This window comes from Scomber scombrus, chromosome 5 (assembly GCF_963691925.1).
Source record: "Scomber scombrus chromosome 5, fScoSco1.1, whole genome shotgun sequence".
NCBI lineage: Eukaryota > Metazoa > Chordata > Actinopteri > Scombriformes > Scombridae > Scomber > Scomber scombrus.
The window spans coordinates 13,960,699-14,104,877 of NC_084974.1; the positions used below are offsets into that span (position 1 = coordinate 13,960,699).

Genomic DNA, 144,179 nt, shown 5'->3' on the forward strand with positions numbered 1-144,179 from the left:
GTCAGCATTGCGTATACCCACTTCTAAATCCCCCCTGATGCGCACCATTCAGTAGTATCTGCGAGCCAAATTGCCCATTTTTTTCCTAGGATGGCGAAGCCATGACCCACGCTACTCTGCCTCTAATTGGCTAGTACACGCTGTCAATCTAATCAGTAAACTGATGAGCCAATCGGAGGCAGGGAAGGGCGGGCCATGCCGAGGTAAATATTGCTAACCGACGAATTTACTTTTACAAGTTTACTTTAAATGATTAGCCTTTAGGATATGCAATGAACCGGTAAGTTTAGGTAGATTGCTAGTTTGGGTAACTTCTGAAACATTGGACACAGAGAACAGTGCAACACAAATAATACAACATGTTGCCAGTGAGATGCAGAGTAAAATCATCAGTAGCATTAGTGCATTATCCTTAAATTAGCTATCCTAATTGACGAGGCATCTTCTTTAAGTCACAAAGCTGTCATGACAGTTTCTATTAAAGCATCAATTCAAGAAGAAAGCACTTTTGAGTTTATCTGATTGATTTTGATGAGTGGAAGAGAATGATATGTGTTTTTTTTAATCTAAGGTGAAATATGAACAAGGATGCATTGTCAAATTCAGATCTGAAGTATTTTATTTAAATAAATATTCAAAAAATAACTGAAACACCATGTTTGCCTCATTTATATTGTACATTCACGCAGGCTGCCTGTGTGACCATTAATACCTACAAACTTCTCCTGATCAGGTCATGTTAGTTTTATAATAGTGGCACATCTGGCCCACACTATCTGTTGCTAATCAGCTGTTCAAAGAGACAGTTTACAAAAGAAACTACTGACTTGCCAAGTGAGAGAATAGGTGTCATTCCTTATTCATTAGTCCATCCACAGTGTAGATGGACTAAAGTTCACTCAAAATGCATAGTTGTCTCTCACTAGTCTGTGGGCCAGTATTGGTTTAGTCATTTCATAATCCTTCCTCCCTGAGATCAAGCAGCAGAAATTATGTGACAATGAGCAAATACTACTGACAGATTTTTGGGTAAACTAAATAGAGTAGTCTTACATGTCACTGTTTCTAAAACAGGGCGTTTTTCTGGTCTGCGTTAAAAAAGGGCAAAATTGAGAGTATACCCACTTCTCCAGGGACCACTACACCACTGATTGTAGCTGCCTAACTTGCTAAAAACCTCATGTGCGTATATTCCAGAGAAATAAGACAAAAGTGATTGACTGATCAGTGCTATAGTCCAATTGAAAGGTCAAGTAATTTTATTAACATATTGACATAAATAAATATGCAATTACATTCAACATGTAACTGTAATGTTTTTTTGTTTAAAAAAAAAAAAATCTCACACTGCTATAATAAGGCAGCCGACAGTTCCACCTGCCGCACAAAGTGCCCTTATTTTTCACTGAGCACCTGCCCCCCAGAATGTCTGTGCACGCCACTGAATGTCACTGTGTGGATCATTAACTTTGTTGCAGTGTGGTCCCTGGTTATAGTTAGTGAACTATCAGCCTCTACCTGCTCAGATCTCACAGTCAGCAGCAGGAGAGGAGGAGAGCAGCAGGGGAATCTAGCGCACATAGTTTGTATGGTAGCCTAATGATGGAAAAAGTAAAACTGGTAACTACAAAAATAAACCATTATTATTATTTATCTTTTATTTATTGTTCCAACAGCTCAGGTCGATTGAACAACAGAAAATACCTCTTTTTGTGTAGCATACATGTCTATGTTATTTTGTTAAAGCTTTCAGACATTAACATTTAGTTGTTTTGTTTAAATTATTATTTATAATGTAATATTACTTTAACAACTCAGGGACGTCCAAACAGCAACATGTTGTTTGAGCACCCCCCCCCCACACCCCCCCAGTGTTGCTAGGTTACTGACACACAGCACCGCTGCTATAAACAATTCTACTAGAAACACTGCATACCCCAAGTCGAAAAAAAAAATCAATGACCATTTTAAAACAACCTATGATTGTGTTTTCATGGCAAGTGACATCTTGTGGCCGTGCAAATGTCCTCTCTTAGAAGCGCGGGTGGAAGAGGTTTGATGTTGTTTTACCACTATAAATCCTGTTGGTGGGGAGGTGTGGGTGGAAAGTTGTTTCAACAGTGCATGTGATTGTGATGTTGTTACCAGAAGCCAAAGTTTGTATCAAACTGTCAATGCTGACTGCTTTTAACCAGACTGCACTTCTCTAACCAGGTAGTTTTTAAATAACCTGCCTAAATGCTACAAAAAACGGATCGGTAGAAAGATTCTTACAGCTAAATGCAGACAATACAGAAAACCCCTCCTAGTCTTGTCCCTAAGATGAGGGAAGCTCTTGGATCTCTGACTTTGTTGGTTAAATCCTGCATAAGAAATCTAGGTGTCACTTTAGACCAGGCTCTGACTCTCCTCCAAAAGGTCTCATGTGATACAGATTCTGATTGCTCTTTACTGGCTCCCCATAAAATTCAGATTCCAATTCAAAGTTCTTGTGATCACATATAGAGCTCTGCATGGTAAGGCACCTGTCTACATTATAGATCTATTGCAGCCTTATGTCACGAGCAGGTCTCTGAGGTCCCCTGATCAGGCATTACTGGTTGGTCCTTGATCTAGGCTTAAAACTAAAGGAGACTGAGTTTTTGAGGTTGTTAAACTTTGAAACTCTCTCCCTTTGGGTTTGAGGCACTTTTTTAAAAACTGTCCACAGAGAACACAGATCTTAAGACCCATTTGTTTACACTTGCTTTGATGTAATTTTTATATTTTCTATTAAATTCTATTCTTTTTTACATTTTATGTCTGTATGTATGTTTATGCTTTATGTCTTCTCTAAAGCATTTTGTGACATCTCTGCTTTCGAAAGGTGCTCTATAAGTAAAGTTACTTAATTACTTACTTAACTCTGTGGTTTTATTGGAGACATGAGGATGACTATAGTAGCAACTTTCAGCCATACCATATGTTTCTCTAACCTTAAGGAACTTAAGGAAAAATCCCAAACCACAATCTTTCCCTACACCTAACCAGACATTAATCATAGCAATATCACATCATAAAACATCTTTATTTTTAACAGTGATTTTTCACAGACAAATGATGTCTTGCTGGTCACTGCCAGCACCAGATTAGAAAATGCTCCTAAATGGTCAAACAACATATTTGGTCATTTAATTTTGAGGACTTTTGTTATGTGGATGACACTCATAAACAACATTTTGTTATTTAGGTATGTGGACTTGTTGCAATTAAAATGTATTCACTTACTTTACTACTCAATCAGAATTGACTTTTTTCTTCTGTTTTTTGAGTAATTTTAGCTGCCCTGGGAAAACATTTTGACCCACCTTTAGATAATATACCTCAGCACTGTGATGGTAATGGATGGCACTTTCAGTTTCAGCATGTCAAACATGAGCAAGTGACTTTTCTTTTAATTTGAGATCATGATGTTTCAGGCATGGATTCTTCTTTGGTGTATGTTTCATGGTTCTGGTGGTGCAGCACAAAGCTCATCCATATCCTGCAGTTTCTGTGTCTATAATCTCATCTTTGTCTGTACTGTTTAGCATCGCTTCATCAGCAGGCAGTTAGTGAACCTTCAATTATATCTTTGACCAACACACACAGCCAGTCCTCATCACTGGAACCCAGCCACATCCACATGGAATGGAAATATGGTAGGCATCAAGTCTTTTTGTCTGGAAATTTTCCTGAATTTTACTCCCTCTGCCTCTCCTTGGCGTCTTCCCATTTTCCCACTCCAGCTCTGTGTGTGTGTGTGTGTGTGTGTGTGTGTGTGTGTGTGTGTGTGTGTGTGTGTGTGTGTGTGTGTGTGTGTGTGTGTGTATGTGTGTGTGTGTGTGATATTATGAAGAACAGATTTTCCAGAAAGGAAATGAAAGGGCTTGTTAGCAAAGGAGAAAGAGGCAGAGAAAGACACAGATCAGAGGGCCAGTGTTGAGGCTGACAACAGCCCAGTCTCACAGCACCATCCCACCGACCCACCCAGCAGCTCGCCAACCTTCACAAGGCTGCATAAATCCACATGCAGGTCACATTACTGCTCGCCTTCATCAATGTTTACTGGCATGTTAAAGATTGTAATAACATCGGTCAGGACAGAGATTTTTAATTTAGATGTTTTTTTTAACAAACAAACCCAGCTGTGGTGAATGGAGAAACAGTCAGAGAAGAGACAGATGCTGGCACTGAGGAGAGAGGTGTAACCACATTTGGACTGAGATGAGACCGGGGCCTGCAAGGTCATGCTCTATAAACACTCTTCAAATCACGATGCTAGACTTTTGTTATACGTACTAGGCTCAGTCAACCGTTTGTGCATGTCTTCATGTTTTCAGTGGTCATTTGAGGTAAAATAATAAAAGCGGTTTGAGTCATGACAGTAAACATTCAGCTACAGCAAGAAAATATAACCCACAAAAACAACTGTGCACAGGCAAATCAGAAATTCCCCCTTTTTAATTTTTTTTTTTTTTTTACAATCGCCAACATCTCTTTACCTCGCTCTCGTTTTTTACCTTCTGTGTAAAGTCTTGAAGCTGAAACACAGTTTGTCAGTGTATTTTCTTTGGTTAACGGGCCATAGCCCTGCTTCACTTAGATATATTGGATTTTGATCAAATGCCTGAAAAGTGGCACAAGGACTCTGTGCTTATTTTAACTGTAATGTTGAATACACAAATCAGACGGGTGCTGTGATGAGGCACACACACACACACACACACACTTGCACACTACCCTCTGCCCTATAGATTGTTGCTGGGCTGAAGCTTGAAAAGTCTTGTCTTGTTCAAGGTTATACACCCACTGTTCTGTTCCACCGAGCTGTGTAACCATAACAGTTTAATGACATGCTATTACAGGGCTATCACACTTACAGCATCATGTTAACACCACAACCACTGCCTCGGTCCCACACAGACAGTAGGCTATATCAGATTTAGGGCTTAATCCTACTCATTTGGCCTTTTGTTTCCCACTTTCACATGCACTTTCTTCCTTCTTTCTTCTTATTTCTTTCTTCTTTTTAAACTTCATCACTCAGTGATTGAAAGGGACTTGGAAAGTTCCCACACTGTACGCAAATATGATCCAGGTAGTTCACTTAAATATTTTTGACAGAAAGTTATAGTTATTAATTACATGACAGACTATGATATTTAAACCTATAATAAATAAAATGGGCTCCACCTGAACCAATTATATTAAAATACACATTACATACATTGGTAATTGGATTAATTAAAAATGTAATCATAATAAATCCCATGACTTTGTGTGGTTAATCACACATTTTTTAACTGTTCAAAAGTTTTTTTAATACTCTTATCAACATTGAAGTAGACAAGATATGCTTGCTTTATGCAAATGTATGAATTTATTCTTGGAAATTAATAAACAACACAAAACAATGACAAAGTCTGTCAGAAACCCTCATTGGTAGGGTTGGGCGATAAAACGATCCTGATCATTTCCACGCCAAAATGTTCCACAATAACAATAATACATTTCTGAGATTTATTTTCGATAGAGTTATTTTTGAGTTTGTTTTCCTCTACTTACAAACAGTAACAGTCAATAGTACAGCCAAGAAACATGTGGTTAATGCATATTTCCAGTTTCCAGTACAGGGTGGCTATTGTGTGTTCAACAGGCCAACATATTCCTTTGTTTAATGTAAAGCCATGTTGGATCTATTGAATGTTTGTCACGTATTCATTCTGATAATAAATATTTACATTATGAACCATAATTAACCTTTTGGTCTCTTTTGGGGTTCTGACCTAAGGAGAATACTCTTAAAACTGTAAATTGATCATCATTATTATTATTATCATTAAATGCATATCATGATAATTATTGACATTGATCAATATAAAAAAACATATCATCATAACATGTTTAGCTCAATAGTTCAATTCAGCACTACTCACAGTTAAAGCATTTAGCTTTTTAAAAATTTCAAATCATAACTTGTGGCAAACTAAAGCTCAACCAGCAACAGATGGGCACATTGGCCAGCTAAATTTTCCATTACTTCAGTACTGATTAAATATCACTTTGTGGATCCCTCACTTCAAAAGCAAATCACACAATGTAATTGTGTCCAACCTCACATGGGAAAAATAAAGGCTCACAAAAACATCCCCTAGTGCTATGGGATAATAACAGGATAATACAAAATAAAACAAACAATAAAGTGAGCAGGAAACAGTGGAAAGGGGTAAAAGAAAGAAAATTACTTTCACTCTTCGCTCATCATACAGGTTGTGTGTCCTCGTTATGCTGGTGGCTCTAAATTCAAGTACAGTCGTTGGATGCAATCTGAATGATTTCACGCAAGACCCTCGTCCTCCAAAATGTTAATTGGCCTGCAAGCTGTAGCCATGCATTCAGCTATTGCTGTTGAAAGATTGCTGCTTGTAGGTTTGGCCATGGGTTTCCCCTGGCATGCTATCAACCGAGTGGGATGGTTCAGGGCTAACAAGGCTGCCTGCATTAGCATTAGCTGTGAGCTTCTCTAGCAATTGGTTTTTAAAGGACTAGTATGTAAGATTTAGGGGGATCTATTGGGAGAAATGTAATATAATATTCATAAATATGTTTAAATTAGTTTAAATTGTTGTTCTTGTTACCATAGAATGAGCAATTTATATCTACATAGGGAGTGGCTCCTCTTCAAAAGCCACTATGTTGCACTGCCTCGTTTCTACAGTAGCCCAGAATGGACACACCAAACACCGGCTCTAGAGAGGGCCTTTCAAGTTTTTTGCAAGATCCAAGTGTGGGTTCTCCTACATGGTTGGAATGGGAGCAATTGAGAGGGGGGATATTTTTGGTTCCAATCTCACCACTAGATGCCACTATATCCTACACACTGGTCCTTTAAAACTAGATGTACTCGAGAGGTAACTCAGTTCACACTGAAAGTAACTACAAAAATATCCTTGGTCTTGTTGACAGACCCATCTGACAGGACTTTGAAGCAGAACTTTCCATTCAAAATACTTTTTCTTCATCTATTGTTGCTTGCTAGTTGCCATCTGACTTAGAGCTTAGGGCTAAACTACATGTGAGGCGAGGGGTTATCATAACAGAAACTTCTTCAGATTCTTCTTCTTCTTGTTCTTGTTTTAAGGCAGTTGAAATCCAGTATATTGGTGCATTACTGCCACCTTCCACAGCCTGTGTTAGTGATATTAAAACAAATTGTGGCATTAAGACAAATTTGGGAAACAAATTATTATCTCTCATTATTATCAACTCTTACTGCCCTAACTAGTAATACTATTACAATAATCCAATAGACTAACAGGTTCCATTGTACCTTTAACATTACTTTTGGTACTTTTACTTAGAGGACTTTTACTTGTAACGCTACTTTTACGTTAGTAAAGTAACTTAAGACTTGTTCCCTCGGAGCCTCTTCATCACTAAACTTGACATACTGTATCTCTTCTCTCTGATTCATCATCAAAACAGAAGAAAAAGCGAAATATTTCTTGTGTAGTCTGGTGCGCACAACAAACAAAGCTGGTCTGACTTGTTTATTTTGATGCATTAAACCTGACCCTCAGATTTGGCCACAACAGCAAACCCATGCCAACCCTCGAAGCAGAGCTAGTCACTTGTGATTTATTTCATATTTACATTTGATTGGGGGCTGTTTTTGGGGTAATCAGGCTCTGACAGTGGGCCCTGTGCTGTGGCTGAGCTGTTTACATAGCTCTGCTTGAGACATGTTGACAATGAGGAGGGCTGAGATGAAGAGTGGAGCTGCTCTCAAGGTCTGGACAGTATTTAGATCTTAGTTGGGAAGGACAGGTCAACAAGGGCAGAGAAAACGGGTAAAAAAAAACAAAAAACAGGTTGGGCAGAGGACAGGAAGAATAAGGAAATGAGAGAAAATGTGATTATTTTATGGTTTTAGAGGAAGAAAAACAACTTTTATACTGTTAATAGCAGCCGCTAGATATGTTTTGTATTTGTTGGCCAATTTTGCAGTTTGGCATAGTCTAGAAACAAGTTTAATCATGCTAAAGCACTAACATTTTGGTGTCAGGACAGTCTTGACTGACAGTACCCTCAATAGACTGGAATGCCACACATTTTCTCAACCCCAAATGAACTCACCAACTAAAATGTGTATTGTTTTGGCTCTCAATATGAGAGCTACTTACATCCAAAGCAAAACACTCATTTTTCCTCACATGTTGTTTTCAAGTCATTTTGGCCTGACAGTGGGTACAACAAACGAGTTCATGTAAGTGAGTAAAATATGGGCTGAAGGGAGCTGGACTGAAATGGTCAATCCAAACCAGGAAGATCATCTCACTTTCTCTGATCTTACTTAAAGGAATAATGTCTGTTTTTTTTTTTTTTTCGCTTGAAAATAAAAACCATGCTATATGTATGACCCCAAAAAGTTACAAAAAGTTAAATTCCTGATAAAGAACATACAGCTGGAGCTGTCACACAGGCATCTCCTCTTTTCCTCAACAGTAAAAGACCCCCGTTTGAGAAAGTCAACAGCCCCCTCTGCACCTGTTCTATAGCAGAAGGCCCCGGGTCACTGACGAAAAAAAAGAGAGACAAAAAGACATGTTTGTGAATTTTCCAGTGCGAGCAGGAGCAGTATTGAACTTTTCACATTGAGTTGCATCAAAAACCTGAAAAGTTTAGAGTGCCTAATCAATTTACCAAAAGGTTTTTGTTTGACTGCAGACCAAAAGTCAAATCTTTGAAAAGCAGAGGCTGACATCCTTAAAAAAAATAAAAAAAATAAAAAAATAATACATTGAACCCACGCCTTTGTATTCTTTTGGTCTTTGTTTATAGAAGGTTCGTACATGGAGGAGGAGGTAGTTGGCGCTGAGTATCAACCTCAAGTAATATCACACACACATACAGGCACACACACACATTTTTCCAGTCTTTAAAAGAAATGTATAACGCTGTTAGATATTATTTCAAGTCGAGGTACTGATTTCAATGCCAAATGTCAAATCAGATGTAGATGACTAGGAGGGTTCTTTATGCTAACAAGATGGTTAATATTCTGATGATATGTCTACATGAAGCCTGAGTGTGTTTTAATATCCCAGAGAAGGTGTGTGTGCACGTCTACCTCCACATAGAGACGGGGATGGTGCACCCAGGGGCGAGCCGACGCACAAGCTAGCCTGTGTCGGCTCGACTGGAGCGCCTTGCTGTTTTACCGCAGGAAGTAACACAAAAGAACAGCAGGAATGTTTATGAACACCTCCAATCCCCGAGGACCTGTGGGCTGACCTGATTATCGCCTGTCTGTAATTCCACAGTCGGCAAGGTGCTGCTACTCCTGGAGGGGTTTGAAGGGTGTGAGAGTGTGTGTGTGTCTGTGTGTGTGTGTGTGTGTGTGTATTCCATCACTGATAGGTATCATTAAACATCATTAGAGGGTTGGAAGAGTCTCAAGCTGCTTTGGTTTTGTGTGTGTAAGACTGTTTCTGACAGACGCACTCTAGGAAGATCACTCACAGCATAGCCCTGAAGACACACACACACATTTAAATGCACACACAGATACACACACACACAGTGAACACAGGGTGTTTATCAGTCAAGCTTGTTTTGTTATTGCATGCATTCTTTTGACATGAGCTCTGACTGTGGCCTTTGTAAAAGAGGAAATCAAATAACAGGGCCAACAGGAGCAGAGCTACAACCCCCTCCAGCATATACAAACAGAAATAAACCTCGGCTGTCTATATCTAACAATAGGACAACAACTTTTACTTCAAGGCTATTGCAAAGTTTGAGCAGTCATTTAAATGTTTGTGTATATTTGTCTACTTGTGTATTCCGAGACGGCTGGCATCTTCTCTTTCATTTCCCTAGACGGCTATTTGTTAAGTTATGTTTAGTATTCACTGCCAGGATGTGTCATGAGTGATTCTGTTGATCAGCTGTTGATTCGTGGGCCGATCGAGGAATGCCGCGGTTAACTGGTTCAGCGTGTTTAAATGTAGAGAGCAGTGGTGAGGACCAAGCCCCCAATCAGCCCAGTGACCTACACTGTGTTAGCGAGCACAGCCACAAAACATCTCTATCCATCATTGGATGTAGCATATCCACGAACATAAAGGTGGACACAATGGAGATCAGAGGGGGCCATAGCATAGCTGGGTGCTGCCATCTTCTGGCCAGGCGCCACAGGAGGAGGGCAAAATCCTCTGGCAGGGAAGAGTATCTTTTTTTCTTTTCTTTTCTATATTAAACTCCATAGGTACAATCATAGTAGAGTATTACACCAATGAAGTCGATTCTGCAGACCTTTCAGCCACATAACATCATTCATCAAATCTCATATTTGTTGCAGCTTAAAATCATGTTTAAAGACTTCTCTCCCTTCCTTCTTCAAACAGAAAACACCTCCAAAACTTGAGCTGATTCTTTAATCTCTGTGTAACAGGCGATTCATGGTGAGCGACTTAGAACACTTCAAAGCTTCAATAAGCTGTATTTCTTTACAGTGGAATATGCTGTATCTCCTCAGGTGATTGTAGAGGACTACAGAGCAGCTGGAAAAAAGCTCCTGGCTACCTCTCTCCACCCCAGCTGAACGCGTCAAGCTAATACGTGGTGACACGTAGTGAGTTATTGCACTGAGTACCAGGCCGCTGGTTCTGCTCACAGGCCTGGTTTGATCTTTTATTTACACTCCTTTTTGCTCAGGATTTCAGGACAATTTTCCCAGCTCTTCAGTCAACAAACTACAAAGCTGGGCCCCCGTCTCTGGGAGGCATGTTGAATAGAGAAAAAGACCGGTTTGGCTGCTTGCTTCAGAAACAAAAAACGACATCAGTTCAGCCACTTTGGACTCTATGTTGGCCTGGTAAATAGGTTGATGCAAGCGTGACAGCTTGGGAGGGAAAGGTGTGTGGATGGATGAATGGGCGAATGGATGGATGACGAGGCAGCTGTGAGACAAGTGAGAGAAACTGGCCAACAGACTGACTATCTATGAGAGACCGACAATGCAGACAGAAAGACAGATATAGCATTACATAGTCAAGGTGGAGGACAAACCATTTTGACGTTGCAAGAACGGTTGCATATTCACTCAAGTGGCTGTCTGCATAAGAGAAATAGAGCCAGTACCTAAAACTATTATTCCGCTATTAGTTTTCTGCAGGTCACGATTGTGGCATAATGCAATAGCATTCATCTATTTCATTCATTTTAGTTCTTAGAGAGCGACACACAATTTAATTACCCATCCTCCTCTTTGGCTGTGGGAGCGGGAGCAAGCGTCTCCCCCCCTCCCTCCACTCACTCACTTCTCGTAAAGGATCGAGGGTGCCGAAACAATGATGGATAGAGTCTGAAAAGTGCATTATTTCTGATGCATTTTTGATTATTTCTACCCTTTCCCTTTTTTCAGGTAATGCAATAAGCCTGATACGCCCTGAGTTCTGTCAGAGACATGGATATTGCAACAGCTCAGGCATCGCTTTCTATCGGCAGGAAAGTCATTGTTTCTGAAACATGTGGTTCTCTGTTGGTTTTTTTTTATAGTTCTTTAACTCTTTTTCCCCCTTTTTTTCATTTTTGTCTGCGTCTGTCTGTCTGTCTTTTTTTCCTCCCACAGCCTTTGTGATTTTGTCTGTCTATCTGTCTCCAGCTTGGAGACATTCTCATTTGGACCAGTGCCTTGGATGCCCCAATAGACTGCCACGATAGTTCCTCATCGAAACAATTTCAAGGACCTCTTCAAAGTGAATGAATCAATAGTGCTCATATGTGGGGTTAAAGCAGAGGTTACGCTGATATTGTTCAACTCCAGACACTCCCTTAGCCCCAACATGCTAGCCAGAGCCGGTGACCTCTTGTTTGGTTAATATAATTCATTCTGTAAATAGAGAATATCAATCTCTCTAAATATAACCCCACTTTTTGCCCTAAACAAATAAATATATATTTAAAAAACATAAAGCAGAAGACAAACCTTAGGGCTAATACTTTTATGTCTAAACTTGTTTTTTCCACAATCAAACAATGCAAATGTTTCTGATGTCTGAAATGTGGGTGCTGCCAGCCAGCATTGATCCCATCCCATAGTCCTTAAAGCTATTCTCAACCAAACCAATTGTAAGTGGAGTTCTCTTTATACAGATTACTTTAACACTATTTTCCTTACTATATTTTTTAGTTCCCTTGCCGAGATTTAATTACAGATGGATGATGCAATAGTTTCTTAATTCATGTAAAAATATGACTGATTCTGAGTATTGTATTGTGTGAAAATATAATTTAAATATAATTATTTTACAATTATTCTTATTAATTGTTACAGGTCAGAACCCAAAACAAATGTACTGAAAAACTATACTGAATCCAACAGAAATGCATCAAATTAAAAAAAGAAAAAAAAAATCCGTAATATGGACTTTTGTAATGTCTTATTAGACACTACTTACAAAGTAAAGCACAAACTTACACTATTTAAATTAAGAAAGTCACAGAACCTTTAGGCTGCATTCAAAAAGTTCATTTTATAATCAGTACGGTTTAATAGCTTTCATATTAATTGCATCAATTTGTCCACTGCTATCATCAGTGCTCAACACAGCTTTTTTCATAGAGGACATTAAGACATATCTCAGTAGGAAAAGCACAGGTGAAAATAATAAATGAATGATGGCTAAATGTCCGGTGTGTGTCATAACGTCATGGCTTGCTGAGACTTGAATATAATGGAGCCATTGTTAATGTTATTGGTAACATGCTTTTCCCACTAAGTAGAAAATGTCCTCTCGCACATCTATAGACAGCTCTTCATTGTACTGAAATGAGTTTATGGTTTTATTGAGTGAACGTTATTTAACTCAGTAACTTTAGTTTGATTCTCTTCATATTAATCAAATATGCAACCGAACAAATAGAAACTACGCTCACTTGAATTTGCAGTAGAATTGCTTTACATCATTTCTATGTTGGGTATTTCTAGATAAAAACAAAGACTCGTTTTAATGTGTATTGACGCTCTGTAGTGAGGCTATATGTCACTACAAGAAAGAGTTTCTGTATTACACCAAAAGCTCGCCAAAGAACCACCATTTGGCACAGCTGATCATCCCTCATTGTATGAATGTAAGTCCTGCACCTTGCTAACCTTTTTCTTACATACCAGTGTTACACACACACGCTTTTCTTTGATTCAGGCAACAGCTCGACACATACAGAGCTGTGCTGCACCACTGGGTAACGAGCACAGGTGAAGCAGTCCAGGTGAGCTTGGCAGGAGAACGCAGGCGTCTGTCTGTAGGACGTGAGACTCAGATGGGCTCTGAAGCTTCGTCTTGGCACTCCACTTCACACAGATACACAATGTAACCCAAGTAAGGCAATAATATACAGTACACAGCATTGGCCGTGCTCCATTATGTGTGTGTGTGACTGGCCACAATCCTTTTTTGTAATGTACAGTGGAAAAAGCCTGATCACTCATTGTTTAATTAGTGCATGTGAAGCCTTATCATTCAGGGTAAGACCCAAGTCTGCAGGATCTAAATTGATTTTCTGATGAATTATCGGAAGTATATCATAGCTTTATTGTATTATGTTACTGTTAGTTGATGGTCTCTTAACCAACCAATCAACTTCTGCCCTTTTATTGAAGTATGACAAGATGGCATTATCTTCACAGCCTCCGGGGTTATCTCAAAACATAAAGCTCAATTCAGTTGCTTCATAATACAAAAGTTGCTAAAATACCAGCTCATAATAAGGTTAGTCTATCATCTGTTTCTAAATTAGTTATAGGGTCAGAGTGTACGTGAATCACAGAAATTAACTTTCTTACTGCAAGTACACACACATAGACACATAAATGCACATGTACTCTTTATTCAACTACATCCAGAATCTTCTAGCTCTCCTGCTATGCTCACACACACACACACACACACACACACACACACACACACACACACACACACACACACACACACACACACACACACACACAGCAGACGCTTAACACGCCCAAGGTCTCCTGACATAGCCTCTCCAGTGACATTTCGTCAGAGGGTGAGTGTGGCATCCCAGCCGTGTTGATGTGATTGGCTTTGCGCTTTGCTGTCGTAGTGACCGGGGGAAGATTGATCGTGTGGCGTACAATGCATGTGTGTGTGTGTGTGTGTGTCCGTGTGTTTATGAGTGTGTGTGCACAGGAGGGTGTGCGGAGGTCTTATAGAGAGGGGACAGCCTGGAAAGGTCAGGCTCTGAGGTGAAGCCTCTGATATTGACTCTACAAAGGTATGAGAGTCTAATACCTGTGATCCCACAGCCTCTATGGTGTGAACACACACACACACACACACACACACACACACACACACACACACACACACACACACACACACACACACACACACACACACACACACACACACACACACACACACACACAAACACACACATATACAAACACAATCACAATGAGCTATGCAATTCAAATCCTAATGTTGCTCAGAGGATTACTTTGAATTTATTACAGCAATACTTGAGTATAATAAATAGCCTGAGGGCCCAGAGTAAGCAAAAGATGATTTTCCTCTGGTGTATATTCAGTTGTAACAATTCAATTTGCTTAAAGTATTTCCTGCTTTCAGCTACCAGCAGCACTTTAGAAACTTCTATATCCATCCTGACAACATACTATGTCATTATGCTGTGGACTGACACTTATCTTACTGTAGCTCGATAGAGTAGGCGCATTTCTGTTGTGCTGTGTCATTGCCAGATTTAAACTCTTCATCCTTATGATCTTTCTTTAAAGGAGCAGTGCCCAGTGGTGAAAAAAGTATTCAGCACTGACTTAAGTTGAAGTACAAACACCAATCTGTAAAAAGACTTTTTAAAAAATAAAACTCTGTATTCAGATTTTTATGGCATACTTGATGATGTATGAATGCTCACATTAGCTGTTAAACTATAGTTGGCAATCTAACTGTATACTTGCTAGCCAGTTGGAAACATGCTAACACTAGTCAAAATATATTTCCATTTCATTGTATTAGGAAGTTTACTCCCCCCTGGCATTTTGTTCTCAGGACTGTACATAATTTCATTTTCATAGTTCAACTTCAAGTTACTGAAGGAGGAAAATGCTCTAAACAATCTCTCAGAATATAACTGTTAGTTAGCACCTCGTTAGCTTGGTCACTAACAGAACGATGGGTTCTATTAAAAGGTGGTACCATTGACTCCTTAATAAACTTTAGACAAAGGAGAATAAAATAAAAGGAGATTGGTGCAACATTGCTAAAAAGCTACCATAGTGTTCTCCATTTGGGACTTTCTGGCTCAGTGCTCCCTGAAAAGGTCAGTGTTGTCATGCAGACGTCACATGCTAAAGTCAGCCAAAGTTAAACTCAGCATAAAAAGTTTTAACACAATTTCACACCATTTTAAAATGTTGGTATGACCAGGCCGTTTAACTGGAAAGTATCTTAAGATGTCAGATTAAGTGGGGTAAAAAGTACAATTTGCCCATAAGAAATGTAGTAAAAGTTCAAAGAACAAGTACCTGAAAACTATATTTAAGAACACTAAACGTAGGCTGCTTCGTAACCTACTTTCTACCACTGCTGTCTAGTGTTTATCCTGCTATCTTCTTTTCATCGATTCTTATTCTGTGCATGTTTCAACATCCTAACATTCTTTCCTTCTTTCGTCTTTTGTTCGCCGTTTCTCTCCTTTCCTCCTGCCTCGTCTTTCTTTCCCTCATCTCCCTCCTTCTTTCCAACCTTCTCTCATCACTGGCTGGTGTGTTTTCTCCAGGACATTTCCTATCATTGTTCTTGAGTTTGCAGCACCATGCCTCTATGTTTCCTGCTCCGTCTCAGTCTGTGCCCGCGCCCATTCGTCTTACGGCCACCTGGCAATGCGGTCTGCCTCTCAGCATTTCCTCGTCTGATGCTGCTCGGTAGGCTCAGGTCTTTTCACTCGCTCAGCCCCGTGCCCAGGGAACCTGCCGGGCTAATTAAAGGAAAACAAACTCTGAGCTTTCCCCACCCGCTCTCTGCAAAACACTGCTTATTAAGGAGTAAAAGTCAAACTTCATGATTCATTAAGAAGAGGAAGTCTGAGCAGACTGGACAGATCAGTGAGGCTGGAGAGCAGTGGAGAGATGGAGCGAAGGAGGAAATGGGGGAGGGTGTGGGAGTGTGTGTGTCTCTGTGAATGTATGTGTGTCTAACTTTATTTAAAGAGAGCCAATATTCAGTCTGGGAGACTGGGATCAGCCAGGTGTAATTTTGGTATTAATTATCTGCACTAAAGTGGTAAATGGTTTGCTTGATTACAATAGGTAATATTCTTTTTGACTTTTGAGCAGACATTCTTGCATCTTCATTTCACCCCCCTGACAAGCCTCCCTCAGGTCTACTGTGACTTCTGTCCTCTCTGTCTCCGGTGTGAGTCTTGTAATTTCCTCTACCAAATGTGTTGAATGAAATATTGAAGTGAGTGCTGAGAAACCATCCGGCCCTGCTTTGGATATGGTATGCCTAAAAAAGTCATGGAGGCGAAACAAGGCCCATTAAAGTACATTTATTTGTGTTTTTTGTCTAAATTATTTACAAAGAAAAAAGTAAATGATGAAAGTACATGTGTTAAATAATAGGGAATTCTAGTTTATACAGTAAGTTTTCAACCTTGCTGAAATTTGGCTTAAAGGATAGGTTCGCAATTTTTAAATTTTTTATATCTTAAAGATCTTGTGCTATGGCCTATTTTGAATCACTTTTATAAATACTGTGTCAATCTATTTCTGTATATATCTTTGATTAGCTTGGATTCCCCTCTGTCCTCCAGCAGGGTATTTCCGTTATTATAAAGTTATTATAAAGTCATTTACATATAATTAGCATTATTAATGACCAACTACTCAGATTGGCTGAAGTTGTGGCCTCTTACTTTATCCCTAGTTAATCCAAATACAACCTAATGAATAATGCAAGCTCCCTTATGCAGCATCTTTACCTGGTGTAATGGCTGCAGTTGGAGACGGAAGACATTATATGGCCGTCTATAAACCAGAGTCTGATCATGAAAGGGAAAGGAAAGAATCTGATGATGCACAGTTGAGGTTTCAAAACAGTAAAATCGTGCCTAAGTTTCCTCTTAAAGTAAAAGTAATTTTATCAAATGTAGCCGGTGGTTGCTAGCTTAGCTTTAGCACAGATGTTTAGTTCAATAACAGAAAGAAACAATGTTGTAAAACTTCATCCATGGGTTGAAGATGAAAAAGTTGAACATTCTTCAGCATTCTGAGTCTTGTTAAGCAGTCGGTGGTAAACATCCACTTGCCAATAACAGAGGCAAGATTGTCTCCAAAATAACATTTAAAAAAGCCTCAACCATATTAGTCAAATCAAGTGGATATATTTCAAAATTACTGTCTTTTTAGTTCCTGTCCCTCCACCACAGCTGAACAAAGAAACACTGTTATACTAAAAAGTCGGTAACGCTGGAAGATATCCACCTGATTTGACTGACTATGATGGCTGAAGCCTCATACAATATAACTGTCAGATTAACTTCTGAAATCCTTTTTGCACAAACCGAGGACTGTAGATTTTGTCTCATCACTTTCATTGTAGGTGCATTTGGAAAGGAACTCATAATGGCAAGTATGAACATTAATGAGCAAAACCTCTCTCAGTAGACATTTGGGCACCTCACTATAATTTTAAGACAGACTTGAAAATGTGTCACACCTATCTGTTAACTGCCACTTGCAAATGCTTTCACATAATGTCATACTGTATGTGTCAGATTCACAAAAGTTACTATCGCTGTCCACAGTCTGAAGGACATTGAATGACAGCCAGAAGTCATTATGTGAACTGGCAGTATGCGGATCGTTGTTTGCCTGATGACCGAGTGATGATGTCAGGTACCATTATCACTGTCAGTTGTTCCCAACACTTGGCTTGGAAAAAGTTATAAGTTACTTAGTCAATTAGCTGATCGACAGAAAATTTATCGCCAACTATTTTGATAATAAGTTAATTGTTACGAGTCTTTTTTCTTAGATAAAATGCTAAAATTCTCACCTTCCAAGTTCTTAAATGTGAATATTGATCAGGAAAAATTAACACATTTTAGGTTGCATCTTAGACTTTGGAAAACAGTGATTGATATTTTTCACCATTTTCTGACATCAACAAATAGATTCATTGAGAAAATAATCGTCATATTAATTGATAATGAAAATAATTAATTAGTAGTAGCTCTAAACGCCTCCTTTGATATTTCCGTGTACCACTTCACTGTCAGTAGATTGTAGGTTTATCACAATTAACACTAGCAGCTGGGGTGTCACTAATGCATTGTATGTTAATAAGCTACTTCAAAACAACTGAAAAAAACATTTTTTTTCATATATTTTAAGAACAGTGGTTAGCTATCACCAAAAAAAACCTCAAATGTAAAAACTCAAATGTAAGAAGTCTAATACAATTGGAGTTTGAACTGGAGCAAAGATTACAGACACACTTTGTGTATAAACACATAAATCCCAGAGTAACTGTTTCTTGCTGTTACTGACGCCATGACATAATGAAAGTTGGGACTGGTGACAGTTTTTAAATAAGGTTACAGTATTGTATATCCACGTGTGTGCACATATGTGTGAGTGCTCAAGCATGTCTTTATGTATATCCATATGTATATGTGAGCTGGCATGCGTGTTTATATATGTCACCAGCATTTAGGAATAACAAAGTAATGCACATATCCCTGGATGTGCCAGCTAGCATGAGTCTTTCAGTGTGTACTGTATGTTACAGTGTATGTGTGTGTGTGTGTGTGTGTGTGTGTGTGTGTGTGTGTGTGTCATTCCTCTTTTCTCTCCTCTCCTCCAGCTTTCCTCAGTATGATGTTTTCCTTTGGCTCTAATGAGTTCTAAGTGGCCAATACTTTCTTCTGCAGGAAACTCGTGTCAAACTAATTAACTTTTAATGAGAGGAAACCCACTGATTAGAGTGTTTTTCTTGGCAAACGAGCCTATTAATTCTGTTGGTTTGAGCAGCAGGGCCGAGGAGTCGGGTGAGAAGAAGGCCTCTCTTCAGCAGTCTGCACCGCTCCTTCTCTCTCTCTCCCTCTCTCTCTTTCTCTCTCTCACCCACCCACACACAAACACACACTTACATTCACATACACACTCAGCCCCCGTCTGAACCCCTGCTCAGTCTGTTTGGCCAGCTGCTGAAGCTTGGGCTTTTTGAGTCCACACACTCTTTTACGTTTTCTACACACACAATTGGCATCTCTACTCTCATCCCTGCCCAATACTGCTCTCTAGTGACTGGAAAGATTCTTGGGGATGTTCTGTGGTCTATTTTTTGTCTAATTTCATGTTTGTAGTAAAGTAATTTTGGGGTGTAATCTTCTATGCTGCCTCCTCAGGGGAAAATAAAGGAACCAAATTACTAATTTTGCTGCTTTACAATTCTACACCAATTAAGATAACATAACAAGTTACTGATTCCCATGGGGGCAATTCAAGTTACAGTCCCTGAGCAAGAGTGAATTAATAAATAAACATAAAAGGAGACTTAAAAAATATCATAATATATAGAATAGAACAAATAATGTAATACAAAATCAAATAAAAAGTGTGTGTGCTAGAGGTTATATGTGCAAGAATAAAGTGCAGACAGTGGTAAGAGAGAGGCAATGAGGCAAAGTGTCAAGTGTATGTGAGCTGTTCAGTCGGTGGATCAGTCTGTAGTTGTTTGGGTCTGCTGGGAGCAGCGATGTACATTATGAATTCATAAAACTTACAAAATACTTCACAAATAGATTTAATATATTCAAAGTTAGAAGTCCCTGAACCTCCTTTATTCTTCCACGTTAGTTTGTTAACAGGATCATTTTGTAATTTTTTTCTGCCCATGATCGGACAAGCAGTAAAGCCAAAAATTACAAAACACCATTGCCATAATCATTACTGATCAAGATGCGAACTGTACAAAATGAATCATATCATTTATCATTTCAAAATGCATCTAACTAATGGAAGTAATGGAAAACCATGTTGGACTGATGACATTACTGTTAAAAATCATGCAAAGATGAAGCTATAATAGATTAAGAATAGAGCCGCAACGATTAATCACTTGGGTCATTCCACGAAATCGGTACCTTTTCAACTTTCAGAATTTAAAATATAAAATCATTTTTATCACAATTTTAAAAGTATCTATGGAAAGAAGACATCTTAAAGTGACAATAAATTATATGGTGCCATCTCAGGCTATTTATTTTATTTATTTTATGACATGTTATCCACTCCATGATACAATTTATCTGTCAACCCTGTTACGGACAAAATGGTTACTATATAACATATTTGGAATTAGAATTGTTTAACAGTTTACACATGTATGGACAGTATTTCAGTCCCTCATTACACTGGGATTATTTCAGATTATGAATATATTTTTAAAATTTCAATTTCATCATTCAGATGACCAAGAAAATAAAAAATTTAAAAAGAGACCACATATTAATTAAGATATATATGTATTTTTATGAGAGAAGTATTGAATAAAAGGTAGTTTCCAAAACATTTTACAGTCTTATTTGGATTGGTAATACCTGGGTGGCCATTCTAATTATCATTTTTACATTTTTATCAAATTAATGACAGTAACAGTACTGACATATGAAGTAACAGGACTGACAAGAGTAACAGGAATGATGGGACACATTGTTCAGCACACTGTACATATTTGTATCTTTTAAAAACATTACTGCATTTATTATTATTGTTGTTATTATTATACCTTATAAATAACTATCTTTTAAATTGCAGTAGCATGGAATTTGCACAGTTATATTAGTGAAGCATATTGAATTCTAAGAAATGTAATGTTTTGAGGGGTTTGTAGTCGGGATCATGAATTCCAGACAAAGTTCTTTTAGCTGGTATTTGGTTTCCTTTTCTTTAACATTACAAGATAGGGGTGAGGTTCTGTAGTGTAGCATTTACACAAATACATGATTAACAAGAGATTTAGAAGAATGTTACTTTAATTGAAACTGATCCTCACTACACTGGTCAGAGAAATCAACTGGCATTAAAACCAGGCCATAAAGACCTATCACACATCACAAGTCTCTTTGAAGTAGGTAACAAAATTCACATTGAGTTAGGTAAAAACTCCATCAAAGTTAAATAGGTAAATAATAACATGGTGAATGCAAAACCACATTAAAGTAATACTTTCCTGTCACTGAGGGGGGTAGCACCATAGGAAATGAGATTTAAAACTTAGAATGTAGCCATACTATAATTAATGTTAACAAGAAACATAGATAAAGTGTTGAAAACAGAACAGGAGAACTACTTCACAAATAAATCTATGAATGTGATATGCAGCATCAATGGAGAAATCTCTCATTGTACTTTGTAAGATCCAACCATATATCGCTTTGGATCGCCACATGGCGACCAGTAATTGGTAGTGGGGCTGGGATGAAGCGAAGCACATCGTCATAGAGGTACCAGATTACATCATCATGAATAGGCCAATAGAATTCATTTGGACCTCCACTGTGCATACATTTGACCTGGATGTTAGTGTCATCTGTTGCAATACCTGGGTAAATGTCATCATCATACCTGACCATACACCACTTTCCAATGATGTCTGTACTAGTCCAATCAACTGCACTAGATTGGCTCAGAGTTTGGTCACGCATACTAATAGCATCTGTAAAAGTGTATTGAAGTATACATATAAACAATTTAATCAAAACAACAATATTACATTATCTTTATAATAAGAAAGCAACCTCAATAAAATGTTAGATGCATATACTAACAAATGTTACTAAGACTGCAATAAATGCTCATATGTCACCCACATTTCATAATATGGGCATCAGCTCAATGATACAAACAAGATAACTTTTAAAAATGTTAGCAATTTATCTAAATAAACATTTTAAACTGTGTGACTAGAGTGAAACCTAATCAGTGTCACTCCTGTTACTCTGGAAAAGTAACAGGTTTGACAGTAACAGGATTGACGATTTCAAGCTAATTTGCCCCTAGCTAGCTAATGTCCAAGGTCACAAGAGCACATGTCATACAGTTTGAAATAATTTTACTTGTAGATATGGTAAATATCAAGACATACAAATTATTATTTTAATTAATATGTTACAAATTGGTAACAGTAATGACGCTGTATGATGTCCCCCACCCCAACAATCTCATAAAACAACAAAATTATACATTATAGAAGAGAGAAACTTAGTTGTGTTTTAACTGTTGAAAATCCTCTTCCTGTAAATGATGTAACTTCCTGTGAATGATGTCACTGTTGGAATGTGCCTTTATTTTACAGAGGTTTTTTTTGTGTCAGTAACAGGGTTGACATGAAATCAGGGGACACTGATAAAATGATTAAAATTTTATAAAGATTACATGTATTCATGCTGAAAACCTTGCTTAACAATGAGATTACTATTAGAACAATATACAAATGTGAAAATTGTATAATTTTTCCAACAACAAGTAACAACTAAAAAGACCTGAAAAATAACTTTCATAGTGAGGGACAGGCGAAAATCCCTGCCTTATCAACATAAATGCAAATTTAACTATGGAAAGTAATATTTAATTTACTTAAATTTGAGGTAGTGTTGATGATATAAGACATACTAATGTTAAGTTTTTAAATTATGTGTGTATTTGGTATTATAGTGATTTTATGACAGATTATTTCTCTGGGACGCAAAATGTACCGATTTCACGGAATGACCCACTTAGTCTTAGTCAATAGACAGAAAATGAATCACTATTTTGATAATTTATCATTTTGAGGTTTGCTTGTTTTTTTAATTCTCTTGTTCCTGCTTTTTCATTGTGAATATCTTTTGTTTGTCTTTAGTCTTTTATGATAGTACACTGAATATCTTTTTGTTTTAGACTGTTGGTTGGGACAAAAGAAAACATTTTAGTTTGTATCTTGAGCTTTTCTGACATTTTATAGACTAAATAACTAATCTATTAATAAAGAGAATAATTGCCAGACCCATCAATGATGAAAATAATTGTTAGTTGCAGCCCTAATAGGAAAGATTGATAACAGTGCGCTCAGGCATTATCAAGAAAACAATTTGACACAGTTGTCAGTTACTCCCTTTGTGAGGCAGCATGTGTCTGAATTAGGCTTCCATTATAAATCCATGTAATGTCAGAATGGCATTCACATGACGGCAAAACATTAGGGGGCAATATTTCAATGACAGACACATTTTCATGATGGCGGCAGCTTTTTCAGCGTGTGTGTGTATGTGTGTGTTTCACTAAGATCAGCAGTGGGCCTATTTGACGCGCATTTTCATATCAGAGTGGGTTTAACTGCCAATAGACCACATTAGAAAGTACTAACATCTTATTACTGCGACATTTAGATCCAGTGGGAGCGGAGCGCCGCTCTCTGCCATTCTCTGGAATCCCGAGTGGGAGGGTTTGATGTGCCAATCGGAGCGGGCCTCTCAGAACCTGGAAAATGTGTCTGTTTCATCTCTCAATTACTGTCAGGGTTTGAAGTACTGATGTTCTACCTTTATCTGTCACAATATGGCTCAAGTTTGTTGAAGTATCTGGAAAAAAAAGGCACGTCGACAAGTCCAAAAGAGAAAGAAAGAGAGACAAGCAGGCCCGGCAGCTGGTGCTGTTTCAAAGCCTGCCCAAGCCCTTAAAGATGAAATCCATTTTGTTTCAAGTTCCGCACCCAGCTTGCTTTATGAGGGCTCTAGGGGTGAGGAGGGAGAGAGAGAGAGATGGAGGGACAGAGAGGGAGAAATAGAGAGAGAGAGAAATCTGTTTGATTTGTCAGAAGTTCTTTAATTTAATCTACAGCTGTCAGGATGCTGAGGATCCAGACCTTATCACTGCCTTTTATCTGCCTGATTTCACCCCAGGCACCAGACACTCTTCTCTAACTAACACACACACACACACACACACACACACACACACACACACACACACACACACAGACACACACACACACACACACACACACACACACACACACACACACACACACACACACACACACACACACACACACACACACACACACAGAGAGAGAGTGAGCGAATGTGAGAGGCATGAGAGAGGATGAACATTATTCACTTATTAAAGAACACAAAGAAGAGCTAGAAAGAGTACAAAATAAATTAAGAAGAGCATGTTACCTCTTATCTGTCAGTCTATGTTGGACTCAGAGTGACAATATTTAACATATTAAGTGGACTTTGTAAAACTTCAGAGTGAAGAAAGAAAAAACAGAAACAGAGACTGTACGCGAACATGAGCTACATATTCAAGTAAACAACGTGAGCTGTCCATACTTATAAATGTATGTAATGTAAGCATACACACTTATAGCAGAGGATCAATGTGAAGGCAATATGCACAACATTCCTTTGGTATCAGGATTCATCACACGTCTGATCTGATATTTAGCATTATAGCAGAGGTGAAACAATTAGTCAATCGATTAGGTCATCAATGTAAAAATAATTGCCCGATCTAATCTATCTGCTAATCTAAGTCATGTTCAAGTCCTAGTTTTAAATGTAACGATTTACTGCCTTTTATCTTCTTATGTGATAGTTACTTGTTTTAAACAGTTGGTTAGAAGAATTTATAGACTTCAAAATAATCAATTAATTAAAAATTAAAACTAAAAACAGTATCAGCAGGTAAATTGACAATGAAAATAAAAGTTAACAGTGCCCCGGAGCTTTGGGGTTGATTCGCCAACCATGAACGGCAATGTTCCCAGTTTGAGTTCAGCTCATGTTGCATTTCTCTCTCCCTCATTTATTGTCATTGCACTACTGTAGTAAAGTCACAAAAATGCCCCAAAAAGGAAATGAATACAATACCCGAGTTTGAGTGTGAGTACCAAAACATTTATTTTTTGACAACCTTGCTTTGAGAAATATTTTTTACAAAATGAAGCCAAATTTGTTACATTGAATGTTATTGTGCAAGAGCGTTAACTGTTAAATACAGTACAAAATCTGAAAAATTATTATTTAAATTAGGAATTATCTGATTAAAGTAAAGAAAAGTTACAATATGACCAGGCAGTGAAAACTCATTAGCTAGTACTTGTAATTCTTCAATACTCAGTGCTATGTACATGTTTCAGTGGGTACCAAAATAGCATTTAGTATTTATTTACCTCTCTTTCTTGCTTCTTATGTCCAGTTATTTGCATTTCTCAGGTGGCTAGAATTGAACCGACCTCCTCACTTGGAGGTCACCTTCATGTTTGCAACCAGTGCTCTTGAGTAGATATACAGATTGTCTCTGTTAGTCTATATAATTCATGAAATATCAAACTTCTTCACTGCGTAGCACCGCAACATGTTCTTCATGAGCTGATCCATCTCTTAAAAAAACATCAACTGTATCAACTTCCTGTTTACTGCATCTGATGGCTACTTTGCAAAGCAAGGATATTTAAAAATACTAATAAACTATTTTAGTTTGAATCAGACTCTTTCATACCCAAAAAACCTTTAAAATATAAATACTGGACCCCAAATGAATCAGAGTCAGAGGTCAAATGTGATACTATGGGTGAACAATTCACAGCACGTGCTGTATTGTATGTGAGCAGTACAATGAAATAAAGTTCATTGGATGGAAGAGGTTAACAAAACACTGGATTTATCAGTGAAGCTGCTCCAGCCTTTAAACTACAGTTTTTGTCCTCTGGTTTTTGTCTTTGCAGGGAAGTTATTCAGGTTGACAGTTGAAACAAGTAGTTGATTGAAAGATAAGTGATTGACAGTTATTTTGATAATCCATTCAGTCCCATTAGCTGGTTCCAGCTTCCCAAATGTATGAACCTACTGCTTTTCTCACCATATATGATTGTGAATCGAATAGCTTTGGGTTTTGGACTTTAAGTTGGACAAAAGAAGTAATCTGAAGACATCAAACTGGGGCCTGAGAAATTGTGATGGGCATTTGTGGCATGCCAATACTAAATGCTTAACAAAAAAAATACTGGGAGATTAACATATTATTTGTGTGTACCATATACATTAATATGTATATGATAACATATTTGAAAAATGCAACTTCAGCTATACAATGGATTTTCTCCTTGACATTCACTTGTCCTTCACAGTCGGAGGTCCATATGTTTGAAAACCACTACTCCCCATATGTTATTTGCTAGAGTTCTGTTTTCATTCTCCTTCGTTTTTGCCTTTCCACCTACTTTTTTTTTTTTTAATATCGCTGCATTTCTCCCTTCATCTAAGTCTCTCTCTGCGGTTGTATATCCACCGTCAGCTTGTCCTGTCCTGGCAAAAGCTCCCATTCCCCATACTCTCTCAATCTTACACAAGTCCAGTAACTTACTCTCCTACACATTGTATCCACATCTTTTTAACCATCTTTCCCTCACTCACACACTCACACAAGCATCAGACCCTGACTCACACACACACCATTTTTCTCCTTCTCTCCCATTGGGGGACCCTGTTGCAGATGGACATACACTCCTTTTGTGTTAGCTTGTGAAAGAGGAAATTAGAATTAGACACTGGGGCAGAGCCTGGCCTGCAGAAATGTGATCCCGCCGCTCTCCCAAAAAACTTCAAATAGTCTTTTTTCTTTCCTCTGTCCTCGTGATAGTTTTGAATCGAGGAACCTGTGGATACTGGAGAGTGCTATCTTGTTATTGAATCTGAGGACTTGACAAGAAAATAGGCTGCCTAAAGCTGCACTATGTCCAACCCCTGCCTGGAGAGATCCAGCATTTCACCAACCCTCTTCACTCCCTTTTTTCGGTCTTGGCTGCACAATTTTCTTTTCTTTTTTTCCCCCATATACTGCATTTCACTTTCACCTCTCTGTTAACCTTTACTGTCAGCCATACAGAACTGGGATTAGGGTAGAATTCACAGTGCATTCATAACTGTCTGGCTAATGCATTATAAGATTAATTTATCATTTACCAGTGCACCCGCACTTCTTTCTTGGCTACTTTACTTGTCTTCTTCATTTATGCTCTTCTGCCTCTATTCCCTCTTTTATATCCAACCCCTCCCTATCTGGCTGCCTCTGTCTGTAGCTCTGAGGTGAGCCTGGATGTCTCTCAGACCCCACAAGATTCTGTCATGTGTCCAAATAGCATCTCTACAATCTGTGGCTACTTTATTAGTTTCACATACTTTTACTATGGAGGACTGATTCGCCCACAGACCTGCAATGATGGTTAAGTTGCTTAGAAAGTGTAATGTATCACTCACTGTTTTACGAACTGAAAAAAAAAATGATCATATTAATTTTCCAATAATGTTGCATCAGAGGCTCCAAAGCCATCATACACACATGTTGCATTTTCTGTATTTTTACAGTAGAGGAGCCAGCCTGTCCTTGGATCTTCACTGTGTAGGAACAGCTAGCTTATGCCCTGCCGACTCCACACATCACTTCAGTGAGTCCTGTTCTCAAAGTGAAGCTTCACACAACCTACAAATTCTGAACAAGAACCAGATGATCCATGAATATAACAGTGGCTAGCCAGCAAAGAAGACTTAAGAAAACTTTGGAGTCAACAAAAGGCACATTCAACCTCTGCTTTCTGTACACTACATATGCTAAGATGAATGTACAGAAACTAAATTGATTTAACAGGTGTAAAAGCATTAACTGTAACCCATCAGTTTCTGTGACTTGATAAGGAATTTCAGTCATGACAAGATGTCTTGTGTCAAAGTCTTTTTCCTCTTGTTCTTTGGGCTTATGTTAGGTAGTTAGACATTGCAGAGCTGACAGGTTGATGTTAGGATGAAGGCTGGGTCCACATCTTAATATGTGTGAGCACTGGGTTCATGTGTAATACTTTGCTACACTTTTGAAATCCCTTACACTATTAAGTAACAGATTTCTGAAAAATGCCACAGTGCATTGCATTACTACCTAACACTGGAGGAGACTGTATTCTTTGTGGCGCAGATTTGACAGAGGGTAAGCAATGTTTCCTAGGAACTTGATATATAATAGCTTCCTGCGAGGTCCATTTATGAGCAAGATTTAGAGAGTGAGGTCACTAGATTATGCTACAGTAATTCTCATGTTACTGGACCTATCTTCAAGGTTTATATGTGCTTCCTTGGGTGGGTACACTGAGTGCTAATGGATGATACCTGAGCTAGACTGATAATCTGCTCAAGTGGTACCCTATAAAAGAAGCCTTTTGTATATCATAATCAAATGACAATGATATAATAGACTGATATAATAGACTGATATTGGCAGTGCTTAGTTGGACTATTGAGGATTGGTGCATGGCTTGCTTCAGATATCTGGAGACTATTTTTTCAGTGCTTAGGTGGCCACTTCATCATCACCCGTTTAGTTCATTGCAGCAGTCTCTGCAAAGTAATTCTGTATTTTATGTTCAGCCTCACTCAGATTTAAAAAAAAAAAAAAACTATATTTCAAAACTACCCTGGCCAAAATTGGCAACAACATGCATTAGAGAAAACATCACATAGTGCAAAATATGCCTCAAAATCTGGATTAAACTGTTTGTATACTTGAGGCATCACACACCAATGATTACAGTACACTGTGATACGTCACTTCAACACTTTAAACGTGTTAGATTCTAGTCAAACAGTAACTAAACTTCTTAACCCATGTGATTGCAGATGCCAGAAGTCTGCAGAAAACAGTATGTATGTCACTCACTCTTGGATACACACTGTATTCCTTATCTAAGACACAAAAAGAGAAAGTTGTTGTGGAATAAACTCTTGGGTCAATAATATTACATTGGTGCTAATACCTTGTTAAAGGTTTGTTCTGCTCTAAAGTGGACAAGCTTTATTTGGAGCAATGCATGATGTCATACTGCCACCCACAGATCAAATTTGGTACATCATATTCATCTTTCCCAGTAACTTCGATTTCACATTCAAGTCATCAAATATATGATCATACTCTCAACCCCACATATATCTTCCTGATCATATAAAAATGATGGAAAGGAGCACAAAGAGAAAAAAAGAAGAGGAACAGTAACACAGAACCAATAGGTCTTTGTAAAGTGACTGTTCATTTCTACTGTTAACATTCATTGGAGAGTTGAAGGGGTCAGACAATATCCTTGAACGTTTTAAACAAAGAAGCCATCATCATGACATCCCCATGATTTGGGGGGTTGGGTGGAAGCTGGGTGTGTAATTGGGAATCTGCACTCAAGGGCCCATTCTCGCCCACTAAAGCCACAGGGACCAGAAAGGGAAGTGTTTATTTTACCAGTTGAGTGAATTAGAAACTAAGCAAGACAAGTAATATAAAGAAATATGGTATAAATGTAGGCTTAGACAACAAATCATTATACCAACAATGTTAACAAAGTCAGCTTTGTTGTACTGTTTCACTGTAGTGTAACATACACACACACACACACACACACACACACACACACACACACACACACACACACACACACACACACACACACACACACACACAATTCAAATTATGAACCAGGATGATACTGAAACTGATTTATGTTAAAAAAATTAAATTAAAAAGAAACAATGCATGTATCATGGATCAGTGGTTCTAAAAGTGGGGTCTGGGAATCCTTGAGGGGTTTCCAGGGGGTTCCCATCAAAGAGGGGGAATAATTTATAATCACTATAATTCCATACATGAGTAAAACAATGAGAGAATTATGACTATGTTGGTCATTGGTTTCATACACTTTATAAAATAAAACATCTAAAAGCAAAAATCTTATCAGAAGGGTCACCCTGGGACAACATCTTATCAAATGGAGGTCCATGGTCTAATTTCTGTCAGTTTAGGGGTCCTTGACTTGAACATTTATGGGGAAAACTCTCTTGGATGACTTGCATGGGCCTACAGTGTTACAAAAGCTCTGATACAGGCTAAAACAATTTAATAATGAATACTAAAACCTAAAAGTGTATGTCAACAGTGATACTTTTTTTTAGAATGCATGTATTAAACACATGACTTTCACAAGCTTATGTACATGTTGACGAAACAACCTAGCCAGCACTGCTTAAAAACTACACAAGGATGTAGACATTCTCTCAAGCAACTACAGGTAAAAGACCTTCTGCACAAACAGGCTTATTCACAAATCAGTCAACAGGTCACCAAATGACCCAAAACCTGAGAAATTCCTTATCAGACAGAGAAGGCCCTGTGTCAGTGTAGACAGCAGCTACACCACAGCAACTTCATTATTCAGACACAACAAAGTGCAGTGCATATTTTAACAAAATAACCTAGCCTACCATGGAGAGACATTCATTAATTAAGAAAGAAACCAACAAGCAAACCAACACAAGGACAAGATAAGTAATGTATGTGACTCACATTTGTTGAGGTCGATTTTCTTTTCCCTGGTGAAGACGCAGCTATGTCATGAAGTATACCACTGCACTTGTTGTTGAGATGGTCTTTTTGTTTGTTGACAAAACGTCTCCTCTTTAATACTCAATGCTAGCATGGTAACCTAGCTGATAGTGTTAGCAACACTAGATAAGGTTACTTTACACTTACAGTCAGGTTATTGCATTTACTGTAGCTTTGAAACAAGCTGTTAATCTTCGTGTGTTTGTTGTGAGTGTAACTGGCTTCACTGCTCGCTTCAGAGTTTGTCATGGTCGCACCTGTTTGTTTGCTACTTAAAAAAACAAAAACAATCTACCTAGGTTCCTCTTAATGAGCTCGACATGATTCATTCCCTTGACTGTTTAAGTGCAATACCAACTTTGACCACACAGACTGGATAACAGTCAATATGTCTTACGAACAAGAGGGGCGCTCACTCATTTTAGGAAACTCAATGAAAAGATGGGGAGACATGGCCAAGGCGACAAAGGAAGTGTCATAATACAATTATTTGATTTTCTTGATTTTCAAAATCAAAACGATGTGATAGTGATTTGGATAATGAGGAAGTCGTGGTTTGCCTTGGCTCTGCAAAAAAAAAAAAAAAAAAAAATCCACTGCAATTTATGGTAGATGGGGCATTCAATGGGGGCCCCCACCATTTCATAATCCATCAGTGGTCCACATTAAGGCATATGGGTTCTGCTGGTTATGCAAGACACTCTCTTGAGAGACATTATGCTACTGAGTTATTCCATTCTTGAAATTGGGTCATTTTCAAACTTCTTTAGCGGATGCTGAGTTTATTTAATCATTTCGACAGTACTTGTCCTAATTATGGAAGGCATGCTGTCCCTGATAAATACATTTCTTATAAAAGGTAAATTAAAAAACAACAACAACCCTGCCACTGATAAATAAATAATTAAATAAATGGTTTTAGAAAAGGCCTAAGGAGATTTGCTCTCATGTCAGGTGGTGGAAAATTAACAGTAAAGGCAAAACCTCAGCTGCAGATATCTTAAAACATCTGCAAATAAATCCAAAATTATCTTCAAATAGACAACACTGAGTGAAATATATTTGCAGCTTTGTAGCTTTTTGTAGCTGTGAATCCACACTGCCTGATACTAACCATGAACACTGCAGTACTGCTTGTAAACACTAGATGGAGGCACAATACTGCTGTATTAAAGACTGAAATTGTGTGCGTAAAATAGAAGCTTAGATGAAGATAATATTATTATTAATACCCATTTGTTGGTCTCAATTAAGGACCTACGTGCAGCAACTGTAAACCAGGATGTTCATTGAATAACTCCTTTAATAGCGTGTCATTTACAAATCATATTAAACAGGCTACACATTATACCTGCCTTTTATCCTCGCTCCTGTTTAAACTGCCTAATTTTACTATAAGAACTAATTGAAAAGCCGAGTGTTTCTGGCCATTTGAAACTGAATTGAGCATGCGGTTCCGCCAGGTGTCGCTGTTGGCCACATCTGTCTCCCACATCTTCTAACCTGTACTGTAAATGCTGCTGCTTCCTTGGTCGTGACTGGACTGCTGATGAGTTGCTGACATTTGAGAGCTCCCCTTGAGATGCATGATGTGTACAGTGTTAACCCTGCTCAAATCAAAGTTAAGCAGAGCCTGTTAGGCTACTGTTGCATGTTGAGTGAATTTCTACAGCCTACTTCTGATTAATCTAGTTTCACTTCTAAGATATTTTTTGAAAGACATCTATAAAGCCTATATGTTATTTCTCTTAAATTGAACATGAAACTGGCTGCAGTAGGCTTCTGTGAAAATGTTCCGTTACATGTTAAGTTGGTTAAATATAAGATGGAAGATTTACACTGTATTTGGTGGTTGTGTCTTTCAAAGTAAATGTAATACTTTATGTCAAGTATTCATTGTAGTCGGGTTTAGAAAATGTAATTTGAAAGGCATAACCGGAAGTATTGTCTCTGATTCAGTCCGGTTTGGCTCCAATCTCAGCGGCGCGCAGGCACGCATCCTCTGCACAGTGTGACTGAAGAGGCGTGTATGTGTGTATGTGTGTGTGTGTGTGTGTTTGTGTGTGTGTGTGTGTGTGTGTGTGTGTCTCCTGTGTGTGTAAACACAGCTCAGTCGGCTCATGGTAGGAGCGAGGAGGGCCAGCTCTGACTGCTGCAGATCCCACCAGGTTGACTTGTGCTCGGTGGCCGCTCAGATGAGGAGATGGCAGCCGAATCGACCCGGAGATTCACCAAGAACCTGCTGAAACCGGGGAGCGCCGCGGAGATACGGCAGACGGCGTGCAACGCAGTCAGACACTCCGCAGTGGTGGTGAGTAGACCCGCGTCAATTACAAAAACATGGTGGTAGTGGAAAATGCATCACCACCTGTGGGCCCAAAAGCTTTTTTCTTCCTCTTTTTCTTCTTCTGATCCTGGCTCTGAAGGCTGTGAACCAAAGCTTTGTAACTGGAATTAAATGTAGGCATCATCATCATCATCATCATCCTCATCCTCATCCTCCTCCTCATCATCATCCTCATCATCTGTCCCCCAGCCTCTGACAGACCCGCACCACTGCACCGTGGCTGTGGCATTGACATTCATGTTGCATCTTTCTATGCAGTGGCAATACGCTGCTCAGCCTCTGTCTATGGAACCTGCAGGGGGGGAACAATTCAATACGTTTTTGAATGGGTAAAGCTCAGCAGGCGCAGGAATCGCCACATTTCTTTCTACTATTGGGAAAGAAGCTGCGTATTGGCTGGTAATGTGGCTATAAAGTCGTCGAGCCTATCATATCCCCCGTGGGTTTGTAGTTTATTCCAGTGTGGCTGGCTGAAGTGAATGAAAAATGCAGTAATAGCGGTTTGGTAGTAGGTTAGTGGGATGCGGCATGACAGAGGCAGCGGTTTACATCTGCCCAGCGGTGCACAGAAACACCAGAGAAGATGGAGGGAGGGATATCGAAGGGAGATGAATGCGAAAACAGTGCTTTGATTCACGACTATATTATCAGGCTATTTTAATATAGTGAAATGTGAAATGTACGCTCCAGTGGGTGTGTCACGCCTTATAACTGGAGGCTCTGATTGACACATAAAGATAGTGGGAGGAGGGGTAATCCAAGAAAAAAACATCCATATACACACTAGGAGGAGGATTTGTGTTTTGATGATGTCCTTTTGATTCATCAGACAGATGAGGACAAATCCTGTACCTTACGTTTTGCATGTTTTGCATGTGTGTGCCTGTGTGTGTGTGTCCATTCTGTTAGAGATTAGCATAGGGAAAGGTCACTCCACTCCAGCCTCTCTGCTTCTACTCTTCATACTCTTCACTGTTGTGTTAGTGTGTCAGTGGGACACGGCAGAGCTGAGCGCAGAATTGATTTGAATAAAGAGGGAAAATGCAATAGTAAACCTTTTGTAAATGTGGTGCACAGCAGAAGACAGGATTACAAATGGAAACAAATGACATAGAAGCACAATAGATGAAATCTGGCTTTCAGAGTGTACTGAGTGAAAATTGATCAATCTCTTTGCACAGCCAGATGTTACCTTTCACTGGGTCAGTTGAAAATGAACAGAATAAAACTGTTGTAAGGTTTATCTGTAGTATACATTTATCAGAGTATCCCCAAATGAAGTAAATTGTGTTTATTGATTAGATTATTGATTCCCTATTGGATGTATAAATTGACTGGTGAGTCAGCTTGTGTTAGTATAATTTGGGACAAAATATAGCAGTGCATTGCGGTATGCTGTTACCACACTGTGGGACTTCACTGCCTTGCCTAAAGGCACTACAGCTGAAGTGACAGTGAGTCTGTGGATTTCAAGTGAAGATACTACACACAAGTGACAAGTTAAGGAGAGGAAATGAGAGAGATACAGGGCAAAGAGAGATATAACTGAGTGAGAACATACTGTATCTCAGCCTGAAACAAAAGGAAATTGAGCTGCCTGATGTTCAACTATTATCCCCACTATTTACATTATTAAAGGTGAAGTTATGCTAATTAAGTCATTAAGTAGTAAATGTCTGGCAGCATATTTGTATTCTTTATTAAAGCTTCACTCTATTACAGACTGTGCTGTTACTGCACAACTATCCAGTAGTTCACATTCCATATTGTTGCATATGTATCAGTGAGAAAACCATCTGTATTCAGATGTGGTGCATTCAATCTGATAGTTTGAGCTGTGTGTGAAACAGAAAAAAACTGCTTTCTTGCAACTCCTGAAAACAGCATGTATTATCACATCAATATCGATACACGTTTTCATTTAAAAAACACATTCTTTTGTAGACATAACCAGATGTGTGCAGATACCAGTTCACGGTTCCTATTATTGAGCACAAGTGCTCAGGGGTTTTGCTTCCTTAAAAAATTATGAGTTTGTTTAAAAATGCAAAGACATAAAATAGGGGTGGATAAAACCCTCTGTTAAATACAAAACAAGTCAAGGTATTTTTACACATTGGTGCAAAAATCAAATGAATATCCCAAATTGCCATAAAGCATTTCCACTCATTGATTTGCAACATTGCATATAATAGTCAAATACATCCAGATGTATTAAACAGATAGACAGTTGACACATTTATCTGTTTGCACCTCTGCAGAATTTACTAGAACACCTAGCCATTTGGTTAAAAAAAGTGTTGTTTTTTTTAAAGGTGGGAACTGAAATAGAAACCATCACTAACACTGTGGTCTGCTGTGCTGTGCTGTTTTTTTATTGTTGTCATCCCTCTGTGCAAGGGAGTGGCTGGTTTGTCTAAATTCTGTCCAAAAGCTTGAAAAAGCTCCTGAATAGCAATAGCTGCCTGATGGTCACTTGATCACTACCCACCAGCACTGACCTCAGCCACAGCTCTAAACTGACAAACTCTATAAATGAAAACAAAAAAAGATCCATAAATAATTGCTTGAGGTCATTCACTGTGCAGATAGGATGCAGGAATGTGGAGAGAATGAGACAGGGAAGCTACGGTACATGTAAGAGTAAGCATGTGTGTAAATGTGTAGGTATACGACTTGTGTGTGCAGGCTTAGGTTAAGTGGGTGTGTAAATGTCCACAGGCGTTGTGTGTGCATGTGTGTAGACGTTTTTGTGAGTGTGTTAATGCATGGCCTTTGTTGGTGAAAGAAACCAGGTCAGCAGAATCAGGCCCTATGGCATAACATTCAATGAAGCGTGAGCCTCTTTTTCTCTCTCGCTGACCTCCCTCTCCCTATTTTCATAGTAACCAGTTTTTCGTCATTCACTTAATGCCATCCCCCCCTCCACCCCCCTCCATGCCCTCTCCTCTCCGTCTCTCCGTGGCTTCACTGTTTCAGATACCTCTATATTTGAGTTTTTCCTCTGTGTTTTTCACTGTCCCATTGCTCTGCATGGGTCCCTGGTCAGGTTAGATCAATTTCTTTGTGAATGCATGTGTGTATTAGTGAGAGTACAGCATACATGATACTGGGTAAATCCCTCCTGGTGCATGCTGAGTTTTCTTTTGCTCTGTGAAAACGATCACTGCTTTCTGACTGACTTCTCTGTTTCTCTTCGTGGTCAGCCCACCCATCCTCAAATATGAAGGGAGCATGGAAGGGTAGATAGATACAAGACGGAAGGATTTAATGGTGGTTGAATGTTTTAAAAGAAAAACATACAATATTTTGCTCCAATGATCTTTTCCATTACATCTTTTCTGGCCTCAATCTGGCAGTGAGCTGGTTTACGCCAAATAACAATGAAATAAAATAATGAAATAGATAGGCTAAATATCTTAATTTTATGATCGTAATGATGCATTTTTATATCAAACATGTAGTACAAAAAAATCATCCATATTTTAGACCCATTGCTGGTATCTGTTGGTATACCGAGAGACCGTTTACTGTGACTTCCAGTGAAAGTGAGCAGCATAGTAGTGTAGACACAAGTGTCATTCTTGTTGTGACTCTGGCTGCCTTCTGGGATGAACCACATGTCATACCATGCCTCCTGGATGCCAACCATGCTAACCACACAGCCAGAGATTGGGGCCAGCATGCCCACCCTGGCATACTGCTGTAGCTCAGAGTTTGTTTGCCCAGTAGAACAGGGTTGCTTGTATGCAATCGCCATCACTCCTTGCTTTGGGGCCATATGCATGCTCATGCCTTTCCACGTGGTATCCTAGTGTTTGGTGTTAAATCGCCATGATCATGCCTTCCCTTTGGCATCACACAATGCCACTCCTTACCCTTGGCACCCACGCAGCCCTTATGGTACCACAAGTGTAGCTTCATGCCTGAACTCATATTGACTATTTTTGGTGCCCAGTCACATACACTCTCTAGGTATTTGCCAAAAACTTTCCAATTTGTTGTGTTGTCATAGAGATGACCCTGTAATTCTGTTCACCATCATGACTAATATTTATTGCAATTGATAACCTATTTCAAGCAAGTTTCCAATCGGTGCAATGGATTTTCATATCATACTGGCTAGGACTGCAGTTAACTATTATTTCCATTACATATTCATCTGATTAAAATCTAAAATGTCAATGAAAAAGTAAAAAAATGGCCATTTCAAGTCTTGAAATTGACTTAGTCTGATCAACACTCCAAAGCCCAAAGGTATGCAATTCACAACTATATAAGATATCATTTACATTGATATAAAACCTGAAAAGCAGCAAATCCTCATATTTGTGATGCAGTTACCAGTGAACCTTCTTCTTTTGTTGATTAATGACAGACTTATTAATTGATCATAAAAACTGTTGTTGGTTAATTTTTCTGTCGGTCACAGAAATTATTATTAATCAGCTAATCATTTCAGCACTAAACTGGCATCAATGGATGCGAGGCCACCAAAACAGCAAGTACTCTCAATAATCTGTATGTGTGAACTTCCATAAGAACGGCCTGAAAGGTAAAAACTGAAGACTGTTGACCTAAGACTGTGGAAACCATCTGACAGTGATGTAAAATATAAGTGATTTGTAGTTAATTTACACAAACATGGTTCCCTCCAGTGTGGTTTACCGGTTCTCTCTTGTGTCTGCTCCTGTTCTCCTCAACTAATCATCAGAGAGCTGCATGTGTTCTTTGGCTTTAGGACTAAAGGGCAAAGGCACACCCACACACTCACACTGCAATAGAGTAACATGAAGTATGGAGAGGTGGTCACACATTTGTGGTTAAAGTTGCAGTGTGTTTCCATCCTGTATTCTGCACTATATATATATGACATAAAACACGTAGTAGGTGTTAGATACTGAAAAAGGTGTTCATATGTCATTGACCTCCCTTTCAGCTAGTCTTTGTCCATCCATTATCTGACTCATCTAATTTTATTTCCAGAGAATGAAAAATGAGGCACGAATTTGAACATTTGTTAAGGATTTGATGTCTCCTCTCTTCTCCTCTACTCTCCTCACCTCTCCTCTCTCTAAAATACCACTGCTGGGCTTGTCTGTCTGTCTGTCTGGAGTTAAAATGTGTGTCAGACAGTGTGGAACAGTCATTTGTTGGTGGGGGGCACTGCGGGTAGATGTGCCTCAGTGATATATTGCTGGTGTGTGCGGTCGTCGGGGGACATGCTGTCAGTCTGACTCTGCTCTCCCCTCATGACACATCATGTCGTTTGCCTGGGGTGCATTGTGCATGACTGCTGACCTGCCTGTTTGTCCAGTAAACATGCATAGTGGCACGCATGTCTGTGAATGTGTGGGTGCTTGTGATTATTGGGAAAATCCAACCACTTAAAAATGTTGGCGTGCACATTTGGGATTTAGCCGCTTTATATCTGTGTCAGTGTGGTTTTATCTTGATTTGACCACAGCACGCTGCTCTGTTTTAAAAAAGAGAGTCGTCAGTGTCACGCTAAATAGTCGCCGGAGGCATGCAACACCGACTAATATGCTCGTCTCATGCGAGTTAGTCAAACTGATAATGCTGAAAATCAATTGTCCCAGAGGACAGAAAACCAGTTAGATTACCAGTAATTACTCTCCCACAGCCATGCTGCTGTTACCACGGCAACAGAGAAAGGTCAATTAGGATGGAATTCTAACAGGAAGCACTCCTATCACTCCTTGCATATTTCCCATCCAGTATATCTTATTTCATCTCATCTGTCGCTCCTCTGTTCACATGCTTTCTCATTTACATCTTTACAAGATGTCTAAGAAATCAATTTGATGTTTTTTTTCTCTCTTTCTTTTACCTCTGTCTCCTTGAGGTTAAGACAGTTACTTTCTGTATTTGTAGACAGAGATCTGTACTGATCCAGATATTTATGTCACATGCCTCTTATTACATCTGGACAGGGCAAGGTAGGACAGAACAAGAGTGGCTCTGGAGCCAGAATCGAGCTTATAATTGCATCAGACTTCAACCGGCTTATCATTTTAGAGAGTCGGGCCATAAAGAGGGGGAAACCAGAGAGAAATTCAGGGAGGAAGGGTGAGAGAGAGAAGGGAGAGATTCAGTAGATCTGCCTCCCCTCCCAGAGGAGTTCGTGCTGAGGTTTGGCTGCAGATGATTTGTCCTCTCATAAACACTTTGTCCAGTGTTTGTGTTTGAATTTGTATGTATGTGTTTGTGTCATCCCTGGTATCCAATTTTATTGATCTCTGCAAGCTTTTATATAGAGAATGTGTACATGTCTGAGCGTCTCATTGGTGTGAGTAGGCTCATGTTTGAGTGTGCTATATTCATAAGTTTGCACGCTAGCAACTTTCAGGGCCCTGTGGACATTCATGCAAGTGCTCCAGTTCTTGAAGAAACTTCCCAACACTCCAGGACTGGAATTAGAAATGCAGTGCTGTTGTCTTTATTCCCATAGAGTCAGATATAAAGCTCCTTTACAAATCAACAGAGACATTTCCTTCCCTGCCAATGCAGTTATTCTCTTACATAAGTCAGGATTTTGGAAGTCATACTGCAGTTGGAATGTATAACCATATAAATATGACTGTGAGAGAGAAGAGACTCTTCCAGCACGAACAATCAAGAAAGAAGTATTTGGCCCTTAACGTCACAATGGAACTATTAAAGTAAAACTTGAATGATTATCAGAGTTTCCCACAGTGTTTTATAGTGGACGGGAGTGACCTTACATAGAATTAAGACCACTTCAGCTCACAATGTAAAACACATGCTTGAATAAAGATGAATCAAGATATTTATAACTTTTATTGCATATAATATTCACCTTTATGGAAAAAGTGCTAAGTTGCAAATACTAGAGATATTGATCACAAAACATCTCTGATCATAGCTAAATTACCACTGATAGATGGCACCATATGACATTTGTCAAAAACCGTGAAAAAGATAATACTGAACTAATGCTTCCCGAGTGGCACACTTTCAGAATTGTTCCATTTTTAAAGCTGTATATCATTCATTTTGTGTCTGTGTCACCTCTTTGGCCCACAGTTTTATTCTTGCTGATGCATATGAAGAGTGACATACTCATCATCAAAGAGGCGCTTGCACAGTCTGTACAGCTCTCCACTTCTGGTTTTTGTGTATGTCATATCTTACTCTCTATATGTGTCAAACCATATTTTTAAAGTGTCACCTGCTACATTGAGCTAGTGCATGCTCTGACAGTGTGGGACAGGATGTCATGCTCGCTCCGTCTCTTCTCTCACACTGTGCATTTTGTGTCTCTGAACAACTGACAATGCAGCTTTTCTTAGAGGCCATGCTGTGCAGTTCTTCATGGTGCCTTTGTCATGTGGTGCAACCTAAATGTGTGTTCGTATCACTTAAGAGATTTCCTCAGCAGGGTGGCGCATAACCTCAGCGCCTTTCCTTCTCTTATATTTTCACTTCTTACCTCCTCCCCTCTGCTCCCTCTCTACCTTTTTTTCACACTTTGCCTTTTCCATCTCTACATGAATTCCCTAATTGCCTTCCCCTCCTTATTCTTTCTCAAAATAAACTGGATTACATTCACTCACACTCTTATATTATGAGTGAATGCATCTAGTGTCACCGGTGTGTGTGTGTGTGTGTGTGTGTGTGTGTGTGTGTGTGTGTGTGTGTGTGTGTGTGTGTGTGTGTGTGTGTGTGTGTGTGTGTGTGTACATGCAGACAAGAGAATATAGAAAGGGATAAGAGGAGATAAATAGCTCTTTGACATTTGTTATGACTGAGCTGCAGATGACTTAGCCTTATTTTCCCGATAACAGTAGGACCGTGCACTGCCAGGCCTTGGTGTGCATCTTCTCAGTGACTCATTCAGAGAGGACAGAGAAATAAAAGCGAAGAGAGGAAAAGATAAACACATTTTTGAGCCTGTCACTGTCACTGGTGACACTGTCTGCTGCTGAATTCCCCCACTGTTTGAACTCTACACAGTGATCTCAGTCATGCATGTGTGAATTTTATAGCTGGTTGTGAGCGCAGGAAATTCTTTTTTTTTTCTCTCCCCCTGCAAAAGCCTTGTACTGTCAGACCGCCTGTTGTTAAATTGAAGAAAAAGACAAAAAGTGTGTTTAGTCTAGGTAGAGAAACTGGATCGAGAAGAAGTATGTGTCTGTCTGTATGTCAGTGTTTGTGAGAGGTCACATGAGAGGAGGAGAGAGAGAGAGGTCCCCAGGGCTCCATGCATTGTGCCAACATAAGTTTACAATAGGCTCTTTGGAGAGGCTTCACAGCTAGTGAACTGCTCCATTCAGACCTAGCTGACCAGGCTTTGCCTCAGTGAAGCTTAACTTTTATCCTCTCTCCCTCTCTTTCTCTAAAGCTCTCCATCCAGCCTCACTATCCTGCCCCTACCTTAATAGACACCACCATCCATCCGTCTATCCAGACTCTCTTCACGGCACCCAGGGAGGGGGAGAAGTAGAGAGGAGAGAGGGAGGGGGGGGGGGGGGGGGGGTCCACTTCACATACTGGACTAAGAATAGTTCCCTGCCTCTCTGTGAGTGAATTGCAGTGTTGTGTCTCTCCCTCACTCTGCATTCCAGAGTAGGAGGCCTGAATATGCTACTGCCATTACTGTCCGACCCCCATGCCCTGCTGCCCTTGCCCTGTTGTATACACACCACACACACACACACACACACACACACACACACACACACACACACACACACACACACACACACACACACACACACACACACACACACACACATACACACACACACACACACACACACACACACACACACACACACACACACACACACACACACTGTGTGACAGTTGTGGACTTTCCCTCATTATCTGCATCCAGTGGCTGGCAGGATAAGACAAAAAGGGGAGTGATCTTATTAGGCAACAAATTGGCAGGATGTAAAGAAAATGTGTATGTCAGATGATACAAGTTGCCTCAAAGTCTATAAATCTTATAACAGAACAGTATTTTTGTTACGTGGTCAAATCCTTTAACACTCTTTAAGATCTTTTTGTCCCTCCCTGCTCTGCCTGTCTAACTGCTCCCTGTTGGCTTTGATCAACCCGCCTGACCCGCCGATAATCATGTCTGACCGTGTCTGTCCTCTTGGCCCCGGTGGCAGAAAAGGTATAAAAGAAAAGAAAGGGACACAGGCAGCCATTATTAATGTTTCACCGCCAGCACCCACTCCAGTTACATACACAAAGATAAAAGCACATGCATGCAGATTATTATGTCCTGTGCTGCTGTTTGAAACAGAGAGGATCGTTTTTTACTGACAGTAGTAAAGTCCTGGAAGACATAGCTGTCATAACTTTCTGTCATAGCACAAGATAACTGGCCAAAAAAGGAGAAAGAAAAAGAAAAATGCATCAGTCTATCACATTATAACAGGGCTGGTCACCTATGTCACCGTGGAGGCGGAGGGCAATACAGATGTGGATGCATTTGACACAACTGATTTTGTTCAGCTAGCAACGTGAAACTTATCATGTTATAACGTGGTAAGTGTCGATATAACATGAAACTTATCACGTTATAACGTGAAAGTCATAGTTGGTCTCAGGCAAAGCAGTATGCAGTACAGCTGGATGAATGAGTCCGACCCTCCGTATACAGCCCCATGCATTTTAAAATCCTCCTCAGTGTAAGGATATGTATCACAGTATCATCCACTGTGCTCAGTAACAGCAGAATCTCATCATGTCTCAACCCAAGCAAGCACAACTTCAAATATGAGTATCTCGTTATAACGTGATAAGTTTCATGTTATAACGAGAGACTGAAACTTCACGTTTTAACGTGAAACAATCATGTTATAACATGAAACCTATCACGTTATAACGTGATACTTTATTTTCTTTTTCTGGTGTGGCAACAATACACCAATATGATTAATTTGTAAAGAAAAACTCTCTCTGGTTCCATCTTAAAAGTGAATGTTTTCTGTTTTCTGGATATCTTAAGGTTCTGAACTGCGGTCCAGGACAAAATAAAACATTTTAGTTGCCACCTTGGGTTCAGTGAAACATTGATCAACTTTTTGCCCAATTTTCTGGCATTTATAGACCAAACAACTACTTGATTGATCGAGAAAATAATTGACAGAATCACAGCACTGAAAATGTTATAAAACAAAGACAAACATATCAGAAGTGAGTCAACAGGAGAAAAGTCCACATACATTGATGTATAGAAATGTATTTAATTTAAATTTTAGGTCATGTCTTTCAGCTCCAACTACTTTTTATCTGAATTATTAATACTCTTGAAGATGAAAAGTCTTTAAAAGGTCACGTGGTTGTTATCTGGTTGAAACTGATTTGACTCAAAGATTCTATTTCCACTCATCGCTGTTTCTTCCGTGTGACACAAAGATGAGTCTTGCTGATACGTGTCTGAGAGGAAACCCAGCCAAAAAGTCTCAATAGCTGAAAGTCATAAAGATGCTACGTTTTGCATGTTTTGCTGTATTCAGCCAGAGAGCTGAAAGGGGATCTGCAAAAGAAATAAAGGAGGAAAAAAGCGTGGGGGAGAGGGGGAGACAGAGGAGGGATTTTAAGTCCTTAAGGCAGGGGCGGTGGGGGGGGGGGGGGGGGGGGGGGGGGGGGGGAATAAGTAAGGAAGGATAATACACTGTGTATAAAAACGCAGGAGGAAAAGTCTTCAGAACAGCTGCGTCCTCCGTCTAAACTGGGACCTCAGGGAGAAGGAGCAATGCTGAGTGGGCGTCTGGTGGATAGTTAGCACTGGTGTAGAGGTTATACAGAGGTTACAAGTAGGCTTTATGTAGGTGCCATATGTAGGCGGCATGACTGAATGATTTATTACAAATGAGGCATTCTAGTGGGCTTTTTCTTTACTGTGAGTATGTAGATTGGGTGTTGGCATCAAGCATTATGATTAATTTTTCACTGATCTGGTTGGAACGATGCTGATGTTCTTGACCATATATCTCATAACCATAGTATCCATTGTGCTGGTATGTGTTTTTGGCCTGACTGCATAAAAGTAAATACTGGCTTGGGTCTGATTTAAGATGAATATGGCAGGTTCAGAGTGAGGACACGTTTTTCAAGCTAACAGAGTTACAGGAAGCAGAAATCATTATGGGTAATTGCTTAAGGAATAGCTTCGATTTCCTAGTGTCAGTGGCCCAGACATGCAGTGGAAGTAGAGTGGAAGTTTGCATATTTCAGAGTTTGATTTGGCTTGTCAGTGAACTGTCTTATTGGTTGGAGACTATATCACCTGGACAGGAAACAGGAAAGGCCTAACAGCTGTATAAATGGCTCAGATAAGATCAGAGAAACGATGGCTACTGTACTGGACTGGTATGTAGAGCCTGACTGATACAGAATGTTTGGGGCTTGACACTGATATTAGTGAGTAAAGAAAATCTGACATCAATGTATCGGCCAATATTCTTTACACACACACTTCATTGGTAATTTAATAATCATAAATAACTATAAATAAAAAACACGAATACAACAAAAAATATACATACAGTATGTATTAAACTTGAATTAAGAAAATGGATCAGATCTATATAAAATGTTGCGTATATAAATATTGGCACATATCGGATATCATATATGCCAATGCCGATATATCTGGTGTAGGCCAATATCAGTCGGGCTCTACTTGTATTTATTATGTTGCTGCAGCACTCTTTCCAGTAATATCAGGTTTTGATGAGCAGATTGATACTGGCGAAATCTCCCCTCTCGGCAGCGAAGGGTAGACTGAACCTTCATGCCTTTTTCTGTTTCTAATTACTGTTCTCTCTCTCAGATGGAAAACCGCCATTAAAAGGAGCCACTCTTTTTGCTCTGCTCAGTGCTTTTACTTTAAACCTCCCCTGTAGTGTGGGCTGATACTTTATCTCATTTAAAAACCATCAATAGAAACATAAAAGCCCTGAATTATGGTTTAAAAGTATAACCCTAGGTACCACACGAACACACACAAAAAAGCTTTAAAGAAAGAAAGGTGGGTATCATTACAAGTATTTATTGCAGAGTACATAAGAAGCCGGTGACCTCAGCCGTCTGTGCATGACTGCCGAGGCGGAGGAGGAGAGAACAGGAGGAGAGAACAGCAAGGAGATGTGGAGAGTGCCACGTGGGAGAGTGAATTAATGAGGCACCAGCTCTGTGACAGTAGCTGTGTGTCTTTCTGCTGCTTTTGCTGCTACACAGTTACTCCTGCTGCTTTTCATATCTCACAGTCTAGATGTTTTCTCTTATGATGAAGGTTTATGTCTATGTAAGTCAGGGAGACATTTTTAGACAGAGACAGGCAGGTAGAAAGGTATAAGTGGTAGTGTTATTATTGTCCTGGTTATGTCCATTAAATCAAATGAATAGGACAATAGGGACAATATTGTACTTAAAACATCAAAATGTTAAAGGCTAGCTTGTTAGCTTTCACTCCTTATTGTATAATGGAGATGAGCCACCCCACCTGAAACAGTTTCTTGGAGGAAACCCTGCTGAACTAACTGTATCACAGTCATTTTTTATTACAGAATTATGCAATAAACAGAGAAAAAGTGGGAAAATAGAGTTTACAGCTGACATCTTAATTTAAGCATGTTGAGGATGAAATAACATGTCAAGTTAATTTCCCATTGATTCCTTACCTTTAAAGGTGCTCCTCTGTCAGACTATGTCAACCTTTCTCTTATTCACTGCTTGTCTCTTATGATAAAGCTGGTTCTTTCAAATGCCATGGATGTAAATTTCTCATGAACCAAGCAGTGTTTTGTGTTTGTCTCGAAAACATGGTAATACTGTTAAGAAAGAAAAGAGTTTAGCAGTGCTTTAGAGGGTAAGGGTGATGGATGGACAGAAAAGAAAGGTGAGGTTCATTATTGTTGGGGGTGGGGTGCTGAATTTAAAGGAGGCGAGTCCAAGGAGAATGGAAATTTTTACCAATGCACCCCCTTTTCCCAGCAGTTGCTCCTCACCAACTTCCCCTCTACCATATTCTCTACCTCATCCCCCCTCTCCTGCTCCCTCCGCCTGAACATCCCTCCCGCCTCAGGACTTTAGTTCTCAGTTAAAGACATTTTAATAGCTTCCTTTTCTAAACAAACCAGCAGCCAGAGGAAGAGATAATATCTCTGGCACAGAGCGCCTCCTAGAGGCCATTTTTAAAACAAGGCAGCTGTTAGACACAAGAGTGTGGGGGCTGTCACAGAGTCAGACACTCTCTCATTGTCCAAAAAGCCTGCTGTGTTACGTTCTCAGCACTAGATGGCATTGGCAGTGTTCTGTAGCTCTCAACTCACTTCCTCCTGTTCCAACTCTGTCAGACATACACACAGTCTGCCCTCCTGTCATTTTACACAACCTAATCCATACCATGACTGTATTACAGTAGGCTTTTAAAATCATTGTATCATTATTGTGATTCATACTTTGGAGCAATCACATGGAAGTCATTCTGCAGTATTTGTAAAATAGTAGGTTACTCCATTGCATCGAACTGAGTGGTCTTAATTTCCACCGTTAGGTTGTCTCAACAAATAACAGAGCTGCTGTGCATCACATGACAGACAGGAAACAAAAGTAAATCTAACATGTGTGACACAGAGAGAGAAAAGTAACACAGTCACAGAGAAAGCTTTGGAGTAACAACAGATCCAAGACCAAAATGAGTCAGAATTGAAGGAAATCCCTCGATTTCTAATGAAAATGCGCTTGAATGTAGACAGTCTTGCATAAATGTGCAAAACTACCTGAAATACCATCACAAAATACAGTTGATGGAACAAAGGTCATGAAAATTACCAGACCGCAAAAACATCTGTGCTTCGTAGAAATGTTTTCTCCAAGAATAGTGACATAAAATCTTAACTCTTTAATCATGTTTTTATCTTGAATCATGCAGAGATGGAGTTGAGAGAACCTTAGTGCATCAGGTAAAAACTGATCTGTGTTTAGACCTCATCTGTCTTCCTGTTACGTGCAAGAGACTGTGTGTGGTGGTGTATCCGCAAGCTGAGGTTTTACTGAGAAAAGAACATGATGAGTATAAGACAAAATTAACCTGAACAAAATTTTAAAAATAACCCTCATCAAATATACATAGCAGCATCTTGAGCTGTAAATGACCTGTACTGTATTCCATGAGGTGTACGCTCTGTTGTAACCATACTGTCCATGTCATGATCTGCAGTTAAGAAAATGATCAAAGGTTTACTTTATCTAACAGTTTGTAGCTGACTAGCTGTTCAGAGTGCTCCTCCTAATTGTGTTTTCCTTGAGATATGTTAAGTTCTTTGAATCTTTTTTTTCCAGTATAGACAATACAGTGCTCTCTCCGTGTGTGTGTGTGTGTGTGTGTGTGTGTGTGTGTGTGTGTGTGTGTGTGTGTGTGTGTGTGTGTGTGTGTGTGTGTGTGTGTGTGTGTGTGTGTGTGTGTGTGTGTGTGTGTGTGTTTGTATGTGTGTGTGGGCTGTGTGAGAAAAGGAGGGTAGTACAGCCAGAAAGAGGTTGACCCTGTGTCCCTCTTGTTACCCTGTGAGCGCCAGGGGCCAAGCTGTAGTTTGCTACAAAACCGGCACACTTGAGTGACAGCATCCTTCCTGTTGTGGTCACCATGGGAACAAGAGAGTGTTTTCCCAAGTAAACTCCGTGGAGCTATGCACCACATCAAACAGCGCTGCCATGAGTCAGCCTCCAGCTCTACAGGGAACCTAACTATAGCAGAGCTAACTGCTTACAGTGCAGTGTGCAAGAGTTTTAATGGACTGTGGTTTCCTACTCGGCCTAGTTGGCTGAGGCGTTTGAAGTCAGTAAAATGGCTTATGTTTGTCTTTTGTTTAAATATTTAGCCTACATGCATATGCAGCATGCACACACACATGCGCATCAAACTTCTGCAAATCTGCAAACCACTACTTTGTGGCCTTCAGCATTGTTCAGCAGGGTAACAGTCCTGCCTGCAACAGAGGGATTACAGAGACTGTAAGGCTGTACAGCTGGAAAACATTAACTCCACAAATGATGGCGGCACACTGCCCTATACACCCCAATGATGTCATCCTCCACAGAGGTTCAGATTTGCATGCAGTTTAACCCCAGTCACACATGGAACCACAAGCAAGCATATGCAAGAACGCATGTACTTATACATAGGTACAAACAATAGCACACATAGGTTCACATGCACACAAACACTCACAAATGTACACTCCATTGAAAATAATATTTAATCACATTTTCTTCCTGTATAATAAACTATGACATGTGCTTACATAGGTGTGAACCAACTTATTTCAACCATTAATACCATGGCATTCACCCATCATTCATTCTTCAACTTTTAGCGGCACAAAGCAAAGATTCATTATGATGCGCCCACTTTCAACATTCAAATCAAATTATTTCCAACATTTTGTCCTGCATGTCTTTAATTATGAATTAATTATGAATTATGTCACGATACAGAAGTTGGATGCTCTCAAAATGCCATTTCATCTGGACTTTAACTACTGTTAAATTTCTTCATTCTTTCTCCTTAAATCACAGTCAAAAGGAGTGAGTACTTTACCAAGTACTCCACTTCCTCCTAATTCTTGTCTTAAATAAATAGCCCCAAAGTACATTGTACTTTCCAGGGAGGGAATTTACAATGAAATAACAGTGACACATCAGGTACTTTCTAAAAAAATATTTGGAAAACTAAGGGAACCTTAAAATTAAGTATTTCCAAAGATACTTCTATCATAGCTTATGCATCTAAGAGTTCAGAAATATGATGAATGAGTGGATACATAACATGAACATAATGGCGATTATTTCGTCTCATCATATGAATAGTTGTAAAGCAGTTTGTGGTTTTGTCCAGGGATGTGACATTATCTTGTATGGTTTTTTTCTCGCATTTCATTGTGTAATTTATTTATTCGCCCAACCAGCTGTAACTCAAGGACAGGCTTCCTGGAAACGGCGCTGTTGTATAATCTCAGTGTCTGCATCTTCAACTGCGTCAATTGTGTCAGTTTCCCCGTTCCCTTCCAGGGAAGTGTGAGGCTCATCATCACTAATTCAGCATTCACCACCTCATTCAGTGAAAATTCCCTCCAGTATTTTGCTTTAATTTCATCTCTCCCCCACAGCTTTTCTTTTAAAAGGAGAAACATTGAAAAAAGGGCTACAACAAAACAAACCAAATGCAGTGAAGACACTATTGTAGCTTTCCCCTATTAACCCTCTGCACTGTCTGCAGGTTTTTCTCATGGAAAACATTTTGATTTAAGTGATGAAAGTATGTTTCCATTTGACTAATTCTATGCACGTTTTGCATTTGTTCATTAAATGTTAACACTTGGCTGAATCAAAAAAGTGGGATAAAGAGAATATGAAATTAACACACACCATTGTGACTAGGCGTTCAACTAAGCATTATTTTCATTATCAGTTAATGTGCTGATTTATCTATTGGTCGTTTGGCCTATATAATGTCAGAAAATGATGAGTTCACTGTTTCCCAAAAATGAAGGTGCAAGCTCAAATGTATTCCTTTGTTTTCTGTCAGAATACTAAATTTCTTTCAAAATGAAAACCATTAATTCATTGCAGTAATTGGAGATACATTTTCTGATGATTGACTAATTGAGTAATGGACTAATTGTTGCAGGTCTAATTGTAACTTGCCTTACACTAGAAGCTTTACAAAACAAAGACCTTAAAGAGCACAGACATTATGACTGTAAGAAAATAACACGAATGCCATCTCTGCATCAGTGAAATTCCACTATTTTATTTAGTTATAGGTGCTCTTTTAATTGATTAATTGTTATTTTGTCAGCCTCCTGAGAACGTTTGCATTGCATCAGTTTCACTGGAAATATGCAGTTCTTTAAAATTTAAAACATTTTGGTTGAAACATACTTACAGAAACCAGCACTGTGATATACTCTCTGTTTGGAAACTGTGTCGGCAGGCGGGCATAGTAAATGAGAGCTCAACACCAAGCTAACTATGTAACATGGGAACTTTGCTGGCATGTTTGTGTGGGCATATTTGTATGATCGGACTATTGTGAAGGCCTGGCATCCAAACAAAAGCCATCTCTGTGGCTTTTGTGTGTTTTAGCTTTTGCTATCAGGCGGGTTTCACTGAGGAGCCTTTAGTGTGAGGAGGCGATGGTTTTTGTAAGCAGGGAGGCCTTGGGGACAGGGGTGGCCGAGTCTCTCTCTCTCTCTCTCTCACACACACTCTTTTGGTTTGTACAGAGCACTGGACATATCCACTGTCATCTTCTACTGAGTGGGACACGTTAATATTTGTACACTGTGTGGGACAGGAATTGCAATTCTGCAATTGTGCACATGCTTCTGTGTATGTCTCTCTCTGTGTTGCGCTGTTTATATTTAGCTATGTAAAGCATTATAATAATGAGCGTTTATGTGGGTGGTGGGTGGGATTTTCTGTCACAGTAACATGGTGTCTAATGACCTTAATCATGACCTAACAACATCACCATAGTTACCTCCTACTCTCTGCAGGAAGCTTACAGCGAGCAAATGTGTGGACCAATGCATTATGTGTCACTTGATTATAGATCTGCTGTCAGCCTCTGCAAACAGTGCATACACACAGCTAAATTATATATTGTATGTAAAATATCACCCCAAGTGTTGGTAACTAGTTGTATGTCTTCACATTTCTTAGGCCGCATTGAGAGCTATATTTACAGTACGTGGTTGAGCATGATACCATATAATGGAATATTTATTTATTTGCTTTTCTCCAAACTAACTTTGGTAACACCCACTTATTCCATTCAAAAGCAATGCCCTGACTTAATTTTCCAGATAAGAAATTGAATGTAAAAAAAGAAAGAACAAAAATCTGAAGAACAAAAATGCTTGCAAAGATACATGTGCGGACTTTGAAGATACTGTGAAGTTCCTCTAATTGTTGCTGGATGCTGACTATGAAAATATATCAAATCAGACTGTATTAAAGTCAGCGGAAAATTTTCCGACTTAACTTTCAGTTCCTCTACTGTGTAATTTTGAGAATCATTGTTCCCCTGACGACATATGAATAATTAAGGGAGAAGTAAGATGTAAGTATTATTTTGGAGAAGCCCATCACTGCAAGCTGGCACTCTTGTCAGGTCTTGTAGAAAGTTCGGACCCAAATGCAGAAAGTTCAAATTCAAGAGTTTTTAATTGAACAGAAAAAGTCAACAACTCCAACAAAGAATGTCCCGTCAAACGGTGAAAAAAACTCAACAAAATGCAGGCCCTTGGCCACAAAACTGAAACATGAGAAGAGCTGACAAACCAGAGGGCAGTCCAAAGAGTGGTCTAGAGGCAAGAAAGGGTCAGGTCCAAATAAGCAGTCCAAACAGGCAGATAATCCAAATCGGCAGGCAAAATCCAAAAACCAGGTTCACAGGCAGAGTTCAAACAAGCAGGTTGGCAGACAGGCAAAGCAGGTAACAACGGTTTGATATGCTCAGAACAAAAGACTGGGACAATCTGACAAACTGGGGCTGACAGAGCACAGAATAAGTAGGCCTAATCATTAGGACTTAACAGAGAACAGGTGAGCACAAAATGGCCGACAATGACCACATGGAAGCATGACAGGTGAGGGCGGAGTCATTACCCAAAATAAACAAAAGCACATGGTTGCAACACACAAAATGTCCAGCAGGTGTCAATGAACATGCAAGGATACTGACACTACCCCCCCCCCTCAACGAACGCCTCTCGGCGTCAAGGCTGGATGGCGTGGGTGTTGCTGGCGAAAGTCTCTAATGAGTGTCTTATCCACAATGTGGCGGGCGGGAACCCACATCCGCTCCTCTGGCCCATACCCTTTCCAGTCAACCAAAAACTGGAGACCACGCCCACGCCGACGAACATCCATCAGCTTCTCGACAGTGTAGACAGGACCCCCATCAACGAGCCGGGGGGGAGGGCGGGACAGAGGACTGTGACAGACAGGTTTGACCCGGGACACATGGAAGGTGGGATGGACTCAGCGAAGTGAGAGGGGCAGGCGCAACCGGACTGCAGATCTGCCCAAGACCCGTTCGATGACATAGGGCCCAATGAAGCGGGGAGCCAGCTTGCGTGAGTCCACTCGGAGAGGTAGGTCCTTGGTAGAGAGCCAAACCCTCTGACCACTCCTGTAGTGGGGGGCCTCGACCCTTCGGCGGTCTGCCAACCGCTTCACCTGGGCACCCGAACGCAACAGAGAGGCTCGAGTACGTCTCCACGTCGCCTTGCACCGCCGGACAAACGCCTGGACAGATGGAACCGATGCCTCAAGTTCCTGGGAAGCAAAGAGAGGTGGTTGGTAACCAAGGCAACATTGAAAAGGGGAGAGACCCGTAGATGCAACAGGGAGAGAAATGTGGGCATACTCAGCCCATGCCAAATGCCGACTCCAGGATGTGGGATTCTGGGACGCCAGGCACCTAAGAACCCTTTCAAGGTCCTGGTTGGCCCGCTCCGTCTGGCCATTGGTCTGAGGATGGAATCCTGAAGAGAGGCTGGCGGTGGCTCCAATAAGCCTACAGAACTCCTTCCAAAACGAGGACACAAATTGAGGACCTCGGTCAGACACCATGTCAAAAGGCATTCCATGGATCCTAAAGACATGGTTAACCATGAGAGAAGCTGTCTCCTTGGCAGAAGGGAGTTTAGTCAGAGGAACAAAGTGCACACATTTGGAGAACCGATCAACAATAGTCAGGACAGCAGAGTTACCATCAGAAGGCAGGAGGCCAGTCACAAAATCCAAGGCTATGTGGGACCATGGTCGTCTGGGTACCGGGAGCGCTGGAGGAGTCCGACAGGTGGCTGATTTGAGCTCTTGTTTTGGGCGCAAATCTGACAGGCAGCGATGAAGGCTTGGACATCTGCAACCATTCGCGGCCACCAAAACTGTTGACGGAGAAATGCCATAGTCCTCCTAACCCCGGCATGGCAGGTCAGTCGGGAGCAGTGACCCCACTCCAAAACCTGAGGACGGACCGAACTGGGGACAAACAGGTGGTTAGGGGGGCAACCAGCTGGGCAAGCCTCCTGTTGCTGGGCACTGCGAACCACAGAGACTATATCCCAAGAAACTGCACCCACAAAACAGTGAGAAGGCAAAATGGCGTTAGGGGCAGGAGCAGCATCTGGAGCACTAAACTGTCGAGAAAGAGAGTCAGGTTTAGCATTCTTGGAACCAGGACGGAAAGACAAGGTAAAATTGAACCGACTAAAAAAAAAAAAAAAGAGACCACCTGGCCTGGCGTGCGTTGAGTCGTTTGGCAGACTTCAAATACTCCAGGTTCCTATGGTCCGTCCACACAAGAAAAGGAACCTCAGCGCCCTCTAGCCAATGACGCCACTCCTCCAGAGCGAGTTTGACCGCCAGAATTTCCCGGTCCCCGACATCGTAGTTTCTCTCAGCAGGCGTTAACTTGTGGGAGAAAAAGGCACATGGGTGCAGCTTATTGTCCTCCTTGGATCTCTGGGACAGGACAGCTCCAGCCCCTACCTCAGAGGCATCCACTTCAACAATGAACTGACACGAAGGATCTGGCATAACCAGAATGGGAGAAGAGGTGAAACGCCTCTTCAGTTGTTGGAATGCCTTCTCCGCCACTTCCGACCAGAAAAACCTGACAGAGGAGGATGTCAGAGCAGTTAGAGGGGAGGCGAGAGAACTATAGTTCCGAATGAACTTCCTGTAAAAATTTGCAAAACCCAGAAACTTCTGCAGATCCTTGCGGGACTGAGGGGTAGGCTAATCAATGACTGCCTTGATCTTAGGAGTCCATCCCAACACCACCTTCAGAGACGACAAAGCCCAAAAACGATGTGGAGAGTTGATGGAACTCACATTTCTCAGCCTTTACATAAAGTTGGTTCTCTAGTAACCGCTGAAGAACTAACCGGACATGATCACGAAGGGACTTGGAAAAAATCAGAATATCGTCCAAATAAAAAAAAAAAAATCTGTTTACCATATCCCGCAGTACATCATTGACCAAAGTCTGGAACACAGCTGGGGCGTTGGTCAGTCCAAACGGCATTACAAGGTACTCATAGTGCCCTGTGGGTGTGTTAAATGCCGTCTTCCACTCATCTCCCTCCCTGATTCGCACCAAATGATAGGCATTACGAAGGTCCAATTTAGAAAACACTGTGGCACCCTGTAACAGTTCAAAGGCTGAGGCCATCAAGGGAAGAGGATATCTGTTCTTAACTGTAATATCATTGAGGCCCCGGTAATCAATGCAAGGTCTTAATGATCTATCCTTCTTGCCCACAAAGAAGGACCCTGCCCCTGCTGGAGAGGACGAGGGACCGATAATACCTGCTGCTAGGGAGTCCTCAATATACTTGTTCATGGCCATATTCTCAGGGGGCGCCAGAGAGTACAGACGACCTCGAGGCGGAGAAGCTCCAGGAAGCAACTCTATAGAGCAATCATATGGACGATGATGTGGTAGAGAAGTTGCCCTGGACTTGCTGAAGACGGGTCTCAGGTCTAGGTATTCCTCCGGAACTCTTGACAGGTCTGGAAACTCCTCAGGTAGCTCAGGAAAAACAGGGAACCGGTTAAGGGCAGACCTCAGACACTGGGAATGACAGAATGGGCTCCAGCCCAAAATAGAATTATTCTCCCAATTAATGTGCGGGTTGTGTTTGACTAACCAAGGGTGACCAAGAACTATGGGAATCTGTGGTGAATCAATAACATAAAGAGCAATCTCCTCAGTGTGATTACCAGAGAGCATCAAACTCACCTGGGATGAGATATGGGTTACCTTAGCGAAACAGGTCCCGTTTAGCGCTGAGGCAGTCAATGGCACTTGCAGGGTGGTTACTGGAACTCCCCATCTGGTGGCCAGTGATACGTCAATGAAGCTCTCTTCAGCTCCAGAGTCAATGAGGACGGAGGTGGTGTGATGATGGCTCCTCCACATCACAGTTGCTTGCAGAACAGTGCGAAGGGATGGGGAGATCTTTGAGGGAATTGCGCTCACCAGTACTCCCCGTCTCACTGGCGAGCGTTGTCTTTTACAGGACAGGTTGAAACAAAATGGCCACGCTGACCACAGTACAGACAGGCACGAGACTCCAGCCTTCGCTGTCTCTCAGCTGGTGAAAGACTAGTCCGGTCTATCTGCATTGGCTCTGGAGGAGCCGGAGTGGACGACCTTGATCCCCCCTCAAGGACCTGAAGAGGAGAACTGGACCCTCGACGAAGCTCAGTCCGCTGAGAACTACTGGTTGTCTTCAACCGATGAAGCTGACCTAGCCGAGTGTCCACACGGATAGCCACACCCACCAAGCCATCAAAAGATGAAGGCAAATCGCGGGGAATGAGTTCATCCTTAATCCCTTCAGAAAGTCCATTGAAAAACGTATCATACAGAGCTTCCGGGTTCCAACCAGTAGAGGACGCCAGAGTCCGGAATTCTTTTGCAAAGTCGGACACTGACCTGCGGCCTTGACGGAGGTTAAGGATCTCACGAGCAGCCTCCCTTCCCTGTTTAGAGCGATCGAAGACCTTCATTTCACCAGTGAATTGAGTGAAGTCATCCTGGATCGCCACCTGGTTGCTCCAGATGGCCGTTCCCCACCCACGAGCTCTTCCAGACAACTGGGTGATGACGTAGGCAACCTTAGAACGATCGGAAGGAAAAGTCAATGGCTGTAGTCCAAAAATCAGCTCACACTGAGCTAGGAATGACTGACAGGATCCTGGATCTCCTGAGTAAGTCTCAGGTGGAGGCAGGCGAGGTTCTCGGGCTGGAGCAGCTGGAGGAGGTGGTACTGAGGAGGCTAACTGGAGCTGTTGCACCTTAGCAGCAAGGTCAGTCACACTTGCTGTAGCTGCCTCCAACGTCCTGGAAACAAACTCAATTTGTGCCTGGTTTTTCCCCAGCGTAGCTCCATGCCGATCAAGAACCTTATTTATTTCTGCTGGGTCCATTATCTGGTCAGATTGTACTGTCAGGTCTTGTAGAAAGTTCGGACCGGAATGCAGAAAGTTCAAATTATAGAGTTTTTAATTGAACAGAAAAAGTCAAAAAACAACTCCAACAAAGAATGTCCCATCAAACGGTGAAAAAACTCAACAAAAATGCAGGCCCTTGGCCACAAAACTGAAACAGGAGAAGAGCTGACAAACCAGAGGGCAGTCCAAAGAGTGGTCTAGAGGCAGGCAAGGGTCAGGTCCAAATAAGCAGTCCAAACAGGCAGATAATCCAAATCGGCAGGCAAAATCCAAAAACCAGGTTCACAGGCAGAGTTCAAACAAGCAGGTTGGCAGACAGGCAAAGCAGGTAACAACGGTTTGATATGCTCAGAACAAAAGACTGGGACAATCTGACAAACTGGGGCTGACAGAGCACAGAATAAGTAGGCCTAATCATTAGGACTTAACAGAGAACAGGTGAGCACAAAATGGCCGACAATGACCACATGGAAGAATGACAGGTGAGGGCGGAGTCATTACCCAAAATAGACAAAAGCACATGGTTGCAACACACAAAATGTCCAGCAGGTGTCAATGAACATGCAAGGATACTGACACACTCTGTTCACACGTCATTCACACACCCATCACACACAAAGTTTATCCATAGTTTCTCAACCATGAAATGACTAACAGCATTACTCTCTTACAGTATATGTGGATGTAGATGGCGTTATGGCAGCAGAACTTAATGTAACTTAATGTGTTTGCTGGCAAGGTGTAATGTTGCCAGTCATCAGTTACAGATTAACATTATTTATTTCAGCAGTTTTTCCTTAATCAGCAACTTAATTTTATGGCAGATACATAAAATGTTAACTAAAGCTAGCCAACAATGACAACAACGGAGAAAAGGACCGGAACTCAAAGCTGCCTTTATAATAAAGGCCAATATTTCCACACCATAAGTATAACTTTTGAGTAGACCGAATGTAAAATGTAAATGTAAATTAACAATAATAAACAAACTAAATTATCTGTTTCATATGTTACAGCTAATTAGGGCTTTAGTTTACATTTTATTTATTCTCAATAAAACTAAATTGCTGATGAGTAAAAAATTGTTTAATTAAATAATGTTAATTTAAATAAAAGACGAAATGCCAGCAGACACATCAAATGATAAATCTACTGCCTATAGCGTTTTTTTCATTGCTGAGAGACAATTTATAAGTTATTTTTGCATGGAGGGCGGTGCCTCCATGCAAAAATAACTTATAAATATCTAGCTCCGACCCAATGTGTACAACATGTAGCCCTGTCCCGACTTTCAACTTCCACTGAGAGTTGCTTGATGTTTTGATTGATTGACAGATGTCTCTGTTACATGCAGTTGGCTACACTCACTTTAACTCCTCCCCCTCAACCAAATACAAATTTTCTATCTACAATAAAAGGATCCAGGCTGCAAACTCCCCATCAAGAATCTTTGTCCACATGTTTCTACAATCTATGATTTGGACAACTACTGGTCCAACAAGTATGACTGGCATAGAAAAAACAAGTGGAATTTTATAATATGAAGAATTTGAAACATATGAAAACCATTTTGTACGGAGAATACACTTTTTTTCCCTTTGCTTTGGCCACACAGAGTGAAAAATGGAACATGAAAAATAAAGCAAGACCAGATGTTACAGTGACATGAGAGAAATTAAGAGGTAAAAGTGATGTTTACTCTCAGGGACATCAGAAGTGATGTCATGGAACTGAATACCAAAAAATTTGTGTGCTGAAATACACTTACAGGGCATTTAACATGCTAGCTCTGCAGTCCTAAAACTCCACATGCACGCCTCATCTGTAAAGCCACCCACTCCCCACTTTCCATCCACTTTCTGTTCAATAGCCTAGCTCACCACTCCCTAGCGTTTTCCACAGAGCCTCACACACACACACACACACACTCGAACTCTGGAGCATTAAGCTGAATTTATGGTGCAAATTCATGCATATGCAAACACACACACTGCAGTCTCTACACTCTTTAATAAAGCAACAGTTTATTTGACCAAATCAAGTCTTGAGTGTGGGAAAGCATGTGTGCACAAAGCACAGATGCACAAACATTACCAGCTAAACTCAGACTTGAAAGGACTGGTGTGATTGGGAGAAAAATTGAGAAGGAGAGAGCTGCAGAATGAAAATCAGGAAAAATTATGTAGTTGTGCATATGTGTGTGTGTGTGTGTGTGTGTGTGTGTGTGTGTGTGTGCGTGTGCGTGCAGCAGCTGGTTCTGGTCAGCTGACAACTCTTGCAGACTGTGATTTGCTTGGTGAGCTGGGCTGGGCTGAACCGTGCACAGCTGCAGTCAGTGTGTGTGTATTAGAGGGAGAGAGAGAGAGAGAGCGAGTCATGTAAGGCTGCCAGTGTGTATGCTGAGCAACAGCAACATTAGGAGCGGGAGACTGGAGTAGAGCAGTACAGGGAAGAGACAGAAAGCTTGTGAAGCAGGACTGGTAGCAGAGAAGCTGGAGGGGAAGGTAAAGTAGGACAGGGGAGGGTACGATGGAGTGTCTGTTAACCGTCAGGGCTTGAACAGAGCACAGCACCGCTGGCTGGACCAGGGCGCTGGGCAATTGGACTGAACTTTGTCGTTGGTCGGCTGGGATAGACAAGAAACCTCACATACTGCTGGACGGGATTAGGCTGGACTGGAAGTCAACAGCAGAGGATTATGGGTTGTTCAGCCAGTGTGGTCCTGCTCCTACGCTCAGTGGGCGGGGCAGACTGCGGCCACATGTGTTCACGACAGGACCAAATGTCACTGGATGCTGCCACGCCCACTTTAGAGGGTTACACCACTACCACCTCACCTCTGACCATCATTGTAATGGTAACCAGCACTACTCCCCATTAACTCTGCTTTTCTACCTAATGCATGCGTGGGAAGCTAGAGGGGACTGCAGTACAGTAAGTGGGTGAGGACTAGTGGTGTGCATCATATTTGGACCTGCATGTTATTCTGTGTCAATGATGGAGATATGTATGGAGTCAGAGGAAAAAGTTCTGTTGTAGTTTTCAGTCTCAGTTTTGCTAGACTGAAACAGGCATGAACTTATCTCTGGCTTGCTGTGTTTCTGTTTTTTACTGCATCTCTGTAATCCCTTGCTAAATGTTCTCTTTCTTACTGCCTCTTTCTCTCTGTTGCTGAGGTTGACGTATGATCAACGAGTGGGGCCTGGTTGTTTCCCTTAACAGCGGAGAAGCAGAAGGACGGAAGTGAAGGGAGGAGAATAGAGGGGGATGGTGGGGTCATACATGAGGAATCTAGTTTCTGTGGGAAAAATCTGCTTTCTTTGCATATGGTCCACAGAGAAGATGACAAAAATAGCTATTCAAACAAAAGCGTGAATAACATGGTGGGTTTGAAATGTTTTGCAAAGTGAATGAATGCATGAAAGAATGAATGACGGCATAAAAAAATCAGTGAATGAATTGCATAAAACTGCTTCAATTTTTTACAGCACAATTCTGCGTGTCAGCCATCTGTTTGGTATCTGTATCCACTAGTGTTGGCCAGGGTGTTGGTTTTTTTTAATTCCCAGAAAGGCCCTGGTTTCTGTAAGCCCGGTGGAAAAAATGTTACACTTTTGGCAGCGTGTTATCTTTACAGTCATCTCTTCTGTTTCTCTTTCTTTCTTTCTTTCTTTCTTTCTTTCTTTCTTTCTTTCTTTCCTTCCTTCCTTCCATAAACCTTTGGTCTCTTCTGGAGACCCTTCTTTTAGTCTCTATGGCAAACTGGAGTCATGATAGCTTACGCTGCAAAATTATGTTAGCCTGCATATTATTGAAAGTATAAGAGCATGAGCGGGTCTATTTAGACGAGGCTTAGTTAGAAATTAGTGCACTAACTCCTTTTTAGCACAAGATATTTTCATGTGATAGTAAGAGACTCATAACTCCCTATAATGTCTGCCTGAAACATTCACAGTTGAAAGAATCTATTCCAAACTGTAGTCATGTTGGAAAAAAACCTTGTCATATTTGTAAAAACAAAGATGGGACTTTTTTTTAAAGGGCTGGTTGTGGAATACAAGAAAAGTGAAGGGTAGGATGATGGTGAGGGCCTTCCTGTGCTTTGAAATTACTCAATTATGTGTCCTCTGTGTTTATAAGTTACTTGAATTTTTGAAATTTGTGGCTCAAGAGGTAGCAGTCTTGAGGTAGAACTTGTTACAACATTACACCAGAAAGTCAAATAAAATATGCCACAAAGCTTTTACATGAACCCAAACCTGCTGTAACTTCCGTAGTTGGATTTTGCAGCCAGATGATGAGCAAAGCAGGGCACTGGTGTTGCTGGTTGTCCAGCAGAAAAAAGTATTTATAGCATTCCACAGAATGGAAATTAATATCAGGAATAGCTGAAATTAATTTTCAGTTTTATATAAATAGCTTCTGAAACAGCCAGCTGGAGGACAGAGGGGAATCTAGGCTGTACAAAAAGATGGATTTGGAGAAATCTAAACAACTTTTAGTGAATAGAATGTCCCAGCTATGTTTAAAATATACTCAGTATTCATAAAAATGAGTCAAAAAAGACCATGATACCAGATCTTTAATAACAGCTGGTTTCTGTAGAGCAGTTCAGTTAAATAAGATAAATATAATAATCAGTGTGACGGCCAGATTTGTCAGTGTTGCTCTCCAAAAGGCTTTTGACATCCAGTTGAATCATCATTTATACTGTCATGCTGAGAGTCAAGCTGCTGGATATGAAGTGGGTCAAGAGAAAAATACAACTGTGTGTCATGAAAACATTCAATTGCCTTAAATGTGACCGAGTGGCAGCTTACAAACAGGGAATGTCCCAAGGGTTGAACTTTGGGGAACTCCAAAAGTCAACTGCAGTTTGCACTAAACAGAAGACAACCAGTGGTAAATATTCATTGATAACCTTTTAGAGCTTCGAACATACTGTGGCCACATTCAGTTTACTCAAAAATTTATTTTATGGTCGTGAAACCTTAAAACTGTTGTCATAAGAAGCTACATTCTTCAAGAACTATGGTTAATTTTTTTTTAAAATTAGGTAGTAGTTGTTAATCAAGGGATGGAGAGCTTCAACAATTAGTCGATCAATCAATCAGTTGACAGAAAATGAATTGCCAACTGTATTAATAATGAAATAATACATTATTTTTTGGACAAAAATGCCAAACATTTACTGCTTCCAATTTCTAAAATGCATAGATTTGGTGGCTTTCTGTTTAATTGCACATCTTTGGGTTCAGGACTTTTGGCCTGGACTAAACATTATAGACTAAACAATTAATCGTTGAGAAAATAATCTGCAGATCAAAATCAAAATAATCTGATCAAAAGGGGTTCAAAATGAAGTTAGTGAGATCAGTACCATTGAACCAGTGAATCAGTTCTTAAGACTTCTTTAAGGCATTTGAATGTGATCATGGCTTCCAACTAGGACTCTCTAAGAGTAGAGTAGTGTTTGTCGACAAAATTGCAGACTGTGCTGGAGATGTAAGATATTAACAAACAGTTCACTTTGACAGGCCAGGGTCTAACACATGATACATCACTGGTTGTCAGGCATACTGGTAGTACGGTATGTGACCACCACAACTCCTCCTTGGTGTTGACCTCCTGACTGCTCTTGAGTGACACTGGATAACTGGATGTCACTTGTTGGTTAATTAATTGCCAACATAATGTGTTAATTTTAATTTGAGAAATATCTGTCCATGCACTGTGAAACCAGGGCTGGTTAGTTTCTGCAAAGTGACTGACACACTGCTAAATGGACGGACTGAAATAGATGTGTTCAGTAGACAGCCAGCAAAAAGCTGTGTGTTTTGGAACAAGGCAAGAAAGTTAGTAAAAGGTAAATGGGCTTTACATCACAAACTCAGCACATCAAATTGAGCCTGAAAAAGTGTTTTTCATCAGTGGAATGACTTCTTTTTAGAAGTATAAACCCCCATGAGCTCCACAGTGTCTTTCTCCAGACCCTATATTGCGCTAATGATGTAAAGCAGATGGCTTCTGTCTGGTTTCTTCTGCTCTCTGCTGTCTCAGCTGTCTCTGTCCCTCTCTCTTTCTCCATTACAGTCTCTTACCCCCTATCAATCTTTCACACTCCCCCATCCTTTCTTTTTTCACACTCTCCTCACATCTTTCCCATAACGAGATGATAAGCCCTTAAATCTGCGCTATAAATGATACAGGTCAGCTTGTGCGCATGATGTGCGAAAAGGTGAACCCTGTGATTTCTCTCCAGCTTTGTCTTTTTTGGCTCTTAATGTTAATTGATTCTCAAATTTGATTTATTATGTTCTTCTTTCCCCTCCTGAGTTATATGGAATACTCCCCCTTCTCTCCCTCTGTCTCGTTCCCTTGTTCACAGTCGTTTTGGAGGAAAGCCATGCTGTGAGCCACCAGTCTAGTGCTCTATTTGTGCCCTGCTCACAGCTGTAGTTTACCAACATCAACACCCACTCTACCTCACCCCTGCTAAGAGGGAGGGAGTGAGAAACAGGGGCGGAGGGCTGAAGGAGAGATGTTAAAAGGGATGTTTAATAGGGTGAGAACAAGGGAGCAGAGAGGAGATGAAGAGAGAATCAAAGGAAGAAGAAATAAAGGAGTGCACTGAGGATGTTTGATGAGCTGTGGAAGCGATAGAGGAGGGGAAGAGAGGGGAGAGATGGAGCCAGCTGAGGCAGCTGGTGCAGAACAGAGGAAGGATGGAGGGAGGAGTCAGTGGAAGAAAAGGGATGTTGAATTGCTGCATATTGCTGCAGATGTTAACTAGGCTTGAAGGAGTGCAGTGCTGAGAGTTATTTATGAACCACTATTTCAGATGCAAAACATCAAAGACTTATTAGCGGCTATTAAATTAGGAAAGCATACAGTAGATTAAGAGTAATGCATTACTTGTCCTGGTAGACTTGCAGGGCCATGAGCACTCTGCTGAGTTACAATCATGAGACATGTTGACAGAAGATCCTTTCTCATTCATCCTGGTTAAATCGTACAATCTCATAAATAGCAAGAGGCTAACACACAACAAAATAGAAACCTTTGTTCTTCACACCTTTACATGCGATACAGGTTGCCATCAGTTTCCTTCACACATACGAAACTGTTTTTGCACTCTAACAACACTTAACCTAACAATACTTGACCGAAACCAACTACTGTTAACTGACCTAATATATAACGCATTGTAACATTCAGCAGGACAGTGTGAAGTTATTTTCTATTTTCTGTTGTTTACATTGTCCAATTCTACATTTCCATGTCTAATTCCTCACAATTTCACCCAAGTTACAAAAACAAACAATTATATTTCTCACCTACCTCTTTTTGGTTTTATTTGCTATCTCTGAGATTGCTGCCTCCACCTCAAACCAAACACTGGCTCTAGAGAGGATCTTTTACGTTTTTCAGGGTTTGGGGGGTAGTCGGTCGTTTGCATTCTGTACAGTTTGTGAATAACCAACAGGTCTCACTGTAAACAACTATTACAGCAGCATAGGAACTGAATGGTGTTCTTTGAAAACTGTTGACAGTTTACTGTGGATTAACTCAAATTAAATCGTAGATTTTATTAAATTGATTTTTTTCCACGCTGTGAGCGTGGGCACATCTCATTTAAAAATATAGACATAAATTAAAACCAAATAAAGTAACCCATTCAAATGAAGAACATTCATTTTTATGCATCATTCATTGCATGAGTTCCACTAAATAGTTTACTTGGGCCATTTTATTGTAATGTATCAACAACAGGTATGGCAGGGTCAGAAATTGTTTCCTCTTCTACAGATCTCTGTTCTTCTATGAGGTTTAATCTGGGGGAAGTGAATGTCGGTATGTGTTCAGGCAAACAAATGTTAATGTCATCCTAAATTCACGAGTCTAACGTATTCGTGTATTACAAGGAGAACCAACACGAGTGAAAAATTGTCTTATTTTTTTATTTTGTACACATTTGTTTTGTCACAGTTAGGGATGCTCCGATCAGCATTTTTGGGGGCCGATCCGATCACCGATCACAGGAATCATATATCTGCCGATACCGATCACCGATCACAGAATAGATGGGAGAATAATAATAATAATCCTCAATGTCCTGTATTTACAGTGTAGCCTTGTGCACCACTTAAAGTGGTAAAACCATTTGTACTAAAATAAATAATAAACACAATCAAGATCTTTATGTACCACAATCAACTTTTTATTTGTGTCAACCCTGCCCTGTCAGCTTTGTTGTAATATCCCTCCACCTTTTACTGTCCCTGCTGTAAGGCTCCAGACGTCTAAACGTTTCACTGACAGTGGGCTGAGTGACGGCGGCCGTCTTTTTTTTTGTCCGGGCTTGTTCCTCATACTCGCCGTATTCTGTTGTGTGGCGCGTTCTCAAATGTCGGATGAGGTTAGTTGTATTAAATTGTCGTTGTTGTTGACCACCTCTTGGTATTTCGGCGTCGCATATCTTGCAAACAGCGAGTTTTACATCTTTTTCGGAAACTGTGAAAAAATTCCAGACCGGAGAACTCATGCTGCCTGTGCCAGCCTCATTCATGAGAGCGGATAAACAGTGGCAGGTTAATTACGTCACGCGCTGGAATGCGGGAAACAAAACAGTCTCATATAATATACGTCACGCGCAGAATGTCTCCGGTAAAAAATAAATAAATATATATATATATATATATATATATATATATATATATATATATATATATATATATATATATATATATATATATTTGCGATCAGCTTTTCTGATCTGCACTTTGAGAGCACACCGATCAACCTGTTTAGGATCAATATCGGCCGATAACGATCTGCGGCCGATCGATCGGAGCATCCCTAGTCACAGTGTTTTCAGTCAATATGCACGGGCCTGCAGACAGACTCACAAACAATGAAGAGGACAGAATAGCTTTAGAGCAGGAAGTTGATGGTTTGTGTGTTTGAGTGGTACATGCACGTATATGAGCATATGTGGGTTGAGGGTGTGCTATTGTTAAATTTGGACGAAAGCAGATAAGATCCTGGGTGTGTGTGAATGCATGATAGTGTTTAACTGTAGAGAGGGGAGTAGCCCCTTATTGTGGCTGTTTGTAGTATGGAATGTAAGAATAATGGATCTTCTCTCATTTCGAACCCTTGATTTGTTCAGCACAGAAAGCAATGCCTCAAATTGTCTCACGCAATTGTCTTAAAGGGAAAGATGCTGAGAGTCAAACAGAATATGATGTATAGAAACTGAAGCAACTGGTTGGTTGATTTCTCTTTCGCGGGGGATTTTCTCTCTGTCTTCATTTGTGTGTATGTGGTTGTGTATGCTGAACGGTGTATTTGTGTGTATTGGACATCGAGCATCAACTTCCTCAACATCCACGTGTGCTGACGTGCAACCAAAACCTCACCCAGTGCTAGTTCTGCTTCTGATAGAGCACATGCCTGCGGTGTGTGTTTTGTGTAGTTCTCTTTGGATGTACATGTAGTTGTGACCGTTTAGTTTTTTTCCCCCATTTTTAGTAGAAGACAGCTCCGTTTTTGTTTAATACTGTAACTTTAAATCTGTTGGCAATGAGCTTCAGGAGCAAAATCACCTTCAGGAAGAAAATAAAGAGCAAACGAGTGCGATCGAATTTCAACCGGCTGAGTATTGTATGTATGCGTGTGTCTCTTTTTGTCTTTGCTGGTTGTCACTGTCACTTTTACACTGCTTACACTCATCATTCTAGTACTTATTGACTGCACATGGATTTTATTTACTATCAGTGCCTCATGTATTGTCCGTCTGCTGTCAATCATAGTTTGATTTATGCATTTTTACCTGTGGTCATTATCTTCATCCTCTAAACAGTTTTATGATGATTATTGCGTGCTTCATTTCTTCTTCTTTTTCAAGATTTGTGTGTTACAGTTCATTGAATCAAGCTCTGTGACAGGAAGAGTCAGATACAGGAGAATACTTTGAAGTTGACAGATTAAATGATGTATGTATCATTGATGCGTACCGAGCAGAACTCATGCTACAGTTTCTGACAGATGTCATCTTGTGTGGGGAGCACCAGACTTTCCCTTCAAACACTGATGTCACATGGGTCAGAGTAGAGTCTCTCTGTGCAAATGAAAGTCTCAAGTTTAATCAATATGCCTGCCTATCACTTTTTCTGTCATTTATATGCTTGTGTTTGTTTCTCAGAAAAGCAAGTTTTACTTATTAATCATCAGAGTTATTATAACTATATATTATTTCCATTATCAATACCTCTGTTGACTATTGTTTCAATTAATTAACTAATTATTGAGTCTGTAAATTGACGTCTTCAAAAGACTTGTTTGGTCTTCTCGACAGTCCAAAATGCAAATATATTGAATTCACAGTGATATAAAACCTCATATTTGAGAAGCTTGGGGCAGGATATGTTTTTTTTTTTTTTTTGTCATATTAATTTTATTGATTCAAAAGATTAATCAATGATTTTAATTGTTGTCAGTTCATTTTGGTAATTGATTAACCATGGTCATTGAAGCAGTATTTATTATTGAATCATGTACAGTATGTGTGCAATACAATACGAGGACAAACAACTGTGAAATAAAAAATCTAGGTAAACACACACATAAAGCAGCATACTTATTTTTAAAAGTGCATGAATGTTAACAGTAAACAATATATGGATGGTATAGAAAGTACTGAGGTAGAAGGTTGCCCCCCCCCACCACACACCCCTCCGTGCTCTTGCTCACTTAAGTACTGAGGCCTGTTCTGACTGTTAAGGTGGCTGGAAAGATCCCCGGTCTGCACTGTATACGTGTGAACCAAACCAGAGATCATTATTTCCTCCATCTTCCTGACCACATACTGCTTCAGCTCTCATTGTTGCTTCTGTTGCTCCTGTGCTGCTATTTTCTGAACAGTGCTCTACCGCCGTCCTTAATCTGTTGAGCACATGTTGAAAATGTTGTGTTTTTTGTGTGACTCATTGAGTTACTTGCATAATACTTCATTAAAGCTTTTTGAATGTCTTGGAGAAAGAGAAATTGAGTATGTCAGAGGTGCATTATCGTTTTGCACCTTTTACATTTGTGGTTTATATAGAGCATATAAAAAGTAGTCAGGAAGGTGTGAGGGTGTTGGATTCCGTTTGTTGGATGAGGTGTTTTCATGTGGTTATAATGTCAGTAAGGGAAGTGTTCAAAGGAAATCCAAATCATATCTGGTTGTAGATAAAGTTAAGCAAAGTTGTCTTACTATGTCTGTAATGTGTTACCTAGTGCTTTTATGTTTCAGTTTATTCAAAACAAGCTCACAGATGTATTATTCTGTCGGGTGTGTCACAGCTGTTGCAGCTGTTCTGCTACTTCCTTGATAATTTTTTTAGGTCCTAATGATGTCATGGCAAAACACAGGAAGTGTCATGTTATGTTTTTATTCCAGAATGGTGAGATTGTGTGTTGTCTGTTGCTAATTTACTATGACTGTTTTCATCTTGAAATCCCACATTTTTAGGGGACTATCTGTCATGGAGCCTGCAAGTCATTGCATTAATCTACTTCAGTGAAAGACCACTCCATTTGTCAGCTGTTATTCTGAATGACATTTTTTCAAACATTTGTATCGTATCTTATTGTATTGTATAATTAAACAGCCAAATGGGTGAATACCGATCATTTATCTTTGTGTGTCTATTTGCAGCAAGAGAAGCCTAAGCTGATTGATCCACTTGACTATGAGGCTGTCATCTCTGAACTGGGGGACGAGTTGAAGGAAGACCCTCTCAGAGATCTGCTCCTATTCCCTGACAATGATTTCTCAGTAAGTGTATGACACTTTGTCAATGTCTAAAATAATCCAAAGATATTCAGTTTATAAACTTGTGACAAAGAAAAACAGTAAATTGTCACATTTATGAAAATTTGGCAGTTGTACATAATAAATGCATTAAATTGCCTGTTGATCAACTATTCGATTTACCAACTGATCATTTCAGTTGCATTGACCATTGCATAATGTTTCATTGTTGTTTTATGCCATTCTTGCAAGCATGCCCCTTTGACCCTAAATAGGAATAAGACCACAGCAGATTGGCAGTCTCTGTCTGCCTTTACAATGTGGCTTATATTGTGTTAATATCATAAGTGGCAGAGTATCAGCAGGATTACTTTATAGTCCAGATACAGATTACTTCATGACATAAACTTGGAAAGGCTCCTCCCAACAGTGGAAGTTAACAGTAAAAAGAACTACAGTGCAGGAGAATCAGCAATTGAGGGGGAAAAGGGGAAAATAGAACAAAACAATCCCTAAAAATCATCATCAACATGTTTAATAAATGAGAACAGAAAACAGAAAGTAAGAAATATTCTCAGTGTGACAGGAAACACAGGCATTTATGGGAAGTCTTAATTTTCAGAAGCTGTAGCATTAATAATAAAACTGGCAAGTCGTGGACCATTAAAATGATTTTGCCACCAATAAAATTTGTGTTAAATATTTTATGTTTCAGACATATCTTCAGTAGACCTGGTAATATCTCGATAATAGTTACTTAAATGTGGAGAGCAAACAGTTCTGTGCTTTGTTTGTAATACACAAAACTGCTGAAATAGTGCTCTTATAGCCACATGCATTACAAATGAAACATAAAACTTAATTTGTATAAATAATGTCATATTTTTCATTTAAACACCTATTCTGTTATTTACCACCCTATACCCACCAAAAAACAAAAAATATAAATATGTCTAATATATTTCGAAGAGCAACATATGTCTTGTTGTACAGTCCTGTTATCATTATTCACAAGAGACATAATTGATCAAACAGATATTTGATAACTGGCTTAATTGGACTACTGTACTTTCAATGACTTGCACTGAAGCTGTGGCAAGAATTGAAAAAACGACTAATAATTTAATACTGTTGTGAATCTCAGTTTTCCACCAAATGTAATACTAATAATATTCAAACACGGAGAAAAATGTCTGTACATGAGTTTACATAAACTGTTTCCAAAAACTTGTCCTGACCCAATAACTTAGAAAAATCTTTATTGAAAAAATTCCAAATACAATATATCAAGTAATAAAGGGCCACCAGTGCCAAAGTGCAAACAATCACTTTTCCTCCTTTGCTAATAACCAACTGCTGTCATAGATGCTGCAAACATTTGCTTACGGTAATGATTGCAAATAGTAAGTTGTTAATTAAACAATATATTGATGTTTGCAATGCAACACATGACACCTCCTCGTTGCTCCACCATGACACACTTATTCACACTCATCGTGCATGTTGAGCATTGCAGTCTTTTCATTACAGTCAACTTTTTATTCTCTCCAGTTGCCTGTAGCCCTTTGCTCATTAGTACCTTGATTACTCTACTAATGTGTTTCTGCAGATGCAGATCCTTTGCACATTAAGATGACCTAATTGGCGACTTGTGGTAAAGGGAATCGTCTGTTTTGTTGTAGTTTAAGTGCATGACTCTACTGGTTTCAAGCTCTGTCTGGCTACAAGACGCAGTCTCCTCTGATTTTCTGTCTCTCTGTAGTCTACAGTCAATTTCCATAGTTGTAAGTGACAGTGGCTTGGCAGAGTAGTGCTATTGAACCAAAGGCATTTACTAGATCTGTTTATTTGCCAGTTGGTTAGGGAGCTCAGTGTTTTTGCCTGCTGATTTGTCAAAGTCTGTCACTGTTCACACATACACAAATCTTTATTACTGACTGCATCACTTGGAAAATGGCTCTCCATTTCTTTCTGAACATATGAATGTCCACAATAAAGATTATGTTCATTTTGTGTTTCATGGAACATGAAATATACTTTAGAATTAAAGCTTCAGGTTTCAGTTGTAGGTCTAATCAGTTCAAAGGAAGGTAACACATATTAAAAGACTGGACCTGAATTATTCATCTTCACTGCAATAAAGTGGGCCAGAAACAATGTTGAGAAGAAGGAATTGATGAATATTACATTCATATTCTGGATAACTTTTTGTATTTCCTCCCAAATCATTGTGCAGGAGTTGTTGATATTAGAGTCCAAACTATACAGCATTTTTGAAATTTTTGAGAGTTTAAAAAGTCAACACTCATAATATAAATTCATATTTTGGATAAGGTCCCCTCACTTGGTATTTCTGTGCTTCAATTTCCAGTCATTCATTAGCTTACATATATACAGAAATATCTGCTTTAAGCTAATGTATAATACATAACTGCATTGAAACAGAAAAGCAGAAATTGAAAAGTGGACAAGCTGGAGCCACATCCCTTTCTGTGTCAACTCAACTTTATTTATATAGCACTTTAAACACATCACAGTTGATCCCAAGTGCATTACAGCACACAGATGGAAACAAAGCAAAACAAAATAATGGAGACAAAAACATAATGTGAAGATAATAACAATACTACTACTACTACTACTACTACTACTAATAATAATAATAATAATAATAATAACAAAAATGGTCATGAAAAGCATATAGAGATAAAACAGACCTACAAAGACTACAGCAGAAATATATTTGATCAGATTTGTCTGTACTCATGAATGAAGTAAACAGTGGCTCTCTTTGCATATTCATAATAGTTTCAAACAGATAAATTGTTATTAAATGGGTTTTTTTTTAATCTAACTTTATGATATTTGCTGGAAAAATTCATTATAATTTGGAACCTATTAAATTGTACATTGAAACAATTGTTAAAGTTACATCAACAAGAGTTCTTGGAATTTTTATTGATGAAAAACTTACTTGGAAAGATCACATCAGTTTTGTTTGTAGCAAGGTTACAAAATCTCTAGGGATTATTAGGAAAATGAGTGCTTTTCTACATTCTTCTTGTATGCTTACATTATATTACAGTCTAATATATCCATACATCACTTACTGTAATATTGTGTGGGCCAGCACTTTCCACACATATCTTCATAAAATATTTTTGTTGCAGAAACGTTTTGTCAGAATGGCACATTTCTCAAATCATTGTCATGCAATGGTACTGTCTATTTTTGATATTAATATTTTTCAAATATGTACTTTTATTTTTAAGTCAAAATAGTATAGTATAGATTTACCAGAAAGTTTCAAAACATTTTGTATTTGTAGTTCTCAGGTACACCAATATTCAACTAGACAAATAATAACCTATACCTACCAATGTACCTTATGTCTCGAGGAGTTTTCAATAAGATGGATTCCAATTATGGAATAGAAATTTGCATTTAGTTATTGATTTTCTGTCTTTGTCCAGATACAAAGTGAAACTTAAAAATGTTCTGATGACAAAAGATTCTAGTACATAATCCGGACTTTGTAATGTTTTGTGAATGTATTCATTCTTTTCTTTTCTTTTGTATTTAACTTAGAATTCTTTCCTTTTTTCCTTTATTTTGTTTTGCATTGTTTGTATGTAATATTATTTAGGAACATCATATTTATGTTTATTTTTGTTATTTAACTTTGCATTGTTATTGTTTATTATATCTTATAGGTGAGCTTTTAAGACCTACCTCATTTTACTATTTTTCTCTGACTTTTATTTTACAAATGTGCAAATAAACCAATAATCCAATAAGGTGGTTAATTTAGGCACAGCTGAAGGGTGACGAATACAAGTGAGTTTTAAGTTGTCTCTTGAAAATCTCAGTATCGGGAGTCAGGACACCTCGGATGACAATATTGCACTTATACCATTGTCATGCAGGCTGCCTCGATTTCCTATTATAAGTAATCAGGGTTTCTCTCATATTGTTAAAGCAGTGTTAGTGAGCTGACCACTTCCTGACACTGTTGCTCTTGTAATCAAAAGGTTATAGTTTGATTTTATGTATTATTTTTTATATGGATGCTTTTTGTCACAGGTTAGGTCCCATCTCTGCTATAAAACATATAAAAAGCATTGTGTGTGTTTTTGCTTTCATGTTAACGGATCTCTTCTATTCCTTTTATTCCTGCAGGTGTCCACGGTGCCTCAGGAGAGACGGACTCTCAAGTCAACAGTTCCTGAGGGGGCAGAGGTACAGACTGAATGTCTGCTGGTCAGACAGGTGAGGTGTACTCTGTGTTTGTGTGTGTGTGTGTGTGTGTGTGTGTGTGTGTGTGTGTGTGTGTGTGTGTGTGTGTGTGTGTGTGTGTGTGTGTCCATGTGTAGGAGAGAGTGCACAGGACTTAAACCACTGAGGTTTGGAGTGAGACAGATTTCAGTTGGTGTTGGTTGGTGGTGAGGTTTGTCAGTTTAAGCAGTTTTTAATATAGGACATCCTGATACCGGTCGAGCGGTTTCACCATGCCTCTGTCATGCCTCTGAAATAAACCAGATGTGTGCATATCTAAATGTGTGTTTGTGTGTAGGCTAGGTCTATCAGGGCTCATTTCAGATCGACCAGCCATAATTTCAAAGGCTCAGTGGAGAAATAATATCCGTGTAGACGGAAACTCTCCAGACAGTACTGTCACAGCTCACTGGAGACTAGTGTGTGCCTGACTCTGGTTGCGTGTGTGTGTGTGCTGGCCTGTCTCAGGTTAATATTGTGGCGGATAATATGTTTGGTCTGTTTATATTTTGAGACATTGTTAACAAAAGATGACGAACTCTCTAACAAATGGATAAAAGAGAATTGCGACACGCCATTGAACAAGTAGACGGAGAAGAGGATATGAAACTGCCTCGTTGACTTCTTGTCTAGTGTAGGTGTGTGTGTGTCTGAGAGGGAGAAACTGTGAAAACTTGCGCTCCATGAGACAGACAAGTAATCTATAGGCGTAAAGATATCTTTTTTGCAGATTCCTCAGGGGCTTAATTCAGTACCTTTCATAATTTAAATAATTTAATTATGAATCCCAGCCAGCAGATTAGTAGCAAAGCCTCAGGAGAGTCTGACTGTACACTCCCTGTTTCTACTGTAATATCACTTTCTTCAATGAGTGTAGATATTTCAGCTATCTCAGGTCAAGGTTTCCCACAGAGGACATTATTTTGGAAACTTGATATTAAATCATATTCATCTTAATCTCCACCTTCTCCTCCAGGCCTGCAAGTATTACAACTCTGAACAAAATGTGGTCCTGTTCAAGTATGACGACTACGCTGGAGACTACCGCCTGCTGCCTAGGTAATACACTTTTGAAAAATAAACTGTTTACAGTTTCTGTTGTCGATTAGGATCTAAACTGAGCCAGCTGAAATGTGTCATAGATTATCTAAAGCTTTCAAAACCCAAAAGTTGCCCTCTAATGTTCACTATTGTAGTTTGTTATTTAAGTTTGCCAATTTTAGACTACTTTTTTACACTTTTTTTGCTTCTTTTGCCCACCAAAAATAATGTTTCTTAGAAAAACATGTTTATCTTTCTAACATTAAGATATTGGAAAAAGTACCTTTTTGACATGGGTATCAAAACGTATTATCGGTAATGCAAATCTTCAAACAAAAGCCAGCACTAGGCTCTTATAGGTGTTTCCTGTAACTGCCTTAAAGCATGGGTTTGTCCATTTTTTGATGTATGATGATACGGAAATGTAAAAAAAATGTGCATTCGGAATTGTTTAACTTTCTGACTTGATTAAAGACATGCTGGATTTTTTCCTCATAAACAACCAAACCCAGAAGTAGCAGCTATCATCAAGCAGAACCACAATTTGTTACACTGAGGTGGGAGGTCATTAACAAGAACAAGATGGTGACTAGTGTTGAGTAAAAGACAAGAAGGAGGACATTCCACTCCAACAAATGTCAACTTTCAAAGCTCCCTCGATCCCCTTTTTAAAAGTCAGTCATTTAATCAGACACTGGTTCAGTCAGTCAGTCATTCAGTCATCAGGCTGTCAGTCAACCAGAGTTTTGTCAGTCCCAGTGAGACTGACCCAGAGCAGCCCTGCAGTCACTGCTCTCAACCACAGGAATGTCCTTCTTCTGTCCCATGGGTTGCCACTGTACTCTTTCAGTCAGTTCACATGACCTATGAACTGACGTCCAGGATGTGCTTTAAAGTAAGGCCTTAAACATAAGTTGGAGCACAATCCTGCTAAGATACTATTCCATAAAGTTAATCTATCCTCTGACATTTTTAGCGTTAACATCACTTGTTTATCAAGCTAACAACTAGCTAACCAAACATAAACTATATCCTCACAGATTTTTGAAACATGTTCAAGAGAATTACACAAGAGAAAGCATATTACAATGGGGATCTGCAGCTATTATATACATGTGATTGTTACCGCTATTATTTGAGTGGAGCAATCTTCATCTCTGCAGGCCAGTATAAGCATTCCTGTGTCCACGGCCAGCCCACAATCACTTGAAATCTTCTAAACATAGTCCCCTTAAGAGATTATTTCAGACAGCTTTTACGACTGTGTGACTTTTAGCAAAGGGTGGTTCCAGTGTTATCCTGCACAGACTGCAGCCTGGTTGTCTCCAGCTCATGGCACACACACAAAGGCATTTTATCCCATGGCTAGCACACAAAGACGGGTCAGCCTGTGAAATCAGTGGAGCAGGATTGAGCGACGACCGTCTATTGTTGACTCCTGACAGGGAACGATGAGGCAGAGTCAGCCACCCACAGTTACTTGCATAAGTCAAATAGAGTAGATTAATTAAATTCCTGAAATCATTTTTTCTGTCCATACGTGTATTTCATTTCAAGTGATCCACTTTTGTCTGAATATCTTCTTCTCCTTTCCTCATTTCTTTACAGGAAACTGTACAAAGCAGAGAAGCTGCCATCCCATTCTTTTGAGATTGACTATGAGGACATAGACAAGGATGAGGTCAGTAATGACCATCTTCTGACAAATGCTTCTTAGAGTGAATGCATTACATACAGGGTACATCCTGGGTCTCATGTTTAAATTAGTTTATGGTAGCCTTAAAGCTGTTAAAATATACTCTGAAAGAGCAGTTAGCTCATTACAGGTCAGTGGGACATTGTTTATGAACATAATTTAACTGACAAATGGTCGTTGTTGGGTAGAGAGAGTCTAGAAAATCCCCTTCTCTCTATTGATCGTCGGGTAATGTATCTGTAACTTACCTATTTGTGTTTTACAGGACACCACCTCACTGTCGTCGTCCAAAGGAGGTGGGGGAGGTGGTGGAGGAGGAGGAGGGGGAGGGATCGGTGTGTTTCGGTCAGGCTGGTTATACAAAGGGAACTTTAACAGCACTGTCAACAATAGTATCACTGTGCGGGTGAGAAAATGTCTGATGCTCTACCCTTTCATGCACATGCACACACACACACACACACACACACACACACGCACATACATACTTTTTCTGTTTTGCCTCGTCACCATTATCATGAGATCTCTCTCTGTTCTCACCTGAAATGTTCCATTTCTCCTATGATGTTACTGGAAACATACCAACAATACATTTAAGGGAACAATAACTTTTTATGTTTTTATAAAAATCCCATTTTATAAAATGATTTGTCACCTATGACTTTATCCCAAAACTAGATTAAAATATTTGAATTGTATCTCTTGTCTGCACAGTCATTCAAGAGGAGATACTTTCAGCTCACCCAGCTGACAGACAACTCTTACATCATGAACTTCTACAAAGATGAGAAGATCTCCAAAGAACCTAAAGGGTGCATCTTCCTTGACTCGTGTACTGGTGTGGTGCAGGTGGGTTTTAAACCATAAGTCATATGAGAAAGAGCAAACAAACACACAACACACATTACAGACTTTTTTTGCCACAGACTACCTGGTAGAAAGAAATCTATATATAAACTGCATTTTAAGCATATATAGATTTTATATGTATATTAGGAGAAACACGCAAAGGTACAAGCTAGCCGAATTGCAGATTTCAGTAGCAGGACAAAGTAAAATGAAGAAAAATTACACTGTAGCTGAATATTTCTGATCTTGTATGAGTAGACATTGTAGTATATAATTGTGCTGCATGATGACACCACATGCCCAGGTCAAGATATTGCAGGTCTGCCTTTAAGTGTTTGAAGATGTGTGTCTGCCTTAACTTAATTGCTGGATGTATGTGGGACCAAGCTAGACTTTTCTCAAGGGGACAGCAGGGAACACACAATGTTAGAAGTCATCTAAACATGGAGGGCACATTAAAAAAAAAGAAGAAGTTACATTTAAATTAGTGACATTATATCAAACTTACATGCAACTTCCTGTTTACAAGTACCCACTGTGATTGTGTAATAAGTTCTAAACCACAATATTATTGTTATGTTTTTGAGCTTAATTTATCCAATAAACATCCCAAAACTGAGCTAAGTTTGGTTAAGCTTACAATTCATTATGCTTTCAAAAACTGCATGTCTAAGATGGGAAAATAGTACAACTTTCCACAAACTGAACCAAGCTCTGGTTTTGTCATGTAACCATATTATCCCATCTATCCATCCATTCATCCCCCTGAAGAATAACCGCCTAAGGAAGCATGCCTTTGAGCTGAAGATGAACGAGGTTACGTACTTCGTGCTGGCCGCGGAGAGTGAACAGGACATGGAAGAGTGGATCAGCACGCTAAACCGCATCTTACAGATCAGTCCACATGATGGGCCTGCTCCGGACCGCAAGAGTGTAGACCTCACCGACCATCGCCAGGGTGAGAGTGGTTCTGTTCCTAATAGATATAAACAGAGGAAACTGAAAAAATAGCTGGAGAGAGCAAAGTGGATGGATGCATGAATGGTAATAATGAGGAAAAGGGGAAATTCAAAAAAATAATTCCAAAACATGGAGAAATTAGTTCATGCTTAGTTTCAGCAAAATTGTAACAATTTCTTCCCTTTCTGACTTCAACTACTTAAGTAAATAATTTCTGCCATTGGGAATTTCTACTGGGTTGGGCTCGATCCATAACATCACCAGCAGGAAATGGGACCTGACCCCAATCATGGACTCCACCTTGGTTTAGTACATCATACCTTGTTATTAAAAAAACTTCACATGGAAGCAAAATCCATAATAGTCTGTGAGAACCACAGCCTGTAATATAACACACACTGACGGAGCTCTGAGAATTGGCCCCAGTGAAATGTGACGGAATGATGTAATAGTCTCAGCTGTCATGGCTCTGTGGTCTGTTAGCATGCCTGTAAATCAAGCTGCGAGTGCATGGTGACCTACCATTAATGAGCCATTCTGTTCAGCGTGGCCTTTGGGAAGAATCGCTCCAGGCAAATGAAGGTTATATTTCCGCAGATGCTTGCCTTCCTTATTATCCATAAATACCACAGATGGAGTCATATTTTATTCTGCAATGGATATATGTCCAGTGACTCCAGTTAGTGCGCTTTTAGTATACTGCTGAACCTATTTTAGAAACTGTTTTATGACCTTTAACTTAGGGGGAAAATGTACTGCTTAGATAAACTTTCTCATCTACTCAGTGTTGGCAGTTATCATTCATAAACAGAAGTCATTCTATGGAGTCCTAATTGTGTTTGTTGTCCCTCCAGATGTGTTTGACCTGTCGTTGAGTGACGGCTGTTTGCAGGAGAACGAAGATACAACAGAGAAAGGCATCAATCCAGAGTTAGCAAAGGTTGGCTACACTTGCAGTTCTTCTTTTTCAAATAATAATATAACTCTCCCGCTGCTCCCTGCAGTTAGGCTTTTCATAATTAACTCTACGTGCATGCACAACTATGAGTGTCTACTTTAAAGGTACCATGTGGAGTTTTTGGCAACTGGGGTCACTATGGAGCAAAGTTTTGATGAGTATATTGTTTGCTTTACTGGTAAATGCATGAGGATGGCCTCAAAATATGCACAATGCATTTTGGTTAAAAAAAACACATATTGTTTAATAGTTTTTGATTTCAAAAGAACTCCACAGTGAAGCTTAGGTCCAAGCCATCAGTTTAAGACTTATACTGATTTGAAAACTCAAGTATGTCACTATTCAAATTCTCTGTTTCTGAAAAAACAAAACTGGAAACTGTTGTTGGCCTTTTTAGTGACATAATAACTTATAACAGCCTATTTTTCATGTTGTCTCTCCCTCTGCAGTACATCTCAGAGACAGATGAGGGAATTCGCTCTGCCAGGAGAGAAGAGAGGTTAAATCTGTTCTCGCTCGACCCCGACACTCCTGTAAGTATAAAGAAAGATTAATGTTTTGACTTGATGCATTGTTCTACTTGCACTCTTCAGTTTGTGTTACGAGGCTGCAGTTTTAACGAGATCTCATTCTTCCCAATAATTCTGCCGCACTAGAATAAAATAAAGGCCTTTAAAGTACGGCATACCTCCAACTAGCAAACTGTGTTTTACCAACCACAGGTTCTGAGGAGTCCACGGACAGAAAATTCAACAGCTGAAAACGCACCAGTGCGCCCGTTTGAGGAGAAGCTTGGCAGAAGGTTTATGATAACCTGCCGCTCCCTTAACCTCATGCTGCAGGGCTGCATCAACGAGAGTGAAACTGGACCGGTCACTAATGTGAGGATTAAATACAACATATACCTTTTACACTTTAAGACATTTATTCAAACATGCTTAACTTTTGCATTAATATGTGTGAGAAATATGTGGTGATGACTCTCAAATCTGCATAACACATCTTTAGCTGCTAAAAGCTTTTTTTCTTTACACAACCAGTGTGGTATTTCTTAAGATCACTTCCCTGTGAAATATAAGAATAGCCCTTCTGCAGTAATTATACATCAAAGGCAGGAGAGAAAGGAGGTAATTTAAGTTCAGAAAGCCTGTCAGATAAGGTATTTTGCTGAGTGGAGGTTTGAGTAACTGATTCTTGAGTTACTGTTAATGTACAAAAAATGACTGAGTTTAATATGTTCTACCAGATCGAGCCCTTCTTTGTCTCGTTGGCTCTGCTGGATGTACGAGAGGGGCGAAAGGTATCTGCAGATTTCCATGTAGACCTTAACCACGAGGCAGTGCATCAGATGCTCGGAGGTTGCGGTAACGGGACAGGCGGTCCAGGGACGGGGGTTGGAGGTCAGGAGAATGGCCTGTGCTCTCCTGCAGAGAAGAAGCCAGGAGACTGTTACCTCAGCCTGGAGCTGGACCACTGGCTACGCTTTCCCAAACAGGTAAGACACGCATTGTATGCTTTTTCGATGTGGAATAATTTTGTGATATTTGAACACAGTGTTGGATCAAAGCAAAAATACCACATAGAATAATATTAACATGACTTTCCAATGCTGTCCATGCAGGCCATTTTCTCAGTGACCAACCCCCATACTGACATAGTGATGGTGGCCAGAGTGGAAAAGGTGCTGATGGGAAACATTGCTTGTGGGACTGAACCTTATATCAAAAACACAGACTCCAGCAAGGTCAGAAAGTAATTTTTTCATTGCTTTGTGATTTTCACTGTCAGTTTAGCATCAACTTAGTATGATTCAAGGTCTTGATTTTTTCTTTTTTGGTCATTAACTAATAACAGAGCAAACTCTTTTACTGTATAGTGCCTTATTTCTTGGAGCAAGCTGGGAATAATGGCTTTTGAGACATGATGTTAGACGTTTACTGTAAGGGAAATGGTTTAATCTAGTCTAACAGTTTAATGCATGACATTTACAAAATGGTTTTCCTGTAAGGCCAGAGTTTATCTTCACCACTGAATGCCAGTTGGGTCAGAGAGTTTGGCAATTAGGTTTTTCCTAGATTCTATCCAAGATATTTCCTGGTTTCCCCACTGGCTGTGCTCCATGTGGTCCTTGTTCAAATGGCTAAGTGAATCACCAGACATCCAACCTGTTGCCAGGGTTACTGTATTAAACAAACTGTGATTTAGTCTGTCACTCTAGAATTAAGGCTAATCACATCCCGTTTCATTTTTAAAATATCAGTGTGGCTATATGCTAACATTTCCTTCTGTTCATTGTCCTCTGTTTATGTTTCATTCAGACTGTTCAGAAGATTTTGAAATCCAACAAACAGTTCTGTAGTAAACTGGGAAAGTACCGAATGCCGTTTGCCTGGTCTGTCAGGTCAGTGCCTCTGATGAGAAGCTCTGTTTTCTACATCTTTGTTGATGCTGTTATCCTCATGGCACTTAATGACTAAATAAAACAACTGGAAGCTCATGTGTGTCTCTGTCTATTATAGGTCAGTGTTTAAGGACAACCATGGGGCACTGGACCGAGAGTCTCGTTTCTCACCCCTCTTCAAACAGGAGAGCAACAAGATTTCCACAGATGACCTGATTAAGCTGGTGACTGAGTTCAGAAGGTAAGACATTGTGGAGGCTTCACCAGAAAAGTAGGTCAGTAGAATTTTCCAACACGGGATAAAACGTTCTTAAAACATTTTATTTTAACTTTTGTGTATGCAGGGCTGAGAAGACCAGTAAACTGCAGACTATTCCTGGAACTCTGGACATCGCAGTTGACTATATTCCATTGGAACATCCTAGTATGACCTCTTCATCTCTGTCTGTTTTTATACCCCGTTTTGTATTTTCTCATGTGTTTGAAACACTTTCTTCTCTGTGCTTTTAGACTGTGTGACATCCTCTTGTATACCAGTGAAGCCCTTTGAGGAACTGAGCAAACACCAGCCTACTGTGGAGGTGGAGGAGTTTGTTCAGGACACCACCAAGTTCACCCAACCGCACCGAGTCTACAGAAACCACATCTATGTCTACCCTAAACATCTCAAATATGACAGTCAGAAGAGCTTTGCTAAGGTATAGCATAGATATTATACTAAGAAAACTTCATTTCAGAGGAGCTTGAGCTAATGTTGTAACAAGGTTACAACATAACTCTTGTTTTTGGCATCAGTTCATCTCTTCATATATTTTTATTGCTGACTGTTTTTGCCATATGTGCAATTATTAATATTACAATGGTCTTCTTGTTTGCAGGCTCGTAACCTTGCAGTCTATGTGGAGTTCCGCAGCTCAGATGAAGAGATTGCCAAACCTTTAAAGGTAGCATGCATATTCAAAAACATGCTGATGGGACATTTATTGGCCTTTATATGACTCTGTCTTTTCCAGTTTGATCATTTGTTTCATGGGAAAATGGCTGAACGTGACTTTTTTTGTGCTAATTCTACTATTTCTATTTTTCTAGTGCATCTATGGCAAGCCTGGAGGCCCAGTCTTCACCACAGCCGCCTGTTCAACAGTCCTGCATCACTCTCAGAACCCTGACTTCTACGATGAGGTGAGGACAATAGTCTCAAAATTATAGGATGGGTATCAGTAAGTGGATTGACTTCAGCTTCAGCAGCCTTTAGCAATAACATGTTTACAGCTAATCCACAGCATTTATTGAGCATCTGTGTAATTTAACCTTTTATATGCCACTGTGTCCACAGGTGAAGATTGAGCTTCCCACCCAACTTCATGAAAAGCACCATCTTCTTTTCTCCTTTTACCATGTCACCTGTGACATCAATGCTAAGACAAATGCTAAGAGGAAAGAAGCCCTGGAGAACCCAGGTGAGCTAGTAATAGATCTGGAGCTTTAATTTAGTAAAACATTTATGATGTTATGTTATGTTATGATTTTCTATTCCACTATTGAGTAGCCCTTGTTTTGTATCTGTCTGCATCATTTCTAGTGGGGTACTCTTGGCTGCCACTCCTCAAAGAAGGTCGTCTGTCATCTCAGGAGTTCAACATCCCTGTCTCCTGTAACCTGCCGCATGGATATCTGGCCATCAAGGAAACCAGCAACACCAAGGTGGGAGGGAGGGCACAGGATGTACGAATATAAGAAATACTGATGAATAATAAAAGCATTAATTTTGTGGGAGAAGATGAGTATTACAAATTGCGTCCTGTGATAAATGGACTGTTTGAAGAAATGGGACATCGAACATCTCCTCTTTACATTACAGAATGGAGCAGATGTGAAATGGGTTGATGGGGCAAAAGCCATCTTCAAAGTGTCCACCAAAGTCGTCTCCACAGTATACACTCAGGTAAGAACATCTGGGATTCTCTTTGCTTTCCGTTGTTTGTTTTTGCTGGTTTACTGTCCCTGTGATGGACTGGGGATGTGTCCAAGGTACTGCATAGGATAGATTACAGTCTCAAATTACCCTGACCAGGATAAGTGATATAGGAAATTGAGGGATGGATGGCTTTTTACATATTGTTTTCAACTACTGAATCCTTGGCAAATGATCCAGAATGAAGACATGCCCTGTCAGGTTTAGCTTTATAAGAATACTTCACTCCGAAAATGAAAATGCTAGCTGTTATCATTATCTGGGCTGTTGTGAGCCTTCTCTGAAAAAAAACGTAGCTACTTAACAATAGATAAATGTATTTTATACTTTGTAGCCAAGCAAATGCAATGAGAGCCCACAATGTACAATCAGCCTTGATCTAGATTACCTAGATAGTGTGTGGCACATGAAACAAGGAAGAACACTGAGTCTGTTTACAGTTTGCTTGTAGAGGATGTTTGGAGAGGTGCACAGCATTTTTTTGATTTGCTTGTGAGTTGCAAATTAGATCATCCTACTGTATGTTTCACTTTCAGTCGCAGCACTGTGCAAAAGTCAAGTCAAATCAATTTATACAAGACATTTAAAAACAAAAACTGCATTCACAGATAAGTTAGAAATACAATCAGATCAATAAAAGAATACAATATTGATGAGAAAATGATAAGATTGATAAGAAAAGGTTTTCTAAATGTAAAAATATAATAGGTATATTGCACAGAAAACAAATAAAGACAATAAATGACCATCCATGTTGTCATAATAACACAGGAAAATATATGGATTGCAAGATTGGTTTTTAAATGTCAAAGAACATTGATATCGTGAGTCTTTCTGTCTTGGTCTTTCCACTAAAATAACAGTGCATATTCCAAGCCCTTAAATGCTTCTTACAAAAACCTTGATGGTTAAATATATACTTTGTGAATTGTCCAAAATAATCAACAGTTGTCTGAGCAAAGACTGAGACTGAACCACTGACTGAAATTTCGACTGACATGCAGAAGTTTTCATTTTAGGAATGACTTAAAAAGTGCACTAAGTATTATTCCAGCTTCCTACATCTAGTATTCATGTACTCTCCTTTCCGTGCCAGGACCCCCACCTGAACCGATTCCTCCAGCAGTGCCAGAAGAGAGAGCTGGACCTCTCGCAACCTCCTACCTCCGACTTCCTCAACTGCCTGAAGGTCAGAGAAAAAGCCTTTATCTCTTCAAATTTAACTTATGAGACAAAAATCAGAGACTTGAAAACTACAAACTGCTACATGTCTAATGAGTGAGCACTGTTTAAAACCTGGTTTTAAAAAAAGTATTTTCACTTATTTTACTCCCCCTTATTTTCCATCTTGTCCACCCTCTGCTCCTACATGGCTTTTCCGCCCTCCTCCAGGGTCTTCTCAGTATGGAGAGAATCCCAGTGATCATCCGATTCTTGCCAGTTCTCTTCAACCAGCTGTTCAAGGTCCTGACTCAGAATGACAACGATGAGGTCACCACTGCCACCACCAGGTGAGTAGAGGCACTACAGGCTCCATATCAGTTATGTTGACGTCAGGGTTTTATGGCTGAGTGGACGTGGTAAAGCACACAATGAGAAATGCAGTGTTTTAAAATACAGTTTAAAACACCTTCTCCTTCTTTTTATAAGTTTATTTATGACTTTTTTTTAAAGAATGTTTTATTAAACCATTATCTGCTAGAAACAATAGAGAGGGAAAAGTGTTGTTAAAGGGTACAGCCAAGCTGCAATAAATGAACTCTCTGTTGCTGTTGTTCTGTTTGCAGAGTGCTGGTTCACATTGTTGCAAAGTGCCACGAAGAAAATCTGGATCATTACCTGCACTCCTATATCAAGGTATGATAGCATACAGTATGAGATGGTTTGTGTGTGTGCTAAAGAAGATAATACAATTAATGTAAAGGCCATTGTTTTCCATGATGTAGTGGAATGACTGCACAGACAATTTAATTTGTTGGGGGGAAAAAAAGGGGCTTTTTGTGTTTGTATGCGAGTTTATTTGTGTGTATATGTGTGTGTGTGTGTGTGTGTGTGTGTGTGTGTGTGTGTGTGCGTGTGTGCGTGCGTGTGCGTGTGTGTGTGTGTGTGTGTGTGTGTTTGGGGCCAGCAGGACTTTGGCTAGGGCCGCGTGCCCAGAACACTGTGCAAACACACAGAGAAGGAGGGAGAGAAGAAGAAGCAGAAAAAGAGAGGGCGATTGAGTGGGAGGCAAACTAGGACATTCAGCCTGCTCAATCAGAAACACAAGGCATGTTTGTTTTGGGGGGGAGAAAATCAGAGAGAGAATTAGGAAAGAGAGCAGGAAAACCCACAAGACCTGTTTCATGTTGGCCACAATGAAGGAAAACTGCAGTGCTTGAAGAGGTTGTGGCAGAGACGAATGGCGGGAAGTAAAAGGAGAGGACCAGCAAAGCTAATGGAACTAGCGTTGCCATAGTAACAGATTGGCATGATGTTCAGGACTAGTGGTGCCCAATTTGAACTGCTGTGTGTGTGTGTGTGTGTGTGTGTGTGTGTGTGTGTGTGTGTGTGTGTGTGTGTGTGTGTGTGTGTGTATGTGTGTGTGTGTGTGTGTGTGTCTGTGTGTCTGTGTGTGTGTGTGTGTGTGTGTGTGTGCGCATATATGTGTTCAATGGGGGGGGGGTCAATTTACTGTAGCAATACTTGAATAGTGGGCAGCAGAATTACTTCAATCAAACCATATTCATGTTTTCTTTTGTTTTTTTAATCCAGTTTGGAAAACATTTGCTTTGTCTTATTATTCTAATGTTGTTGTTTAAATGTTGTGTATTTGTTCACATGCATTTATATTATTTAAGATTTCACTGTGTTTGTGTGTATTATATATTGTATACCGCTGACACCTTTTTCCTTTTGTGTGCGTGTGTGTAGTATGTGTTCAAGTCAGAGGCCCATGGCTTTAGGACAGTCCATGAGGAGTTGGCAAAGGGCATGACTTTTGACCTGAAGAGCAATGAGCAGGCAGCAGTCAGGAATGTTCTGAAGGTTAGTTTCATTCCTTCTCTTCTATCCATTTATTAGATTTTTGCCCAGGTTAAAATATAATTGTTGTTCTTGCCTCTAAGTTCCCAAAGGAAATGGAATAAGTGCAGAATTCTCAAATAAAAATCACATGTGCCTTGTTTATTTTCATGCTGGAGCAAAAACTCTGTCTCTTTCAGTTCTCCTGGTTCTTCTTTGAGCTGATTGTAAAGTCCATGGCCCAACATTTGGTCGACTTTGACAAATTAAAGGTAAGGTGGCATACTCTACTACCTGCTATATCTGGAAACATAAATGGGTCACTATTGATTCTTTGCACATGTATAATATGACTCTGGACATAGTGTTTGATTGTCTTTTGCAAACTCTGTGTTCGTTTACTGCAGCTTCCCAGGCCCCAGCGTTTCCCCTCATCCTACCAGAGCCGTGTGGAGACTCTGGTGGAAACGGTGTCCGAACACATCTTCTGGAAAAACAAAGACCTGGCAGAAGAGACACGCAGTGCCAATTTAGCTGTAGCAGCCTTTGTAAAGGTACGGGTAAAATATTCATGATATGTTTCTTTATTTCTGTGTGAGAGAATGGATATATATTTAAAATTGAATGAAACATCTGAAACAAGGGAGTTGTTGGAGGTATTGTGACTGTGGCTGCCTTTAAACTGTGAGTTACTGTACATACAGCTTACATTGCTATGAGATGGATCAATACCAACACATAAATATAATGGCTCTCTCCATTTACCATTTTACCTATTGATTCTCCCAGCTGTGTTAAATGATCTGTCTCTGGCTTTCTCAATATCTAATTGTGTGTGTGTGTGTGTGTGTGTGTGTGTGTGTGTGTGTGTGTGTGTGTGTGTGTGTGTGTGTGTGTGTGTGTGTGTGTGTGTGTGTGTGTGTGTGTGTGTGTGTTTCTGCAGCGCTGCTTTACTTTGATGGACAGAGGCTTCACCTTCAAACTGATCAGCAACTATATTAACATGATCACTGCTACTGACAGCAAGGTAAAAACTTAAATGGAGGAAACAGTGTTTAGTAAAAAAATATAGTGTGTAATTAATTAAACATCCTTCATCAAATATTTATTTTGTCTAATAGGTCTTGTGTGAGCTGAAATTTGAGTTCTTGAGAGAGGTGTGTAACCACGAACACTACATTCCTCTCAGCCTGCCCCTGCCCTCTGCTCGCATCACAGGTAAGCGCCCAATCAATGGGACCTTTTTCCAGTCTTTATTCAAGAGAGTGGTTTTTCAATTTGAGAGCATGATTTATTGATTTCATGTTCATATTTTGTAATTCTTTACCTCAAACCCTGCCCTCGCACTCAAATGACCCCTGCCTGTGTTTAGATTTGCTCTGCTTTTGCTCAAACAGTACACCTTCACTCAGATGTATTGTTGCTTGCACAGATTTCCTGCTCCAGTTCCAGCTCTTTTTCCTCACACTGCTTTGCTGCACTCGTAAAACATCTGCTCTCAGACGTATGCCCTGCTCTTGGATTTTTGGTGCAACAACCATGTCGAAATTCCCCAAACAATAGAATGTTAGGTGTAGTGTTGACCAATGAAAGTACCTCTACCGCCTTCACTTAGAGAGTCCTGTATAGGCAGTTACTCTTTAACTGGGTTCATCCAATCCCGCCCTCCAGGGCTTTATTAAATGTACTTCTCCTTGCTTTATATACGACTTTTGGAATAAAAAGACTGTTAATATATATAGTAGTATACTGTACTGTATAGCACACTGGTGTGCTGTACAGCTGCCTGGGTTTCAACTGGTTGTGAATTTTAATGAGGTTGTTGCACAAAAAACCAGAGAGCAGAGCAGAAATGTGATTGCAAACATCACAGGAGCGCATAAGCAGCCTGATTGCAGGGCTGAAGCTGGAGCAACAATACCTCTGAGTGCAAGCATACAGTTTGAGCAGAAGTATAGCAAATCTAAGGGCAGTCAGGTAAAACATTACAAAATCTTAACGTGAAATCAACAAAATCTGGATCTCAAATTGAAAGACGATGATCTCGAACAAAGACAGGAAAGAAGCCCTGTGCCAGTCCACACTCTGCAGTGTGGTGTAGTGTTGATGTTGTTAACTCAATCATACATTGAGTCGTCACTCACTCTCATTTGTCTATTAACACTCTGTCTCTGTCTCTCTCTCTCTCTCTCTTTCCTCCTCTGTCATTTTTTCTCACTTTATTTGTCCATATCAGACCATGCATCCCCAGAGCCACAAAGCACTCATGGTAAATATGTGCACTCATTCCTTTGTTATGTTGCATGTGTATATTGTTACTACAGTGTGTGTGCTACAATGGTATGATGATAATGAAATTCATGGAACATTGGCCTGTCACATTATTTACTCTCTGTAACCACATTTTTATTTAGAAATGGATTAATTAACTCCCTGATGGAAAACAAATATTGGCATGAGCATTATTTGAATCAAGTGCTGTTCATTTAATTTCAATTTAAAATGTGGACTGCTTTTGTTCTTTTTCCCTTAGTGTCGGTGCCTGAGTACAACCTGACAGGAGAGTTCTGCAGGAAGCACTTCCTGACCGGTCTGTTACTACGGGAGCTGGGTCTGGCGCTCCAGGACGAGCAGGACCTGAGACACCTCGCTTTGGCAACCCTGAAGACCCTAATGGCCAAACACTCTCTGGATGCACGCTATGCCACCAAGGTAGACAAAATACATGTTTACATGGGAGTAAAACTAAAGAGCATGAACAATGAGTCATGAGCTCACAGTAGAAATTCTTCCAATGTGAGTCACACAAACACATACAGACTGACATGTGATAGTTCATAGCAGCTGCAGGCAGCAGAAAAGATGCCTTGATGAATGTTGGGAAGGGTCCAAATCACACTGAGTCAGTAATCTGTCCTCTGTTAAACAGCACCAAACACTGCCAACCACAACACAACAGCAGGACCATAGTCAGGACCAAGACTGGCTCTGGTAGAGTCTGACTCAAAAACCAAATGTGTGTTGAAACTAAATAGAAACCACTACAGAGAAAATCTGGTTTGGTTAAAGACCAAAACATTTTACTGTCAGGATATAAGAAATATTATGTAAGTGTATTATCGACTCCTAGAGAAATGAACAATCAAATAAAGCATCTTAAACACAAAATTAATTAAACCGTCACCCTACAGACTTTAACATTAAATATCTCATTGTTAGCTCTCTATATCAAAGATTAGGTAATATATTGGGGTATTACAAAATAATGTCACTGACTACAGAAATACAAACAAATCTTTTTATGAGACTTGTATGACGTTTAATTGTCTTTACAGGAGAAGCAGGCAAGAATTGCATCTCTCTACTTGCCTTTGTACGGCCTGATCTTGGACAACATGCCTAGATTCTTCCTCAGGGACCTCTTCCCCATCTACTTCACCTCTAGTGACCAAGTAAGAATCAAGTTGAAAAATGGATGATTTATTGATCAGCTGTGTCTTAAATATTCCTGCAGTGAAGACATTTCTTCTTTTGTTTTTAGCCTTGGTTGTTGGTGGGCTTGGCTGTTATTGTTGTTGGTTGTGTTAACATGTTACTTACCTACAGTGCTGCATTGCAATGAATTTAGAGATGGTAACTGTGCCCAACACACCTTTAACCAGCATGAGCCAACAAAATAAACCGTTTCAGTTTTCATTTCTCAATTAGACCATTTAATGTACTTGAACATCTGTTCTATGTAACTTGGTCAGCTGGCCTCAGTTTTGTTTCGTTCTTTGCAGCAGAGTTTTTCCTTTGTAGTTGGTATAGGTTTGCACTGACTGGGGGAATATGACCCAAATTATACAGTCTTGCTGGACGCTGTACATTTTGATATTCGTCCTTTTATTTCCACATTAACAAAACTGCAAGTACTGATTAATACTGTCACTGTTTAAATTTAGCGTACGGTTGTTTTAAATAAATGTATGCTTTCATTATGAGGTTTGTGTTGCTTCATCTAATGAATGCTTGTAAAACTGTCTCATGAGTAACATGTTCCCATAGCTAAAAGAAGTGATTGCCTGAACTATAAAATAAAAAGACTCAGTTTGAACAAAAAAGAACAAAAAATAACTTTAAATAACATTTTCTCCTATCTGCTTCACTACCAGGGTTCGCGAGACGACCTCAGTGTTGGCGGAGGAATGGCTGGAGGAGTGATTCCTGTGACTCGCCATGGCAACTCTGTGGATGCCTCCTTTTCCAAAGAAGTACTCAACTCCATCACAGGTAGTAGCGTGTGTATAGCTGTCTGTCTATTTCTATGCAAAAAGGTGTGAATGAGATGAGGACATTAAAGCTGACCCCCTCCCTCCCACCACCACCACCACCAGCTTTCTCATCCTTGGCGGTTGCTACGGGTAACCAGGCTGACTCTCGGGGCTCTCTGATCAGTGTGGACTCCAACCCTAGCAACAGTGACAGGAACAGTGAGAAGATGGACGGATGTGAGAAGGTGAGAAAAAGAAAAGGGTGTGTTATTATGACAAGTCACATATGGTTCTTTATTTCTGGCTGTGGCAGAGGAGTAGCAAACAGATATTTTAATAGAAGTTAATACCAGGAGGACATCACCCTAAGATAATTTTGACTAGACACCAAAAAGAGGGTCTATTAATTTTTTAGTGATTTCATTTCTCATATTTTATTTATTCAGTTAAATGTTCAGTTATATTTTCTGTAAATATTTCCCAATATGAATTGTCTATTTGTGTTTCCAGACCTTCTCCAGAGTGTCTGGAATAACAATCTGGTGTAGAATTGATGAAACCTTGATTCATTTATTATTTGTTGGCTTAAAAGTAGTCAAATAGATTTAGTCTAAAAAAGTACTGCATCTTCTTGTGAAATACACATTATTTGTAAGTTTTAAATTGATAACCATGTTGATAAAACCCCAAAAACCTAACATCCAAAATACAGAGGACATGACATCAGTGTCCTCACTGGCTGCTTTGACCCTGATATCAACTGGACATATTTTACTATATTTCTGTTTGGATGTTTGTCCTCAGTTTGCTCGGCCCCAGTCCCTGATAGGCTACGGTTCTCGCTGTGACAAGCTGGACCAGGCAGAGACCCGCAGCCTCCTCATGTGCTTCCTGCACATCATGAAAACCATATCCGAGGGTAAGAAAATACATTCTACAAACATTCATACACATGCACAGGATTTACATAGTGTATTCCAGACCCTTTTCAAAGAGATGCTTCCTTTAGGAATTGTCCTGCTACTTGTTTGGGTTTCCCACATACAGAAGATGAACATAGGTCAAGAACCTAACAAATGATACTTATTATATTGTACGTATTTTCTTCATTGACTGAACTGTACTCATAAAGGGACTCTTGTTCATGTGTCCTTTACACAGCTTATGTATTGGTAACTCTATCTTTTTCAGTCAGTTCAGTAGTTAGTATAAAACTTCTGACCCTCTCTAGAAATCTTCTATTGTGTAATATGTTTTTTTTGTCACCTGTTTCCAGATGTGCTAGTTTCCTACTGGCACCGGGCCATTCACCAAGAGATCTCAGACTTCTTTAACATCCTGGAGTAAGTACTCCTCTGTCTTCATTGCAGAATATCACCACAGCGCCTTTTAGGCTGACTTGTTATACTGTGAACACAGAGGAAAAAGCACTGAGACAGGCTGAGTTGGGGACAGGCGCATGAAAAGAGAAAAAAGGAGACTGTAGCCAAAAGGGAACAGATGAAAGTAATGACACAACGAGAGAGAGAGAGAGAAGAAAAACAGACTGTAATTCCAATGAGAGCTCCCTATCCACTGAACAGTGCAGTAAATTAACTTTCTGTTTCCTGTTTGTGTCAGCATCTAGAGTGTACAGTTACAACTCAGTTCTATCACATGCACTCCATTTATCCTCTGTTAACTTTCACAGAAACACAAACATTTTTGCATTTTCTTTTTTCTTTAGGCTGTGTCTTCAGCACTTCAGGTTTCTGGGAAAACGCCACATAGCCAGGTAAGTGTGTGCTTTCTCTGATGGACCGGTGGACCAGGTCTCATTTAGATGCATTTATAATAATGCTGCGTATATGGAAACAGCTTATTAACTCGACATACATGCTACAGCCAAAGGTTGTAACACCCCCACCCAGTGATACATAATTCATATAATCATGCGCACACATGAATGCACACATGTGCAAATGCAGCCACACACACACATGTGTAAACACACACAAACAAATGAGTGAGACACAGTCAGGCAGAAATACTAATATGTGTTTTGTATGCGTGTTCACACTCAGGGATGAGCTTCAAGAGGAAAGAGGTAAAGGAGGGAAGAAAAGGAGAGAGGGGGGAGGTGAAACTCCTGGATCTTGCTGTTGAGAGCAAAGCACTGCTGGATATTGTACTGTAGTAGTTGGCAAGCACAGGATGGGGGTTGCTATCGTGTATGTGTGTGTGTGTGTGTGTGTGTGTGTGTGTGTGTGTGTGTGTGTGTGTGTGTGTGTGTGTGTGTGTGTGTGTGTGTGTGTGTGTGTGTGTGTGTGTGTGTGTGTGTGTGTGTGTGCCTGTGCTCTTACTGGAGCTGAGCCATTGGCACTGCTAGAATCATCCATCTACTGGTTCCTCCCAGCTAATTAAATTAGCCCTCTTTTTCCTTTCAGCAATAAGATGCTGAGATGTAAGCCAACAAAAGGCTGGGAGAACACAATGCTTTACTGTGTGTGGAAGCATTAACAGAATAAAGATAGCTCGAAGCCTAGCTTGCACTCTCAGACGTAGCTGAGCCTGTCTGGGGCTGCTAGCTACTTAACATTCGTCTGTAATACCAGGCCATGGGGGATTCACAGTCTTACGCCTGTGTCTGTCTCAGTGTCTCTCTCTGTTGGCTCTTTGATGCCTGGCTGAATCAGTGTGGGTACCCATTGAAGTTCAGAGGCAATGAATTACACTAGCAGGGTGTAGCCAGCCAGCAAGCTCAGGAGACAGTCAGACAGCCTATCAGAAAACAAATCAGTCATTAAGTTAGGCAGGGATGCTGCGGTTTAATCCCAGACTCTCTTACATATCCTGTTTCTGTTAGTTCAGGGAGTCTCATTTCCTTAACTTTTACCAGATTTTCAAAATCACATACACACACCTTCAGGCATATCCACACGCACAATACACTGTAATGATAAGAGACAAATAACAACTAAACTGTAATGTTTTCTCCATGTTTGACCTTGCTGTTGTAGTCTCCACTTCATTGCATGTCTCATACTGTACCTTCCCCCATGTGCATGCTGCTGTTAATGGATTGTCAGTCTAACTGCACACGTATTGATGTCCCGTTGCATCACGTAACCCTTTCTGTATTGACATATATGATAAATAAACAGACATTTATGCTGGTGCAGTATGTTAGTTTTGTTTGCTCTTGACATTCTACCACATTCACCTCATCGATGTTGCATGTCGACCTTGTAGCCCTCTGTCTCCACATCCTGCCTCAGCCTGCCTGGCTGGACTCCACCTGCTGCTTGGCTTGTCTCACTTTCTTTATTTGGCTTTGAGGCGGTTGTGTTGATTGGCTGATAGTAGTTGCGTCTTCTTTCTTTTGCCTGGCAAAAACGTCATTTGCTTTATGACAGCAGATTCTGATCTAGCTTCATGTAGGCATCAAAAGATGACATGTTTAAACATCTGTTTGTCGAGATCCAGTTACTAACTGATTTGTGCTGCAGCTTAACAGGCATTTGGCTTCATTACATCTATACATGTTAATCTCCATGCTGTCCAATGTTATACATTAATGCTGACCTCAAGCCTCTAGTCATCAGTAAACACAAATCTTTACACAATATTATACTAATGGCAAACTAAAACCATTGACTCTGCTATGCCACTAACCTTTCCATCTGGCTGTGAGTTTGTGTGTCAGCTCATATTGCCTTTCTATATAAGCAGTTTGATCTTTCTCTTTGACCCTATCTGCACGCATTACACCAAGGTCAAATTGGACTTTTCCTGTGCGCTTTTAGCCTTGCTGGAATACAATGTGACCATGTTGCTATAAATATGTAACAAGGTCACAAAAGTGCAAAAAGAACTGCTGCATGTATTGATTGCAGGCGTGCTCAGGCAAATGCTGCCATGCCACACGCAGTTAATGTAACCACCTAATGCTGTTGGACACAATAACACTAAAACAATGATGGTCTTAATTAAACTAACTAATGTTAGCTTTGATGTGATTGGCTCGTGAACAGGAAGCTAGCAGCGGCACTAAAGCTGGCCCAGTCTACCCAGGCCAATGGCACCCTGAAGGGCTCTAACCACCCCTCCCAGTCCTCTCAACCCTCAAGCCTCTTCCCACAATGGTAATCACCCTCCTCCAGGAAAACAGAACACACCTCAGCCATGATGTTTAAAGATACTGAGTCTCTGGTTACTGAAATTGTCCTTACAGCTAAACACTTTTAGATAAATACATACTACCTCTGTGTGTTTTACATGTTATACACTGTGACTGTGATGTCAGCATGTCCCTCCTCATACCTGCAGTGTTTTGTGTGATTATGCCAGTGGTTGTCTCTGTACTCCCATGTGTTCCTAGACTTCCAATAACAGCAAATCCTTCAGACATGGATGCCATTTATATTTACTTGCCTGCTCAAATGTACAAAATTAATTTCAATGTATTAATTCAGGCGTTTAGTAGTATATTTGTTGCAGGATAAACAAGTATTTCAGAAAAAACGTGTGAGAACTGGTCATTTATACTAGCTGATGATCCCTGCTGTTACCACCAGGATGGCATCTGGAGGTGAAGGTCACCGACAGGCTCGCTCCCAAACGATGCCCATCATCAGGGGCAAGAATGCTCTCACCAATCCCAAGCTGCTGCAGATGATGGAGACAGGTAACATACACACATTCCCTCTAAATACGACTTAAGAGATTGTGTGATGGATTAAGTTAGTCATATTTGACTCTGTTTCCAGATGGAAATATTCAGGATGGGGACACATTGAGTCCTACTGATATTGAGGCAAACTTGTCCACTGAAGTCTCCCTCACAGTACTGGATGTACTAGAGCTCTTTGTTCACCATCACAAGGTCTGTGGTCTTTTTACAGTTTACAATCTCCACACCACACACATACTGCATGTGTCATATGTTTTGTTATTTTTAAGAAGAATCTATTCCTTTTCATGTTGTATACTGTATCTACAGAACATACTGTATATGTAAAATATGTGAAGCCTTCAATTTGTTTGGTATTTAAAAAAAAAAAAATCAGAGCTCAGTTTTTGGCTGACATGCAAACAAACTGATGTAAATATATTTGCTTTGGCTTTGCCAGTTTTTTTGGTAGATATTTTACCCTTAAAAATCAAATAACATATCATATTTAAAATTATATTTTTATCCCAGCATCTTGATAAAACAAGAAACATGATTTTAAAACAAAATAAATGTTTGCAGTTGTGGTGGCTCCAGCATGAAATGTGACATAAACCATTTACACATCTCATTATACATTTGAAGGCAATGATACTCTACTGCCACCTGGTGGAGGGAAAAATGTCTGGTTTTTTTTAAAAACATTGAATTTCAAGTAGTCTTGACTTCTTACTTCACTTCACTTAGGAAAAAAGTTGCCTGTTAAAACTTTTACAGTTAGATATATGTTCTGTTTTTCTTCACCCTGCGTACAGAAGCAGCTGTTGCAGGACGATGGCCAGAATGCTTTGATGAAGAAGGTGCTGGACACCTACTTACTCTTCTTTCAGATCAACCAGTCAACTGCCACTCTACGGCATGTCTTTGCTTCGCTAAGACTCTTCGTACAAAAGGTCCTCTATATAAGCATACACATATATGAATACATCACATCAAATACATGCACAGTTGTTCACAAGCAACAATGAATATCTAAGTTTCTCTTATGTATAGTTGCATCTTTTTTTTCATCCCTCTGTAGTTCCCCAGTGCATTCTTCCAGGGTAAGGCAGACCTGTGTGGCTGTCTGTGCTATGAGATCCTCAAGTGCTGTAACCATCGATCAAGCTCCACCCAGACGGAGGCTGCTGCCCTGCTGTATTTTTTCATGAGAAAAAACTTTGAGTTTACTAAGGGCAAGTCTATAGTCCGCTCACATCTGCAGGTTAGTGACACCATGTCGACAAATATATAATTTCTGTATTTTTGGCTTTGTGAATAGTGTTTTCAGAGCAACATTCACCTCATCCCCTACTCCTCTCCACTCAGGTTATCAAAGCAGTGAGCCAGTTGATAGCTGATGCTGGCATTGGAGGCTCGAGATTTCAGCAGTCTCTGGCCATCATCAATAACTTTGCCAACGGAGATGCACCACTCAAGGTAAAGCGGGTCAAAGCTAGTGTCATATTGCAACTGTCTACATGTGCATACACATTGTCAGGGTACTTAACAAAATTAATGTTTGTAATACTTTTCCACAGAACACTTCATTTCCAGCTGAGGTGAAAGACCTGACCAAGCGGATCAGGACAGTCCTGATGGCCACAGCCCAAATGAAGGAGCATGAGAAGGATCCAGAGATGCTGGTGGATCTGCAGTACAGTCTGGCCAACTCCTACGCAAGCACTCCTGAGCTTCGCCGCACTTGGCTGGAGAGCATGGCTAAGGTCCATGTGCGCAACGGCGATCTCTCTGAGGTTAAAAAATTTACATTTTTTAGAGTGCACTTACTGCAGGTTTCAGGATGGGGTCAGAAAAGTATCACAAATGGCTTTTAGAGTGAAGCATTAATTTAATTTGATGGTGTCTTTCCCTCAGGCTGCCATGTGCTACATCCACATCTCAGCCCTGATCGCGGAATCGCTGAAGAGGAGAGGTCAGTGCACATGCACTGCTGCTTTTACTTTGCAAGCTGTATAGCAGCATGGTGTGTGTGTGTGTGTGTGTGTGTTCGTATGCATATGCAGAAATTCCTGTGCATATGTAGTGCTATAGTGTGTGCATCTTTGCAGACTTGGTATCATCTGATGAGAAAGTCCAATCACATCCATCTTGCAATCAATTAACCAACTTTCCTCGCTCTGCTAACATGGGCAGCTTTCAGGCATCATTCCCTCATATCATCATGGGGGTGAATTTGTATGTTTGAAAGTGACTTGAGTTTGTCTTTGAATGGTGAACATAAGGAAGAAAGCTTTGGGGAAGGAAGATTGAATCTCTATCTGCCATCTGTCTTTGTATCCAAATACCTTTCCTATTTATTACTGACTTCCACACGTTTTGCTGTGCAGCATGTCTCTCTATCAACAGATCTCTTTGCTCTTATGTGTGCATGCTTCCTCATATAGACCACATCACGTGTCTATCTATTGCTGTATGTGCCTGACATCTTTCTGCATGCACTGCACGCACTGAGCCTGCGTGCCGATAGCTAGCGTAGCATGCCAGTCGCTTGGCTGCTTGGTGAGTCTCTCAACAGCCTTGTCCTTGAGATTAAAAGGCAAAAGCAAGTGGACATAAACGTTGTAAACCTCCTCCTCCCCTCCTACCAAACAGGCTACTGGAGAGCTGACAAGGCCCGGATGTCCAGTGTTTCCCCTGAAGAAAGCCCCGTCTTTAACTGTAGCTCCTTACTAACTACCTCCCGAGATCAAGACAGTGAGTGTGTGCGCCTGGGGCCTGCTGGGTGGTGTGGTTTGGGAGTTGGTAACACTGGGATGGAGAGACAAGGGACTGTGGGAGGAAGAGGGTGTGTACTGACATGTTAATACCTGTTGCAATTGCGTGGACGGTGTCTATACTGAGAGGTGGACATGGTTTGGATTCAGGAGACATCAGGATGTCAGGTGACAGTTCAAGTCTTAACCTATTCATTGTTGGGTAATCTTTTCCACATTGTATATTATGTAATGTTTTCAAGACCACTGTTCTTGCCTTAATGATATGATATGAGACTGTATTAATTTGTCACTGATCGTTTTCACTGGTTGATCCTCACTGTTCACTCGAGTCTCACTGGATAAGATGTTCAGTGTCACTGGGGTTTGATATGAAGCACGCTCACATTTGATGTTTTTAATTTTGTTTTGTGTCTGCAAAAATGGTGTGAGTTACAACGAATGCTTGACTGGAAAAGTGTACAATTACTTGTATTTCAATACAAGAATATTTGTGTTGTATATGTTTATAAGCTGAATATACACTTAGTAATATTGCCTGACTGTGGATCTTTTAAATTGCTTGCTAACTTGATCTGATGTTACTTTCACTTTGAAACCCCAGCGTCGTTCTCTATGGGCTGGGCAGCGTTTATGTGCATCAGTCCTAATGTCAAGGAGGAAGGTGCCATGAAGGAAGACACTGGTACACAAGATACACCCTATACTGAGGTCAGTGTTAGCCTGCAGAAATGACCATTGTTTTGCACTATGAAGTAACATTTTATTAGCTGATGGTTTGAGAGGATTTGGTGTGACGTGATAGTGGCAAGGCAGTAAATGGGATTGCTTTCTCTTTAACTCTGTGTCCTTCGTGATCTCACTGAACCGTGTAGGACACCCTGGTAGAGCAGCTGGAGCTGTGTGTAGACTACCTGTGGAAATCTGAAAGACACGAGCTCATCGCTGACATCAACAAACCCGTGATTGTTGTCTTTGAAAAGAGGCGAGATTTTAAGGTAAGTTTTGTTCTTGCGCTTTTGACTGTGTGTGTGTGTCTGTGTGTGTGTGTGTGTGTGTGTGTGTGTGTGTGTCTGTGTGTGTGTGTGTGTGTGTGTGTGTGTGTGTGTGTGTGTGTGTGTGTGTGTGTGTGTGTGTGTGTGTGTGTGTGTGTGTCTTGTTGCCTTTATGTGCATTAGGAGCTGAACATAATCTTCTGTTTGTCCCCACAGAGGCTGTCGGAGCTGTATTATGACATCCATCGCTCCTATCTGAAGGTGACTGAGGTGGTGAACTCAGAAAAGCGTCTCTTCGGTCGCTACTACCGTGTAGCTTTCTATGGACAGGTGAGGGACACTACTGTAGTTATTGCTGAAAGTACACATTTACATGGACAAACTTATACAAACTTCTAAGACATCTGCAGCCTCTTGTTAATACTACAGCAGAACAATAGTCATTTTAATCCTATAGATGATGACTGAACAAGACATAAACGTATAGGTGCTAATAGTAAAATATAAAAAGCCACGACATCTGCAAAACATATGTCCTGCTATATCAAATGCCTTTCATCACTATTGTAACTATCAGATAGATAGATGCAGACAGATGCGGGTTAATTGTGTCCTGGTTTATCTTTGAATCCCTGGCTGTCAGGAAGCATTGCTCTGCATCCTTGACACAGTTTCCTGTTTGTTACTGAGGAGATCATATTTATCTTCAGGTATTAAAGAGCTCTGAAGTGAAGAAAGCTTGAACAGCTGATAATGAGAATGTGAAATTCTCTAACTAATGCCGGAGAGAGGAGAAAGATAGAACTTCTTGATAGTAAAGCATGTAGTTGGAAAGATAATAAGACCACTTTTTTTTTGCTGAGTCAGTATCCTTAATTTTCTCTGTCTGCTCTTTTCTTCTTTTTTATTATATTCTATTTCAAGATTGCGGTAAGTTTTGTGTGATCCTTGATTTTCCATTTTCCTCTGTGCTAACCACTCTTACCTCTCCTCTCCTTCTACCACTATTAACACGTACCGCTCTTACCCTTTGAAAGGTTTGTCTCAAGTTTGCTGTGGTCTTGACTTCCTTTCATTTCCAACAATGAAGTTGTTTTCTCCTCAAACATAAAGAAGTGCAAACAGCTGCTGCGGACAGGAAGATATTATCTAATAAACCTCATTCACCTTTGACCTCTGTTTCCAGTGGTGCTTTAAAAAATTAAAAAAGTTAACACTGACACCCTGTTAGTGCTGAGTTGCTCTAACAAAATGGCAAAATGTTTTGTGCCCTGTATGTTGTACAACCAGTGTCTCAAGAAACCACTAGGGGGCAAAATCAGACTGACTAAATTCAGCCTGTTGTGAGAGCAAAAGCAACATCATCTAAATATTAAACTTGATTTACTTACACACAAGCATGTACCCCTGCATTTGCTAATTAGTATGTGTCTGTGTGTGTGTTCTGGTAGGGTTTCTTTGAGGAAGAGGAGAGTAAGGAGTTCATCTATAAAGAGCCGAAGCTGACTGGTCTGTCGGAAATCTCCCAGAGATTACTTAAACTCTACTCAGACAAGTTTGGAGCCGATAACGTCAAGATGATCCAGGACTCCAATAAGGTAACTAATATTAGAGAGTTTTGTCTTGTTTATAAGAGTTTCAGTCTTTGTCTAGCTGTTGTAACTTCACAAGCACATTCATTATTCCTTGTTTAACATTTTGTGACAACAGGTAAATCCCAAAGACCTGGACCCCAAGTTTGCTTACATTCAGGTGACATATGTGGTGCCCTACTTTGACGAGAAAGAACAACAAGAAAAAAGGACAGATTTTGAGAGGCATCACAACATCAACCGCTTTGTGTTTGAGACACCGTTCACTCTGTCGGGGAAGAAACATGGAGATGTGGAGGAGCAGTGCAAGAGACGCACCATATTGACGAGTGAGTATATGTGTATTTGCTTCTGTGCCTGGATAATGAATCTCATACTGCATGTCCCTGATTTACAGTATGGAAACACTTCTCCCTGTAAACAAACAAGATGTCGGCTAATACAATTTCAGTTCATACAGCAAACTGTTATTTCTCTGTCCTCAGCGAGTTCCAGCTTCCCCTACCTAAAGAAGCGCATCCAGGTGGTGGAGCAGCAGAGCACAGAAATGAATCCGCTTGAGGTAGCCATAGATGAGATGTCACGTAAAGTCTCTGAGCTGAACCAGCTCTGCAACATGGAGGAGGTGGACATGATCCGGCTGCAGCTGAAACTGCAGGGCAGTGTCAGCGTCAAGGTGTGGATTTCTTTGACATTAAGACATACATATTTGAATCTAGGTGCTTTGGTTAGTCTCACCTGATCTTCTCCCTTCCAGGTGAATGCAGGGCCTATGGCTTATGCCAGGGCATTTTTAGAGGAGAAGAATGCCAAGAAATACCCAGACAACCAGGTCAAACTGCTCAAGGAGATCTTCAGGTAGAATTTCACTGTAACCTTAATTGCTGTAATTTCTATCCCTAGAATTTTATGTCTGAAATGCATTTAAAAACAAAGCCAATCAATCTATATAGAGCTTTATTATGTCAAATGTTTGACACAAGGGAATACTATACATTACTATATGAAGAGACCAAATATAGTACAGCAATTCTATATCACACAGGTAAACATAGAACATTAAGTTTGTTGTTCCCAATGTCTACAAATAGGAAATTGTATGTGGGTCAATGACGTGACTATGACATTTTCAGTCTAACTGCATTTTTTTCAGTTAGAAAAAGGTTTAAATTGATTAAAAAAAATACCATATATATGTAGTACCTTTCCTTTATATGAAATCACTTTAACTTTTCAAAAACCACAAGTTATTAGTAATTTTTCTGTTATTTAAAGTGACAAAATATCATGTGGTGCGACCAGTAAAACCAATAACTGTATTAAATTCAGAGTAAAATATCACTTTTAATATTAATCACTGATACAGTATGCTAAACTGAATTGTATTTTTACATTTTTTCAATCATTTTTAAGCAATTTACAGGAAAAATAAGTCTTACATACATTTAAGAAGGCAACTGTGACATTAAAGAACATAAATATGAGATTATTATTTACAAAAACTTAAAGGACATGCAAATAATTTGTTTCGAAACACTTAAATTCATTTATTTTAAGATAGATCATGGTCGCACCACATGACTTTTTTAAGGTCAGTTCTAATTCATCGAGATGGGAAAACACATAAAACACCTAATTTACTATTTTAATATGTATTTATGTGTACTCAACCTTTCTTAATGTTTGAATTACTGCAATAGATATTCCCATATTTATTATTTTTAAATAAATCCTTATACGTCATTGACCCATGTATACTGTGCAACATTTCAAAAAATGTGAACATAGATCAGTTAAAAAAACAACCAAAATATCAAAAAGATAAATTCATACCCAAAATATGCTGCACTTACATTTTTTGATGACAACTTGATTCTATGGAGTTTGAATGCACTTTTTTAACTCACTTTGGACAAAAGCATAAATATGTGTAAATGAAATGGTAGAAAATATTTTAAAAACAAAACACAAGAAGACCTTCATAAAGTGTTTTTGATTTTTGGTCTTCTCTCATCTCAGTATTTGGTTATAAATGCAACAACCTTCTCCAAAGTATAAACTCCACCGTGACAATGTTTAATGCCTGTTAGGCATCGGGCAGGCAAGCATGTTTATGTTTAATCACAGGCAAGATTTGTTGGAGCATAATATTTTTTTTTACAATAGTAGTGGTTGAAAAAACATCTAATTATCCCCAGTGAATAAAGGTCAAGTTGAATGGCATTCGCAGCACTAATTCAGTCATTTGCAGCACTGATAATCAATCAGTCAATTTAATTTGCCCCATGCAGGCAGTTTGCAGAAGCCTGTGGTCAGGCGCTGGATGTCAACGAGCGTCTGATCAAGGAGGACCAGCTGGAGTACCAGGAGGAGATGAGAGCTCACTACCGGGACATGCTGACCGAGTTGTCTGGCATCATGAACGAACAGGTCTCACTAAGCAATAATCCATGAGTGTCCAGACTAATGCTATTTCTACACTGTTGCCATTTTTCACTGTTTATTTACATGGCATAATGAGCATCATCTTCTCATGTACATTTAGTTTTTTCTCAGACATCAGTTTTTTGTTATCACTTCTTTTATCGCTTCACTTCTTTTCCAACTTGTGCTCTAATTGCAGCTGCAAAAAAGTGTTCTTGCCTCCAGTACCTCCTCTCTCTCTAACAGCTCTCTTTCCACTCTTTTTAAGACTGGTATGTCATGTCATTAAAATTCCCTCATGAAAAGACATTATCTGTCACCTTGTTGCCTGCTTTCCCTGCTCCACCTTTCTGCTTATATCTAAACTAATCCCAGTCAATCCAAGTGCCAAACTGCTAGTTTTGATACTGCTCAGCATCTGTATTTTCCTATGCCAACGCCAGCTTTTTTTATTCTTGCTCTTGTCCAGATTCCTCACACAAGACAACCAGGAACGGAACGGCACAGCGCCTACTGAATGGCCAGTAGACTCGCAGAAGATTCTTTGTTGCCAGGGAGGACTTTTTTTCCCCCATAAATGGCTTTAGAGTGCCAGTTTGAGCCTCAAAGCGGCTCTTTTGCTTGTTTCTGACTGTAGTTGCTTTCTGCTGCATTGAGCGGCAGACTTGTGGAACTGTGACTGATGGCGATTGTAGAGAAAACAAGGGAAGAAGTGTGTAGACTGTGGTCGTGGTAGTCTGTAGTCCTGTCGTTGAACGTTGACTATCTGCAGTAGAGGCCAGGCTGCTGGACTGTTAGCAATTGTTTGTTTTGGTTTTAGAGACTCAATCCATGTGTAGTATGGATTCCCCTGCCCTGCAAACTGATTCATCAGCTTACATACTGACACACAACCACTCACAAACAAATACATAAGGTGCATATGTTCATACAGCCCAGCACACAAACACACAACATGCGCCTTCTCTCCACAACCCCTGTCCCTTTAGAGAACAGTGACCTTACCGAGCTTGAGGTGCGTTCAGCTCTACATGTAATACTTTATCTGTAACTTTCTGGTGCATTTTGATGACAATTTTCAAACTTTTTTTCTGTGGAATATCATTGTTCTTCAAACTTTCTGAAGAGATCTTGTAAGCTGACTAATGTGAAAAAAAAAATTGGATTACAGGTCTTAACGAAGCAAGCATCCTAAGAGTTGAACGCATCTCTAGTTCCTGTTTGAATGTAGAGCAGCTCCACATTGCTACTTTGTATCCTTGCTAACATTCTGGAAATATCAGCTTGCCGATTTTCAAATGGAAACAAAAAAATATGTTTTGTAACATTTTTATGATTGAAATTGCATTGTTACTGTTATTATTTCCTGTACTGTTTTTTTTCCGAATTGTAAATAAGAAATATTAATATTTAAAATGTTTGAAATGTTTCTTTTTATAAAATATACAATATATAAATATTTGTTTAGCTGAATTCAAAAAAAGAACAAAAACTAAAGTTTTATGTATAACATTTAAATAAAAATTTGTTAATGTCCAAAAGTCATGATTGCATTTTATTAATAATTTCCTCTTTACTGTACTACTCCAGACTGTACCTCGAAATTTTCTCACCTGCACCATCATTGTTGGACTTTGCATCTTAGCTTCAGATCACATATCCTCTTACTATAGCTATACACTTGTTCATTGACACTTTCCTTTCTACATTTCAATCAGAATGCTAATCGTATTAGCCCAGGTTTCCAATCATTCTGAAGAAGTAAAATAGCTTTTTGAAATGAAACTGTGCCTTGGCTGCAGCTGTGCTCTCCAGACCTTCATATCCTGTCTATTCACTGAGCCTGAGACCAGACAGCAGCTAATTACGGGTAATTGTGAGGTTCTTCTTATTGCACAGTAGATGGAAATGTGTGAAATAGAAATGTGCAATGAGCAAAGCTCAGACCGAAACAATGAATAAGAAAATCCATTTAGCCTTGGTTCATAGTGCAGACGATAATGCACAATGGCTGTGTGAATTTTAAATGTGTCAGCTTCCAATTAAACTGTATTGTTTCCCTTCTTTACACCATATTAAAGACTTTAACGGTTTTATGACAGAAGGCTAATACAACCATTAAACCACCATTTGTCATGTATTGAACCAATCCAGGAAAGTGCAAGTCCTAAATTGTACTTAAGATTGTCTGCTATCATATTTTCTTCGACAAGTAAATGTCCCTTGATTTACTTAATATATACAAGGATCCTTTCCTTAAAGGCCAGTCGAAAAGATGAAAAGACTCTACTTCAAAGCAGCCACATGAAAGAGGTCATGGCTGTTTCTGACCAGAAGAAAGCTGCCGGGCTATAGGTCATATTATCTCCCTCTTCCATATGTCACAGGTTCAGTGCTGTTATGTTTCTACCTTGAAATCTTAATTTTGTTTGCTAGATTAGTATTATATACATTTTGCAAAGTTTTGGATGTTTAAAAACATTTTTCAAGTAATGGACGAATGCCAGACAAATAAAAATGTAAACATGTAAAGTATTATAGGTTTCAACATTTTTTCAGTCATTTTATAATTTAGGCAGAACTACTACTGAAAGACTCTGAAAGCAATAATGCTTTGTTTTTGGATCATTGATTTATTTTTCAAATTGGAGGGGGGCAGCTTTGTGTGTGATGGAGCCCAGAGGCTCTTACACTGACTTCTCTGTCTGTCTGTAGGTTGGTCCGTCTGTTTCTGATTGTTGTGTTTGCTCTGCAGTTGTTTTCTTATAGTGCTTTGTGTTTTCATTTTGACTCAGGGTTTCATTATAATGACAATAGATCGTCTACTATTTTGTTAGTGTATGGGCGTGTGTCACATCAACACCCTCTACATATTTTTAAATGCATATAAAAATAGTTTTTAACCACAAAATTCCCTTGTTAAAAATTCTTAAAATGTAATCTAATTCTTTCCCTTATTGAAAAATGCTGTATCTAATCTTATGCAAATATAACTAATTTCAAATGTTTAATTGCTGGATACCAGAACATTTTCAAGTTTTCCCACTAGATTTCTCTGATTTGAATATTGGACCACAAATGGCATCCACACAAGTAGGGATGTCACAAATCATGCTCATAAGTACACTTATTAAACTCAGATTTAATTTGAACTTAGAGAAACTTTCTGCCTTCAGTAGATGAATGTGAAAACCTCCATCTGAAGAAAATAAGCAACACACATTCTTGAGTGTAGTTGAGTGGAGGGAGACTTTAGGTGTAGTATTTTGTGTGTAGCTGCTATACCTAAAATAACTCTTGGTTATATGTTTTTTTGTAGTATCAATGTTCATGGCCTGTTTGCCACTGTAACTCTATTATTGGGATTGTCTTCAAGTCCCTTCATCAGTTCTTCAGCATGAAACATTTCAAAACTGAATGTGATGTCATCTTACTGGTCTGTGTGCTTTATCAGATAAGAAACCCAGAGAGTGTGCATGTAATGACCACAGCAGATTAAATCATTCATACAGACAGAAATGGTCATAATAAAAATTGAGAATGCCTTAAGTGACTGAAAGTGAAATGACATTAAAATGTAGCATGTGCTCTGACATGCAGCAGTTTTCCATGAGATCCGGTGTCAGTATTTTCCAATAGTTAAGTATAATTACTGTCCATGCTGAGAGAGAGCGACAGAGTGGTTGTTTACTTATTGATGCTAAGCCTGAGGTTGGGGCACTGCACATACAAGCAGGTTAAGTGGCCCTGAACACACAGCTGGTGGTAAAAGACAGCATGCAGTCCTCTGTTTCTGTGACTTGTCCGACTTCATTTCTGCCTGACACAAGACAGCTGAACACATTTATATCTCTGTCTCTCCACTCTCTCTCTCAGTGGTTGCACACCTGAGGTGCAGATTGAGTTTCACTGACCTCCTATCTCTTCCATAACAAACTCCTTTTCCTTCCTGCCCATCAGTATTTCTCTCTACATCAGTCTCATCTCTCTCATCTCCACCCCTCCCTCCCTGTAGCCTATTTTGTGAAGCAGAAAGAGGGGGCTGATTGGGTTTCTCTCCTCTACAGACCGGCTTATATGTGACTGTCTCCCTCGCAGTGGCCTAGACTTTATATTAGGGGGGTCAGGTTGCTCTGAGCCAGCAGCATTCAGTCCAGGTCACAGACGAAAAAACCTGGTTACGCTGTAGCTACAATATCTCAAATGTACAATATTTATGACTTTGTTTGTATTACTGTACAGTATGTGTTCAGTGTTAAACCTTACTTCATGTTGGAGTCAGAGCAGCTTAGCTACAGGTGCACTCAATGATTGTCTGGTCCATTCATAACAGGTACAACCTGTGGCCACGCGAGCTCCATCGCAGCACCTGACCATACAATTCCAGCTGTGGAAGCCCAAATGAGTGTAATTATCTGTAATTTTCTCCTTTGTGTGCCTCCCGCCTGCATTTGATGTCTAACACAGTGATTCCTTCTGTTATTATTTATCAAACGCCTGTTTTGTTTTCATGTTGTTTTTTCCCCCAAAGACTGTCTGTCATCATTGGGCTGACCTCCTGACCACTGTCTTGATGAAGCAACATGCATATTCAAAACACCGTTTTTTAATAGGCTGAAAATAGAGGCCAACCAACCCACGTCTCTCCATCTCTGGCTTTTGAGTGAAATGAACAAAACCTCACTGTACATAGGCTCCTATTAAATACATGAAAGTTTTAACTACATTAATATACATTTTATACAATTTTACCTTCTTTTTAATAATCTAACTTATAAAAATGATCCCCTGTATCACAACCAGAAGATAAATAAATACTGAAAGATGGCCTTTTTCAGGCTCCTTCCTAGATTTACCTTTGCTGACAGATTGAATGAATATTTTAGAGGGAGGATATTGTAATCCCAACAGAGACATGTAAATTACAGGAAGAGGAATGAGGTGCCAAAACAAATCTGATTGCCCTTATCGTTTCTTGAGCTAAAACTTGAAGTTGTTACACTTGTTGTAGGGCCAGAAATATTTCAAAACCTTATATTTCAGTGATCATGCAGGTTTAGTAGGTCTCACGCCATTCAAGCTTAGGTGCAGTGCACATTTCATTTCCGACCCCTGCTTAGTTTTCCTGAAACTGGACGCCAGAGCTGATTAATAAAACATCCTTTGTGTGCTGCTGGCTGATCACCGGAGCCCTTTCAGCTGTATAAGTGGTGAAAGGCGACATAATCTCCCCAGAACAAGATCTGGACTGAGATTGAAAGCCACAAACAACACAGACAGACACACAGCAGGACAACCTCAAAAAGACCCCGGAGGAACATGTTAAAACCCCAGAGGCACGGTGAGCTCATGCTGCACAACTCTCCGCCAGTTTTCGGGAAGCCGTGGTACTGGCAGCGGAGCAGCAGCACCATGGAGAGCACCCGCAGCCTGGCGCAGGTCATCATGGAGATGCGCGACGAGATCAAGAAGCTGGAGGCGGAGAACCAAGAACTTCGCGGAGACTACGGTCAGCGGTCATATGGGGCCGAGACAGGGGAAGCAAGCACGGGGTCTTCAGGAGCAGAGCAGCGACCGGGAACGGAGGAAAACCCTTATGTGAACCTGAGACGAAATGCGTCTGCGCCAGTCCTGGAGAGACAGTACAAGGGTAAGATGGAAAAGTGGTTGCGTTCAAGTCTGTGGTTTTATTTTGTTGGACATCATCAAAGTTATAAGACACATTCCTGCAGCACCTGTGAAAGAGATTTATTGCATTGGCTACTGTCTGCTGTAAAGTGAGATGGCTTTAAGAAAACCATCTCACTCAAAAAAAGAAAGAAAGAAGGAAATCATTTTCCCACTACACTATTAAAACAGCATCCATGAGGTTATAGGAGCACACAAGAGACATCTAAAAAAATGGTGAATATATAAAAGCAACAGTAGTTCAAAAACCACTGGATCCTTCTTTTTCTCAAGCCCTCACTGCCAGTTGAATGCATGCGCTTTTTAAATCCCTCAGTATCCCCAGTTTGTTTTATAGGCTTCCTGTGAGAAATTTGAAATCTCAAGCGAGTTTTCACAGGCAAAGTAAACTGAGCTCCATGTATAAAATTGGTGGAGTGCCCCTTTAATGTTTGACACAGTGTTTTAACAGAAACTCACATCTCAGCAACAAAATATGAGAAAGGACAAGAAGACAACGCATTCAGTGAACGTTAGCATATATAGAAAATCTCAGAGTTTTCCCTCTATTTAAAACTGCATTCCAATGTGTCATGTCATTGTTATTTCACAGAGAACACCGTCATGACTGTCCGAAGGTACTCTATAAGCTCCAACCTGTCTGGGGTGAACATGATTGAAGGAATGACTGACAGGGCGCGGTACACTGACTCTGGATGGGGAAGATTACATGAAGAAATCCAGCATGGGAATGGCATCTTTGCTAACTCCACCAAAGGAGAAGTAGGAAAGGTTACCAACAGGCATTCCCTGCAGGAATATGTACACAAAAACAGGTACAGACAGGCCTACCATGCATGCTTGATATGTAAGCATTGTTAATGTTAGGCTTGACCTTTGACCTTTGAGGTTATAACACTCTTCTGATTTCTTTGACCCTCCAGGGCCAAGGTAAAAACTGTCACATTCCTTTTACCTGTGGATGACATTTACACCAACCGGCCAGTTCTCACTAAGCCCCAGGAGAAGCTTAAAATCACTGAGCTGGCATCCATCACTGAAACCGATTCTTGAGAGAAGCAGAGGAAGGACTTTTAAAAGCTCTGGATGTGGCCACTAGACAAAACACAGACACAAAATGAGGCACTTGTGGCCTGAAACAGGTTTACCTCTTCATCTAGGTCAGTATAGATTGGGCTCTTAGTGAGTGAGCCAAGAGACCGATTTTATCACACCTGACCACACAAACAGAAGACTCTGGTTACAGGTGTTGTTTTCATCCAGCCATGGCAATCCAGGCCCCTGGTCAACAGTGATGAGACGCTGGCCCCTCTGCAGGGAGGATCAGGTGTCTGAACTTCTCTCTCAACCTAGGGTGTTGTTTTGGAACGAGACGAACACCTGCAGGTGACGGCCCTTTTATGGACAATTGTGGTCACTGACTCAGGCCTCGTGAGCAACGTTAGACTTATTATTTATTCATCGTTGTTCTTTTTCTCATTGTAAACTGAGATATGGCCAGTGGGTGTGTTTAAACACATTACCTGTTTCTTGACAGTATTCCTAAAGAGTGTTTTTTTTTTATTTGAATAATTTGCTTTAATTTATCAAAGGCCCCTTATAAATAAACCAGTGTTTGCATACTACTGTGAAAATTAAAGTAAGGCATATTAAACAGTCATTGTAAGCTATTGCCTGTGATATATACAGTGTTTATTAACTGTCTAGGCACATTTTAAGGTGCACATTTGTTTTTAATCCTTATTTTTCACTGTTGTCCTCTTTGTGGGGAAATTTAAATAAAATGTAAAAAATCAAGAGTAACATTTATGACATTTAAGTGTTGATAATACAGCTGTATTTTGCATCATGAAAACATATCCAACTAGTAAAAAGCAGCTTTAGTAAAAAGTCCTCCTTTGAAGTTCACATTTGCTGTATTAATGCAATCTCAGTGTTTTTGTATTAGCCTGCGCACCAAGGAGAGCATCAGCTAAATTGCTTATGCTTGCAAATTAACTTCAAAAGACCCTGAGTGCAAACCAGTTTAGCATTAACTGGATGTTGCAATTTTTCTGGTTTAAATGGAACGGGTAAACAAGGCTGATTGTGATGATCCTTCACTTCTTAACTGAATCAGATTACATTGTAAGTAAACTCTTACGATTTATTAGGAGTAAATCATTGACACATATATTATTTAGTAACAGATACATGCAAATTTATCCATTTCATAACATTTGATCTGCGGCACTAAAAGTATGACACATTAACACAAAGGAGACATACACACTGCAGTGTACTCACAATGCAGATACTTCTGCTGGCTAATATTACACAGTGTTCTCAATGAGTGTTTTCAGGAGCAAAGCAACTTAAATGCATGGCACCTTGGTTGATAAATCTTTTATACATCCTATTCCCAGCTCACAAGACCACACATATGCTGGTTCTGTTGTGTTTGCTATGACAGTTGGCTTCCACAGCAGTAGTGATTGAGTGTTGTTCCTCAGTGACCACATGGCTGTCGCTGTCTAATCCATCTACATTTTCCTGTGTGTTTTTGACAGCAGGTTTGCCAAATTCCTCTGCATCTTTTAACTGGTCGAGAGTTGCATCCTCTAACTGATCGTCGGTGTGCAGGCTTCCGTAGCTTTCTGAGTCCCGGGGTTTGATAGGTGGGCAGGTCTGGGGATCAGACATATGTGATGTCGGCGGGTGTTCACTCAGGCTGTCTCCATATTTCATTGGGATCAAGCAAAGGTCATCCCTGCGCTGCCGCTGAATAGCTATGTCAGAAGGAAAAAGTGAGTGAGAGAGGGAAAGAGAGGGATCATGTACAGCTGATAAAAACTGGACAACATTGCAAATTAAAAGTCTATGTTGCTAAGTTTAAGGACAAAGAGTAAATCAATAGAATTAGGATTTGTAAGCAAACAGACCTGGTCGTTGGATCCCTGGCTGGAAGCTCATCTTACTGTTCTGCTGTCCAACCCCAGCCTCCAAGTCTGAGAGACCCATGATCTGCTGCTCACTGACTCCAAGGTTCCTTTCAAGAAAGTAAGTGGTCATCCTGCCTTTCCCCTTCACCTCGATCTCACCTCTTTTCTGGATAACAAAGCCTTTATTCTTCAGAGCACTGAGAAACATGGATAAGAGAGGATGTGGAAATAAAAGGAGTTAACCAGTAACACAACATGCCAGGGTTCATAGGATATGTTCGAATGTGTGTGTCAATTCATTTGTTTTCATGCATAAATGTTTATGTCCTCACTCGTAGACAGTCGGGCTCAGATGGATCTTGTCGGGAAGGCAGTGACTCTCCATGCGAGAGGCAGTGTTGACAGTGTCTCCAAACAGACAGTAGCGAGGCATCTTCTCCCCAACTACACCTGCCAATACAGCAACACTGTGGAGACCCACACGGATCTAAATACAAGAAGCCATGTAACAGATGCTGTTTAAGAGCAGAAGAGAACTAAAGAATTGCCATGTAAATTAACTTATGAATATATCAAATTGGCCTCAATCTTTTACACTGCAAAATATCAACACAAACACTACTGGTCCAATGGTTATTGGATGAACCCCTGTCTCGTTGGACAGGGGTTCATCCTCAAGCAAAATAATGATCCAAAACATACTGTACCTCCAGACTGTGTCTAATTTGGGATAAACTGGACAGAAGGGTGAGAGCAAAAAGTGCAACATATTTGCAGTGCTGATAAAAAACTTTCTGAACAATATTTGACTTAATTTGTACAAAGGATGTGTATTTGGCTGTTATATATACAAAAGGTGGTTACTATGATGAGTTAAAAAAGTATCATGTAATGTATGTATACATTTTTAAAAATGGTTAAACAGATGGTATTATGATTTCTTTTTCTTTTTTATGTCCAATTGTTTATTTGTTCTATGCTTATATTTCAGTAGTATTGAGACAAAATTGACATGTTCTAACTCTAACTTTTGATTGGTAGAGTATACTTCATAAATGTAGCAAAAGCACTCCAGTACCTGAATGGGCCCTCCTGTCACAGGGTTAATGACCTCTCTGGAAGCCAAAATCATACCGAGGGCAAAGTTGGCGACCCTCTCGGCATGGCTAGAGACTGGTATGGGAACCCCACCTACCACCATGTAGGCATCCCCTATGGTCTCAACCTGGGAAACACCAAACAGATACAGTTTTGAGGTTTCCAATTATACAGGAGATTGACAAGTTTAGTCAGATCAAATGATTCAAAAAATAAATTCCTGTAGCTGAAATAAAAAACAACAACAACAACAACAACAACAACAAATAATGTACAAATGTTTGTTTCCTTAACATGAAAAGGGTCAAATCTGTTGTGTATACCTTGTAAACAGTATGCACAGTTGTGAGTCGGTCAAATCGGAGGTACATGGAGTTAAGCATGAGGACTATTTGGATGGGTTCACACATGGAACAGATATTAGTGAAGGTCACTACGTCACTGAACAGGATGGTACACTCTTTGAATTCTCCTGCAGGGTAAACAAACACATAATCACACAGAAGTCATAAGAAAGAGTTATAAACACAAACTCTCTGATTACTCGATATTTAGTCTTTGTATGCCATTAACCTGCTTCTACTGTCTTGCCCTCTTTCAACTGGTTGGCTACATGCTTGGGCAACATGGCGTACAGCAAGTTCTCCGTCTTTCTCCTCTCCTCCTCCAGATGTTGGGACAGGAGGCGGAGCTCCTCCTTCTTCCTCTCCAACTGACTGGACAGCTCCATCTCAGCCAGTCGCTGCTGATTGAGCAGGATGAGGTCGCGGGTGACGTCATGGGGGGCGATGTCAGAAATGTGCATGTCTCGCTCCTCCAGCTCCTGAAGACTTCTCAGGAGAGGAGAGGCTTGATAGAACAAACAGTTGAGAGAGGGCATCCAGATCATCTGACCTGTGAGGAGAAAACATGAATAGTGCATCCATCTGGTTACAGTAGACAGTAGAGTCAGATTTGTTTGTCCTTTACCTCTTAATTGCAGCATTGGTCTGTCGTTCCACGCCACAGGCAACATGTCTCTGTGCGTCTGCAGAACAAAGTGGCTGTTGATGAACTTCCTGATGCTCGAGATGGTGAAGGTGACTTCAGGATGTACTATGTTGAAGTACTGGTCCAGGTGGATGCTCATATTCTGGAGCACAGGGACGATCCTCTGGAGATTCACCCCAGCCTGGTGCACCACCAGCTGCCTCAGACCCCACCAGGATAACTCCAGTTAATTTGACTGAATTATTTTCTACAGATATGCAAAGCCCTGCTAATACACTATTTGTAATATGAATTTCATCTTTTGTACCTGCTCATCGAAGACTATATGGAATGGGAAAGCATGGCAGAAAGTCTTCAGATCAATGTTAAGGGCCACAGGATACACTGGCTCAAAGCCCCTCAACAGTTTGCCTGAGTGGTGAAACAAATAGTGACAGCTTTTGGCTGTCATGGGTACAAAGCACAAAACTTTAGAATTATGATGTGTCATGAAGCGTCTGACTCCTGGATGAACCTGTTGCTCTGAGGGTTGTGTGTGTGTGAGCTGTACCTTTCCCAAGACGGACCAGCCCTCTAATTGCTTCCCAGTGACTCCTGCGAATAGAGAAGCTTACACTGGATCTCTTTTGATGGAGGGGCTGGAGACACAGAGAGGACAGTCAGAATTTGTTTATTGGCATGGTATATATTTCCCACAGATTGCTCACAGAGAAAGAAAACATTTCAATGAAGTATGTCTTTTTGGAAAAAGTAGCTTTACAGGATAATTTTTTTTTTTACATTAACAGCCTGTCTCACAGATCATCATTATTATTATTATGATTATTAATAAAAACCTCTTTCGTCCAGATCAGAGCATTACGTCTGTTAGCCAAAGTTTGGATGGATTGGGTCCTTGGAAAAGTCCCAGTTTTACTGCTGGACCTGGCTTCAGTAGCTGGCCACTGTGTTACCAAAAAAACCACATGCTCTTTCTTCCCAGTTCTTTCCAGCTCCTCCAGCTGGTTAACAATTTCCATTGTTATCTCACTGTCGAAAAAGTCTTTAGCAACAGCTCCAATAATACCTGTAGGAGATATTGTTGTTACTTGACTCAACTGGTGTATTTATGACAATTATACAAGTGGTGTTTTACTACATGTTTGTATTACCAGGAACAATGTGGCAGAGCCCTCTGCGGTCTGAGTAATAGTGGAGAAACATTGTACCATCAGGGTTCCTCTCCACCCGAAATGATGGTGCATTCATTTCCTGCAGACATCCAACAATCAGCAATACAACCTTTTTCTACTCATAGCAAGAACAATACAGGCGAAGCAGGAGAAATATAAGGCACAGTTAACAGGCATGGGAGCAGGCACCTTGTAAGAGAGGGCGAGGTAGCTGTGAAGTGCATCCAAATTCTCAGTGAATTCAAACAAGTTTCCTCCCAGAGTCCGCAGCATGCGGTCATAGCCAGAGCGTTTGCAAAACTCAAAGAAGTATTCTCCGAACTGCCTCAAGACAACTTCTGGCTTCACTCCTGCCAAAAACACAAAAACAGTATAATCACTGTATATACAGTAATGATTTCATTTTGAAAATTGGTATTTTTAATTATCTTTATATTTATATTAATCACTACAATAGGGCAGGATTTACCCAGCAGCTTGCAGGCTTCTGCTACTAACTGCATGGTAATTTCATCTTTATAGCTTTCATATGTGAGGAACGTGTCCTGGACCCCAGCTTCATCCCTGTACATGATGATGATAGTTATTTTTGGAGGCATTTTAAAAAGAAAAAAAAGCAATACTGGCACAGAAATGCTGCGTTTTTACGTAAGATGTTTAATATTTTACCAATTCTTACGCAAAGTAATCTGCAGTGATTTAAAAAAAAAAAAAAATCAAGAATGTAAAAAAAGGTTTTCTTTTACCTGAGCTTGACCCACGTCTCCTCGCCAAACTTTTCAACTACCAGCGATTTCAAACAGGTGTTAATAAATCCATACTGTCGGGAACAAATGCATTCATGAAAAAAGAAGCTTTCACACAGGGTGCCGTTCAATTCAGGTGAAATACTACCATTAACGAGACAAACGAGATTTATGTAAAAGCAGCATACCATATCTCTGCAAAGTTTGAAGCTCAGTTTCTCCGCCAGACTATTTTCCAGTCAGAGTATCTCCGTCACGTCACGCACCAATCATCGCCACGTCCAGCCATAAACCCCCCACTGACGGCGAGACATGAAACCCTTACTGTCGGACACATGGACACAGACAGTTGGGACTTGGAGGAGCTGTCCTGTCCAGCCTGGTGCTGAAAACAATGATTTATGCAGTTTTGGCAGGAGACGTGTTTATTTAATCTCCAGCTCACCGTGCTGTGTGAGGACAGGCCTGATAAATACTCTGCTGCCTCAGTACACAGTGAGAGAAAGTCATTGTTTTTTTCTAGCAGTTTTACTAGAGCGTTTTTACATTTGACTTGACTGTATATGCCTAGTTTTTTTCTGCATAATTTTTTTTTACTTACACATATTCTCGCTCTGCATATGTATTTAATCTATGTATTTTTATTCATATATTACTGTATGTTTATGATATCAACATACATATTTAATGGACTACCGACTGGAATCAAAATAGAAACCACAGAAAAATGTTAATGTATTTCTTCTCAAAACATTTATAGTTATGCAGTTAATGTTATCTGAACATAATGATTGTTATTGGTGTAATTAATTTTCATATTGTATAAAATGAAATTATATACTTTTCTTTAATACCAGTTGCAAGCTTTTATCCCAAGTACAATCTTTCCACAAAGCCCTCAAAATGACTGACAGAGTGCACCTACCCATCCAATACTGTGATACTTTAAATTAGGACCCATGGCAAACATGGACTCAATAAATAGTTTCATCTATTATAACTGCATAGGCAGATTTAACACTAAATATTTAACAAAGAAAAACTATACATTACATTACATTAATAACAATTCATCAAATATGTAATAAAAATAAGAAACAAAACTATCAGAGGAATCAAGAGAGATCAGACCGGATTAAAAGCAGAGTAAACAGTTAAAATTATTATTTTGATTTGGCTCAAAGTATTGACTTGGATTACTGGTTGTTATGACTTTATTGAAGTCCGATGTCTGCTGACGTCATGGCAGTGGTCTGTTGCACCAGCATTGAAAGTAGATAAGACAAGTGTGACAAAGAAGAGTGGTTCTAACACAACACAGCAAGGTACATGTACAAAAGGAACATTAAATCATGGGAATACCTTCAAAAATGAAACCCGCTACTGTGTGATAAGGCTGGTGACTGTATGTGTTTATTCAGAAACACAGGAACACTGTAGTGATATGTAAACATACATATTTTATTTCTAAGGAAAATACACTCAAAAATATCATGATAGTCAAAAAGTAACAAATTCCTCCTAGAAATAATAGTGGAAGTGATTGTAGACTTCTAAAAATATTCTAATTATAACATCAACCATGTACACACACACACATTAAGAGACTGCAAGCAGTGGGATTCAGTCATTTTATCCAAATGCAGTACCGTATATTTTTAGGTCCTTCAGCACATCATTAGGTTAATCAATCTGCAGAAATATGTATCAGTATTACACACTTTTCATTGCCACCATTTTTCATTGCCATTATTTCTTTACATTGCAATTCCTTATTGAATTTAACAATCTGTAAATATCAAGCAATCCAGGACCATTTGTTTTTCTCCTGAGGAACGCATAATTTCTGGTAAATTTTCTAGTACTTATCTGAGTCCAGGTTGTCCAATACAGTTTCATGCATGTAAAACTACATGAATAACTAAAATATCTGGCTTTCCCAGTACTCTTCAGTTACACAGACAGCAAAGATGTTTGCTGACGGACTTTCATGCCCTCTGCTGGTAGAAAAGATAAACATCAGTAAAAAACATAAAAATAAATAAATAAATACATAACATGGGCCATGAAAAAAAAAGCATAGTTTGTTCTGTATATATAGCCTCCTCTTTCTTTGAACCATTCTGAGTATTCATCGGGCATGAAGGTGACAGAGGGCAAAGATATCACATAATTTACTTTGTTTTGATAACATGCACTTAGGTGACAGGTAGAGAGCAAATCAGTTTAAGTAAAAAATGTTTTTAGATGTGTTAGAGTCTTCCTAATAAAGTAAAAAAAAAAGTAAAAAAAAGAGGGAACTGATGGTGTCAAAAGTCACAGTGGTCTGCCAACTTCCTGCAGTGTTTATCAGTCAGTGACCGTGCTGCTTTTGAAATGATGGCCATAAGTAGTGAGTGAGCACCAAAAAGATTAATGTTACTTGCTGTGTGAGTTTCAGGTCCGTAATGAGGTCTGCAGAGCTTTCATGTCCCTCAGCAACCTCAGATTCCTCCTGCTTCTCTCTCCTGGTTTAAGTTTGAGTGCTCCAGCAGAGCGACCTCTAGTGGACACTGTTGTAGTCACTCTCACCTCATTCCTGCTGCTCCGCCTCGTCATCACTTCCTTCCTTAACTTCTTTATCTAGAAGATAGACAGGAAAATGTTAAGAAGTCACAAAAGAGTCACACAAGAAAACATCATTATTTTTGACTGCTCTGTGTGTGAAATTAATTGTTTTTTATGAAAAACACCCACCTGTGTTTTGTGTTTGTAGAGTTTACTGATCTGCTCTCCTTTCCTTTCCATTTTCAGAAGCAGCTTCTCTTGCTCTCTCTGAACTTCTTTTCTTTCCTCTTCAGACACACTGTACTCCAGCTGCCTCACCAGCTCATCCTGCTCTCTGCAACACAAACACGTGACAACGTTTAATACCACTTGCAAAATCTGTCACAAATCACTCCTAATCGAGCTCAGATGCAACTGCACTTACAAGCTCATAAGTCGCAGCTCCTCCTGTAGTGCCTGCAGAAGCTCTGAAAGCTCCTCCCCACTGGTGGAGGAGGAGGAAGAGGAGCTGTCTGAATATCTGCAGCTGCCCGTCCCAGAGCTGTCTGGGTTGTTAGAGAGGACATGCTTGTTGCAGAGGTGCGGCTGGTGTCGCTTTAGGAGAGACAGAACTGACTGGACGTTTGCCCTCACCGAGTGGCTGCAGCCTACTGACTGAAAGTTAGGAAGGAAAAGAGAAAGAGAGTCAAAAAGAGACAGTGTGAGCAAAGTGCAGCATTAAAACTATAAAACATTATAAAACCTGCAGACACATGCATGTTCGTACTACCGTTCCAGTAACAAAAGGTACATCTCGGAGGCTCAATCTGTAGTGTGGCTCTGTGTAGGATGACTGCTGTGGTGAAGACTTCTGGAAATATCAACATGAACAAAAAAGGTTTTTTTTTCTTTCTTTTTAAAAAAAAAATCTAGCTATATTGATATTATAACAGCTATATGGCCCAATGCTTTGCTTTATGTGTTCCGGGGGTCTCATCCTTATCTATATATTTTGTGCATATATGTATATACATTATCATACTATTTGTCTATTTTTCAAATATTTCTATTTTTGTTTATCACATATGGTTCATCATTATTTTGTATTTATTTATTGAATTATTATTATTTTTTTAAACATTTTTTTATTTTGTCTGCACCTATATATACCCTGAAAAGTGTTGAGTGGGATTGGCACATCATCTGTCAGGTGACCTGGGCCTTTTGTGGATTTAAGATGGCGACTATCTAGTTGATTTTTAGTCTGAAGAAGAGCGTTGAGAATGAAACGTCACTGGTGATATCCTATTAAATCTACCTGCATTGGGAGCTGCAGTGTGCAGACTTTTTTCTTGCTTTTACACCACTTTTGTTATTTGGTCCAACACCTGCTTTCTTTCTCTTGATGTGCGCGTCTAACACAAACTTTTTTGAAGGTCAACATGGACACATCAAAAACTATGACAAATGCCCATCATAAGATGCCTAAGCTCAAAATTATGGATTCATATTGACTATTTGTTCTGAGCGAAAATGGTAAAACTGTTAAGTATTTACTGTATAGTGACAGAGAATAAAAACTGTATTGTAGTTTAATCCATTTTAAGTCATCCCTGCTTGATTCAATGACACACAGTATATAGATGTACTAACACTGTGCAAAAGCACCCGATTCCAGACATTTCCTTTTTTGTGTTTGAACTTTAACTTATCAAGGGGGAAAGAAACATTGCCAGTTTGCTCAAACAGAAGTGAAACCTCAAACAGGTGAATACCTTTTACCTTTGAATTACACTTCTTGTCTTTGGACTGTGTGCTGGACAGGCACGGTGACACTGATTGCAGCAGGATCCGGTTGGCCTCCAAACCTGTCTGTAACTGAGGAACGCAGCTAAGAATGATGCATACGTGCACACACATTTCAATATATACATTTATTAATTTAGTAAATAGTATGTAAAACAATAGACAATGGTTTCTTTTAAATACTGTCAGGAATATTGCAAGCAATAATGAGTACAAGGATGAAATGGTAGCTAAAAACAAAACACAAATGTGTTCAAGTGTTTACCTGGTTAGCCTTATCCTGGACCAGCTTCCTCTGATGCTCCTCCTCCTGTAGTTTCATCTCCAGCTCCTGAATCTTCATCTGGCACATTCACAAACACAGATAGTGTTATTATGAAGAGTAATAATACTATTAATAAATACTAGTAATAAACATTTATATTTTGTTTGTTTTTTATGTTTATTTCACTTTCATGTGTTACGGCCTACTTAATATTAAAACATGAATTAGTTGTATGGCATCAGTAAAGCCGTATCCTGGTAAAATTTCTGAAATGAAAGAATGATGTTTAGGTTGCTGTGTTGATGTGTGATTTTAAGTTTAAATCATAGCCCTCAAGTCAGTGACTTTGTGTAGACATGGGTTGTGTAGTGTAAAATTTGTTGATAATTACTAACAATGAGCAATGTTGTATCTGCTAAAAGGGTACTTGATTGTTGACTATTATTTGCTGAAGATGTTCAAATTTGAAGGCATTATGTTAAACGAAGAAGGTGTATGTGATTCTGCATTTAGTGAGTGAATAAGTACCTTATAATCAAATAAGCATGAAAACCACAATATATGTGATTATACATACCACACTTTTATATTAGTAGCATTAGTACTATAGAAAAGAATGCAGTAATAAGAGTATTTGGGTAATATTGTATTGTATTATATAACTTAAAGACATCTGTGATAAACTTTGCCCACACAGCTAATACCAGCTGTGGAGGATAAGGGGCAGCACCTAGTAAGTGGAAAAGTACAGAACTTGAGGCTCAGAATGATGTAATCCAAAACCCCCCTATAGCGAAACACCTGCTAGCATAGAAACGGAAGGAATAGCCATAAAAGGTGTTTTAGGGCGTCTTTAGGATAGGCGCCAAGAACGTGAGTTCAAGTTGAGGTGAAAGAGGGTGCGAAGAACGTGAGTACATGTTGGGGGCGGAAAGAAGCGGATTGGTTGAAACTCACTCCACCGAGGGAGGGGGTCGAAACTTTTCTGCAAGGGTCAGCAATATAGACAGTATAAAAAAGACCCCAAGTTTTAGCTCTTTGTGTCATTTATGCATAGATTCTGTCTGTGTATTTTGGCTCCGGGTTTTGCTGTCGACAATAACTGCATTCAGCTGGACGACTCCTGGTGACTTTTTGATTGAGTATTTTTTGGAACTTCTGACATTCTCCGAAGACGAAGTACTCAGAATGATTTAGAAACTACAGTTGTGAGCAGTTCAAAGAGTGACTTTTTCTTCTCAGATTGTTTAATTGGTAGGATTTGTAGAGGCATGAGTGGAGTATTTTGTATTTTCCAAGAAAAAGCAATAATGAGAAAAGTAAAAAAAAATCCCTTATCCCTTTGTTCACCTTGTGATCTGTGAGATTTATCATTGTCCCCATTGGGTGTCCTGCCCCTCAGGGTGAAAATCACTGCCCTAGTTTCTTAGACAATAGACAGACAGGCTGTGTGTGTGTGTGTGTGTGTGTGTGTGTGTGTGTGTGTGTGTGTGTGTATGTGTGTGTGTGTGTTGTCTCTGGACAATATACTCTTTCTTATGACAGCGACAACAATACAGGACGAAGGCAGCCCAGTAGTTAAGGTTATTATGAGTTCTTACACTGTTTTTATAACTGACATTTGACTGTGTCCTTATGTGTACCTCAGCTTGATTCTGTGTGCGTGTCAGCCTGAGATACTCCTGCTCCAGTCGCTCCAGCTTCTCCAAATGGGCATGCTCAGACACTGTGCCAGGTTGTTGGTCAGCTGATCTGACTGTCTCCATGGAGACCTGACAGTATGAGGAACAATTAATCCAAATTTACTCACAGACACAGCTGCAACGGTTAGTCGATTGCTTGATTGGCAGAAATTAATTGCTAACTATTTTGATAATTGAATAATCATTTTACTATTTTTTAAGCAAACATAAGTTTTTAAGCAAAAATGACAAATATGTGCTGGTTGCAGCTTCTTAATGTGAGGCTTAATGCTTTTCAGCATCATGCAATCCAAAGATTTTGTTGATCGGACAAAACAAGACATTTGAAGATGTCACTATGAGCTCTAAGAAAATAGTTTTTCACTGTTTTCTGAAATTTTATAGACAGAATTATTAGATTAATTGTGAGAAAATATTCTGCAATAAAAAATAATCATTAGTTGCAGCCCTGCATGCATACCAACAAGCCATTTCCTCATTTTTATGCATGGATATTAGGGTATATTTTAAAGGAATAGTATTAGCATCAGTATTACATCCTAAATGACAGAACAATGTGTTAACCTGCTGTTTGAGCAGACTCGTCCTATCTGCTTTAGCATTGCGCAACATCCTCCTCATGTGATCCAATTGTCGCTCCAGCTTCACACAGCGAGACTCTGCATCCGCAAGATGGGTGATCAACACTGTGGAAGAAATAAAAGGACACTATAATATAGGATAAAGAGATATGGAGAAAAAAATAACAATATGATGAAAGGAAATTGGAAATGTATCATTATACCTTATTTATATACTCACCTTGGTTGCAGTTGGTCCCGTCACTTGTCTCTCTCCTTGTGTCCGTTTGAGTATTTATGAGTCTCATTTTATCACTCTGCAAATGTTTGTGTGTCGCATCTTTCCCCTTACTGCGCAGACTGAGCTCCTCACATCCTTTCTCCAACTCCAATCTCCTGATCTTCTCCTGTAGGTTCTTCAAAGCTGATAGGATTGCTGCACATGCACACACAATACACAAAAATGTAATCCATATGGGGATATAGTGATAGATTTCTAACATATTTAGTGCAGGGTTATAGTCACAGTGTTATACGGTATGATTTAAAGGTTTGGATGGAAGAGTAAGTCTGTAGGATGGGAGCTTAGAGAGAATAATGTGGAAGAACGAGGAGATGTCAATGCAGATGAGACATTCAAGTAGTGTGGCATCATATTGCACATGCTGTAACCATGGAGCGTTGAAACACTACAATACCTGAATGGAAACCTCATACACATGCACGCACACACACACACACACACACACACACACACACACACACACACACACACACACACACACACACACACACATAGAGAGAGAGAGAAAGAGACGCACAAAATTAAAGTTACCTGCACTGCTGGTCTCTGGAAAGGCCTTACTGGGTGATGATGGACGACTTGAGTAATGTGTGCGGGTTTGGGTTGTGTGATGCACAGGTGTGTTGATGAGAGGGCGGTGTGCAGGATATTCCTTATAAGATGGCAGTGACAGGCTGTCAGATACAACTCCACTTGGTAGAGGATGGAGCCCCTGCAGATGACCACAGTTAAATATTAAACAGCACTCACAATTCCTGATATTGTAAGCATCAATATCTGCAATATTGATATCTAAATATGTGAAAGCTACCTCATTAAGAGCAATAATCAGCAAATGTAACGTAGATGTATGAGCTCAAGTCAAATATAACATATTAAGGCGATAATTCAGTACAACTTTCTAATGGTGCCAAATCAGCTGTTCTGAGTTGTAGCAACTGCTGCTAAGTAGCTCTCTGTGTAGTCTTCGTAGCAACCTCTGTGGCCAATATAACCAGCTTTTATTTTTCCTTTTTGAGTTAAATTTTGCACACAAATCTCGCAAAGCTACCTTCTCCTGCGTAGCATCAGCAGCGGATGTTTTTGACAGTCTCTCCATTGAAGTGAAGCCAACCCAGCAGTCTGTGTCGCTGCTGCTCAACCAGGGAGTTTATAAAAGATGCAAAGAGCTAAAAACTAAAGCCAAGCCCTTTATTATTACAGCTGGCAGCTTACTAGCTCCGCGCCGTTTCTACAGCTCCCAGTGTGACAAGAAAACATCACTTGACAAACTACACAATCCAGGGTTTCTACAGGGTGGGAATGATATTATTTCAGCGTGTCCCGTTAGCGCAAGCAGCAGTGTTCGCACGTAGCCGGTTAACTGAGACACCGCATTACCGGTGTACCTCTGTCATAAAACAAACACACTACATTCGCATACCGGAAATGTAGTTCTTTTCCCGCGAAGATTCTTTAGTGTGGAACGGCGATGAATTCAAAATAAAACTACAATAACTCTGAGCCACATGTGAGGGGCGGGGAAAGGGGAGAGGGTTTGCAAGACTTGCCGGGATTTTGATGGCAAACACGCCAGACGTAGGACCTTAAGGAGGTGCGTCGCAAGTATTGTTTATTTCAGGTTGTTTTCTGTATTAGTAGTATACACAACAAGTATCCATTTAACATTTGACAGACGTATTAACTGAAGATTAGACTTTACAATATGTGAACCTAACTTAGTTCATGTTAGCTAGCGCATACATAACTTGCATAAATAACACATGCGTTTCCTTCATAATGTTAAGTGAAAGCTAACAGTTATCCTCGCAGTAAGTTAATTTAGTTAGTGTTAGCTACTACTTTATAGACGTATTATTAGCTGGCTAACGTTGACTATCACACAGTATATCGATGATTTGTAATGTTACGTGTAATGTGCTGAGTTATTATAAACAGAGCTTCAATAGTGAAACGTGTTTCATTTTCATGTCTGGAAGTTAACTTTGTTGTGTTCTCTGTGCAACTTGTCAGGTGTCAACTGATCCCTTATTTACCCACCATCATGTCTTCAGAGAGCACCTTGTGAGTCTGTTTAAGTTATGACTTTTTGAAGAAATCTCAAACTAAATATTTTCTGATTGTGCTGGTTACTTACAATGAATAGTGTTGATATAGCATATAGGTACAGATATATCCAGGTTCAAAATAATCTAATGTATGAGTTGCATTTGGTATAACTGCCATGCATGTTGTGTCTATTTCTAGGGATGATGAGGACACCTTTAAAATCCTGATTGCTACAGATGTTCACCTGGGTTACCTGGAAAAGGATGCCATCCGTGGTGCTGACACCTATACCACATTGGAGGAGATCCTGAAATATGCCAAAACGTATCAGGTACATGCAGTGTGATAGATGTGAGAGTCACAGGGATGAGTCCACATCAAATCTGTTCATGTATATCTCTTTCTGCTTGAATGGACATCCCTGTCTTAAATACCCTCTGTTGTCTTTTTATTTTTTTGCAGGTTGATTTCATCCTGCTGGGAGGTGATTTGTTCCACGAGAACAAGCCAACACGGCGATGCCTTCACAACTGCATAACTATGCTAAGAAAGTACTGCATGGGAGACACGCCCATACACTTCAATATACTGAGTGACCAGACTATCAACTTTAACACCACCCAGTCAGTCCTTCTGCGTCTATGTGGTCATTCTTTACAAACACTGTTGGTGAATGAAGGCTTAACTAATGTTCTCATATATGTCTGATGGTGTTTAGGTTCCCCTGGGTTAACTATCAGGATGGAAACCTGAACATCTCTATTCCTGTATTCAGCATTCATGGTAACCATGATGACCCAACTGGGGTGAGTTCCTTCCACAATAAAATTCATTGTCAGACACAGTACATGATCTTAACATGCAAGTATTTGCATTTCTGTCAGTTTTGCTATTCCTCTGTATTTATTTGATTCTATGTCATGATTATTTTGTTTCCCCTAAGGCTGAAGGTTTGTGTGCGCTGGATCTGCTAAGTGCCTCTGGTCTTGTCAATCACTTTGGGCACTCTCAGTCAGTGGAGAGGATAGAGATTAGCCCCATCCTCATGCAGAAAGGCAACACTAAACTGGCTTTATATGGTCTTGGTAAGTGTGTGTTTTGACAAACTGGTAGATAAAAATAGGCATTTGTTTTTCTGTCAAAGTTGTTTACAGATTGCTAAACAGTATACGTGCTGGTGTGTGTAGGTTCTATCCCAGATGAGCGTCTGTACAGGATGTTCGTCAACAACCAAGTGACCATGCTCCGTCCTAAAGAAGACCAAGATGAGTGGTTTAACCTCTTCACCATCCACCAGAACAGGTGTGTGCATCTATATGAGGATTTTTGGATGTTCTAATCCGTTTGGAGGAAAGAGACGCACAGTTTAGTCATATAATAACAAATATCAAAGCATCCATACTGTATGTCTGTGTAGCCTCAATAAAGTCTTTAATCAGAATGCAGGATGTTTGTGGCGAGGAAAGTAATGGCAGTGAAATTGTGGCAGTGTTTTGATGAATAGTTTGTCAGTGTTATCCATAGTTTGACATGTTCTGCATATATTTGGTTTAGTAAACCTTTACTGTATTACTTCACAAAGATAGCCCCAGATAGTGATATTAATAAACAGCTATATTTTTAAAATGTTTAATTCTACATTTTATTTTCTCTGGGGGTTTTTCAGGAGTAAGCATGGTCCTACCAACTATATTCCTGAGCAGTTCCTGGATGAGTTTCTTGACTTGGTGGTGTGGGGTCACGAGCATGAGTGTTTGATACAACCAACCAGAAATGAACAGCAGCTCTTCTACGTGACACAGCCGGGCAGCTCCGTAGCCACATCCCTGTCCCCTGGAGAGGCTGCCAAGAAGTACATATACACCCAATGGATGATGAACTAATATATTCTGATTGTATTTTGAAAGACTACAGTAGTCAAACACTCTGTTTATGTGTATCTAGGCATATAGGGCTGCTCAGGGTGAAGGGTCGTAAAATGAACCTGCAGAAGATCCCCCTAAAGACAGTGCGCCAGTTCTTCATCCAGGATGTGGTGCTAGCTGACTACCAAGACCTCTTCACACCAGATACACCCCAGGTCACAAAGAAAGTGGAGAATTTCTGCTGTGCCAAGGTAATGTAACACTCAAATTCACCAACAAAATGCCAGTCCCAATCTTATATCTGTAATTCTTACACTCTTATATTCACACATCTGCAATCTTTCCCTTTCTCTTGCTCTGTAGGTCAATGAGATGCTAGATGAAGCTGAGAGAGAAAGACTGGGCTGTCCGCTCACCCCAGAGAAACCTTTAATTCGCATCAGGGTAAGATGAACAAACTCACAGCATGTGCACAAACACTTTTTCACGCTAGATTTTAAATTAATCATCATTTCGTTACCCAGGTGGATTACAGTGGGGGTTTTGAGGCATTCAACACTTCTCGATTCAGTCAGAAGTTTGTGGACCGCGTGGCCAACCCAAAAGACATCATTCACTTTCTCAGACGCCGAGAGCAAAAGGAGGACATCAAAGGTCTAATACAAACTAAATACACTGCTGTGTATTCAAAGATCACCCTACTAATATTTGCAACAATTAATAATTGTATTTTCACTTAATGTTTTGTCAAATTGAAGTGTTTATTCATTGGTTTTTTTTTCTTTTCTTTTTAGATGAGGTCAATATTGACTATGGCAAGCTGGTAAAACCCACTGCAGTTGAGGGGTTGAGAGTGGAGGACCTTGTTAAACAGTACTTGGAGGCAGCCGAAAAGGTATTCTAATCACACAAACTCATAGAATACTTAGAGGATATCATGGCTTTTTTTTTCATCCACTGTTTTATACTATTCATTCATTTGATTGAGTGTGTATTCACATGCATGTCCTCACAGACGGTGCAGCTGTCCCTGCTGACTGAGCAGGGCATGGGGAAGGCCATTCAGGAGTTTGTAGATAAAGATGAGAAAGATGCCATTGAGGAGCTGATCACTTATCAGCTAGAGAAGACGCAGCGTCACCTCCAGGCCAGAGGAGTGACCACAGAGCAAGATATTGATACAGAGGTGAGGAGATGGGGTGTGCATGGGAAGTGGGGCCGATGATGATGGTATGCCATGTCAACGTAAGACTGCATATTTGATCATTTTCAGGTCCGGCTATTCAGAGACTCCAAAAAGAACACAACCGAGGAAGAGAATGAGATCAAAGAAGTAAGTGAAATGGGTGTACACAGGCCAGAAATGTTTTGTTTGTTGTAGCGTCTGACTATACACTCCTCCTCTCTCACTCAGGCAATAAACAGAGCCAAAGCTCATCGGCTGGAGCGTGGGGATGACCACGGCATATCTGATGAGCTTGCTGATGTTGCTATGGACTCTGATGATGGCTTAGAGTTGCCTCCCGCCACGAGAGGCAGAGGGCGTGGAGGCAGGGGGAGGGGTGGCGGCCGAGGAAGGGGGAGAGGTAGGTTATTATTTAACTCAAAAGTTGGTCAACACTGAGTGCTTGAGTGGCAGATTATACTATGTGTAAGGGCTAACAGAATTACACACAATCACCAGTGTTAATGCTCTTTGTACACACTAGTTAATAGTAAAGGAAATAACAGCTAACTCAAATAATTCATCACAATTTAAACACTGAAGGTAAATTATCAGTCAATCAGAATATGTAAATCTTCATGGTGGGCAACAGTGGATGATTTGAAGAATGGGTTCGTGAATTTTCAAGTTTGTCCTAAAACAGGCACCCAAATAAACACTGAAATACATTGTAATCTGTAATTATTCCTTCTGTTTATAGCCTCCTGTGCAAAAATGTATTTAAAAGCTAATATGAAGCTTGAACATTAACCAAAAAAAACAGAGACTATAATGTGGATTTTACGACAAACAGTGACTAATTCGGAGCTCCACTTGAAGCCAACAACAATGATTTAATCCAGTCACATTCTGCTTAAATTCCAGCAGAGGGCAGTCATGACACTCCAGCCTTTGCTACACACACGTTCTATCTGTGGTTTATTCGTGAGCATTGCAGTGTTTTCATATTGCTGACATTACATACAGGAGAACAAAGAGAATGTGTATATATAGCTGGTTTATTCTTGCTGCATCATACATATTTGTTGTAAAATATCACACTATTGTTTAATTGTTAGCAACTTTTCACCATCCAGGTGCAGCTGCCTCTGAACCAAAGCCATCTGGTCGCGGCCGCTCCAAGAAATCGTCAGCAGCAACCCCAAGCAGAAGTATTATGCAAGGTTAGGAGAGTGTGAAATTATGTGTATGTGTTAAGATCTGTAGATACACACTGCGCTTACATGGCAGACCAATGCATCACAAAGAATGCACAGAAATCTCATTACGTGTTAACAGTGTGTGAATCTGTCCAATACCTCTTCATCCTTTTTACATCCTTTAAATTCTTATTCAGCATTTCAGGCACCATCCCAGAGATCTTCTCGGGCTGGAGCATCCAAGTCCTACGTAGCAGATGATGTAATGCCAGCCACCACACACACAATTCCTTTTTTAAAAAAAATCTGTATGTGAACTGTACTGTACTATCCTTCAATCTTGCTTTGTATTTTCATACATCTTCAGATTACCATTGACGACTCTGATGAAGATTTCCCTATAATGAAATCTTCTAGAGCTCCTCCAAGGTATGTTTGCTACTATTGGGCATCCCTTCCCGCCCACAGCCTCACATTTTAAAATGGTAACATATTATTTTACCCTGCTCTTTAATCTGTCTCCTATTCTTGCTTACCTCAGAACAGCGTCATCATCTTCGTCCTTCTCTAAGCCCAGCTCTCAGAGCCAGAGCCAGTCATCTAGAGGAGTTGCATTTGATGACAGTGATGATGATGATGATGATGATGATGATGAGGTAAAAAGAGATCAGAACAAATCGTATAGCATGACTGCTGGGGTGCATACTATACCTTATTCACATAATCTCTTTGATTTTTGTCTGAACTGAACTGAACTACACTCTACTATTGAAACCTGATGTTTTTTGTAATGACTATTTTTTTTTCTCATAGTCATAGTCAGTTTTAATCTTTTTTTCCATATCCATCCCTTTTTTCCTTGATCCAGGATAATCCATTCAAAGGCCCCAGCCATCGTGGGCGAAGATAACCATAACTGCATTCTTTCTGTACCACTTGTTCATTATGTTGATTTTCCAAAAATAATTGTAAATGCTAATTAGTAAGTGAGCTGCAGTGGTGCTGTTCTGAAGGACTCCAACATTTTCTCAGCACTCAGCCTTCACAATGATCAGTCTGTTTGTGTGAAAGAGATAGATATGAGGGTTGGGGCAAGGTCGATGTTGCTTCCAGACAAGAATGTACTGTATGTTGCCTATAGTTTTCATAGCTACCTGATACTGCAATTAAAAATGTTTTTTCATATAAACTCTCTTTGTCTTTGAATTATGGTATGCATCCCCCTCTCAAAGGCAGGGGCTGCAAAGTCAGAAGTCAGAAGTCAGAGCCTTGTGTAGCTAATTTGCCTGTTACAGCAAAACTGATGCACAAGTGGAGTTGGATAGTTTTTATTTAGACTTTAGACCAGCAGCAGCTGTGGCCAGACGCAGTGTTTTTTTCACTGTGAAACTTTGTCACTGTGATCTCACAAAACACATTTTTGGCCATAACTCAATAATTTATATGCTAAATGTGACAAAGTTTGACAGTCATTAGGTGAAGAAAGCATATTTCTCACTGGAAATTATTCACACACTTTTTTATTAAATTCCTGCAAAGTTGTCATTACAAATATTGTATAGACATCGATGTAAACTAACTTGACTGGTTGGTGGAGGCATACAACCATAATGTAGAATTTCTATTTCTATTTTTATGCTGTGATGCTGCTAAAACTGGTCCTGCAGTAAAAACCCTCCAAGGTTCAGGCAGATAATTACATTATAAACTTTAAAGTACTCCACAGTTGTCAAAATTAGGATCTTGTCAAGATGGAACAGCAAAGCAAATACTTAGACAACTTTTTTCTAAATCTTTCTGCTGATCTTGGAATTTTTAAGTTATTTCTCATTTATCAGATGATTTAAGTTCATTGCTGCAGGTCTTAGCATTTCAATGTTCAGTATGTCCGGGGTGTATAATGAGTATGAAATTTGAGCTGATAATGGTAATTTGAATCATCTTTTGAGATAAAATGATTTAACCAACCCCCGTTGTTCCTTTTGTTAACTTTGGGTCAGAGGGTGTGAGCTTGGGAAGACGAAGACATTGAATGGAACAAGAAATATCCAGTTTCCAACACATTCGCACTGGCATAGTATATCAAGTTAATTGTGTGACCCTTTTACTGTTGTCTGGTAAACCCAGTATAGTATTTTTTGTCAAAAAAGTTCTGAAGTCAAGTTAAAGAACATCACCTTTTATTATATTTACAACCTTTTTACAGAAATGTAAAACATACACACAAAATGCCCAAAATACCATATATACAGACAAATGTTATCAGCCACCTGACAAACCTTAACAGAAATACTATTTATATCCAGCTATTATAATATCATGCAATATATTACAGTGTTAGCTACTTTTTGAAATCACAAAGTGCCAAATTGTATTTTATTTGTTTTGTGACGGATATTCTTTGCCATAAATTAAACTATTAAATGAAAAGTGAAGAAATAATGATAGCACTTTGCATTTCAAGAGATGGCAAGGTTTCTTAAGGCACGCTGAATTCCTGATTGGATATCTCAGTCTAAAGGCACTGTGAACACATAAAGGGTGATTAGAGTTTCAGTGCATTATAAGACTAACTACTTGAATTATTGGCATATACAGTAAAGTCAAGTAATTCTCACTCTCCACATAAAGTGCTCATAGAAATCATTCTGTTGTAGGACACAAGCATATCATCTGTGCTGTGAAAAAGGTGCAATTGCCCTTGAATTAGCACACATCAGATCAACTGAATCAGCACCATGCTGCAACATCTGGACAGTATTAGTGATATTAACCTGAGGCTTCACGAGTACTCCTGTTGGCATTAGTATAGCACAGCTTTGTTGCCTTTCTTTGCATAGCAGTTTTCCATATGAAACCTCATATTATGTATTGCACACCTACAGTATATATTATAGCACATAGTAAGATCCACCTTCTTCACCGGTCCACAATTTAATAAACTTATAATCAGAGTGCCTTGGATGGTTTCTCGACTGCCAACCAATACCACTGAGTCGGCGGAACAGTCATTTTTTTGTATTCCAATTAAAAACAGTTTGTATGGTTGTTTATATGTCCTTGTGTCAGCACCAGTGATCAAATATCTGTAAAATTAGTAGTTTTAAACAATATCACAACTCAAGGCAATAATGTCTGTTTTGAGTTTCAGTTTGAAAATAGCAGCTTTCTGCCATGAAGATCCCAGACTGCCAAATGACAGATAACAACATAAATATACTATAAATATAATTTTCCCTGAGATAAGAACTTGAAATGGCACAAACAACACCTGAAATAAGTTTGAATGAAATGTGTGTTTGTGTACATGTGTAGTGTTTATGGCTGTGTTTAACAGTTCATCTATGTTGTTGTTGATGCATCTTCAACTTCAAGAAAACAACAAACAAACAAAGACAACCCAAAAAGCTTCCTTTTAGTTTCACAGTCTCTGCAAAGTAGTATGGACTGGAGTCTTGTGTTGGCTGGTCATTGTGATGGAGGACATCAGGAGTTTTTCTGCATGGATAAAAGTAAAACAAATCAGTGATGCATAGTTGTTGTCATTGTGTCATTGAATTAATTGTATTTTGCCAAAACACTACAAGCAGCAAACTGTACAATGCAGGTATTGTTAACTTGTCATTTTTTATTTTGCCTAAGTAGAACTAAAGCCCTCAAGTAGAAGGGTTGTGATGTCATTTCCTCTCAAAACCCATGCTATACTGTAGTTCTTAGTCAGTATTGTTAACTTAAACTCTACTTATTAGCTTTTACTGGAGCTTCACCAGCAGATGAAGTTTGCACTGTTCATCAAACTGCGGTTCAGCTGACCCAACTCAATCATCTTACGAAAGACTATGAGAAACAGCTGGAAACTATGGAAAAAACAACAGTAGGTGGATGTTGATTCTGTTGTCAAACCACTGCAACCTTAACTGTTTTTTTTTTTTTAGATCAATTTGACCTTCCCCTCATCAGACACAGTAATCAGATCATTCGCTTCAACTCTACCTCAATGACCGTATTAATCCAGTTGAGCATCTCTTCCACTTTGCAGTAGACGCCCGGCCTTCTCTCCCTGGCACAGCCGACGCCCCAGCTCACCACTCCAACCAGATGCCAACGAGAAGAGGTGGAGTGCACCAACGGTCCCCCGCTGTCCCCCTGAGGTCAAAACAGCACAATTTATCATACCTAAACCACTTTCAAGAAAAGAATATTAATATTGGATAAATGTACAAATGATAGCTAATACAAAAAGCCTGCAGCAGTAGTATTTGCAATGGATTCAAATGAAAAGGTCCAGTTGAAAAATTAATTAAAATATTAAGTATTCCTCTGTTTCTTTTGTAGCCTTAATGTAATTTTTATGCTGTAGATTTTATCAGTGGTTCATTACCTGGCAGGCATCCACTTTACCCTCCAGGAAACCAGCACAGATCATCCTTGGGGTTATGGCACTACCATAAACTGTGGGGCTGGAACATTTTGCCTGATCTATCAGAGGGATATGGGCCTTCTGAAGTGAAGGGGAAACCGTTCCTGAAGGGAAAGCAGATATGCAGTATTTGAGTGATTGTGGCAACCTCAAAGACAAGGAGATATGCGTTTTCATGTTCACAAGGTGGCAGTTAATAATGATGAGAGGCGGTGTGTTTGTTTGTCACCTTCTTCCCTTAGGTATCCCCAGCCAGTCACAACCATCGAAGAGCCAGCGGCAAGGCCAAGGGCTTTTGGGGATAGACAAACAGGCTTCTGGCTCTCTACAAGATAAGGACAGTGCATTCATTATGAAAATTCAGCCTTGTAATCCTTAAAAATGTTTTTTATGATAGTTTTGACTGTTTATAGCCACAGGTGAAAGTTATTAAGTGATTACACAGGCTGACTTAAAGTTAATAGCCTGCTGTTTAATATATCTTTACCACTAGAGGGCAGCAGAGTAAAGCCTGATTATGATGAAACTGTTGATTACTCAAGGTCAGTTTACTGATGTAGTGTCCGGATTGCCCTTATCCTGTGATAACTTGAGACATCATGTCTTTGTCTTGTATGTCTTCCAAAAGTAGATGTTTACTTAGGTTAAAGGTTAAAAGTTAGCCATAAAGGACAGGCCAGAGGCTATTTCTCCAGGCTGACCATTTGTTTAAAACTAGTCATAAATGAGGGGTCAGGGCTGTGTCTCTTGACTGACCATTTGTTTAGAAGGTGGAGTTTTGTTTTGGGTACTATATATATAGTGTTGTAAGTATTGTAGTGAGAGAGAGGTTCCAGGCCAGGACTCTCTCAGATTGGACATGTGACACTGATTTCTTTGTAATAAAACCTTTGAAATATACAAGTGAGACGTGTCAGCGGTGGTTTCCTTCTTCATCAACACATCAAGAATCTACCTATTAAATTACACTTCACTGACTGTTGGAAAATTAAAAAAACAGGTAATGAAGTCACCATGTTACGTGTTGGTGTGAATCTATAACTGTGTTTTACTGAGTAATGAATTAAACTCTCACCTCCCACTTTGATGGGGCTGCTGAGTCTCATCAGTGCTATGTCATAGTCATTTCGTCCTGGATCATAGTCACCGTTAACTATGACCTTGTCCACATAGGAGCCTCCCAGCGAGGCCATGTAGGTCCGGCCTGACACAACTCTCCACCTAGTCAGCTCCTTTTTACTACTGCAAGACCCATGAAGAGAAGAGGAAGCATGAGTATGATTATTAATATCAACCACAAAGAAAATTTAGTGTAAATGGTACATGGAAATTATGCTGACCCAATGAAGCAGTGGGCGGCAGTGACTACCCAGCGTGGTGACACCAGCGAGCCTCCACATGTATGGTGGCCACCCTGCTGTAGGCTGACCTGCCATGGCCAGTCCACAATGAAAGCATCTGTACCCCCAACAATACGGTCCTGAGATCCCACTTGTCCACAGTCTGACAAAAAAGACGGAGAAAAAAAACGTATTTTACAAAATGTTCCTTCAAGCATGGGCTTGTCACACAGCCCAGTCATCTTCCACCTACCACTCATGAGCAGCAGTTTGCCTTGTTAAAAGCATGTAAACAATGTGTGAGGTAGGGGGGCTGCTTTTCAAAAGATAAAACCCACCTGAACAAGACAAAGACACCACAGATCCGGATTTGCATACACTGCTATTGGAGAAAAAGAGACATATATCAAATATTTTTTGTTACAGTAGTTGCTATGAGAAAACCGTGGATGTCCAAACAATGAGTCAAACTGAAAAAATAGGCAAATGTCAAATGTTTACCTAGCTTCACCTAACCTCATCCCCTTGATGAACTTTACCTCTGTTTCTGTTCTGCTTTGTTTGAATAAACAAAACTGTCAGTTCTGTTCACTTTCATGGGGAATAAAACATAAAGGGAACAAAAACTGTGGAATTTTATTTTTCTTTTAGGAACAGAAACTGTGAGAACAGACCCTGTCTCATCTGTAGAAGAGACAAATGAGGGGGAAGCCAGCAGAACAAAAGTTCAAGGCTGAAAGAGAAAGAAGGAAGGAAGATTTAACCAACAAACATACATTTGAAATGTAGAAACAGAAAGGAATGTAAAGAGGGGGAAGAAGAGAGAAGTGTATTCAGAGATTCAACAGGTGCCTCCTGATATATTTGAAATTGGATAGTTTAAGAATCTGACAAATTTTATTTTCTCTATAACGTTTTTAATTAGGCATTACATTATAGTAGGCTATGTGAACAAAAGTCGCTTCTGTGTATGTTTTTATGTGGCTTTAAAGCAGGAGTGTGGGACTTTTACGTATAAATCAACATTCGTTACATTCAAATTCTTGCCAAAATTCACATAATGCTGATTAATCCTGTCACCACCGGATAAATCTCTCTTTATTTCACAGCATACTGGAGTTTTAAAATCTGTTGTCTGTGGTTACATTCCCACGCTGGTATACCCATAGTGACGCTTTTATATCAACAATGATTGGGTGACCAGAGCTGAAGAGCGCCCACAAGGGACCTCCAATGGTCGAGCTGGATAACTTCTGGTTTAGCCTTTTGCTAACTTGAGGGATAAAATAAGTTAATTGTAAGGCTCTCCTATATTTTCCAAATGTTATTGGACCAAATGGATCAAATTCTGTCAGAGAAATGAATGGTTTTGCAGGGGTTGTAATGCTCAAAACAGTCTATCCACTGTTTTACAACCGCAACAGTAGTGACAGGGACTGGCTTACACACAGAGTTGCATCCAGGTAACTGTTCACTCTTACTGCCAGAAGGGGGAGACACTGCAGGTTTAAATCTGCCTTATATACACAGTCCTCTACAGTTAGCCTAGTTTCCTTCCTACTAGAAAGCACCACCCAGGTGCAGTGGAGCTTGCAAATTGTGCTTTGAGGTATTAATAACCCACCTCAGCTCACACCATGAAAACAGTTGCACTTGAATAAATATTTAAATTACTTAGAGATTCACAATTTTAGCTTCAGCAGTTTTAACTATAACCCACAAGTAATTAGCATTAGTCTTAGGTTGTTGTCCTTTGCATTATTAATTCTTGTTTTTGTCAAAACAAATTTGCAGTACTGAAATGCGTCCTGATGTGTTGCCTTTCTTACCGGTCAATGGTAGCTTTATGTATGGGTGTAGTTGTAGTAGCAGGCCTGACAGCTGTGAATGGTCCTGTTTTCATGGCAGATATTAGAGTGTCCACTGGGACATTGCTGCTTTGAGGGTTACTGTTAAGACAGAAATGAGGCAATGTTTCAGGTCATTTATCTCACACTGGCAAAACAAATTTTACAGTCCAGTTGTTAAATTGGCAACATAATCTATGTGATGGACTCATCCCTGGATGGCATAAACTCACTTTGTGTATCCCAGTTGTTTACATGCTGTCTGTGTGTGCTGCTCAGTCCAGCTGTCAGTACACACACTCCGCCATCCTGAGCCAGGACTGTACACCTGTAGGACACTCTTGTCTGACATGAGACGTACTGAAGGGAGGAATGGTGATGAGGGAAAGAAAGTCATTGAAGTCAAGTTTTGTTTTTGTGTCTGTGGTAACACAGACAAAGTGAGATTTGGTGAGTCAGGTGTTTGTTTTACCTGGGAATGTAGTGTTGACCGTAAAGCTTGACACACAAGTAATTTCATCCTCTCCCCCAGCACAGTCATCCTTTCCATCACAGGCTTTGTCTATTGGGATGAACTTTACTGAACGCTTGCAGAAGAAGTATTTGCTGTCAATCAGCTGCTTAACTGGAAGATGAAGGAGTGACAGATTGAAAGAGAAGGGCAGAGCACAGTCATGTTAGAATAACATTTTGCTTGAATGATCTGATATGCAGTGAATGAAACTGAATCCTAACACAAATTTTACACGTCTGATAAAACTTCTGACACATTTCTGACATTTCTGTGGCATGTGTGATGTTCATGTGTTCTGGGAAGAAAACTGCTTGAATTGTGACTCACTAAAGTATCCTGCTGTCACCAGTATGCCCAACAGCACAACAACTATTAGGACAGTAAGCAACACTTTCTTCCTCTTAGACGCCTTGTCTTTCTGAGTCTTTGGAGCCGTCATGGGCCTTCTGTGGCGGCCTGGCTGTGTAACCACTAGAAAGAAGAGAGGAAAAAAAGATAATACATTGAAAGAAGAAGTAATAGGAAAGTAATAGGAAAGCAATCACAAAACAGGAAGAGAAAAAAGGTGGTGGTTTGGGATAAGAGAAGTCAAGATGGAAAGAGAAGTGTGCACTAAATGGGCTCAAGTTCTCAGTACTGTTACTCACTACATTTTCACGTTTTTGAAAAATAATTCCATCAGCAATATTGTCAGCAAAACACAGCTTACCAGTACGCCTAGGATTCAATGGTCTGTTGCTTTCTTCCGGCAGCTGGGCGATCTGAGGAAACAATCACAAAGATATATAAGACAAGGTGAACACATGTGTCAAAACCACAGTGAAAATATACAGGAGATGTATGTGTTTGTGTGTGTGTGTGTGTGTGTGTGTGTGTGTGTGTGTGTGTGTGTGTGTGTGTGTGTGTGTGTGTGTGTGTGTGTGTGTGTGTGTGTGTGTGTGTGTGTGTGTGTGTCTCACTGAAGTGTAGCTATGTGATTGTGTAATTTTGTGTGTATGTTTCCATATGCATGTAGTTATCTGAGCTTATGTGATTTCTCTGTTAAGGTGATACTTTGTTTAAATATACTGTATATTAAAATAATTGGCATCTTTAGGTCCAAAATGCTACATAACCTACAACACTTGAACCATGTGTAAAACAGATGTCTAATACAATGCATATCCAAGGGTGGAGCCACAAAGGATTATCAATTGTGCACACATGGAACATAGTGTGCGGATTTAAGTTGTCATATTACATTTATGTGCCTCCTGGATATGTCTATACCTCTGCGTGCTGCAGGCAGTTCCCATATGCTGTTGTCACCATTTCTTATCCCTGACCCTGCCATGAAAGTGATAGACTCTGAATGTACAGTAGAGCGGGGTGTATTGTGGCTGGGTCTACTGGGACCCATTCTTCCATTTAAGTGCAATTGATATTGTGGAGATAGAACATACTGTAATGTTACGGGGTGGTATAGTGAAAGGGGTGACAGCCCTTTATTGACAGGAGCCAGACTAAAGCTGCTCATGTATCCCAGAGCAAGATATCACATGTGTCATAGTTGCATAATTGCATGCAGTACAGTTCAGTGTGTATTGTGTATGCAGTCGAAAAAATTACAGACTGAGTGACAGCAGTTTTTTTCCGAACACGCAGTTGAGACCTCCAAAAGCAGTGGTTCCTAACTTTTTTTGTTTTGATCCCTTCAAAGGTAGAAGTGAACGCAGGTTGTGTATATTTGTGAGCAGTTGAGTGATTCTCCAGATTCTTTTCATTTGAAAAATTAGAGGCCTGAAGAGTTTGTATTGAAAAAAGTTTGTATTAGACACACACATCCAGAGTAAGAAAGCAGGTGCTGGACCAAATAACAAATGTATAAAAGTAAGACAAAAGTCAGCACACTGCAGCTCCCAATGCAGGTAGATTTAATAGGATACTACATATGACGTTTCAAGCCAAATGTCCTTTATCAGGCCTGGAGAGATGAAAATATGTGATATATAATGAGAAAAATGTAACAAGATGAGAGAAAAGTCTGAGAAAACTATCTGAATTCTCTGTAGCAAAAACACGTCTTTTATTAATCATCTTGCAATCTGTCAGATTTTATCTTGTGGCCCTATAGTGGTTACTAAAGTTAGGCACTAGGCTACTTCCCAGAAGAAAGTCTAGCCTGACACAGACTATAATTGAATTGTGTATAAGTAAACATTTTCAAGTTCATTATGAGGAAGTTACACTGGTGTTTACGAGTAAAGTGGTAACCCTAGCAGTGCACTGGGCTTTTCATTGTCTAGATCAAGGCTCGTATTTACCATTTACTAATGACCATCTGAGTGAAAAATACAGTGTTGTCACATGGTATGTCCTGGCTTTCCAGTCTCCAATCAAGTTAGATGAAGATCAATACTGCACTCATTTTGGTTCAACAAAGATGAAGCTACTGCAAGCAGCTGGTTAGCTCAGGTTAGCACAAAGTCTGGAAACCTGAACAGGTTTTTGTATGGATTAAGGACTGTGACAAGGTTTATGCTTTTAAACCCAGGATTCCCAAAAATGCTGTCAGGTGCGTATAGCCAATAGCAACAGTGCAATTTCATTCTTTTGCATCCTGGTAGGCTCTTCTGTTGTTTGTCAGTGTTCAGGCAATCTCTTTATGTAGGGACTTGTGTATGGATTGAACTAACAAGATATGAGACATTACTTATTGTGTTAGTATACAGATTTTGTAACCTTTGGACATAACCAGGCTGCTTGTCTCCACTCTATCTGCTAAGTGTATTTTTCACATCCTTGAAAAAGAAACCTTGTGGAGATTATTACTTACTGTAGTGTCAAACTGTCACTATTACTAAAACAATAAATTCATGACTCATATTCTTGTTTTTCCACTAAAAAGACTAAACAAAAAGAATATTGCAGTTTCTAGAAATACAATATTCTTAAAAAACAAAACAAAACTGTTAACACTTGATTTATTTCATCACATTTTAAAATGCTGAACTTACTCAAATATAAACCTGTTTCCTTGTGCACAAACAGAGGTCATCAGTGGCCTATTTGGAGGATTTTAGCAGATGGTACAGCGTATAGTTAAAGACTGACAGGGTGAAGGGTGCTACCTGCTGTTCTCCCTTTGTCTCTTACTCTTACTTCATTCACTGAACTATAAATATGTTTACAGTATATGCACTGGATGATACGTTAGGTGAAAATATGTATAGCCAACTGGGAACACAGATACTGTTCTCTAATTTTCACTTCTGCTTTACTGTGCTAGATGAATTCCCCTTCATTTGCATGTTTCTGTACAAGCAGGTCAACTCTACTGTATGTGCTCAAATCAACTTTGAAGTAAGAGAGAAATGAAAGTTAATATGCTGATGCAGACGTTTCATGTCTACAGTTAGCTCTTGTGAACACAAGGATAAAGTAAAATCTCCACAAAGAGAGAGGAGAAAATGTTGTTGGGCAGGTTCTTTTTTGTTTGGAAGGCAGCTCTCTTTATCCTGCTGTCAATCAGCTGACACTGTTTTGCTGAGAGACTTTTTAACCTTCCCACTGCGTGCGTCAGACAGCTTGTTCTTCATTTTATATGTTGTGTCATCACATCTCTCTCCGATATCTCGGCGTATGTAACATGAGAGTTGATTGATTTAATCAGTTTATAGCCATATACTATTCCCTTTATGTAACAGGATGTAATTGACTCTAAGGCACCTTATCTTCACCCAATTCAAGGTTGTTCTAATTTTTACATATTTATTGTACGTCAAATACAGCATTTTATTCTCTCATGATATACAGCATAGGGAGTGAAGGAAAATCTCATATGAGTTACATAAGTTGGAGAGGAATAAAGGCAGTATGAATGACACAGCACAGAAAAAGTGGGAGGTCCAAGCAACCTGGGAAGCCGGATGGATGGCTAAGAGAGTGGACAAAACCATAGCTGAGAATACAAGTTCTGTGTTACCATAACAAGACAACAAGGTGACACCACTAGAAAAAACGTCACTGGTGCTGTGACTAATGCAATTGATTTTATGATTCAGACCAAAAACAAACAGGTAACCAGTTAGCCAAGTGTAACTATTTCATGACAGTTAACCCAGTTTTAGTGGGAACAGGTCCAGCTTTGACATGGTAAACCTTTTGTTCAGGCGAGTTGTTCCCCTTGCTGCTTTCAGCTTGGTTGGATTATGTTCCTCTTAACTGAAACATTCACAAAAGGCCTTTTGATAAACTACGCATGACATGTTGGATGAAATTTAATCAAAGGCAGATATCTAGACCACTGTAGTATGCACAAAGTAAGATATTTAGAGACACAAACAAGCAGATATTATTCATTTATATGGACAGAAGTGCCCACTTAGTTTTGAGTTACTCTGGGCTGCACTCAAACAGGAGCAGGTGCACACATATACACTCATTCATATAATGAAATAGGCAGTGCTTACATATATGCTGACCAAATGCAACAACAAAATCATATAGTTTGACCTACAGGTAAGATAAACTCATGCAACAGAAGCTGCCACACACCTTTACAAAGATTCTATGTGTGAAAAAAAATGTGCTAAAACACGTCAACAGACTACTGTAAGTTGTCCCATTTAATTGCAGATAGCATTTCCAACATGCAAAACAGCTGTTGTGAGTGTGTACATTACAGAAACTGGTTGAGCACAAGGAAGTGAACTCAGACTAACTAGTATGATGAGGTGGGTTTTTTTTTTTTTTTTTTTTTACCATAATGTGAACAAACTGGTCACTAGGAAAATACAGGAATGATTCTCTTCAGAAGGCTCCTCCAACGCAAACCACCATTGATTCCACTTCCAGTTTCACTCACCCACATGATGCAGTTGTTCCTCTCTGTAAGGCTCAGATACTCCTCATCAGAAGTGGAGCACAGAGCAAAACACAGCCCTCCCTCCCTGGAGGTGGAACTCTCCAAAAACTCACTGTGCCCTGTATGTCCTTCGTCCTATTCCTCGCAGCTTCCTACTCCACTGGCTTCAACTACACAACCTGGTTTGATTTTGTTTCTCTCTCCCCCTTTTCCTCTCTCCCTCCCTCACCTTTTCTTTCTACGGCAGTGTAACTGAATCCGGCTTGAAGAGTGCCTGTTTCGCCCCTCTTTGAAACCCCAAGGCTGTAATAAAGACTGCTAGTGTGTAGCGTTATGTTTCGACACTTGGCAGATTCAGAGGGAGCTTTTTTTGAATGACCAAGCCCTGCTGACAAAACAAAACAAAAAAAAAGTCTAGGTAACCTGACACTTCAACCCTCCTCTCTCTCTCTCTATCTTTGCTTACCTGTGTAACTTCCTCAGTTTTGTCCCTCCTCCCACATGTCCTCCCACCTCCAACTTTTAAACCCCCCTGGGCATAAGCACACCATTGCTTTTTGGTCCCCTTTGCTTCCTTCACTTCTTAGTCTCTTTGCTACCCAAATTTTACCCAAACATACACCCACGCAGCCATGAAAACAAATGCAAAAATGTAGACGTGACAAAGTGCACACACACGCACAAACACACGCACACAAGGGTGACAAGAAGTGGTATGGTGTGTGTGTGTGTGTGTGTGTGTGTGTGTGTGTGTGTGTGTGTGTGTGTGTGTGTGTGTGTGTGTGTGTGTGGTAATCTGCCCGGAGGCTGGCATGTTTTCTCATGCACTGTTTGGAGTATTATAAGAAGTCAGTATCAGTCAGGAATTCCTGTCTGACATCAGCTTGTGACTCATGGTCTGCCACATTTCGTGGAATGATCATAACAAGAATGTGACAGCTGAAGGTGTGCAACATATACTGAAAAATAATATTTGAATACTCAAATTATATGCAGAATTAAATGTTAATTCAAAACAGAATTACACAGGTGTGCAGACCAATTTCTTTGTGTTAAAACACAGCTTGTCAAAACTGTTGGTGGACCTACTGTTAAGGTGGACCTACTGTTAGGCTTAAGTCCACGGGGCGCCGGCTTGAGAGGCTTCACAAAAGATCCGGCCTCACTGTCCACCTCGAAGCCTACAGAGACCACAAGTGCTACAAAGAGGCTCTCACCCAGGCAAAAACAGTCCATTACTCCACACTTATTAACAGCCAACAAAAGCATCCGAAAATGCTTTTCTCCACCATCAACCGCCTTCTTGACCCTCCCGACGCTCCGCAACCCTCCGACGCCGCTGACCTCTGCTCCAGGTTCCTGGACTTTTTCCACCAGAAAGTGGCCACCATCCACCAGCAGCTCCAGGCATCTACACCCTCCCCGCCGGCCACACTACCTCGGCAGGACATGTACCATCCTTCTGCCTGCCCACCACAGCGCCGCCTCTCCACCTTCTCCCTGCTGGATGCTGATCAAGTCCTCGACCTCTTGACCAAAGCCGGGACTTCATCCTGCAGTCTGGATCCACTACCCACGACCCTGGTGAAGGCCTGTCTCCCCACCATCTGCCCCCCGGTGGTTGACATCATCAACGCCTCACTTGGCTCTGGTGTGGTACCCTCCAGCTTTAAGTTGGCAGCCGTGACCCCAACACTCAAAAAGACAGGCCTGGACCCAGATGACCCCAACAACTACCGTCCGATCTCCAACCTTCCGTTCCTGAGCAAGATCTTGGAAAGAGCAGTGGCTGCCCAGCTACAACATCACATGTCCCACCATGAGCTCTTTGAACCTCTCCAATCGGGCTTCAGACCCCATCATAGCACCGAAACCGCCCTCATCAAAATAACAAACGACCTCCTGATTGCTGCAGACAACGGCCTTGTTTCCATCCTCATCCTCCTCTCTGCTGCCTTCGATACCATCTCCCACTCCATCCTGCTCTCCCGTCTCTCTGAGCTCATTGGCCTTACTGGGCGTCAGTGCTTTTAGATATTAAACTACTGGCAATGTTTTGGGACATTGACCATAGACAACTGAGAGAAATAAAGCTTGATGGGGAGTTTGAGAAAAAGACTGATAAGGCTGGCTGAAGAAGAAAGAAACATTGTTATAAACAGCAGCTGATTGTGTTGCTTGACCTGGACTATTAAATGCAATGAACCTTAACGCTCATTCCCAACCTTTCCTCACTTTGAAAACCTGGTAAATGGGCTCAGAAATGGTCTCAGACTATAAAGTAGATGGATACATAAATGTAAGTAGGTAGATCTCTGGGCATTTTCCCGAACAAAGAAGCATTCAACCAATAGCTTCTGTTAAGCTTGCTGAAATCCAGATTGCCATAAAGTTGAAAAGACATTTAGAGGCTACACCCTGTTTTGTGTGTTGACAGTATATTGTGTGTAGCTGCCAGAACTTAATTAAAGTCACATTACAAAGAGGAGGCAATACGTTCATGTAGATGCCAGTTTCTATAGTGATGGGTTACAAAATGTATATTGTGTATGATATATGTATATAGATTAATCACCCATTTTATATACTTGATTACTAATTCAGCTCACTTCCCACAAAGATCACATTATTACTACATGTGCAGTCGCAGTGTTTATCCTGTCTGACAGTCTGACATGGTTGAACAATGCCAGACAAGATGTATGCACATGCTATGAAAGAGAAGATGAGAGCAGTTAAAAGATCCCATGAATCTATTGCCATTTGACTCTGAGCTTTTATTGCTCTGAGTCAAACTGCTTCATATTTCTAGTAATCAGCCATCACAGTACAACAACCAAACCCACAGTCAGTATCAGAGCAATGAAACGCATTTATTTGTTATTCTTCATGTTGCTGCTAAGATGTGGGTGTTTTTTTTTATTGGTGCATGCAGAGTTCAAATACAACCAAACCCACTGCTGACTTCCTGAACAACACAAACAGTACTCCAAATGGGTTACATATTAACAGATTAATGCAGGGCAATTGCACTGATTTTTGTAATAACAATGCAATGTAGACTGTGTTACCTATTAAAACAGTTAGAGCCATTTTCAAACATTTGTTTTATTTATTTTCTTATAAACATCTTTGGAAAATGTAACTAGTCTGTTGCTGACTAAAGGAAACAAAGCAACAACTGCTTTCAATTCTGTGCTAACTACTGGGAAACCAAGATCTTATATGTTTTTTGTTTTTCTTTATCACATTGGATCATTTTAAATTCTTTTTAATACCTTTTTGATTCATATAAAAGTCCAATTATTAACAAAATAAACAACATAAAAATGGAAAAACAGCTCCAGTGCTATTAGGATACAAATCAGATACCAGGTGTTAAATTTGGTTTAATTTAATCTGTTTAATCTGTAATGTTGTTTAATCTATCGCAATTTAACAACCAAAACTGAATTTGAAACTTTCATTTCATTGCACTCCAGAACTTTGGAGGGCCTCAATCATACCATGAAATACAATTAAGGACTCAAAGGGCACCTGGAACAAGGTATAAAAAATTCATGCATTCTTATCAGAC

The 144,179-nt window shown here is 39.9% G+C and overlaps 5 protein-coding genes across 9 annotated transcripts in view; 2 read left to right on the top strand and 3 right to left on the bottom strand.

The window, feature by feature from the left end:
* The first annotated feature begins 32,520 nt into the window (after positions 1 to 32,520).
* On the top strand, positions 32,521 to 103,045 carry dock10 (dedicator of cytokinesis 10). Of its 2 annotated transcripts, none has more exons than XM_062418477.1 (56): positions 32,521 to 32,849; positions 67,633 to 67,752; positions 71,908 to 71,997; positions 72,980 to 73,062; positions 74,653 to 74,725; positions 75,006 to 75,146; positions 75,455 to 75,589; positions 76,361 to 76,547; positions 77,404 to 77,489; positions 77,957 to 78,040; positions 78,230 to 78,388; positions 78,754 to 79,002; positions 79,129 to 79,251; positions 79,826 to 79,908; positions 80,027 to 80,149; positions 80,253 to 80,332; positions 80,419 to 80,606; positions 80,787 to 80,852; positions 80,998 to 81,090; positions 81,245 to 81,368; positions 81,491 to 81,612; positions 81,770 to 81,853; positions 82,980 to 83,072; positions 83,276 to 83,394; positions 83,671 to 83,740; positions 84,797 to 84,910; positions 85,087 to 85,158; positions 85,294 to 85,440; positions 85,830 to 85,913; positions 86,008 to 86,104; positions 87,123 to 87,155; positions 87,420 to 87,598; positions 88,222 to 88,338; positions 89,041 to 89,158; positions 89,263 to 89,384; positions 89,944 to 90,058; positions 90,416 to 90,482; positions 90,866 to 90,913; positions 93,153 to 93,263; positions 93,696 to 93,805; positions 93,888 to 94,003; positions 94,606 to 94,743; positions 94,872 to 95,054; positions 95,159 to 95,269; positions 95,371 to 95,586; positions 95,708 to 95,765; positions 96,446 to 96,547; positions 97,172 to 97,278; positions 97,443 to 97,565; positions 97,779 to 97,892; positions 99,014 to 99,160; positions 99,273 to 99,483; positions 99,640 to 99,830; positions 99,912 to 100,012; positions 101,446 to 101,584; positions 102,048 to 103,045. In XM_062418477.1, the coding sequence occupies exons 1-56, from the start codon at positions 32,742 to 32,744 to the stop codon at positions 102,093 to 102,095; spliced, it is 6,522 nt and encodes a 2,173-aa protein (XP_062274461.1). In that variant the 5' UTR covers positions 32,521 to 32,741; the 3' UTR covers positions 102,096 to 103,045. The 2 variants fall into 2 exon arrangements, with proteins under 2 accessions (XP_062274461.1, XP_062274460.1); XM_062418476.1 differs by lacking the exon at positions 32,521 to 32,849 and adding an exon at positions 58,627 to 58,785.
* Positions 103,046 to 109,672: 6,627 nt separating this feature from the next.
* Positions 109,673 to 114,530, bottom strand: LOC133980579 (guanylate cyclase soluble subunit beta-2-like). The gene is made up of 15 exons (XM_062419337.1): positions 114,519 to 114,530; positions 114,194 to 114,267; positions 113,917 to 114,011; positions 113,637 to 113,797; positions 113,427 to 113,526; positions 113,112 to 113,341; positions 112,826 to 112,913; positions 112,583 to 112,686; positions 112,255 to 112,471; positions 111,859 to 112,179; positions 111,609 to 111,757; positions 111,266 to 111,412; positions 110,520 to 110,674; positions 110,188 to 110,384; positions 109,673 to 110,034 (listed from the first exon to the last, which is right to left on the bottom strand). The coding sequence occupies exons 1-15, from the start codon at positions 114,528 to 114,530 to the stop codon at positions 109,673 to 109,675; spliced, it is 2,412 nt and encodes an 803-aa protein (XP_062275321.1).
* A 1,792-nt stretch (positions 114,531 to 116,322) lies between these two features.
* On the bottom strand, positions 116,323 to 122,456 carry cep57 (centrosomal protein 57). Its single transcript, XM_062419503.1, is given in 11 exon segments — positions 116,323 to 116,815; positions 116,930 to 117,074; positions 117,165 to 117,394; positions 117,510 to 117,590; positions 118,502 to 118,597; positions 118,791 to 118,868; positions 120,434 to 120,595; positions 121,058 to 121,179; positions 121,295 to 121,489; positions 121,889 to 122,069; positions 122,409 to 122,456. Coding segments are annotated over 11 exon segments (1,524 nt in total). The 3' UTR covers positions 116,323 to 116,629.
* Positions 122,457 to 122,918: 462 nt separating this feature from the next.
* On the top strand, positions 122,919 to 128,818 carry mre11a (MRE11 homolog A, double strand break repair nuclease). The gene is made up of 20 exons (XM_062419155.1): positions 122,919 to 122,951; positions 123,371 to 123,421; positions 123,605 to 123,737; positions 123,869 to 124,029; positions 124,125 to 124,212; positions 124,350 to 124,491; positions 124,594 to 124,708; positions 125,073 to 125,258; positions 125,351 to 125,522; positions 125,635 to 125,715; positions 125,796 to 125,925; positions 126,066 to 126,166; positions 126,287 to 126,457; positions 126,545 to 126,604; positions 126,686 to 126,857; positions 127,573 to 127,659; positions 127,833 to 127,897; positions 128,003 to 128,064; positions 128,177 to 128,291; positions 128,504 to 128,818. The coding sequence occupies exons 2-20, from the start codon at positions 123,402 to 123,404 to the stop codon at positions 128,543 to 128,545; spliced, it is 2,103 nt and encodes a 700-aa protein (XP_062275139.1). The 5' UTR covers positions 122,919 to 122,951; positions 123,371 to 123,401; the 3' UTR covers positions 128,546 to 128,818.
* A 1,002-nt stretch (positions 128,819 to 129,820) lies between these two features.
* tmprss4a (transmembrane serine protease 4a) overlaps positions 129,821 to 144,179 on the bottom strand; it is a 191,796-nt gene continuing 177,437 nt past the window's right edge. Inside the window, exons 2-13 of one of the 4 annotated variants that reach the window (XM_062419574.1) lie at positions 136,466 to 136,521; positions 136,084 to 136,227; positions 135,715 to 135,867; positions 135,476 to 135,602; positions 135,225 to 135,344; positions 133,734 to 133,777; positions 133,396 to 133,558; positions 133,131 to 133,297; positions 132,285 to 132,380; positions 132,017 to 132,159; positions 131,629 to 131,781; positions 129,821 to 131,133 (exon numbers count right to left, since the gene is read on the bottom strand). In XM_062419574.1, coding sequence (XP_062275558.1) covers positions 131,122 to 131,133; positions 131,629 to 131,781; positions 132,017 to 132,159; positions 132,285 to 132,380; positions 133,131 to 133,297; positions 133,396 to 133,558; positions 133,734 to 133,777; positions 135,225 to 135,344; positions 135,476 to 135,602; positions 135,715 to 135,867; positions 136,084 to 136,195 — 1,290 coding nt within the window. In that variant the 5' untranslated portion in view covers positions 136,196 to 136,227; positions 136,466 to 136,521 and the 3' untranslated portion in view covers positions 129,821 to 131,121. Of the gene's footprint in view, positions 131,134 to 131,515; positions 131,782 to 132,016; positions 132,160 to 132,284; positions 132,381 to 133,130; positions 133,298 to 133,395; positions 133,559 to 133,733; positions 133,778 to 135,224; positions 135,345 to 135,475; positions 135,603 to 135,714; positions 135,868 to 136,083; positions 136,228 to 136,465; positions 136,522 to 144,179 lie in introns of those variants that run through there. The other 3 variants (XM_062419572.1, XM_062419571.1, XM_062419575.1) reach the window with 3 other exon arrangements.

What these genes read in the sequence shown, in the direction of transcription:
- dock10 (XM_062418476.1), top strand. Translation starts at nt 58,627, where the DNA reads ATGGGTTGTTCAGCCAGTGTGGTCCTGCTCCTACGCTCAGTGGGCGGG. An exon ending in ACCCTGACTTCTACGATGAG is followed by an intron (nt 81,091 to 81,244) that starts GTGAGGACAATA and finishes CTGTGTCCACAG; the next exon opens with GTGAAGATTGAGCTTCCCAC. An exon ending in CTGCTCAAGGAGATCTTCAG is followed by an intron (nt 100,013 to 101,445) that starts GTAGAATTTCAC and finishes TGCCCCATGCAG; the next exon opens with GCAGTTTGCAGAAGCCTGTG.
- LOC133980579 (XM_062419337.1), bottom strand. An exon ending in GGGCAAGACAGTAGAAGCAG is followed by an intron (nt 111,758 to 111,858) that starts GTTAATGGCATA and finishes TTTACCCTGCAG; the next exon opens with GAGAATTCAAAGAGTGTACC. An exon ending in CTGAGCCCGACTGTCTACGA is followed by an intron (nt 110,385 to 110,519) that starts GTGAGGACATAA and finishes CATGTTTCTCAG; the next exon opens with TGCTCTGAAGAATAAAGGCT.
- mre11a (XM_062419155.1), top strand. Translation starts at nt 123,402, where the DNA reads ATGTCTTCAGAGAGCACCTT. An exon ending in AGAATTTCTGCTGTGCCAAG is followed by an intron (nt 125,523 to 125,634) that starts GTAATGTAACAC and finishes CTTGCTCTGTAG; the next exon opens with GTCAATGAGATGCTAGATGA. An exon ending in TCTTCTAGAGCTCCTCCAAG is followed by an intron (nt 128,065 to 128,176) that starts GTATGTTTGCTA and finishes TGCTTACCTCAG; the next exon opens with AACAGCGTCATCATCTTCGT.